At 26.7% G+C, this 121896-nt stretch overlaps 7 protein-coding genes across 9 annotated transcripts in view; 4 read left to right on the top strand and 3 right to left on the bottom strand.

Annotated features, from left to right (window-relative positions):
• Window positions 1-613: 613 nt before the first annotated feature.
• LOC107445957 (phosphatidylinositol transfer protein alpha isoform) lies at window positions 614-17030 on the bottom strand. Its single transcript, XM_071181253.2, has 11 exons — window positions 16882-17030; window positions 14969-14999; window positions 12920-13083; window positions 11129-11220; window positions 10052-10059; window positions 8437-8514; window positions 7188-7268; window positions 5653-5730; window positions 4341-4436; window positions 2891-3013; window positions 614-658 (listed from the first exon to the last, which is right to left on the bottom strand). Exons 1-11 carry the CDS (start codon window positions 16896-16898, stop codon window positions 614-616), a joined length of 813 nt encoding a protein of 270 aa, XP_071037354.1. The 5' UTR covers window positions 16899-17030.
• Window positions 17031-17136: 106 nt separating this feature from the next.
• LOC107445958 (mitochondrial disaggregase) lies at window positions 17137-42672 on the top strand. The gene is made up of 16 exons (XM_087169015.1): window positions 17137-17773; window positions 18978-19029; window positions 20746-20832; window positions 21128-21231; window positions 22109-22237; window positions 22928-23025; window positions 26253-26367; window positions 27768-27845; window positions 30443-30498; window positions 30585-30629; window positions 34192-34353; window positions 36252-36408; window positions 36499-36572; window positions 38563-38682; window positions 40532-40636; window positions 42386-42672. Exons 1-16 carry the CDS (start codon window positions 17533-17535, stop codon window positions 42590-42592), a joined length of 1830 nt encoding a protein of 609 aa, XP_087025141.1. The 5' UTR covers window positions 17137-17532; the 3' UTR covers window positions 42593-42672.
• Window positions 42673-43697: 1025 nt separating this feature from the next.
• LOC107445961 (sin3 histone deacetylase corepressor complex component SDS3) lies at window positions 43698-59017 on the bottom strand. Of its 2 annotated transcripts, none has more exons than XM_016060478.4 (11): window positions 58805-59017; window positions 58611-58707; window positions 57936-58002; window positions 55648-55795; window positions 52763-52919; window positions 52055-52150; window positions 50875-50936; window positions 50435-50465; window positions 47058-47139; window positions 46828-46915; window positions 43698-44384 (listed from the first exon to the last, which is right to left on the bottom strand). In XM_016060478.4, exons 2-11 carry the CDS (start codon window positions 58699-58701, stop codon window positions 44289-44291), a joined length of 918 nt encoding a protein of 305 aa, XP_015915964.2. In that variant the 5' UTR covers window positions 58702-58707; window positions 58805-59017; the 3' UTR covers window positions 43698-44288. The 2 variants fall into 2 exon arrangements, with proteins under 2 accessions (XP_015915964.2, XP_015915963.2); XM_016060477.5 differs by having other exon boundaries at window positions 50875-50939; window positions 58805-58985.
• Window positions 59018-59186: 169 nt separating this feature from the next.
• ND-49 (NADH dehydrogenase (ubiquinone) 49 kDa subunit) lies at window positions 59187-75016 on the top strand. Its single transcript, XM_043042759.3, has 12 exons — window positions 59187-59344; window positions 62732-62844; window positions 63947-64056; window positions 65507-65708; window positions 66438-66550; window positions 67241-67479; window positions 68692-68811; window positions 70694-70823; window positions 70909-71004; window positions 72561-72644; window positions 73289-73346; window positions 74863-75016. Exons 1-12 carry the CDS (start codon window positions 59247-59249, stop codon window positions 74898-74900), a joined length of 1401 nt encoding a protein of 466 aa, XP_042898693.1. The 5' UTR covers window positions 59187-59246; the 3' UTR covers window positions 74901-75016.
• A 5763-nt stretch (window positions 75017-80779) lies between these two features.
• On the bottom strand, window positions 80780-92898 carry Dnz1 (DNZDHHC/NEW1 zinc finger protein 11). The gene is made up of 8 exons (XM_016062520.5): window positions 92550-92898; window positions 90456-90618; window positions 87273-87379; window positions 85486-85547; window positions 85306-85402; window positions 83723-83795; window positions 82981-83089; window positions 80780-80997 (listed from the first exon to the last, which is right to left on the bottom strand). Exons 1-8 carry the CDS (start codon window positions 92666-92668, stop codon window positions 80921-80923), a joined length of 807 nt encoding a protein of 268 aa, XP_015918006.2. The 5' UTR covers window positions 92669-92898; the 3' UTR covers window positions 80780-80920.
• A 29-nt stretch (window positions 92899-92927) lies between these two features.
• LOC107453086 (uncharacterized) lies at window positions 92928-104081 on the top strand. 2 transcript variants are annotated; one of them, XM_043042760.3, is made up of 8 exons: window positions 92928-93210; window positions 93382-93487; window positions 93567-93608; window positions 95800-95910; window positions 97936-98068; window positions 98811-98911; window positions 99963-100154; window positions 101225-104081. In XM_043042760.3, exons 2-8 carry the CDS (start codon window positions 93383-93385, stop codon window positions 101255-101257), a joined length of 717 nt encoding a protein of 238 aa, XP_042898694.2. In that variant the 5' UTR covers window positions 92928-93210; window position 93382; the 3' UTR covers window positions 101258-104081. The 2 variants fall into 2 exon arrangements, with proteins under 2 accessions (XP_042898694.2, XP_042898695.2); XM_043042761.3 differs by lacking the exons at window positions 92928-93210; window positions 93382-93487 and having other exon boundaries at window positions 93603-93799.
• A 10606-nt stretch (window positions 104082-114687) lies between these two features.
• The window catches only part of LOC107447579 (uncharacterized), a 14174-nt gene continuing 6965 nt past the window's right edge, over window positions 114688-121896 (top strand). Inside the window, exons 1-2 of the mRNA XM_043042762.3 lie at window positions 114688-115031; window positions 119970-120099. Of these exons, the coding sequence (XP_042898696.1) occupies window positions 114947-115031; window positions 119970-120099 (215 nt within the window). The 5' untranslated portion in view covers window positions 114688-114946. The remainder of the gene's footprint in view (window positions 115032-119969; window positions 120100-121896) is intronic.

Below are 121896 nucleotides of genomic sequence, written 5' to 3'. Positions count from 1 at the left end.
GCTCAGGTCAAATTTCTGAAACAAAATATTAAGAAAACTAAATACAGAATCTCAACTAAAAGATTAGGTTTGGTTTTAAAGTAAGTGTGAGTGCATTAGGAGGTGTTCTACTCTTTGCAATGTGATTCTTAATTCCAAATATCATTACAAAATTGCATACTTTTATTTAATCATTTGAAAGATTAAAAATTAGTCTAAAAAGAATTCTGTTAACACTTCATATAGATTGCCAGACACATCTGAATGTTGCTTGCAAAGTATGGTTAGGTTTTATATAGTCAATTAAACATGCAACTAAGTCTGCTACACATAGTAATAACACAGAAATTAGTTGATCTGAAGAATATGAGAGCTTGTATGCTACCACATGGTTTATACACAACTTCCCTATGGATTAAACTCACTGTCTCAGTCTAGAGTTTTACAATTCTGGATGTGCCTTAGTCGTAGTACAATTACATCACTATGATATACTCTAAAACGATTTTTTGGGGGTATTTAAAGAATAAAAGAATTAGATTGTTTTATGTTCTCCGGACAGTGAAATGGCAGAAACAGAATTTACATAGGTGATTTGGAACAGATATGCTTGATTTAATGTTACCACTTGAAGTCATTCCTCACCTTGAGTGCCTCTAACAGTTCCTTTGTTGCGTTGCTACAAAAAAAGAAGGGGAGAAAATGTCAATTTAGAAGAAAATACAGGAGGAACACAGAATTAGGAAAACATTATTTTGCAAAGAGTATATAAATACAGATCTCTATAACGCTAACCTTGAAAAATGAAGCATTGTACTAAATGGAATTCTGTGCTATATAGAGAACAGAATTAGAAAACATTGATATGCTAAGAGTATTATACAGATCTTTAAAACACAAACCTTAAAAAATAAGGTTTTGCCTTACATGGTGTTATATAAAACACAGGATTAGGAAAATAATGCTATACTAAACGTATTATATAAATACAGCAGAAGATCTTTAACACAAACTTTGAAACATGAGGCTTTGCATTATACAGAAATTTCAGTTATACAGATTTATGAAGAGTTAATAATGCGATTGCAAATATTGAATAAAAATGCGGTTATGCATTATATTTTGTTACCAGCCCTTATATTATAAGAATGAACAATTGCTAGGTTAGGTATCATATTTTCATTATCATTCAGAATATTCTTTTAAATTGCATCACTATTTTCTTAAAATGCACACAAAGATTCATTTTGTTAATCTATATCCAGCTTTGTCTTATCATATAAAAACAAAAATAATTTGAAAAAATTTAATAATTAAAAAAAAAAAACTAATTATACATATAACAATTAAAAATCATTTTGATTTTACAGATTAAAAAAGTTTAATAAAGAAAGATTAGTCTGCATAATAAAAAAAACTAATTAAAATAATTAAATACTAAAGCACAATAAATATAACATTATTCAGGCCACATTATGAACCAAAGAAGATATTAGGACAACATTTTTAGGGGAAAAAAATTATAAAAATTTTTTTGAACCAGTAAACATATACTAGACTACTTTTAAAAAGGACAAACAACAAAATATAAAAGTACAACTTGACTCAACTTACATTAAAAAATTATATGAATTTGTAAAATAAAAGAAAGTAAATTTTATTTCAAAAGAACAATAGAATACATTATATTTTGAATTTTCAAATCACTTTTAGAACAGAGTTTTGACAGTTTCTAGTGTTTTATTAACAACTGAACAACTTATAATAGTTCAAAATCAATATTTAGAAAATATTTATGACACTGTTGCACTAAAAAAAATAGTATCATTTAGTTTATGTTTCTTCATACCAATATTTCATTCAAACTTGAATAAAAGAACAAGACTTCCATAATCAAATAATTTCAAACTAAGGTCTCAATTATCACAAAATAAAAACAGTGATTATGCCACTTAACATTTTTGTTGAAAAGAAAGTTAGTGGATGATCCCTCAATTCACCATTTAAAATTTCTATGATATAATTATTGAACTGTTGATTGGAATTGATCTTTCGTATTCAAATGAATCAACAACTGTGATAATACAAAGCTCATGTCGACAAAATTTGCGACTGTGTTAGATGAAAATGATAAATAAACACATGATCCCTGAATTCCTCACCAGGCATTAACATTTTATATTTTAATAATTTTAATTCTGTTTTTCTTTTTCTTCAAAAAATTACTGAATTTCCAAAAAGTTTGAAGCTTGTGAGTAAGGCTATACGTCTGTTCCATGCACAAAATTAGTGAACAGTCTCGAAATTTGAACTCCAGAGTTATGATTTTTTAGTAGCAGTATTAATAAAAATAAGCAAATGTTTGAACAAAATTTTAAATATTTCATTGCTTTAAATTGATTACTTTAAAATTTACATTTGAATTAATAGAAAATAGGATATTCTGAACATTCACAAAAATCAAATTTATAAGAACAAAAAGCTAACAAGACAACTATGAACTTTTCACTATTCCAAATGTTTGCAATTCAAAATATTGAATGCTTTAAAATTTCAATGCACATATTTACATGTTTCTATTGTCTTTTTTTAGGCATTCAACATTTAATTTCCTTTCGATTAATATTAATTTGTTACGCTATTGAAATATATTGATATAAAAATATTAAAATATAAATAAGTGAAATAAATATAGCTCATTATCTATAAAAAAAGTATTTAAAATAAAATCACTCATCAAACTCAGAAAAACTGTGCATCATATTTATATATAATATTAATAATTTTTGTTTTAAAAGTTGGTGTTCTTGAAATGAATATTTAATTAGAAGCAAGAGGATTAATTAGCTACTACTAATTAGCTTATGTATCAAGAAAGTTTTCTAATAACTACATAATCTCAATAACTTACTTCATCTAATTCTTTTTTAGTTCTATCTTCAATTTCTCTAATATCTTTCATAGTCATTCCATGCCATCTGTCTAACCAACAAAATACTTGCCGATGGAAGTTCAGAAAAATTCGTCGTTCTGTCTAAAATACACAAAATTAAGACATATTTAAATAATTCAACAAAAATAAGAAACCAATTGAATTGCATCTTACAAAACATAACTGGGAGATAATAACCCCTCTTTCTTCATATGAGCGGAAAACATTCTATTTAACTTTATTTTATAAAGTAGTATAAATTTTATAATTCCTTATTGAACAATTTTACAAGAATTTATAGTTAAAGATTTAATTTTGGATGAAACTTTTTCAGCAAGCTTTATTCATCAAGCCATTGAATCACAAACTACTACATATAAGGCACTATTTAATCTACTTTAAGGACAATTTATTGCATACAACAGAGATAACAAATTAAATAGTTTTAGCACTAAAAAGATATATTATATAATTTTTTTTTCACTTCCTCTTTTGTAATTTATGCAAATTTTATTTGACACATAAGATTATTAATGAGTAATGGTAGTTAAGTTTCCTTATCAAAGGGTCTAAAAATATGCCATTTATTCTCACGGCTAAAAAAAATATCTGATCTACTAAGTTAAATGTGTAAATGGTGAAAAGTAGTAAATAATAAGAAATTGATTTTTATTTTATTTTCAAAGAAAATCTTCTAATTGCCTTTAATTTATCTACTAACTTCTTAAGCCATTTTTTCCTCCATCATTATTTTAAATTTCATGAGCATTTTTTACTAGTAATGTTATGTTTAAATATTTTTGGGATTGAGATTGATTCATAAAATGAAATTCATTGAGATTATTAGCTAAAACTAATTTGAAATTTAAGACCATTTTAGGAGATTGGAAAGTGGACGGCATTTTTAAAATTTTACCTACTATAAAGAATTGGCAAAAATGTCTGTGCTTAAAAATAATGGAACATATAAGTATCATATTTATGATTGCAAATAAACTCAATGAGAATTGATCAAATAAACGAATGCACAAAAAAAGATAGCTTCATAGCATTGGTCTCTCTTCTTGACCACAGGCGAACCTTTACTGTTACCCACATTTATGTCAAGAAAATTCTCCCTTTTTTGGTATTTTCTGAAATTATTAACAGATAGACTCACAAATCATAAGTGGGAAAATAGAAAGCCATCAACATCTCAAAATCAATTAAAATGGCTGGAAGTACAATTCTCATTGCCTCATAAAGGGTTAAACGAGATCTTAAAATGTTTCCTAAATGGAAACAAATCAATAAAACATTTGACAAAGGACTCTCAAAAAGTTCTTTATTCTAACTAATATGAGATTAAACTATTATTAATGTGGATAATATTTTTCACAAAAGTTTTATATTTAGAAACACACAATTATCATAAAAATCTTGAGCTTACCTTTTGAATAAATGATTCCACTCGATTTTGTAAGCCAAACCACTTAAATTCTACAGTGACTAACTTATAGGCACACATTATAGGAGAAGAAGTTTTCTAGGTTGAATAGAAAAAAAATACATATATATATATATTAAGTGCATCAACTCTGATTCAACATCTTAAAATTTAAAATTTTATGAACACAAGAAAGGAAAAAAATTTAAGGGTTTTTAGCCGTTTAATTATTTGGTTTATTTATATTGAAGTATTTCAAATTAAATTTCAATTAAGAGATGCGATCCTATTGTGATTGTTCAATATAGCACAATTTTGAGTTAATAAAGAGGTATTTATTCATTTATTGTATTTTAATTATTCTTAGCTGTTTAATAACTTTTTTTTTATATAAAATTGGGATATTTTAAATTAGTATTGCATTAAATTTGCAAAAAATTTTATACAGTACAATTATGCACAATTTTAAAAGCACAATTATGCACAAAAATTATTAAAATGCATCATTTCTGATTTAGAGAAAGATCGCAGATATTCTTTCTTGTATATATAATAACTATTTTGATAATTCTCAATTGTTTAATCATATATTTTATTTCTAATTATTCATTTGTAACAGATTCGTTAGCTTTGTGATTGTTCATGCAATAAAATTTTTTATGGTGTATCCAACAGCGTTTTGCTATGAAAAATTTTTCTTCTTTGATTTAATTTTTTGAGTGTGGTGTATATCTCAATATACATTCCAATAAATATAATCCTCAATTTAACAAAATTGTTTCGACTTATTTTAGGAGCATTTAAAAAATAGCTAGTTGACACTTACTTGCCTCTCTAGAGCCTTATTTTGTTCTAGGATTGAAACTTGAATCAAATTTAAAAAATTGCAACACCAATCAAACCTAGTTTGATTTTAATAACTGATTTCTAAATTATGCAAATCTAATGATATAAGATACTAAAAAAACAATTGTGAAAATAAATTTTTTTTCTTCCCTGTTCAGCTCCTTTTCTCCTAATTAGACTTTTATAAATAAAAATATTGCCTACTTTATGCATTAAAATATAACTAAAAACATTTTAAAAATAATTATCTAATCTTAAGAAATAGACAGATTTAATGAATACATATTACTTAAGAGTCTAAAAATCTAGATATCTTAGCTATCTTAAAAGTGTATTTATTTCATATTTACCACTTCAATTCATATAATTTTGAAAAAAATCTAAATTAAACAAAAATTAAAAATTTTTAATCTGCATTGTTACATTGGCGAAAATACAAGTTTAAAAATTATAGTGAATAAAAACATACTTGCCAATTTCCTACTAATGGACCTCTTCCTGTTTTTTCAGATTTAAACTTTGTGGGATCTTCAGTTGGCTTATAGTCCTAAGAAACGACAATAGATTAATAACACTTCTTTGAATTTAAATAAAGAAAAAAAATTCAACACTTATTTCAATTATGGGAATTCAAATCATATCCAAAAATTTTAAGTTATGAACCACAATTTCTAATCTTTTATCATTGGACTTTTGAAATCCAGGCGAATCACTGCGTAACTACAAAAAGAGATGTAAATAATAAAAAAAAAACTAAATCATGAATTTCGATAGATAACATCAATCGACACTTTTGAACTCGCTGATTGACAGAATGTTACAACCTGGTTGAAAAATAACAACCTTTAAAAGTGTTCACTTAATTTTCATAGCAATACATAATGTTGGAAACTAATATTGGTAATTCAAAGTTTCATACAAAAACACATAACTTCATTGAGAAAATAAGATTATTTAACTTATACGCTGTGAAGCCTTGTACTTTTTCTATGGCACCAAATTCACCTAAATACAAATTGTATATTGAAAAGTGATTGTTTGATGCCACAATATAAGCACATTTTAAAAATGAATATATTACTTATATATTTATATAGGACAGAAAAATATCCTTATATATGAGAGAGTCCTGATTTTTCTGTTTCAATTGAAACTTAAAGTATTCTGAGCAGACAGTCATGCCTATTACTGCAGATTAGAAGTTGTATGCAAAATACTAGATATATATTGTATATAGATATTTAATGCAAAATATTAATTAAAATTAATAAAATTTATTAATTATTCTCACCAACAAAAAAAACTAAGAAGTTCTGTTATACTTCAAAATCACTTTTGTAATTAACTTCAATAGTTTTAACATAGTAAAGATAATAAAATGAGTTTAAGCATTTTATCATCTCCCATAACTGAAGTTTTTCATGCATGCATTATCCTAAATTATCGTTTTTATAAATAATAAAATAAAAAAACTGATTTGTATTTATAAATCTAAAACAATTTATTACAGGGTGGCACCAAAAAGATTTTTAATTGGAAAATTCAATTGAAAAATAATGAAAAGAGATGGAAGTGTAAAACTTGTCCCATTTTGCTTTAGAAACCATAAAATTTCTTTGCATCAAGTTTCAGAAATACAGATTTTATAAGTAGATGGCTCTACTAACTGAGAAAAATTATAAATCAATGATTTTAAAGCTATCCGTATTTGCAACAACAAAGTGACAGTCTAAGAACAAAACTAGCAGATGCCCTTGGAAACATTTCAGTTGGAATGGTCTGGCAAGTAGTAGAAAATATTTTTTTTTCATTCAGCAGCACCATATGTTTACAAACTTGATAATTTAGTGAAAACACAGTAGTGATTCTCTTAGCAGAGTCTGGCAAAATGCACATATCTATATCCCTAAATTGATTTTTCAAATTGTTGATCAATATCTAACATACGATACACAACGAGTAATTTTTAAAAAATTTTTTATAAAAAGCTAAGCACTTACTTACCCTACTTTCAACTGAGTCATTTGCAATGTCAATAAATACTACTTCTCGATGTTTAAGTTTCTCTGGGGGCAATTCATGGGCCTAAAATACAAGTGCAAAAATTAAATTTGTTTAAACATATGAACTATTTATTAGGCATAACTGAATCCAAATTTATTAAGATTAAATAAATTGCAATCCATTAAATGCATTGCAGGCGAATAAGATGCTTATCAAATGCTCTTTGAAAAACAGTTATTCTTTTAAAATTATGAGATATATTCACATAAGTCTGTAATAATATTCAAATGATAACTACACTGAATAAAAAGAATTTACCAAATTTTCCTTACATCAATGCAGATTTTTGATATTATTTATACAAATATAACAGAAGAAAAATATCAATTTTAACTTAGAGATGAATAGATTTGAAAAATCCATAAAGTTAAGTTATTCAATAAAAAAGATATTAAGAACTTTTTAAGATCATATAAAATGTTATAGTTATGAACTAATATATTTTTGAAAAAAATAAAAAAAAATTTAACAAATTTTGAAGAGAAAAAAAACTTATGGCACAGTCTAATAGATTATTAAACTTTTAAAGAAGTTTTTAGAAGAGAAGCAATGTAAAAAATAACTTCTTTCAATAATAAATCAAGTATTTTCAAAGTGCTTAAAAGCGTAAATTTGCCTGTCACTTTAGAAATGTTATCATAAAAAGAAACCGAATTTTAAAAAATATTAATTGTGTTGTTGAAATGTCGATTTAGAAATAATTTATGAATTTCGTAAAAGTCAAAAACAGTATTACATTTTTTCTGGAGATTTTGCTTTATAAACAATAACTTAAAAACTCAAGCAAACAAATGTTAGACCAAGCATTATTATGACTGGACATATCATTTTCTAAAAAAATCAAAGCTTAATTAAATTTTTGTAAGTTCAATAATTTTTTTTATTATTATTCTAAAAATTAAAACAAAAAACTGAGAAATAAGCTAATATTGTTAAGTACAACTTAAAACTTCTATAATGTATCATATGATTCTATCACGTTCAACAAACATAAGTATTCATATAATTTTATAGTTTGAAATGAAACCAAAACAAACCTGCAAACTTGTGCAAAGTGAATTCATTAAGATTATAAGAACAAAATAATTTTTTTAGTAACTACTATCAGACTAAAACAAATCATGATAGAGTGATGCAAGTGAAAAACATGCAATTTGATGCAGCAAGTTAAAAAAAGAAAAAAACTTACATTAACTTGATCACCAGCATCTGGACAATGCATTGTTTCAATGCTAATAAAAAAATTATTTTTCATGTAATCTGGATTCTGAAAAATAAATATTAGTAAACTTAAGAAAAAATAATTATTTTCAATATAACAACATGTATCAGAAAAGTAAAGCAAAATTCTAGATAAGGTTCCGAATTTTGAGAAACATACTTAAAATTAAAAGAAAAAAGATAAATTTCTTATTGAAAAGATGGCATGTACGAAATTAAAAATAGGATTTGTTTATATTGAATGAAGCATTTAATGGCAAAAGAAATAGATGCAAGCCATACTAAGACCAAATTCAAGGGTCTTTTTTTTCTCTCTAAAGAAAGCTTTTTCTAGATACTTTATTTCAATGCGTATAAACATTTAAAAATTGAGGTATTATTTTAATAACAATTTTTAAAGAAGCAGGATTTAAAAGTTGTCAATAACAATGTTGCATGGTAAACTCTTACAGAAACTAAGAGAAGATGATCATTTGCATCCAAACTAAGAGGTTTAAAATTTGGAGAACAAACTTTTACTCGATATGCTATGTTGCACACCTCATTAAATATTTAGTTAATTGCACTGAATACAGGGATTAATTTTTAAAATTATATCAAAATTAAATCATATATATATATATATATATATATATATATATATATATATATATATATATATATATATATATATATATATATATATATATATATATGAATCAGATAATATATATTGATATTACGTAAGCTTAAATATCAAGAGCGTTCTTCTTTGTCAAATTTGAAAGGAAAAAATTATCCTCTTGTTTACTTTAAGGACTGAGGAGTGGAGTATTTCAGAATAAATAAATAGTTCTCTTTTTAAGAAAATATTGATTATTGAATACGTTAATTAAAGAGATTTTTTTTTGATACTTACATATTATCCCAATGACCATTTTTGCCAACACTGCACCTGGACTCTTTTGGTATCACCCAAATTTATTTTTACAAAGTAATTGATCATAAAAAAATAGACAAAATACATATATAGCTTATTCCATGCAAAAAATAAGAATTTAAATTTGAACCAAATCGGAATTCATTTTCAATGTTTTCGAATGCAAAAACGGTCGACAGGATAATATATATATTTTTCACATTACTTTTATTAAAAATATATTTCTTTAAGATTTTTAAGTGCTTATCAACATTTTTACCAACTTTTCTATCTGAGATATAAAAAAATGTTTATTGGAAAAAAGTTCAAGATAATAGTTATAAGTATAGGTTTTTTATTGAAGAATTTTGTTTTCTATAGTCTGTAATATTAGAGAATTTTTGCGATAGAAAATTTTTTTTGATTGATAAAATTCTATGATTTCTGTGGCAACCCTGCACGATCAAGATAATTATAGCACATTTACAGCTGTTCTGATATTATTAACCTGATAAATATAGCTTTTTACTCACACTACAGCCTCTTATGTACTAAATAAAATAATAAAAATATAACAATTATAACAAAAAACTCAATATTTTGTAATGGTAAATTAAACAGACAACTATAACTTGAAATTAAATAATAATAAGTTAATATATTACAATAATTAAAAGCTACTTACAGTTATGACTGCAGGAAATGAGACAACAGGAAAATGAAAGAAAAATAAGTTTTTTTTTAGCATTAGGAAAACTTTTATTCAAAGCAATAAGACACTTACAAGCTCAAGTACAAAATTGTTATAAGAAAAAACACAAAATGCAATTTCTTAAAGCACAAAAATATGTAATATTGAATTAAAGATGCACCAAATATTCACTTTTCATTTAGTTTACTTGAAAAACATACAACATTTAGAGTCCATTATAAAGCAATTTGCTAATAAACAATTTTTTTTCTTTTTATAAGCTTTCCAATTTTCATTCAATAAGTGATTTAATAAAAAAAAATCAAGTTAAGAGCAAAAATTAAAAACTTCCCAAGAATATAACTTTTAAAATCATTGTACACTTCTGAACAGTTTCTATTAATGGAATTTAATAGATAATTGTTATAGTAATTGCTTAATTTGAAAAATAATTTATATATTACTTTGTTTTTAAAGAAATATTTTTATTTCTTTTTTTTTTTATTTCACTGAAAATATGTCTCTGAAATACATTAACTAGTTTTAATCTTTTTAGTAATAATATTAATAATAAATCAATTTACTCCTCAAAAATATCAGGCTTAGTCTTGAGTTAGTATGAAAATCAAAATAGACAGAAAAAAAAAAAGAGCTACAATTATATCAAATTTAACCCTCTAATTGTTAGATCCTGGCTTTTTCGAACTTTTAGCTGCAAGCTTCCCTGCATCAAAAACCAGTTTTCCTCATGTAACTCAATCGGAGAGTAGTATGTAGCGTAGCCTTATTATTTTACTCGGAAGCTCAAAGCTTGGAGGATTAAGCAAATTTTTAATTTATCTATAAAAAATTAAAACTTTGATAACATAAAAGATTTATTAAAATTCAACCACACATCATTGAATATATAATACTGCTAAATATATGTTTAGAAAAAATATGCCCAGGAATAAAATTATAATACTTAGTAAATATACTACAAATATAAATGAAAACTAAGCAGTCATGAAAAATATTTTTTTAAACACAGTATTCAAGATTATGGAGCCAGTTTTAATTTTATAAACATACCTGTTTTACAATAAGGGTATGCATTCCATGCTTCTTCATGAATTTCAAGGGATCCTTTTGGTGCCAGAAGTCTAATAAATGCAGGGACTTTACTGAAAAATAAACACTAGTTCAGACTCATATAGTTTATTTTTAATAGTGTTTAAAATATTAGATAATAGTACACCATCAACCTTTGAACACTTAGTTTTCCATCACCCTTGTTGAATGCATTCTTGATTCAATGCATACTAGATTTACCACTATTAATGTTCAACTCTATTGCCTTGTAATTTTAAACTTAACCCAAAACACAATAGAACTCTGGGGGTCAAACAATGGGAAAAACTTGCTTTAATGGAAAACTTTTGAAGGAAATTACATTAAGTGGGGAAAAAAAAACTATGGTTAAATTGATGCTAATGGAATAAATTCTAACTCAAGCTTTGTCTGTCATTGGAGATATGTCAGTATTGTAGCCAGTGCAAGATCAAAACAGTAGACAAATTGATCAGCCAGTATTTGAACCTGGATTGCTTCGTCGATAGGCAAACACTTTATCTTGTATCATCCTGGCTTTGGAACCAAAAAGTAAGCAAAAGCTCCAGAATATGACACACAAAAAATTATAATTCTAAATAGAATGAATTATACAAACACATTACATTAGGAAGTTCCAAAAATGTTTGCTCTGCTCTACAAAATGCAATTATATATATAAAAAAATAATTCTTGATTCAAAACAGTGATTTTTCAAAAGATTTAATCAAGTAAAAAAACACTTTACTGTTTGCTAATATTTAACACCCAAAGAACTGCTTTTTGATTCTACTGGAATATATACCTAATTCATAAAAGACATAAAAAAAAGGTAATTTAACAGTTAGACCAGGTTTCCAACTTACATGAGGCCAGGTGCCACAATTAGAAACACCAGTCAAATGACAGGTCGCAACTTTTATTTTATATATTACTCTTTTATGTTTGAAGGAACATTAAATATTACTGTAAAAATTTTTATCAAGTTGTGCAAAACAAAAGTATTGAATTACAAATTAAAATAAGAATTAGATTTTTAAAAATATTTAATTGCATATTAAAAAATTCTGGCTACAATAACTATAATGTGCACTTATTTATTAAACAATTAATGTGCAACAGATATCTAATTGTTAAGATATAAAACTTTAAAAAGGTTTGTATTAAAACTTACATAGTAGCACACAAAATGTTCAATGAGGTTTGTCTGCTGCAACCATCAAAGTATAGATATTTACATTTTAGATTTAAAATTTACAGATGTAAATAATTTTGTCCAAAATGAGTGGTTTCAAATTGTTGAGTCGGAGAATTTCTTCGAGAAAATTTCAGACATGCACATGCTAATTTATATTCACAAAATACAAAAAAAACGAAATAAAAAGAGCAACATACACGATTATTTTTGCATTTGAATAAATATTTTCTTTGATGCAAAACCTGAGAAATAAATTTTTTTTGCACCGTTGGTAAGTTCAATTTCACAGAAATGAAGAAATTGGGCTTTTTTTTAAACGAGAAAAGTATTTTAAACCCATATAGAATTTTTATGAAAATTGTCAGCAAAAAAATGTCAACTAATGTATTTTAGTTCGTGGGCCACAAAAAAAAAAAAAAAAAAAAGGCTTCGCGGGCCGCCAGTTGGTAACCACTGAGTTAGACATTAACCAAAATATATTGGTAATTAATAATCTGCAATTAATTATTTTTAATTTTAAATACAGAAAAAGAAAGAGTACAAATAACATAATTGAAAAATAATTCTAAATATACCTGGCTAAATGGTAAATCTTGTAAGTATATTGGCCTTTATTGAATTTGCCCCCCAACAAGGGTACATTTTCAAAAGGTTCATTCTTGAGCACCTCAATTCCTTCTCCACCACCAGTTTCATTTTTACTGGCTTCAGCTACAGAATATAACTGCCCAACTTGGTACTGTAAATATTTAATCAAAAATAAATTCGTAACTATACCAAAGACAGCTATAATTTTTATTTAGAACTTAATTTTAAAATAAAAAATTAATTTTAACAACTATTTTAAACTAATAAACAAAAAGAAAAATTTCAAGCAAAGAATGTATATTGAAGTAAATAATAGTAATTAAAAACTAAATTGTTAAGAAAATAGAAAAATATTTTTTAATAACAGGTAAAACCATAACCCTATTGCTATCAGGATTCGTGATTTTTTTGATTTTTTTTTTTAAAAATCAAAAAAATTGGATTATTTTGATTTAAATCGGATTTTTTTTATTTAAATCAGATTTTTTTATTTTTATTCAAATACACTATAAGAGCTTTAATTTATGATTAAAAAAACTTTATAAATGTTTAATCAAAATTAAATTAATATTAAAACTATATTATAACAATATTTTAGAAGCTCTAACTTTCTAAAATAATTTTTCATTATAATGCATAGCGACCATTTTGATACAAAGTCATGATTGAAATTAAAAGACAAGATAAAACAGATAATTTAAAGAATACTACTTTAACTAGTAACACAAAGTTTCAATTAGCACACCATAATTTTGATTTTAAAATTGTGATCTCTTTTTTCTTTCTCATGATTTATAAAATGACAAAATAAATGCAACAGATTGTGTTTATAAATGTTGTCATTCATCAAAAAATTAATATTCAATCCATATATTATAAGGATTTTTCTTAAATCTATGATTTAAATCGTGATTTCAACGAACCCTGATTGCTAAAGGGTATAGAATGTATAGGGTATGCTATAACAATACATCGTAAAAAAAAAAAGAACTAAAGATTATTTTTTTTAATAAATTTAAACACGTGTCAAAATATTTTAATAAAAATACAATTTTGTTATCTATCTAGTATTATTACATAAGATAATATTTTAACTCTAATTTAACTAACATATCAATAGAGATCTTTAAATTTTTTTTTTTAAAGCTTATCTTTTGCACAGCTTGCATAACCTAATCTTTAAAATATTTAGCTTGCTACCAAATTAGGACATTGCCATCAATACATTCCAACAGAAAGGAATCTGTTTCTTTTTATGGAATTTGGATCATGGCCTATTGCAAATACTCTTTATGATAATCAAGGAAAAGATAACCTAAAATGTCCCCACATCTAAAACTATGTTAGGAGTTAAATACTTATAAGTTAAAAAATTATTAATAAAAAAAAGTCCCTTAATACTTAGTAGAACAAAATAAAAATAAGGAAATATGCATTTTTTATTAAATTCTTATGCCGGCCAACAAAAATAAAATTAAGAAGAAATAATACTTTTCAACATTAAAATAAATTTTCCCTTCCTATGCAAGCCTTTATCTGGAGATAATAATATAAATGAGGTTATCTATGACAGATGTTGACAAAGGTTATTTCTGGCATGCCCTTGAAATCTTACTTTTTTTCAAACAAAAATAAATAGAATAGTTTATCATTATGGAATGCTTTACATTCAGAAATATTTACTTTGAACATTAAATTAATATTTCTAAAATAGCAATTAATAATTCACAACACCTTTAATTATTTGCAACTATATAATTCTTAATTTATTAAATTAAAAATTGGAAAATTGTAATAAACAAAATATGTCCCATTATTTCCAATGATATATTTGAGATCCTCCATATCCCTTAAAACAAATGAGCTATTAAAAATAATTACAATTTTTTGCAACAGATGATTTTCTAGCTTTTTAAAAAGAGCCATTATCATTGTTTTAACTTTCAAACACAAGTTAGCTATCCTATATGTAGAAACAAAAACAAAAAAATTATTAACATGAAATTCTTTAATAGAAAAATAATGAATTTACTTACCTCTTCCACTGTAATGGGAAGAACTACACGACTGAAAACATGAAAAACAAAATAAGTTATATTACTAATAACAATGCAAAACTTATTTGCTTCAAGAAATTGCACATTACTGTGAGCCGAAGCAAATGAGCTAAGGGATATCAAGTAAGAAATAGAGTGTCCATAAAAAAAAATATCCTTATGAATTTATATAACCAACACCTGTATTTTATAGAAAAACTATTTAATATATAAAGATATGAAAAACTTGCATTAAGGGAGCATGTATGAGCTCAATTTTACATTGAAACTTGCATATGTATTTTAAAAATATTAAAGTAATTAAAAATTAATAAAATAAAAATAATAATTTAAGCTACTAACACAATAAATGAATTTAAATACAGTATGAAAAAAAATTGTACTTTCAATAATACAAAGCGAGTAAGTTAAGACATCAAATGCAAAATAAACTGTACATAAAAGAATTATAAAAATATTCTTCAAAATCAACATTTGCATTTTGTAGACAAATTAGTTAATATACTATATTAATCTATTCAAAGAAGCATATGTGATTTTATAAATAAAATAAGTTTTGCATTCCCCAGTTATTATTGATAGTGTAGGGTCCAACCAATAGAGACATGGCTTATAGCTAATTGCTGTTTGCCACATTGCTATAACGAAACCTAACACATTTTCGGTTCAAAGATATGTGGTGGTATTAGCTGCAGATAAGTCACAACGCTTTTTATTAATTTTATCTTCCTGTATTATTGTTTATTATATATGTATATATATTTAATGAAAAAAAAATTTTGAGATAGAAAATAGATAACGAGTCAATAAAGCAAAACCATCAAGTGAATTAAGTAACCAACATATATATATATATATATATATATATATATATATATATTTATACATGTTTATATGTGTATAAATATATACATATATGTATGTATACAAATATTTATACATGCTTATATGTGTATAAATATATACATATATGTATGTATACATAAAGAACCTCAAGATTAAAAATTATAAATCTATAAAATAAAATCATCTAGTGAATAAAGTAGTTAGCATCTATTAAATCAAATTAAGTGAAAAGAATTAAGACTAAAACAATAAATGAGTTTATAATAAAATGTTTAAAATGAGGTCAAATTAAGAAATGATGAAACTTCAAAAAAATTAAATGAACTGAATTAATAATAATTATTCATAACTGTTAAAAACACAAACATAAAAAAAAAAAACATTATCATTGCAAATTCAAATTATTTCCAAATTTTTTTTCCAGAGACAAATTTGGGTGAAAGCAGACGCAAAAAATAATTATTACACTGAATGTTTTTAATTTGGTTTTAAAAAAATAAACAAATATAATAACTATTATGTTTAAAATAAGTCACTGGATAGCAAAACTAAAATTTAATAGTAAAGTTATACATATCTTTCCTTTAAAACAGTTTTTATTAATTTTTATGGTGATACATAAATACAATAATAAAAATAAAAATTAACTTTACAAATGTTGGCAAACTCTTTAATTAAATAAAAAATTTAATTAGAAAAAAGAATCAGAAAACACATTTCTTTGATATTATAGAACTGAAACAAACTTTACATTAATTTCAAACTAATACAATACTCGCAGCAGAAGTGCCTTTAGAGTGATATTAGCGAAAAAGTAATGTTTACAGCCTAAATCAAACAATTACAATTGAAAAAAAGCAACACTCAATTGATCTAATTAAGGAATGAGAGAAAGATAAACCATATCCTGCTTAATTTCATTACTTGGATTTCTAAAATAAAAGCTGTAACAAAAACTGTGGCGAATTTAAATTTACAGGAAATATTTATAAATATTATGGTACTTGTTTAAAAATTTAGAAGATTTGACAATAAATAATACTTACAATTCTTTGATTATCATGTTTCTATATCACAAACTAAAATCACATAACAGCCGTCCACTCTCCCTTCACATGGGGCGGAGAAGTGACGTCAATTTTGCTGCAGTGCCAGTTTTCAAGAGTTAAGATTTGTTTTTGAAATAGAATAATATTTAATTTCGAATTTATTGTTTTAATTTTGACTAATTCTGCTTTTGCAATGTAAAGACGCATAAAGGACGAAGCTGAAAATTAAATAAAGCAAAATTGCATGACACTGATGTCAGGTTTAATTTTTTATGCAAATACTTTGAAAATGAAACCAAAAGTAAAACCGAACATTTTAAAAATATAATTTTTTCTTAAGGACTTTTAATCTAAAGACAAAATTTCTTGCTGACTGTAATTATGATTAATGAAAGCTGGATCAGGACTTTAAGAACTTGAAAGCATTTTGTTCCTGTGTTTTTTAAAATGGCCTATCTTTTATGAGGCTTTTCTTATAGAACTTTTATGTATCAATTGAAACTCAAGCAAGTACACAAATGTAGTGTGAGCCATATTTTCGTACAAGTGATGCAATAAATAGGAAAAACTGACAATCTATGTTGATGATATTTTGGAACATTTATTTAAATACTAATCAATTTTAAGCTCTATTTAATGATTTAAAATATGAAAAAACTTAAATTATATTCGACAGTTGGGTGCCTACGATACTTCTTTGCTCCTAAGCAACATACAAAATATAATAAATGCCGCTACTTTTCTTACTATCTAACATATAAAAGTGAATGTAAACCGGCTTTAAAATATTTTACAAACAAAAATTATTTTTACTCAGAAAAGGAAATTTGGTTTAAGAAAACTGCTGCCCTTGCAATTCTGTATACTTATTGTGCGGAGAAAATCCGGGGTAATTGATTTTTGTTTTTTTGTAATGGTTTATCTAAATGAAATCTATTAATAAGTTTTCTGTGTTTAAACTTTATAACCCTTGATGCAAGAATGACGGGAAGATTTCCGTAGCTGAATAATCATGAAGTCTTGGCAACTTCAAGGCCGCGATAGCAGTGTTTTCATCATAGAAGAAAAATGGGTGAGAATTTCTCACCCTTTCTCAAAAACAGGGTGAGTTTTCAAAAAGTTAAGCGAGATTTCTAAAAACTAAAAAAACACAAAAACGCTTGAAAAAAAATCATTTCTTTAATTATAATACATTTTTAACGTCTTCCAATTTTTAAGGCATTGAATATTTTTGGTGCATCATCATAGAAGATTTTGCCTTTGCAAGTATTTATCCATCTTACATAAGTGCATAAAAAATTTGAACGTCTTACATGAAGAAACCTTATCTACGGTAGACACGTGGTTGCAGAGAAATGTGTTCTGAAAGGGGTTCCGTGGTTGTGTTCTGTTGTTCGAAATGGTTCTGAAGAAAAGTGAAACAGATTTAATTCTAAATGGCGTAATTCGAAGCTTTTTCCAAAACGCGAGAAATTCGCGAATTTTGAAATTGATTTATAGAATGCGCGAATTTCTTGCTGTAATAATTTTTTAATACGAGAAAAGAAAAAAATATGCGAGATTCTCGCGCTGTAGTGAAAACACTGCGACAGTCTATTAAAAAAATATAAAAAAACACCACAAAAAAGGACCAACTCAAAGGGTATAATTTGCGGAAAACCGGAAAAATAATCTTTATGTCTTTTGCCAAAAAAATTAAAATCTATTTGATGATTGTAGTTGGCATGACAGATCACAATACAGAAATATCCTCAGAATGGTCAATAAATTATTTATTTTAACAGAATTATGATGTCTGGTATATACTTATACAGTATACTTATCTGATTGGATTTCTTGAGTCTGTCATCAATATAGTCCTGTCAAAAATTGTGATTATTGTTTGTCAAAACTAAACTATTTTAAACACATAATATGTGACGTTTCTTTAGTTTCTCTTTGACCGCCGCTGTAGGGAAGTTGCCAAGCCTTAACAAATCATTCTGACCCAAATCACAATCTGAAAATCTTCCCTTAGTTTCTTTTATAAAATTTTAAAAAGTTTTTTCATTTGATTTTGAATTTAACAAAATCTAATTAATTAATTTTTATAGATGATAGAATTTTCTTAGCTGCTAAAACAGGAGATGTCAAAGAAATCAAAAGGTAACTTTAATTGCTGTTTACATTAATTTGATCTTATTCTTGTATTTGCTTGAAGTTATAATTTTAATTTATGTCTTGAAAGCAAACTAGTATTTTGCATTATACAATGCAAAAAAGACTTATTTTTGGTAAAATGTATTTTGCAGATGAAATTTTCAAAGTTGACATTTTGTGCTAAACACTCATGTTTTTATACTTACGCATATATTATATGATGGGTAAACAGCTACGTTGGAAAACACAAAATTTTGTATTTTGCCAGTGCAAGCGATAAAGACTCCAATTAAAAACAGTAAATTCAATTTTTTTTAACACTTCTTGATTAGATAAGTGCTTGGAAATTCAACCAATATTTTTTTATTTATTTTTTCTTATTTTTCTGTGCTTAAAAAAATAAAATAAAAAGTTAGCGGAGGACTGCACTTTTTGGTGACTTTTTGCTTGCACTGGGCTAACCAAATAGTGAAGTTTTTTTAATTCTTTTATTTAATAAAAAAAATTATAAATAAAATAACTTCTCACTTAATGTACTTACACCTGGTTAACCAAATAGTGCCTTTTTTTATTTCTTTTATTTAATAAAAATTTTATAAATAAAATAGCTGAATTTACTTGAAAAAATGGTAAGTATCTAGAATTTGCATTTTAAAAAAATTTCAGCTGACATGAAATTAATTTACTTACGGCACCTTTAAAAAAATCAATTAAGAAGTTTATTAGTAGTATTGTATTTAAGCTAAAATCAATTATACTATGTTTAATCTTATTTAAACTGTTGTAACTAAAAAATGTAATTCAAAACATCTATATATATTCTGGAAACATCTGGATATATTCCAAAATTGAGCTTAGCACACCTTATGCGTAATTTACTTACTAAAATTCTCGATGCGAAAAATAAATATCTATTTTGTAATTTTGGTTTTTGTCAAAGAAATTAAATGTTGCTTTGCTTTCTCTCAATGTTACATATCATTTTTTTCTTCATTTTTTTATTTTAAATTTCTGGCAGAATACTATTTCTTAAGTGATAAAACACCTATGGAAAACACTGTGTACTAGCTGTTTCCTTAATTGTGAAGTATGACACCTACTAATTATTTTGTACAGTTTCTCTATTTTAACCTTCTAACTCTTATATCCTACTAAACTCAGTGGCGCGACAGCCCATAGAGGGCCAAGGCCTACTGTGCCCATCTCAGTTTTCTTGACCTTGGGCTCTGGGGTGCAGGAGCAGATGTTCCGGTCAGGTGGTCTGCCGAACGCGGAACCCCCAGTGTTTAGTTCCCAAGCATGCTTGGTACTCATTTATCGACCCACTGAAGGGATGAAAGGCTGAGTCAACCCTTCCCGGCCCGAGGATCGAACCAGGGACCTGTGGCACGACAGCGCGAAGCGCTACCGCTCAGCCACCGGGCGTCAACTCTTATATCCAGTTTTTTTTTTTCAATAACCTTAAAAGACTACTACTTACTTCCTCATGTTTCATGCTATTCAATAAAAAACTAGCACTTAGGGAACATAGTACAAAATTTTATATTCTTGGCTTTTTGGTGATTATTTATTACCCTTGTAATGTTAAAAAATTTATAGCAATGTAATCGAGATTAATAATAAAAATATAGAATACAATTTCATTTTTTTTTCTTTCAGTATTTTAAATATATTGTAATACTGTTATAAATACTGTTATAAAATTCATTTATATTTTATTAGATTAGTGGCAAATGGCATCAATGTTGATCAAAGACACTCATATGGTTGGACAGCTTTACAAGTTGCTGCAATTAATGGAAAAACTAAGTAAATATCAAAGTTTTTAATGTTTAATCAATTTGTTGAAAGCCATACTATAATAATATTATGTAAATTAGAGCTCGACAAATTCATTACATAAGTTTTTGTAAATTGTTTCAAGTATAGAGCTAAACACTTTTAAAATTGTTTTTCGAATCACGAAATTTAATAATCAAGCGTTTAATTTTTTATTATCATTAATTAATTAATAATATTATAAACAGAATAATATTATATTTATTATATATATTGTTAAGGTTTAAATTTTATTTTAACTTATTTTCTGTTTTGCTATGTTCAGAGTTGTGGAGGAACTTCTTAAGTTAGGTGCTAACCCTGATCTGGGGGATGATTTCTCCAATGTCTATCAAGTAGCAAAAGAAAAACGTGTTCATTCTTTAGAAGGTAATAATTAAAAAATTCCTCTCATTCTATTATTAGTAAATTTTTATGCTTCTAGGTCTATATTTCAATTATTATAATTGTAGGCATAAGTGCAAATTTTTGTCTTTATGTTTGTAGTTATTATTGAGTTGTTTGGAAAGTAATTTCGTTTTTTTTTCTATGAAAAGGAAAGGCGATTTTCTTATAGTGCATGAATATTTTATTGAATCATATATTGTCTATTCTGGTTCAATACCTTTTGCCATTTTCCTAGCAATAGCATGATTCCTTGCTCATAAAATTTTTGTTCTTTGCCTGCAAAAACCGAAGAAAGTGATTTTCGACCTCTTTATTGGAAGTAAAGATTTTACTGTCTAAAGAAAAAAATTATAGAGTTCGGAACATTGTTGTAGATAATCTAATCCTCCTCAAACCCAGAGATGATGTGCTTCAAAAATGGATGATTCTCTTAACATTTGAGAAGTAATTTTCAATTTTCAAAGTGACGGCGAAAATTTCTTTCTGTAAAAACATGAGGAAAACACATGTAGAGTTATGAGATTAAATCGTAGACTTTTCAAATGATCATAAATAGCCGAATATGACAAATTTAATGTGTTAGAGATCTCCCGAGTTGTTAATCACCGGATTGGATTATTTAATATCTTTATTGCGCCTTAATTAGCTGAAACTGGTTTGGTGCATCACTGCTGTATCAGCTACCAAAATATACAGTAATTATGCCGCTTAAGCATACAGTAAAAAAATATAAGTCTTCTACTGCGAAAAACCAAATGACTTTCCGAACAACCCAATACTTTGTAACTGTCCAAAAATTTGTGTCATTTAAAATTTAGTAATAGTATGTCAATTTTTAAAACATACTTTTTCCTTTAAGTTTGGTCCACAAGAGAAGAAGAATTCAGTCCAAGATTGAGCTTAAGAGCTTCATTTCGTAACTGTACTGCTTTGCATTATGCTGTTTTAATGGATGACTACAATTTGGTTGAAGTTCTTTTGAAACATGGTAAAAATTATATTATTTTACTTTATTATTTATGTATTGCTATTAGAACATTTGATATTTGTAGTTGATTATTAATTTTATAGTTGTTGGAAACTTGATTTTAAAATTGGAAATCATAGTTTTTCTGGTGTAATTGTTAAAATTCTTTATTTTAAAAGATTTCCTCAACAGCAAAATTTGTATTGTTCAGTTGATTAATGCAATGACATACTCAGAAGTTTTTTGCAATGGAGGCATTTTTCGTTAAATTTTTTTTTCATCTGTAAAATAATAAGTATATTGCATACACATCTGTATATCAAAGACTGTATAAACATATATAATATGAACATAATATCAAAGACTGTGTAAATGCATACATTTGGTAACAAAATCTATTTGTAACTATCTTTAATTCAAATCTATTATTTTATAAATTTAGCCTTGTATGGATTCTTTTAATTAATAAAAATTGATGATTGTTATTTCCAATCATTACTGATTTTAACTGAGCATTTTATATGCAATTTGTATAACTTTAAAAAAAAAATATTCTTAGTTATTTTTTGAAATCTCCTCAGTTAAGACAATCTAAAATATTTTCTTACTTATATTTTCTTTAATAAAATATAGCTTTTAATTATGTATAATTAAGGCTCTGATTTTGCTGCTATAAAATATTTTACATTTTATTTCTTGTCTTTGTTATAGGAGCAAATCCATTTAAATCAAATGATCTTAACCATAAACCTATAGATTATACAAATAATGAAGAAATGAGAGAATTGTTACAATCTTATATGAAAAAGGTATATTTTACTTCCTCCAGTTACATTTGTATCTAATTTTCAGAAAAATATATCAGCCTTCAGAGATTTATTCATTTTAAAAATAAATTTAACAACTGTCAAGTTTATAAAAATCTTTTCATGAATTTATTATGAATCAATGAATTTTTTTTCTCCAAGTTGTACTCACATTTCATGTTTTATATGTAATTCACTCTCATTAATTTTATCCTATTTTGGCTGAATATGTTTCTTGTTAATTCTCAATTTCAAGAAATATTTCTGAAAATTTTCAAATGCTTACTTGAAATCTAACTTTTTTTTTATAGATTGTCTAACTTATTTTAATAACTACTTCTCTTTGTCGCTGTAAGAAAGAGAAAACTATGTTTCTAACCTTCAATATTAAACAAAAAAAGAAAAAGGAAAAATCATATTAAATCAACATTCTTTAATAGATGAAGCATCGACTATAATGGGTCATTTTCTTTAAATCTTCCTCTGTTGTACCACAAAAGGATGGTATTGAATCATTAATTTTAGTTAAAATAAAAATTGTCTTATTTCTATTTTTGCTCATTTATTTCTATTTTGTGATAACAATTAGAATAAGTAAATAAATGTTTATTTTTAACTAAAATTTATCATTTTTAATGCATTGTGCAACTCAACAAAGTTATCCATTTTGAACTGTAATCCTGCAATAGTAATAATTCAATATCTTACATACAATTTTTTTAAAAGTATGCTTTATACATAATAATATTATAAGATGATTACAATCTTATAATTTAAAATAACTGTAAGAAACTAATGAAATTTTACTTTTGTAAAATCATTCATTTCACCTATTGCTGAGGAAAATATGGTTGTTACTTAAATGTTTCCCATAAATAAATATTTGAATTCATGCTTATGAGATTAGTTATAAATATATATATATATATATACAGTGAAACCTCCGTTAAGCAGACATTCATGGGACCAAAAAATTTGTCCGTTTATGAGAGTTGTCCGTTTACGGGAAGGGTAACCTAATAACGAAATTTAACACCGTAAATTGTTTTTTGAATATTCTCAAAGATGTAGAAATTATTAAATAATATCTACAAGGATACTGTAAATATCTACAAGAATATTTATTTAAACAATAAGAAAGATAAAAAAGAATATATAAAGAAGTTTGACATAAATACATAATTCTGGATGTAGCTACAGATAAATAAATATAATTTTCCTATTAGCATAGATACTCAAGTTAGACATATGGTACCAAATAGGAGCGTACTGTCCTCAGTCCGTTTCAATTACAGTGAAACCTGCCAAGTTGACCACCCTTGTAAGTTGGGCACCTGCATAAGTTGACCTCAATTATCAAGAACGGAATTTTTCCTATATAATATAAAGAAGCAAAACCTTTGTAACTTGACCACCTGTCTATCTTGTATGTTGACCACTGAAATAAGTCAATTTTATCTAGGAGTATTATGAAATTCTATTCTAAAACCCTCATAAGTTGACCAGTTGCCATTTTGACAATGTATGTTAAAATTTCACTTGTTTGGTGAAATAGTGTAAAAAGCTAATCTAAACCCTTTTGTGAGTTGACCATCAGGGGAAACTGTAAGGGGCCAGCTTTTGACCATTTCTTTCATCCGTTCATTGAAAACAGGTGTGTTAGTTGAAAAGTTGCTCTTCCAGTTGCAATAGTGAGCATTTGAATAAATGAATGCTGAATCCTTTATTTATGGTCTTTGATCTTAAAGTGTAGTAAATAAATTTTAAAGTGTTCAAATAATTTTATTTTTTTAAAGTTTTCAAATTACATGTTTTCGTGTTCTGATATTTTAAGAAATTATATTTATTAAACACTTCACATGCATAACTAACAAAATAATTTTTAAAAAAAAAATTAGTTAAATATTAGAAATATATGTATCAAATTGATGTTCATTCAGGTTTAAACACATTTCTTAAGATATTCATTTGCATATTTTCTGAATAAAATCTTTAAGTCAAGTAAAAAAAAAAAATTTAATATATAGCAACATGATATAGGAAACGAAAAATTAAACAATGACCCACCCCCTCTATAAGTTGATCACTTGTCTAAGTTGACCACTAAAACAATGCACCACAAGTGGTCAACTTACACAAGTTTTACTGTATTAGGTTCACATCCCCTTACACCTACTTATCATTTGATAGGGAACATGGTTAATACCTTCTTGAAAAATAAACCTCCTATGATTCACAGAAAAAAAAGTAATGCATAACTGTAAGTCATGAGGACCTATGGAGATGATTATTCACAATTGATCAGCTATCAAGTGTCTGAATAAATGTTTCATTTATATAAACATCTCAAAGATTATACTTCTGTTTTCTTTTTTTTTACCCCAGTATACCCCAAATACAGTCTTCAAATTGATAAGAAAATTAAAGAAATTTTCAATGGGGAAGAAGCATTGAGAAAAGCAATTTCAACTTGAGGGGTCTCATAACCTGTGTGGTCCAGATGAAAAGATCAAAAGAAGATCAGAATTATTTCAGGAGTGCAGTACCATTTTCTCTCCTTTCTTTACAAAGATAAGGCAAGGTGACAGGAGAAAGATTGATTTTTCGCTGGTGAAATAGCTTAAAATTATTTTTAGTTATGGATAAGGCAAAAAGTTTTATTTACATGCTTTAAAAATGGTGAAAAGTTGAATTTTTTTAGCTTGCAATTTATTTAGAAAAAGTAGTGTCCGGTTTGTAGAGATAAAAAACAACGTTTCAGGACCAAAATGACTGTCCACGTCCGGTTACGGGAGTGTCCGCTTTGCGGATAATGTACGTAATGGTTTATTCATAGAAGATTCCCGGGGAATTAAAAATATGTCCGTATTGAGAGGCGTCCATTTTGCAGGAGTGTCCATAACAGGAGGTTTCACTGTATATACATATAATTTATTTGCCATATATATAATATATATTCAAATATTATATATATGGCAAATATTACACAATGGATGTAAATTTCTCTGTTTTAAAGTTTTTTTCAAAGATAACTTTACCATAGCTTAATTTATTTAAAATTTTGAGGAAATATGGAATGCATTTGTGGAGCTTAAATGTTATAACAAGGCAAGATGCAGTACAATAGATAAAGTTAAAAATATAATGTATCATTCAAATTTCATTATCTTCAAGCAGGAAATGTATCATGTTTTTATTTCAAACTGTTGTATGTATTAAATTTATTTTAGTATGAGCAAGTTAAGCGAGAAGTGGATGCTGCAGAAAGAAGAAGATTCCCTTTAGAACAGCGAATAAAACAACATATTGTTGGTCAAGAGGGAGCTATTACTAATGTTTCAGCAGGTATTGTATTTGTAATTGATAATTTTTATTAGCAAAAATGTTTTTTTTTTCAATATTCATTGTATGCAATCTTTTAATGCAATTTTATTAAAGTTGTTAAAGAGCTTGAAAAAAATTTGAATTTTTCGTGTAATTTAATGCAAATATTTAAACTTTAAATTATGTTTTATATCTGAATATGAATAACATTATCATAGGCCCATCACCTGCTAGGCTAGCTGTTCATTGCTTTTTCCTTTGAGAAGTTTTTATGTTATCAGAATTCTATGTAAAGTATTCTTAATATGCTAACTCTTTATGAACCAGTATTTTCTTTCAATAGTGCAACAATGGAAATTTTATTTAGTGCAAAACAACTCCCCCCCCCCCCCGCCAAATAAATTTTATTCACCTTTTTAGGAATAAAACATTATATATATATATATATATTGTTCCAATTGATGAAAATGGTTAGAAACATATTGGTTATGTGCATTTTTTTTCACCTTTTAATATTATTCTTTTGTTTTTAATTGTTGCTATCTAGCAAAAAATGTCATTTTTTGGCATCACACGAGTAAATGTCAATAATTTTCAATGTCAGACAAGTTATCATAAGAATTCAAAAAATAAGAAGAAAATTGTTAGCCTTTTTAGTATTTTAAAATCCTCTATTTATATTTGTCTTATTTAGCTTCTGTCACACATTCGCGATTATTTGCAACTCTTTTTTTTCTCCTATCCTCTGCTCAAAGCTCCTTTCAAAATTGAAGAAAGTGCTTCCCTTTTCTCCTTTCCTTTTGATAACTAAGACCCAGATTTTGATGGCATTTACTCTCTTTGCATTTCTTTTACTCTCTTAGAACATTTGCTTAGTCATTTCTTTAATGGAATTTTTCTTATGTTTTTATTTTGATTTTGTCTACAAAAATTATTTGTAGGTATCAATTCATTTTCTTACCTTCTTAATCCTTTTTTTAATCAGTTAACTCTAATTTTAAACTTACCTGAATATTGCATTAAAATTTCTCTAATTATAACTCTTCTTTAACGAATTAATAAAAATATTTTAAAGCAATTGTATGTTATATGCAAATTTTGGAAATAAATAATGTTTTAAATTCAAATTCTTGCTAATTTTTAAAGAATTACTTTTTATTTTAAGGGCATTTTTAGAGATTTTTTAGTTTGTTCAAAACAGGGCGATGTAAGTTTCATCACCTTATGGTGATGCCTGCATTTATTAAATGAAAAAAAGGGAAATATAAAAGATTTGGAATGTCAATAGCGAAATTCGCTGCTATTAAAATTGCAAGTCACATGATCATTTTATTGATCAAAAAATTTATTTGAGAGTTTATGATGACTTCTATAATTTGTGTGATTATGAACTTGAAATTCGAATAAATAAAATTTTACAGCTATTAGAAGAAAGGAAAATGGCTGGACTGATGAAGATCATCCTTTAGTATTTCTTTTTATGGGATCATCGGGAATAGGTAAGCCTTTCTAAAAACTATGCAAAATTATGGTCTTAAAATTTTGCAGAAATGGAATTTAAACTAAGAAATTGACCTGGTTATCAATTTTTTATGCTAACATTATTATAAAATTTTTATGCTATATAAACCAGTTTTCTTAAATGGCTTATCACTAAATTTGATAATACTTTTATAAATTTTTAAAGAACTTAAATTTTGAATTAGTCTGTGTTGTTGCTTCTAATGACACTTGGACAAGCAAGGCGTGACAGTCATTGGCCTTACAAATTAGGTCATTAAGGCATGCATTTCTTTTGAAAAGAGCTCACCTCTAGGGTTAAAGAGCGACTTAACTCAGATCCCACTGAACAGATGGCAGCGTCACTCATTTGTGAATTTACTTCCACAATTTAGACATAGATCTGAAAAGACAAGAAATTTTCTCAAGGTCCCTATATCCATGGTACAACTCAGCGACTGACCACAGGGCTTTCGATTCCATAGTACAGTATATTGCATGTACTTGGTAAGTCTTAATGCCTTAGAGAATCAAATCACGTCTCCTCCTGTCCAAAGTCTGATGCTCTAACCACTGGGATGCCACAATCTCATAAATATAATTAATATTTCTCAGTTTAATTAAGCTTTCCCACAAGAGGATTTTACATTAATAGTGGGATCATGGGAGTTAAGTCTGTACAATTTTATGACTAAGGACAAAATGGCGTCAATGTGATCGATATTGTACATGAATCGCCTTTACTACCCAGGCAAGTTGGTACCCAGCTTCTTGACGCCACAATTTATGGAGTATATTAAACTGTAATATTAGTTATCAGAAATATTAATAGATTTAGTGCTCGAAGAAACTTAATTTTATTCAATTAACTACAACTGATTTATTAAAAATGTAGTTAAATCAGAGTTCGTTCAAAATGTAGTTCAGAATAGTTAATATCAAATCAAATTTTATCCATATGGTTATTGAATTTTAAGAAGTTTAAGGTTTATAAATTTGATTTCTTGAGAATTATTAGAATACATTAAAAGATTTGATGAAATGATAAAAAAAATGTGTGGATGGAATTGTCGCAAATCAAGAGCATCAAAAAGTGATAGCTCAAATTTGCAATTCGTGAGTAATAATATCGTTTTAAAAACAACAAAATTTGAAAAAGCATAAACATTTTTGGAAGATGATGGGGTTTATGATACGATCTTCAGAAATCAAGCTCATCAAAAAGTAATTGCTGAAAAATCAGTATCATGTTAAAAAATTTTGAAATTTGAAAGAAAAAAAACCCCATATTGAAATGGTGGAAAAAAATTGTAAATAACCACCAATAAAACAATTTGAAATGATGAAATCAACGCAAATTAGGCACATTAAAAAGTTTTAACTAAAATTCAAAATTTGCAAGTCGTAATACAACCATAGTAAAAATATTGCATAAATTGGAGGAAATAAGACATTTTTATTTTTTAAAATATCAAGTGAGTTATCTGTGTTTAAAGGCATTAAAATTTGGTGAGGGGTTGGGATTTTTTCTTGGGACCTGGTAGACATTCTGTATATTGCATAGCAATAAATTATTAGCTTTTTATTTCATATTTAAATAATGTATTTTTAATAACTAGGGTTCACACCAGTATAGTGACAACTGTCGCCAAATGTTTCTAAAGTCAGTGACAAACTTGAAATATGTTGGGAATTTGCAAAATTGTTTCAAAAAAAAGTTTTTGGCACCTAATTCCATGCATTTAAAAAAAAATTATTCTACCGATTTTATTGTTCTACCCTTTGTATGGAATTCGAATGCGATTTATTCAATTGGAATAACTGAAAATGTCTGGTACAAAACAATTTTAAATGTTGAAACATTAAATTTATATGTTGTGCTGTACTTTATATTCACTTATTGACAGTATAATTGTTCAGCAATAATCATTTACTCTTAGAATTGTCTTTATTTCATATTTTATAATTTTTAGATTTTTAATTTTGTTAACTATTACTTTCTCTGTTTTCCTCATTTATTTATTTGGTCTTAGCCATTTAATCTCTATGTTGAATCTATTCGCTAATATTTTAGATTTTTGCAATTAATTTTAATAAATATTCAATCTTTATGGGCTAATAAACCTAATTAGTTTTAGGCTCTTATAAATGGCAATTAACAATTTTTGTTGTGTACCATAACATGAATTATGTAATTCTAAAATTCAATTTTTTTTAAAGTTAGTCTACCATATTAAGTTTTTGAACCACTAATTGAATACCTAGGTGATCCTATTGAACCACTAAATTTTCCTTGCTGGAGTGAACCTTATTAATAACGTTAATAAATATTTTTAGTTTTAAATAAATAGCTGCAAATAATAATGTAATGGTAATCTAAAAATAAATAACTGTTACTTCAAAAGTTATAATTCAGTTTAATAAATCAACTCTATGTGTCTTTAATGTGTCCTTTAAATCTAAGAAAATATATTTTTGCATTCCTTGAGACTTATTAAGAGCAATGGTTGACATATTTTTCAAAGAAAACATTATCTAATAAAACTGTATTTGTCTTATATTTGTGGAAAAATATATAAGATTTCTGAATTTGCAGGAAAAACAGAACTTGCAAAGCAGGTTGCTAAATACTTACATAAGGAAAAAAAAGATGTAAGTACTTAAATATGTTTTAATTTTCTTCTTTGAATGAAATATTTGCTACAATTAAAGAATTGCTACATTTATTTTTCTTTCAGGGTTTTATTAGGCTGGATATGTCTGAATATCAAGAGAAACACGAAGTATGTGATATAAAAATATTTTTACTTAATAAATTTAATAACACTGTCTTTTTTAATGCATAAAAATTAGAAGCTCTAATAGGTTGCAACTTAGAAAATTACCATTTTAGTAAAAAATTTAAATGTTCTGATGTTATTCAAAGCAATTCATATTTATTATGTTATAAATTTATTTCAACATTGAGTAAATGCAAAGCAAATTTATCATAAATTAACTATATTGGTCATGAAATTTATCTATATATATGCTAGAGTATTATTTTTGCAGTAAAGAACTAAATATTATTAAGAAGTTTCTATTTCATAAATTTAACTTCATACAGTAAGTTGTACATTCTATGATACAATAACTTTAAATTTCCAGAATGAAATTTACAATTTTTCAAATTTTTTTAAGGCTTTCTTTAAGCTTGTGACAATTATATTCAATTGCTATCAATTTACTACCTAACAAACTGCAGCAGCGAAAATAGTAATATTAATTTAAAAACAAATTTTAATAATAATATAGTAATATGTTATTTTTGTTTTGAAAAATGAACTAAATACAAAGAACAAATTGCAGCTTTATTTTACTAGCTGGTGTTACTTAGTTATTATTTCATGACAGTTATTTTTTGCAATAAAAAATCATTTTGAATTGCCATATTACTTTTCGTATATGTAATAAAAGACATATGTTGTTTTCTTCTTAAAATGCAATTTGATATACGTAAGTATCTCTTTAAAATCGAGCAAATTTAGAGACCACATTCCCAGTTTTGTTGTATAAATTGGTTGGGATGAAAGTACAGTCGAACCTCTATTTAATGAAGTCGCTAAATCTCGATGAAAAGTTTGTTATATGGAAAATTCGTTAAATAGAAAATCACCAATTGAAATCCTTCAATTGTGTTCAATTGTTAACTTCAATTGTGTTGTTTCAATACACCAATTGAAACAACACAAAACAGGTTTTAAATTCATGAACACTAGACATAATTAAAATAGCAATTGATACACCTTTATTGTGTAAATTATTATCTACTATCGAATTGTTTCAAATCATTTTATCATATGAAGGTTTGGTGTCTTCTTCATCATATCTTCTTTGTCTTCCTCACAATTTTTTGCTGTATTGCTTTTATTTTTTGCACTGTCCAAAATATCCAGTTCAGTTAATGTTTCTATGGTTGCAGCTTCAGAATCAATAAAAAGAAAATCATTAATCAGTACATCAAAATTAATTTCGTGGTTCTCTCTTATCTGAACCCACATTTCTTTAAGTTCTTCTAAAGGAATGTCATCTTTGTCCTCTGCACTTTCCAAATTCTCCTCACTGACTAAGAATCCAGCTTAGCAAAATTGTTACGAATAGTACAGTCTGTAATATCATAGTTCGATGTATTAGAAATTTCTGTTATGCTTTCTCATAAATTGATTTTTGGCATGGATACCTATATGAAATGCAAACAAAAAGGGAAAGGGATTTTACCACTTTTTCTAAAAGTTAAGTGGCTGCAAAAATCCATTCCAGATCATTTCTCCCATAAAATGCGTTAACAAGTTTAAAATGTTCCGAAATATTTTGGGAAATAAGAAAAGTGAATCTAAAAATTCACTTCACTATTTGGAAGTTATTTTACGAAAAAATTTCCAAAATGTTCGTGGTTCTTCTTAAAAAATCGCAAAATAGAGAAATTCGCAAAATGGAAGTTCGTTAAATAGAAGTTGGACTGTAATAGATGTATTTTATTAATAATTTTTGATGATGATCAATATTTTTCATTTTATATCTGTTGTAGTATTTTCTTGGAGTTGCACTAGTAAGTAATGACCAGAAGGCAGCCTTCCATTACTGTTCAAAATAAACTTCAGCTCTTTTGTTAACTTTTTTCAAGTTCTTAATCTTTGCTTACTTACTATTATTTCTCAAGAAGTGATAAGTTACAAAAATTTGCTGATTTCTTTTGAACGAAAACGAAAATAGTTGTAAACATTTGATTTCACTGAAAATTTTAATATTTACTCATTAAGAAATTCTGGGTTAATCAGTACTTGTTTAAATTAAATAATTTTCAAATTATCCATTTTTTAATTTTAAAAATATGCCACTGTACATCTAGATAATAAGACTAGAAGTGCTTGGGCTTATTTATACAAGACTCTCACTAGTCTGGGAGAACAGGAAAAACCTGGAATAGTCGGTGAATTTTGTTTCGACTCTCAAAAGCAGAAAAATTGCAATTTTTCACAAAAGCCTGAAAGATTCCTATGTCATACCTTAAAATAACCAGTCTCAGGATTGTCAGTAATACTAATCAGTTATTGAGTTAAATAATTCTAGAATCTGTTACAAAAATTTGATGCAAAAATATCATATTTTATTGAAACTTTTATGCTCTCATCTTTATTCTCATCCTTGACGTAACAAATAAAAAATCAAAAGTCTTCTAATGAAAAAATTGTGTGGTATGTGTAAAATATGGTCTGAATTTTCATTGAAACTTTCTTAATATTCCTGGAAAACTAAGGGAAATTTTTTTCTGAAATTGAGTGGGAACCCTGTTTTATATGCTAGAAAATACTGGCAGTTTATAAATTATGAGTTTTAAAATAACAAAAGTGTATAAATATGTTTTCATTATAATACATGAAGTCCTGTTTGTTCTATAGATGCATTGTTATTTCACTGCCCAATAGAACTTCCGCACTGAACTGTCTATTCAATCAAAATTAAGTACCTAATTCTAATCAGTAAAAGTTTCAAAGAAATTATTTAAACCAGTGTTTCTTTTGTGTACCACTGCACATTAAATGTAAAACATTTTCTTTGAATGAAGGAAAAGCGACATATTTACATATTTTTATCTTTAGCATTTGTGATTTGTAATCAGAAAGTTAAGGAAATTTAAATTACTTCACACTAATAATCAAAAATATATATTACAGAGTCAAAGTCTCATATTTGTTCATTAGGCTAAATGAATGCAGTCACAATCGGTGACAATTTCTATCATAGGTAAAATAAATTTTTCAATCTTACTTTTCTTAACTGAAAATTTAATTTTTTTTATTTTAGAAATTCTTAGTTCGCTTATAAATTTATTTTTAAATTAAATAATAGGATTTTTTTTATAGTTATCTTCACATATTTATTGGTATTTATGAGCTATCTCTCTCTCGATGGCTGATCTGAACCAGCTTAATAATTTTCCACCTATAAAGCATTATTTTGAAAGGTACTTAAATGTGCATGTTAACATAAAAAAGTTGCTTTATTATCAGTTATCCAGATAATTATCAAAATATTAAAGAAAAACCTTAATTTGTTAAAATTAATCTAGCATATTTTTTCTATGGGTTAACATCTGTGATATTTTTGTGCAATCTCAATATGAGGACTATTTTCGCTCTATGTTCTGGTTTTCATAATGTTGAAAACTGACTGTATTTTGATTTAATATGATATATTTTATTTACAATGTAAAAATAAACAAATTTCTATACCTTAATTTATTTTATAAGTAATTGTTAATAAATTTGTTTATGAAGAAAGTTTATTTGAGTTTTGGGATTGTAGGTTGCTAAGTTGATAGGTTCACCTCCTGGTTACGTTGGTCATGATGAAGGAGGTCAATTGACAAAGCAGTTGAAAAAGTGTCCAAATGCTGTTGTGCTGTTTGACGAAGTAGATAAAGCCCACCCTGATGTCTTGTCTGTTTTACTGCAACTATTTGACGAGGTGACACTTTAATTATTTAACTTGCTTCAGTGTCTACATTTTGAAATTACTATTTTATTCAATGCTAAAAAACTGTTTCAAATTTTTTAAAAACTTATTTTTTTAAAAATTATGTAAGTAAAAATTGCAACTATTTGACGAGGTGACACTTTAATTATTTAACTTGCTTCAGTGTCTACATTTTGAGATTACTATTTTATTCAATGCTAAAAAACTGTTTCAAATTTTTTAAAAACTTATTTTTTTAAAAATTATGTAAGTAAAAATTGCAACTATTTGACGAGGTGACACTTTAATTATTTAACTTGCTTCAGTGTCTACATTTTGAGATTACTATTTTATTCAATGCTAAAAAACTGTTTCAAATTTTTTAAAAATGTTTTTTTTTAAAAAATATGTAAGTAAAAAAATGATATATTTAGTTTTTAAATAAACCTGTCAAGTTAACATATTGTCACTATAAAAATGTGAGTTAATACTTTTGTTTACTGAGTATTTACAACAAAACTTGGTTATTAAGAGATTATAAATCATCTCACCATTAGAGGGATATAATAATTAATTAAAACAAGATATGATAATGAGGGACCAGCATTTGAGGTTGATTTTTCTTCGTAAAGCTTTAAAATATTTGGCTAATAATTTTGGCAGCTGAGGGCCTTTGATTTTCAAATCTTTAGTGTTGTTTTTAATTAATAGTTTTGCTGCTGTTATCACCACTCTGATTTATTTTCAAACTGGTAGTAGCCGTCACAAAGGTTTTATTTTGTCTAATGTCTTATTATTTAATTATTTTAATATCTAATTATCTCTTTAATTTTCATGCAATTGAATCTATGATGAAGGACAAAACTTGTTAATAATAGCCTTAAAGAGAGTGCATTAAAACACTGTTATTAATTCGATTTACAAATAACATATCACAGTACATTTAAATGCGATTTATGAATTGGACATTATGGTTCTTGTTCACGGAAAGACTTAAAAGAAATTTATCAATTATTCATCCATAAAAATTATAAACAGGATAATATCAATTATAAATTATGATTTCCTAACTGCAAATATATATTAACCTCAATATTTCGGTCCCTTTTCACACTTTTTTCCGACTTAAGTTTCAGGTATTTTTTCATGAAACCACAATAACCCCATGTATTCTTTGTAATTGATAAGTACAATTAAATTCATAAAGTATTATTTCAAACATTTTTTTTTAACTTTTTGATCAAGTTATTATTGATTTTATTTAAAATTATTAAGATAAAAAATTTAGTCATTTTAAATTTTCCGTGAAACACAAACCCAAAAAATTTTAGTAATTCATAATTATATATGGAACTTGCATTTTCTTGAGTTACACGTAGAATTTTATGATGGTGGTTCCTTATTTAAAGCTTGAAAATTGCTTTAATATTTTTAAATAACCAGTAAATTGCTTATTATAATTGGCACAAATATAAACACTCATATTAACAAAACAGCGCTCATATAAACGGAATCCTGACACTTCATTCTGAATAAAGTGTCTGAATTTTGTTTATATGTAGCAATGTACTTAAGAATATTATCTTTGACCAGCTTCATTTTAATTAGTTTAACAATCTTTGATGTTATAAATAGTTTTTATTACAAATTTTATTAAAAATAAAAACTATTAAAATAATGTTAAAAAATTTTACCATCTTTTTTTAACAAAGCACATTATTTTATTTAAACAATTAAGTTAATAAATAGATTTTTCTTTTATATTACCACATATTACATTGAATGAATTAGTAAGAGATCTGTTTCTGTGAATTTATATAAAGATTAAAACTTAAATATTATGGAAGTCCTATTATAATCATTCAAAATGCACAAGAATTTATTTTAAAAATATTGATGATGTTTTATAGGGACGCTTGACTGATGGTAAAGGAAAAACGATTGAATGCAAGGATGCTATCTTTATTATGACTTCAAATTTAGCAAGCAATGAAATTGCTAGGCATGGGATTCACTTGAGGGCCGAAGCAGCAGAAATTGCAAAACAAAGATACGGTGATCATGAAGGTTCGCATAATTGGAATATATATACAATATTTAAATGTATCGCATGAGTTCAAAATGAAATTTAAATGAATATTTGTTTCTATATTGAAGGTAATACTGACATGATTGAAAAAGTCACTATATCTAAAGAATTTAAAGAAAATATTGTCTATCCCATTTTAAAGGTATGTCGTATCTGTTTCAATCACTTATATGAAATTGTTAAACATTGCTGAACTTTCAAAAAGAGAACTTGCTAAGAAAGAAAAAAGTATAAAAATAATGTTTAAAAGAATATTTTCACTTTTTTTAAAACTTCATCTTAAATTAGAGCACATTAAAAATTATATTTTTTTATGTCTACACTATCTAGCCATTAATGACCGGACACCCCTTCAACGGCAGGTGGACTCGTCCTGGCGGAATAAATACGGAACCTGTGGTGGGGGAAAGATCATTCGCAAGCAGGCGACGGCCATACGAGCGTTAACAATGAAAATGAGTGAACGGCGAGAGCTGAATGAGGCGGAAAGTGGCATGATCATAGGCGCCCACCGATTTGGTCATTCCATACGTGCCATCTCCGACAAGTTTCAGGTACCACGGTCAACAGTTGGTGACGTCGTGCTGAAATGGGGACGAGAGGGAGTGATAAAACCGCAGTCCCGACCCGGTAAGCCCAAAATAATGTCCGACATGGATCGACGATCTCTTCGACGTGTAGTGAAGGCAAACCGACAAATGTCGTGTGACACTGTCGCTACCAACTTCTGGGTTGCATTTGGCAGTGCTGCCAGTACACGTACCATTCGTCGGGAGCTGATTTCACAAGGATTCCATGGACGAGCAGCAGCACATAAGCCAAACATCTCTCCCTCAAACGCCTGCCACCAATTTCAGTGGTTCAGAGCACGTCACCAGTGGACAGTAGAGCAATGGAAAAGCGTTATGTGGAGTGATGAGTCACGCTACATGTTGTGGCACTCTGATGGATGGGTGTGGACCTGGCGAATGCCCGGAGAACGGTACCTACCGGAGTGCATTGTCCCCACTGTGAAATTCGGTGGTGGAGGAATTATGGTGTGGTCCTGTTTCTCATGGTTTGGCCTTGGACCTTTGGTGTTAGTGCGTGAACCCTGAACGCAGAAGGGTATAGAGACATCCTGGATAATTCGGCGCTTCCCGCTCTGTGGCAACAGTTCGGTAATGGCCCGTTTGTGTTTCAACACGATAACGCTGCCATTCATAAAGCACATGCCATCACGGACTGGTTTGATGAAATGGGGGTGCAAGAGCTTGACTGGCCATCCCAAAAACCAGACATCAATCCAATTGAGCATCTCTGGGATGAGTTGGAGGGCCGGTTGAGGGCCAGACCACAACGCCCCAAAACCACCACTCAACTCTTCGCCATGTTACAGGAGGAATGGCGGGCAATACCTGCCGCCGAGTACCAACACCTAGTGGACAGCCTTCCTAGAAGGGTTAAAGCTGTGATTCGGGCGCGTGGCGGCCTCACGCCCTACTGACTTGATACTAGCACCTCATCTATCCGAAATGAGGGGTGTCCGGTCATTAATGGCCAGATAGTGTATATACTATTGAGAGCTCTTAAAATAAATTTAAGAATGCAATTAATTTTTCAACTTGGAATGATAGCTAAACACTTTCAAAAAATCAATGTTCTAAATAAGTAAAAAACTACATATTAGGCACACATTAAAATAATAATAAAAAATAAGCTTTGCTGTAAAGCTGCTGTCTACCCTTGACTTCTTGATTTGTACTTTACATTTTTCTTCCTATATAATATTCCAGATACCTTTTTATATTTGAATTTGATTTTTACCTTGACAATTCCAGTTAAATGAAATTTCTTTTCTTTTCTGAAGGTATTTCTATAGAATTGTTGTTTTTAGGAATAGAAAGAATCAAATTAGTTTATTCAAGTAACTTTATTTACTAACATTTTGTTTAAATAATCTGTTATTTTTAATAATTTATTGCATTTACTTCAATAAGGAAGATAATTATATATTAAGCATAACTTTTTGATTTAAACTTACTGTGTTCTTTATTTTTTTTTAGAGTATAATATTCCAGGTACCTTTATTTGTTTGAATTTAATTTATTATTGGACAATTCCTATTTTATGAAGTTGATTTTCTTTTTTAGAGGCATTTCAAAAGAGATGAGTTCTTAGGAAGAATCAATGAAATAGTTTATTTCCTACCTTTCTCTAAGTCAGAATTGTTAAAATTAGTTCAAAAGGAATTGGAACATTGGACAGAAAGTGTAGGTTAAGTATTGTTATTTACTTTATAACTGACTGAGCTTTAATGAAAGGCTAAAGACATTTAAACAACAAAAGCCTTATTTTGTATGTTTCTTCTTTTGCCAAAATATTGTTTCCTCTCTTTTTTGTTGTCCAATGAAAAAGTTGTGTATTTAGAAGAAATTTGTTTAAAAATTCCCCAATAACAAAATACTCGGTCAGTTTTAATAAATTTAAATTATAGTTTTTTTATAACATAACTAATTTGTGATATTTTTAGCATATTATTATTTTTTTTTTTAATTTAGTTCTTGCTATTCTAAAGACAGTGAACTTCCTTGTTGTTAATAGCCTGTATGCACAAAAGGCAGAGTATGGTTAAAATACAGTACAGAACCCGTTATCCGGAAATCAGAAAACCGGAAAACCAAAATACCGGAATGAAATTCGATAAGTTTTCCCGCCATTTTGAAAAAAAATATTTTTTTTCCTCATAAGATTTTAGGATTTTTCTTTCTTTTTTGAAAGATTTTTACCTTACCATCATTTTGGAAATAATCATTAGTGTAGTACTTCATTGTTTTTTCTTCTTTTTAAGATTATTTCCAAATAATTTTTTTTTAGTTGGGTTTAACAATAAAAAAAAACGCTTTTTGTAGCGATTCAGTAAACCGGAAAAATCAGTTATACCGAATAGCGATGGTCCCAATCGTTCCGGATAATCGGTTCCCTACTGTATATTTTTTTCTTTCTTTACTTGAGTTACAAAATTTTAATGACATTCTCCGAATCAGATCTCTTGTTAAGTAAGTTCGTTATTACATTTAAATTTTGTGTGTTCATTTTCATAACATTAAATGAAACTCACTACTGTTTCGTGATATATTTACATTCCTAACAGTTATTAAAATTTCTCGAAAGAATAAATTAATTATAAATTATTAAAAATATTTGCTATTGTAGTGTATTTCACTCTTAATTACTAACTAGGCTTGACAATACTAATAAAAAACCATTTATATAAAACATAACAATCATAAATAATTCTATTACAACTCTTTCAGATAGGACCTAATTTCCGCTTACTATCTTCAAAACGAACTACATCACTCGATGGACAGTTTCTGCTCATACACAAATTTCTCATTCACACACATCACAGTTTATGTTATTTAATGTTTACTTTTTTGATTTCTTTGTTAGCTTTTATTTGAAAAAAATAATGAAAACCAAAAAATTTTATCTTATCACTGCATTGCTTAGGAATCGGTTCAGTTATAAGTTCGGTAATTGAAAAAGGTTGCCCACCAAAAGTGGACCAGATTTCACACAGTCTCAATGAGATGAGAACTTACAGAAAATATAATTTGCTTACATTATAAAATATCAACAACCTGACAAATTAAAAAGTTATAAATTATTCCAAGTTGTAATGACGACTGTCCAAACTAATTGCTTTTTAACTTAATGTATTATGAAAATATGTTAATTTTAAAGCATTAGCACTATAAAAATAATAAAGCAATGAAGAAGAAAAAAAGAATTTTATCATCCCTTTAAAGCTGTCTGATTGTTTGAAAAATATTATAGCTCATTAAATTCAAAGATTTTTTATTAATCAGGCATTCTTATCAACTGTCCCAATAAGACTTTGAGATTATGAATACTTTAGAGTAACTCAGATGTATAAATATTACCTTCATAAATTTAAAAGATATTGTATCCCAAAGGAATAAAAGTTAATATATTGTATACAAGTATTACATGATCAATTTTTTAAATGTCCAAATCTTTGTTATAAACTTGCTAAAGATTCTTTTTTTTTTCATTTTGCTAGAATATACTTAAACTATTACTTAATGATTTTAGGCTAAGAAAAGACATGGAATAGATTTGTCATGGGATGAAATGTTACTTGAAACCTTATGTGAAGGCTATGATATTCACTATGGTGCTCGTTCCATAAAGCATGAGGTAATACACTTAATTTTATAATTTTGTTTTTCATTTAATGAATCATACGGCCCATGGCTGCAAACTTTTCTTCATTTCGTTAAATATTTCTCTTATCTTTAAAGTAGTTGCGAAATATTTTTGCTATGCTTTGTTTCTTAGTAAAATAAATTTGATTTAGAATTGTTTTGATTATTACTACATATAAATTTTAACTATAAAAGACAAAGAATTTAATATAGCACTTGAAATTGAGTGTGGATATTTTTTTGTTAATTCACTACAACATAGAGAAATTTTTACCAAAAAGTTTTACATTTGACAAATTTATTTCTCATTTTTCTAATGATATATTTTACTGCATTTTGCTTTTCACACAAGAAAGTTCAGTATATTATGGTAGATTCTATTCACTACTTAAAGACATTCTATGTTTTATCAGGTGTACAAAAAACTTGTAAATTTTTCATTCAGTATAGCGTATCATGAAGTAATTGTGTAATGGATACTAAAATATTTAACGGCATCTTTACTGTCTTAAATTTAAAAGAATTTTATTTTTATTTTATTTATTTACTTATCTAAGCTAATTAAAGTTGAGTCTTAGGTTTGTAAATTTAAAAAAAAAAAAATTCAAGATTCTACCTTTATTTACCGGTAAACCAAACAATATGACATAAGGTATAACTTCTACTTATTTTCAGATACACTTTTTTAATTTAGAAACATTGATTTTAAACATATCTTGTAATTTATTTTACGATTTTTAAACATTTCCTAGTGTTTCTCAGTCATTTTTACTATCCATTTTTTCTTGCTTTAACTAACTGAAGTCAAGTCAATATATAAGTCGAATAGACTTAAGTAAATAGGAATTATACTCACGTTACTATTGTAAATTTTATAGTTTTTTAAAAAGAAAAAAAATTTAATGATCAAGGAATTCACTTATTATGTAAATATTTTTATCATTTGTGCAGTTATTGCTTTGTGTACCCATGAATATTTTTTAATAATTAAATTTGTGACAATCCTTCAGATAGTTACAAGTTATTTGTTAACCCTTATACAATAAGAAAATTTATTTAATTATGTGTAGAAAACATAACTTATTAAATAACAATACAAGATTATTTTTGATCTCTTGACAACAAAAAACTATAGAGGAATAACTTCATGACTCTGGAAAACCATCGACCGATGTTTACTAACATATTATGTTTTTTTTAGTATAGCCTATGTTCTTCACTCTTTTTTAGTCAATTGTAGCTAATTTTACTCTTGTTTAGTAGATTTTAGTTAATATTTAGCTAGTTTTTTACAACTTAGTTAGTACCATGGGAAATTATGTTGAACACTGAGAGAATAAAAAAATTGTTTTCTTATTAAAAATTTATGTTTCAAAAACAATGTAATTATCAAAATGAGTAACTTTATTACTGTGTGATATTACTAAATACAAGTCTAGAGGCAAATTCTTTGGGTTCTTTAAGCAAATGCCGTCTCCCTGACCCAGAAAAACTCTTAGTAAGCCCATCTCTTTTTTACATTTCTCCTGAGTGTCAGATTTAGTTTTCTTTCGAACAAAAAGTAGAAAGTAGTAGAACAAGTAGAGTATATTTTTGAGGAAATAGCACTTTGTGCACAGTAATTATTGTCAAGGTTGCAAAATAGCTCTTCACTTTGAAATAAAACAATGCACTAGAATTTCAAAATTAATAAGTTTTAATGATGAGTTTTTTTTTTTGATACTTGTTTTTTTATCATTAGGTGGAGCGACGAGTAATAAATCCTTTAGCAGAAGCATATGAGAAGCAACTGATAAAGAAAGGTAGTTCTGTTCATATATCTGTTGAAGTAAATGATGCTTCCCTAGATAATAAAGAACCAAACAAAGTTGCTTATAAGATTAGTTTACAATTCAAGTCAAAAGACCAGTCACTTAATGAAGACTTGTTAAGTACTAATTACTCATGAAACTAGATTCCATATTGTATCATATAATTTATTTTGTACAGAAAGTATGTTTTAAATAATAAAAGAAAAATGTTAAATAATGTTTGTACAATCAATTTATTTGGGATTTGGTTAACAATTTGAAATTTATATGCTATTTTTTAAATTCAAAAATATTTATAAACTGGCTTATTCCTAGTATAGGATGAAAAAAAAGTTTATAACTAATAAATCAATATTAAACAACACTATACAATCTGAAAGCCATATAAGGACAGTTAAAATAATTCCAAGTTCTTCTTATTTATTGTCCTACCTGGTGACTTTTTGTTGTTTGAAAAAGCAAAATGAGTTTTTAGAAATTTAACTCATCAAAATAGAGATTAATTAAATTATTTAACACGGAAAGTGATGCTAATTGATTATTGATAGTGGCCAATTTATGATAGTCTAGATTTACACTAATTAAGCAATTTGCTCAGTAAATAATTTTTAGACTGCTATTATTTTTCGTAGAAATCTGTTTTTTTAAATCTAAAAGATGCAAGATACCCATTGATCCTTCATTATTTATAAAAATAAGTTACAATAGTGAAACTTAAAACAAATTAAGTACATGATTTCAGATGTCTTTCAAACTAAAAATTCAATTTTTATCCCACATTCATTTTGCCTTAGCTTACCTGACTTGATTGAACCAAAAATATATATATATTTTTTTAAAAAAAGCCAATGAATTTTTGATTAAAGCTAAAATACGGATGAAAATATAAGACATTTGAGACGTTAATATTTTAGCAAGAGAAAAATGAAAATCCTTTTGAAAACTAACTAATCACACCTGTGGAAAACATTAAAATCTATTTGATTGCAGGACTAAATTGAGAAGATTTAAGAGATGATTGTGATAAGAAAAATCTCCAAATTTTACAAGGCACGATCTCACTTTCCCCACTAGTTATTCATTATACCTTTATAAGATTTTTTTTTCTTCAGATATTAATGCATGGCCCCTAAATGTTTACATTGTTTTGAAAAAGTTTCTAAAAATATGTGTTAAAAGAGGTCAATATGTAACAACCTGTATATAAAAATTGTACAGTTTTAAGACAAAAAATTAAACAGAAAAATTTAAAAATATTTTTAATAAATGAATACTACATGAGAAAATGCTAATGATACAATGATTATGATAATTACAAGTGAAAATTCAATAAGACAGATATTGATTTGAAGAAAGGAGAAGAAGAAATACTTGATTCCAACTGAATTTTTCTCAAGATATCCATCATAGATTCATACACAAAACAACCTAGACCCATCTTCTGTAACCAATATGTAAACTTTGTTTATGTATCACACAATTGCATACACAAAAAAAGCAGCCCTTTTCTTTTACCTTAGCACCAACAGTTAAAAAAGAACAGACATAAATGAAACTGTTCTCAACAGGAAAAGCAAATTGCTTTTTTTTTTATCAGCCATTTTACAGATTTGTATAAAAATCATTATAAAAAAGTAGGCAGAAAAATCTAACTTTTAAGATAAAAAGACAAAGCTGAATGTTTTTTTTTGTGGAAAAATTAAGGTGTTAGAAATATTTTTGTCGAAAAATGTCATAATACTAAAACCTACATCAAGAACATTTGTATAGTAAACTCTCTCTCCTAAGAATGGAAATGGACAAATAAAAAGGTCTTAGATATTTTTTAATTAGTTAAGCAGATCTTCTTCTAATGGTAATTTTTCCTTTTTGAAGTTGAGAAATGTAGATTCTGACTTTATTGCTATCTGTTGTTCTTTTTATCCATATCTAAAATAAATATTAAACAAAAAGTTAATTTTAACATCTTTTTTATGAATTAATTGCTTAGTTACATTAAACTAACACATTAAAAAATAATTTCATGAGTTTAAAAAATTCAGCTGTAAGATGTGTCAAAACATCAGGAAGTTGTTAACAAAGAGTTGTCTTAGATTTCGAATGTAAACCTTTTGATTTTAAATTAGTGCTTTATACTTATAAATCATAGCATGTTTTTAAAACCAACAATTGACTTTCCACAATGGGACTGAACATGCTTTTCTACTAAGTTCTTTAGTTGTAACAGGCATTAAGACAACTGAATGATTTTCTTTTAGTGAGAAACAAATATAAAAATTTACAATCAATATTATAGTTTTACTAATAGTAGAAACATAATAAACAAAATAAATAAAGGCAAATGTAAACATCAATGAAACTTAAAAAAAGCTTCTACAATGCATCGAAAAAATATCAGTTCAGTGAATAGTGAAGACATGAAATTTATTATCAATATCTAAGAATAACAGCTATTGAATGGTATTTTAAATCAGGGTTTGTTGATTTAAATCACGATTTTAATCATGATTTAAATCAAATGATTTTTTTTAAAAAAATCATTGATTTAAAGCAACTAATTTTTATTGATTTCAAAAGTTAAAAAACAGTGTTTTAAATTATTGATACTTTTATTATTTTATTTTATTAGTTTTAATATTTATTTTAAATAAATTGCTGCATAAATTAATTTAAGTTAACGAAATTACTTTCTTCCTTGGTGTGTGTTAAATTCCAACACATTTGAAATTAAATTTTTAAAAATCTTTTAATTCTTGAGATTGAAAGTATAGATTAAAGTAAACATTTAATGATGTCTTAATATAGACTTGCATAGCTGTAAAAAATAATTAATAAACATGAATTTTTTTCAAAAAATAATGCAAATAATGTTAATTAAAATTCTACCTTTTGAATGAAAAAGCGTGGAATTAATATCTGCATTATATTCTATTTCATCTAGTCTTTAAATTTCAATCATGCATTTGTTTCAAAATGGTTGCTATGCATTCAAAGCTATGTACGTATTATAATGAAAAATTATTTTAGTAAGTTATAGCTTCTAAAATATTGTTATAATATAGTTTTAATATTAATTTAATTTTGATTAAACATTTATAAAGTTTTTTTAATCATGAATTAAAGTTCTTACAGTGTATTTGAATAAAAATCAAAAAAATCTGATTTAAATCAAAAAAATCTGATTTGTTTGATTTTTTTTTAAAAAATCACGAACCCTGTTTTAAATATTTATATCTATATTAAACCAAAACCTGCCGTTTTAAAATAAGTGGGGGGAAATATCATCAAAATGTGTCTTTTCACTAAAGTAGTTAAAAAAAAATATTTGTTTCACTTTTTTTTTAAAGAAAAAATTTAGGCTTTAAACTTTCAGAAATAGTACCCCTTATATTACGATAAATTGTCATAATGATATAACTGCATTATATAAAAACTATAAAAGTACTTCAACTCAAAGATTTCCTGCATATTCCCTTACGGTACACGGTGCTTCTTTTTTAATAATAACTTAGCAAAAAAAGAAGAAAAAAATTGCAGCAGAAAATAATGTTTTATACCCAGATGCACAACTATTACACCAATTTTTTTATTAATTAAAAAAATCAACTAAAACAACTATTTTTTTTAAAAAAATTCACTTTTTAAAATAAGCAAGCTTTTGAGAATTTTTAAAAATGTAAATGATGCCATTTCTAAAAGCTTTTATGACGAGAATTTTGAAATATGATTATTTAGGATTGCAGCAACAAGGAGAAATGTTAATTTGATACAGCTAAAATAGAAATTACTCTTATAAATATAGTTCTGTGCAAAATCATACATAATTATTAATATAATAATTTTTAATATTCCATAGCTTAAATTTTCACAAAATAATATATTTTAATAATCAGCAGCAATTCCAAATGATGAATTATTTCCAATGAGCTGCAGAATCGGTCTTGCCGATGAGCAGACCTAGTGCGTTCTCCAGAGGTGGTATCCACTCTTTCAGGACCACCACAATGGGGGAGATACTGTTGGTCATGTTAATTTAGACGTCTATTTTCTGCCACACTAGATGGCAGCACCGAGACTGTTTGGATGCTAAAGTGCACTAGGAATTTAATTTTGCCGGAAATGCCAAGAGCCAATAAGGCACTCCAGGGATCTTTTACATGCCGCATATTTTTAGTTATTACATAGAATAAAATTAAATAAGAGTAAAATTAACTTTGCTAAAGCTTGTATAAAATTTTGTTGCACATAAAAAGTATATTTTTTGTTAAATTTTATACTATAAAAATAACATTGACACAATAAGATAATACTGTAGAAAATCATTGTCAAAATAGGTACAATAATCCAAACAAGAAAAAAAAAAATTCCTTACTTCAGACGAACTAATGGTGCAGATTAAACCACTATTTTTGGTACCAACTTCCTTTCCTTCATAATACACTTGCTGACCACGATGATACCTAAAATAACATTTTAAACATAATCCTTATCACTCGAACGGCAAAGAAATTTATCATCAGTTAATACTTAGAAATAAACTTCATGTATATTTCTTTTTAATCACATACATAAATTTTAAAAGAGTAAGTAAAAACCATTTACCATTTTTTATCATAGTATAATTTTCCATCTTCAACTCTAACCTCTATTGAGCTTCCACGATCACTTGAACCACTTTCACAGCCTACAAGAGAAATAAGAAAAAAATTTATTGTATTGAGAATAGGACTGGGCTATAAATCGATATATCGCGACATATCGATTTAACGCCTATATCGGCAAACCGATACAGCGACTTTCATTCCAAGCGATGCATCAGAAATCTGATTTAAGCCGTCGAGTGAAGAAGACGATATAACGATATAGCGATACACGCAAGGACTTTCTCTTACGTTCCGATGCCAACTCGCGCTGTGGAAGACGATATTGTTTCGTTATGTTGAGACGGCCTTGACTGATGAGCGGTAGAATCAGAATCACTTTGGAGACCTTATATCGTTATATCACATGTTCGTTTTCGCACCATCGCGATTTGAAATCGTTTCTTGTAGATTATTTTCAATGGGATTAACTTCGTGATCGCCGTCGTAACCTTGTTCTGAACGCAATCTATTATTGAAAAGAATTTAAAGAAAAGTTTCTTCATTAATTAGGTAAGTTTTTTATTTATTTTCTGACAAAACTTTTTTTATATTTTTAAATGTAAAAATTATCGGAAATCTAATTTAAGGCACCCATAAGGAATTAAATTACAAAGTAAATAAATTTGTTAGGTTATTTTTTTTACTTTCTTTTAATTTATTAAAAACCTTTCGGATAAAACTTCTAATAATTTAATGGGCTTCTATTACTGATTTTAAATTTATAAATCTTGAGTTGTTTTTATTTTTAGAAATAAAGTTAAAACAAAACTTATTTTTTGGACATAAGTCAATAAACTTTATTTGTTCAAAAGAATTTGAAAAGTTTGGGAATTTTATTCATTTCTTTTTTTTTTTTATCAATTACTACTTCGTTTTTATTAGAGAGTAAAATCATTATTCTTTTTTAATTTTCGTTTTATATTATTAGTTAATTAGCTAAATATATTACCGAATATCACAATTCTTTTGTTTTTATTTTTAAGAATTTAATTAAGAAACTTTGCCTTACTTTGTTTTTCGTTCATAATTCGGTCATTATTTAATTCAATTTAATTATTTATATGAAATAATAATAAAAATAGTGTTTAAGAAGCATTTTTTTTCTAAAATTTTTTTAGCTCTTTGTTTTAAGCATACAAAAAATTTTTTAACGAACTTATTTTTTAAATTTTGTTCCTATGCTGTTAGGTAAATATATTGATAAATTTCACTTTTATTTATTTTTTTATTTTTAAACTAAGAAATCTTTTGTTATTTGCGTGATCATTTTTAGAAAATATAACAAAACTTGTGTTTACTTCTTCATTAAGAATTTGAACATTACGATCGAACTTAATAATTCTGTAATTATTTACGCATAATAGTACAAGCAAATATTGATTTGTTAAAAAAAGTTTCTTTTTTTAAAAAAAAAATTTTTTTTTAACACTTTGTTTTAAGTGTATAATGAATTTCTTAACAAACTTTTTTTTTAATTTTTTAAATTTTCTTTCAATAATTTCAGCTAGATATCTTTATAAAATTCCCTTTTTATTTTTAAACTGAGAAATCTTTCAGAGAACGAAAATCTTAAGAAATTATTACAAATCTTATGTTTACTTTTTAGTTTAAAATTCGAACATTTTTAATTTTAAACTTCGGCTTTTAGTCAATCTAACTTTTATTTTAATTAAAATATATTTTGAAATTTTAAAATCAGCTTTTGTTTAATAACAATATTTTTTTTCATTAAGGGTGTTTTAGGGGTTAACTTAAATTAAGACTGCTTATACCTTATAAACGATAAAGAAGTGCAAATATTTCATTCTGTATCTACACACATTTTTTCAATAAATATTTTAAGTAAGATTTGTACATCTTAGTCAATTTATTTAATATTTTTCTTTAGCAAAACATATATATTTTCAAATTTATAAATTGATTTAAATCAATATGCGTATTAAGTCTTGATAGAAATCTGACTTTCTGTGCCTTAAAGTAAATGAAATTCAAAAATACTATATCGCGATGCAAAACTGACGATATATCACGATATATAATTTCTAATATCGCCCAGTCCTAATTGAGAATAATGTTAGAGTGCAATAAAATATTTTTATTTATAAAAATTTCTACATATCAGCCATTGGATCAGTGTGAAATTTCTTGTTGTTACTAACTGTAAAATGGTATAGTTGGCTGAACTGCCCCATAAGTTAAAAAGCCCCATCACTGAAAAACTTACTTCTTCAACTGCCATTTACATCAAATAATAGTTAGGGCCCTCAGTAAAACTCATTAGTATACGTTCGTATATAACATTCTGACACTCTTTTACTAATTTAGTGATGAGTTTTGCGACATAATAGTTAACAATTTTGTAATAAGTGGAGATATTAGTATATTTTAAAAATCGATTAAAAAAACACTATAAAAACCATTTAGGAAAATTAAACATGCCTGATAAGGGCCTTTCAATTTATCACGGCACTATACGTAAACAAATTATTTAATTCCATTATAAAGTAATAAAAATGAGACAACTTGAATTTTTCTATAAAAAAGTAAGTATAGTGTAAATATATTTGCTTAATTTTCTGTTCATCCAAAAAGAGTAAGACTGTTTAGTGGTATATTCTTTATTGAGAATGTCATTGATTGTTTCTTTTCAAAATAAGTAATTGATATTTCAGGTTTTTAATTTATAAATAAAAGCTCACATTATTTAAGAAGGGAAGTTTCAATCTATTGAAATACCATCATTATAGAATATGTTTTTAAAAAAGATTTTTGGAGATAATTTCTCCTCATTCATTGGAAAATATCAATTTTTGAAATGTTACATTTTTGTTCAAAAACATTGAAAGAAACAGATCCTTGGTCTCTCTCTCTCTCTTTTTTTTTCTTCTTCAGAAAAAAAAGGATTTCAAAGTGAGTGAAACATATTCTTAACTAATCACAAAGAGAGATCTATTATTTGGCTATTTATCAAAAATTGAGTGAAAATCATAATGAATAAAGAAGGTTAGATTTAAATTATACGGCAAAAAAATATGTTTCAATGGATAATTATAAACCCCACGCTACGCTAAACTCATTAATTAATATTTATTGGTATACTATATTAAAAATACCAATTTCTGTTCCAAGTGTTTTTCTGTGAAAAAGATTTAATGTAACTAAACACAATGCTTAAGATTTTTTTCTAAAATAATTAGAGGCAAATTGATTTTACTTTGACACTGATTACATTGAATAAGATATTTAGTACAAAAATGAAAACAGATTAATGTCAACAGAATGTGTTGTAAATTATGTTGATAATATAGAAAATATGAAGAAACAATTTATACTCACTATCATGTCTTTTAGATGTTGATGCTTTGTACTAAAGAGAAGAAACAAAACAGCTATTAAAACAAATGCAGACACCTACAAACTAACATCACTTACAACTAATGCTTTGCAACACAACACTTACATTAATGAAAATCACATTACACACCATAGTCAAAGACTTTTAGTTACAAGTTATTCTCACATGAATCGAAAGTTAATTTAGTACAATATTGTGAGAATTCCTAAATTAATTTAAATAAAACTTAAATTCACATTAGAGCTAACTTAGATTAACTGATTTTGTCAAAAAAATTTGTTATACAATTGTTTGCAAGATCAATTTAAGAACTTACATATACCTAAATAATAGTATCAAAAATAAATTCATTTAAAAATTCATAAAAAAATAACTGATGAAAAAAATAAAAGAATTTTGTACTAAAATTCTAATTTCTTACTTTATTCATTGACCTGAGGTCATCCATTATTTCACTTTCATCCAAGAGAAAATTAATTGAAGGTAATAAACTACTAAGGAAGTTAACATTACATAATAATATTCACTATATAACATTGCAATTTCAAAAATGCTTAAAGCAAATAAATATCAGTTAAAAAGTAAAATTATATTTTCAAATTAAGCAATGAATTTTGGAACTGCAAAGTTTAGAACTATTCTACTGACATAATAGGCAAGTATAAGAGACATATGGCCTAAATCCAGGTTTTTTTGTAGGAAAATTGAAAGAAAAATATTTAAATTTGTGAAAATTTAAATCTTTTTAATCTTTCTAGTTTAAATGAAACAAAAAAATCTAAAACCTAGAATTTAAAAAAAAAAATGTGGCTAATAGAAAGAAGAAAAAATTTCTTTTCTTTAAAAAAAAAAAAGAATAAATTTTTTTATTCAAACATAAATAACATAAGATAAATAAATTCATTTGCAAATTCATTAGCTTTCAGTGAAAAAGTAGACTGGGAAAGTTAAAACACAGACTGAATTTCATAATAATTAAAAACAAAATTGTTAATGAAGTAAAATTTTTACTTTATTAACAATTATTAATCACATTAAGCTAATAATCACATTAAGCTAATAATCACATTAAGTTAATAATAACTTTAAGTTACTTGATTTGTAGATTGATATTGTTTACAATATCTGAAAATTATTTTGCATTTTTGTCTTGTAATCTTTTATATTGAAATGGGAACCAAACTTCTGATCTCTGATGGGATTATGGCTGCTCTTCGATACTATATGAAGCATATTTATATATAAGAAGCATATTTAAAATAATCTGCCTGGATTAAGATTGTATATTAGTACCTGATAATTTGATTAAAACTTATTTAAGCGTTCCTATTAATATTTTGCACACTGGACATAAACATTTGCACTTCAGTGAGTAGATTTCACTGAAAAGTTTTTTTTAATTTTTCAATATATTATTTATTAACAAAACTTTGAATTTTTTAATATTTTTTAAAATTACATTAAGCAAAAATATAATTTTTGAAATAAAACATAGAAAATAAAACTCACACTAAAAAGGTTTAGGTAAATAATACCAAAATAAATAAATAAATAGGAAATATTTGCAAAACAATAAAATATGATAAACGCTGAAAGGATATTTTGAAGGGTTTTTCTTTTCTTCTCAGGAACTGGTAAAGGATCATTCGGTCTACGTCGCAGTTTTCTAGTTGTGACAGGTTTAGTTTCCATTGAATCTGGAATTCAATTTAGTCCATTTTAGTTTATTCTCAAAAAAAAATTTAAATAATTGTTTAATAAAAGTTTTTAAAAAAAAACCTATTTAGAAAAAAAGAAGATAATGAATTGAAACAATTTATTTAAAATACAATTCACAATTATTGCTTGTCATTATAAAAATAACCAAGCACTGCATAATATAATCAAATAAAGTTGAATGGTAAAGAAAGCTTATTTATTATCATGAAATAAGCTAGAAATACAGTATTAGTGACAAGTCTGTAGTATTATCAGTACATAGTACATGTCAATTATACCAATATATACAAAACGTTTCATATATGATGCAGTTTTTTTTTAAATAAATAAAAATGGATGTTGGTGAATTAATAGAATTTCCTTAATTTGACTTTATAATTTCAAGCAACACAAGAAATAAAAAAATAATTAATTACAGAAAATAATTGAACATAAAAGTGTTAATCTCAAAACTAAAATTTTACACTAATAATTTACATACTTTTAAAAACAAGCAACTTTTCTGAGTAACTAAATTGAGTTTTTCTAGAGGTTATTTCTTATCAACACATCATCTTATATTAAATTTCAGTAAAATCTGATTTACTTACCACCTGTAAGCTCCATTGTATTACGCTCATGCTCAATTAATCGTTTTTTCTCCTCTAAATCTGATATTAAATTTTCTCGTAATTCAACTTTTTTATCTTCAAACTCTTTATGAGCTGCTTCTTTTTCAAGAATATAATCACGCTCAATTCTTTCCAGCTGGAAAAAAAAAACTCACTCTTCATTCACATATAGAAAATAAAAACTCAACCAGTTAAAAAGAATATAATTTTAAATATTTCATTGTTGAATTAAAATAGAAAATCATTTTTCAATGCAGAAGTTCTGTTAATTTGCATATTATTTTCATTGTTATTAAAAAGCATTTTGTTTTTCTTACTCAAGTTTTCTTCCTTAAGGATTAATTTCTTAGCTTTGAAAAGAAAAGACTATAACATGACTAAGAGAAAAAAAGTGCTTATTTAAAAATAAAAAAAAATATTAACATACATACTAATCTGATATAAATATGTCTTGTATAATTATCTTGCATAATAATCTTGTATAATAACGTCTCATTTAAAAAAAAAGCTTTCCAAGATAAATTTGACTTTACTTCTTTGTCAAATATTCTACATAAGCAATTCATAATAGTAAAGAAACACTTTACAGGGTTCCTACTCAATTTCAGAAAAAAATTCCCTGACTTTTCCAAGAATATCAGCTAAATATCAACGAAAATTCATACCATATTTTATCTATACCATCCAATTTTTCATCTGAAAGATTTTTTTTATTTGTAATGCGAAATATTAGATTTCGTGAGCAAAAATATATAATAGAATGAGTATGGAAGCATGGATAACTTCCCCTAGAAAGTGGAAATTTCATAAAAGAATTTTAGTAGATGTTAGAATTATTTAACTCAAATTTTAATAACTGATTACTGTTACTGACAATTCTAAGACAGGTTATTTTCCAGGCAGAATGTAGGAATTTTCCAGATTTTTTGTAAAACAATTGCAACTTTTCCTGATTATTCACTTGTTTTAGATTTAAAATAACAACTCAAGATGTTCCCTGACTTGTGAGAGCCCAGCTTTATGATAGGATTAGTAGCTATATAAGGAATAATTTATGAAGCAATAGTGTAAAAAACTAGTTTCATTTAATATTTTATTTTCATAATCTGCAAACATACACAAAGCAGTTACCATCAACCTGCAAATCTTAGAATAGCGATGAATCGTTGCTTAAAAAAAAGACTAATATGTTTGTTTCTACAATTAACGCAGCATGGTAAAAGAGTTTTACCAACAAATTATACACAAAAAAAAAAACGTCCAATATTTTGCAATGTCGTGTCTTTAACTAAGTTTTATTAAGTTAAATAACAGAAATTAAGTAAAATAATCACTAAAATATTTAAAACTCAAATATTATTTTCTTATAAAAGTATGTTCTTAGTAGTTCTTATTTACATGCTAGTTTTCTTTTTCTTTTCTTTTTTTCTTACTTAGAATTTTTTTCTTCATAGTTTTTCAACTGTTTCTAAAATTAAGTATAGAAATTGCTTCAAAATATTAACTTACAAGATTTTAATTTCCTCTAAATATTTTTTAACTAGATAAATGTAATTATCATAATGTTATAAAATAATAGTTTTTAAGTTGATTGTAATTTTGATAATAAAGTTGAAATTTCAATTATAATTTTAGCACATTTCTTATAGAAAACATGCAAGGTAAAATATAACTTTAGCCTTAGCTTTAACGAGAAATTTATGAAAGTTAAAAGAGTATTTGGGATCACATAAAAACTGATAAAAAAAAAAGAAGGAAAAAAAAAAAAGCAATCATTAATTTTTAAGTTACAAGAGACAATTTTTATTTTAAAAATAACTAAGATTAGAACTAGACATTTAACCCCACTAAACAAAAATATGAAATTATTTAACAGATTTGAAAAATATTTCTTGAAATGCTATTGTAACACAAAGTAAAAAAAGCTGAAAATTTTATGTGCAAAAACTCGATATCACAATACCAATTTATAAACTATACATGTTTAATACAATTTTCTGAATTAAGATTTGTTATTTAAATTACCTAATAATAAAAAATATCACACCTTTATTCACACTAATTTAAGGGAAAACTTAGTTCTTACAAGGATCACATTATTGAATTTTAAAATTAAATGAATATGATTAACATGAATATGATATTGGATTTTAATAATACGAAAATACAAATCGTGATATTGGATTTTAAGAATGCGAAAATAAAAATCGCTATATTGGACTTTTAAGTCGCATAAATACAAATAATGAAGCATGATTTATTTATTGCCTGCCTACATTCAATTTTAAACTCGCATGAATACAATCACAATACTAATTTTAAAAACACATAAACACAAATCACGAAATTGAATTTTTTTAATCACTTAAATACAAATAATCATGTATGATTTTTAAATTGCGTGAATACGATTCAAGTTGTGTAACTTTTAAATCAGGTTGATTCAAATATCGATGCATGATATTAAAAGCATGTGAATATGAATTGTGATATTAGCAGATTACAGAGTAGTTTGAGATATTAAAAATTTCTAAAATCCTACAATCCTAAAGAATCAAATTGGCGAAAGAATAACATTAATGAAACGTCTCTTTAACACGATTTAGCAAAAGTTTCGAAATTTAAATTTTAAATTGATGAACTCTGTGGAACTTTAGTCAGATCATAAGTTTTGATACGCTAAGTCCGTCAATCTAAGGTCTAAAAATAAGCGGATTTATGCCAAATTTGTGGAAAATCCCATGCCCTGCTCCGAGTTTTTAGACCCAGAAGGATAATACGAAAAACTTGGAATACAATCATTGCTATAATAAGTAAGTAATTAGAGCCATCAAATCATACAGGTTTTATTTAAAAAAAATTACCTCTATTGTTTCAAATATCTGCGTCATAAGAATTCGATGATCATAATTTTGTTCTAACTTTTTCAAGCGCTTTAAATAATCTGGATGAACTCCTTCATTTAACTGCTGCAATTGTTTCTTCAAATTGGCCAGTTTATCTTGATACATTCTAGAAAGAAAAGCATTATAAATAAAAAAGGTTTTAATAAGTGCCAACAAATTTAGAATAAGAACTTCATTCTACTAATTAAGAATAAAATTTAAAAATCTATCCTTCCCTTTCAATTAATAAATATTTTAAATACAAAATACTTACATTTTTAAATCTAATAATATTGATGTAAATCTCAATGCTCGAATTAAATTTAGGACAGTCAAATATTAGGGCAAATTGGATAGTCTGGAAGACTTTTTAAGTGTAAACTAAGTCAAATGTCGCCGATTTTCTAAATTATTTCCATTTATTTATTATTCTACGTAGTTTGCCAAAATTCAGGTTTTTAAGGAAAAAAACCAGCCCACAAGCAAATATTTCTTGAGATATGGCGAAATATGCAAAAGTAAAGTTAGCATTAAAGGGTCCAAACTTTGAACCGCTCTCCTGACCAAACTATAGGGACCATATTTCCCAGATTGCGGCTACTCCCTGTACTTTGAAGGTCAGAAATCCGAATCCATCAAAATAAGGTATGTTTATTAAAAGAAAATAAGTTTATATGCCTGATTTCTTAACTTAAAATATTGTCTGCATTAAATAGTTAGAACATTTAAATTCCAATCCTTAAACCAGGGATGGGCAAACTTTTTTGGTCGAGGGCAAAATATTGAGGATAAAAAGTTTGGTGGGCCGAGTAGATACTTCTAAAAAAATAATAAACGTATACAAGTTTTAATTTAAATATTTAATGAAATTGCGATTTCATTTTTAAAAGTTCCTTATATTGAGGTTCGAAGTGAGATGTGCTTATTTTAAGAAACGAGGCTAAATGCTTGCCTGTTAATCTACTTCTGAAAGGATTTTTTATAAGGTTTATAGTTGAAAACACTTGTTCACATATATAAGATGAAGCAAACATAATGCTGATTTTCTGGGTTTTACAATGACATGATATGTGTGCAATCTTTCCATACGCTATAAATAATGTTACAACTCGCGCCGACAGAAAAATCCGCTGCTTCGAGCTTATAATTTCGTGGTTTACCACATGTGAAGTACAATTCACCTATATTAGTTTCCATATGTGTGCTCCTCGAGAAAGACAAACGCTCGTTGGAGCCAATCTACGGCTATTCTATAAAGAACTTCTGCTTTCAACATTTTATATTGAAGCTGTCCGTATTCCATGTTGTGCTATTTCCATCAATTTATATTTTGTAGAACAAAAATAGGGTAAGTAAAAAGGTCATCAGTAGCTTTAAACATAGTAGACAGGAAAATAGATGTATAATGTATCTTGTTTATATTCACCACGGATCGGCAAGTTAAAATTCTATTCGCGGGCCGGATAAAACGTTCCGGCGGGCCACAATTGGCCCGCGGGCCGTAGTTTGCCCATCCCTGCCTTAAACCATAAGGATTGAGTCCTAGAACGTGAAGATCCAATCATTAAATCAAAAGTTATTTAGGGTGATTTGTCTTTTTTTTGGCACACTGTACACCAAAAAATAAGAAAAAATATTTTCTCTTCCATTGATATAATATATAAGTTTCGTGACTACACATTTGCAGTACATTGAAGGCGTGGCCAGAGTGATTAATGAGCTATTATTCGTAACAGCTAGTTCAAATATTAGTAATATGTAACTATTATTAACTCTCAGCTAGAGAGGCATTTACATTACTTTCATTGACAAACCAATGAAAATTTGTACCAATTAGATTCAAAAAATTAGTGGCAGTTGATCCTTGTTTCTTTATTAATTAATTAACGTCAAATGTGATAGTCAGGAATTGCTACAAACTACCGTTTTTCGTTTTGTGGAACACTATGCACTACACTAATCCTTTTATAAAGAAGCACACTACACCACAAACTACAAAAAAAAAAAAAAAAAAAAATGCAGCAATTACACAAGTTTTGCTACTAATGCACTACTTCCGTTCTGTTCCATTGGTTATGTTTTATTAAAATATCAAGAACATTGGGTGCCAGCAACTACTTTTTAGATGATACAATGATCTACGGCTAAACGGAATAACCCAGAATCAGAAAATTTATATATTACAATTAAATAAATAAAAGAACCAATGAGCTGGTAAAGGTTAAAAGTAAGAAATTTTTATAAAATTCAGAAGGTAAAGCACATACTGTTCCTTGATTTCAGTATATTCTTCCTCTTGCTTCACCATATCAGTCTCACTAGCATCTTCTGTATCTAAAAATGTAGAATAAAATATTAAAAAGCAAATAATAATATAAATTTATATTATTCAAATCGTACTTCCACAGATCAGAATAAGGAAATCTCTCCATTTCTAGATATGCCCAATTAAGGAAAATATGATATTTGAAGGGAGTACTAATCTCAAAATTTTGACACCGGCCAGCAGGAAGTGCAAAAATAAAAATCGCAGAAAGAAACCAACTCGTAGCTATCCCAGGTCAAATTGCTATGTGTTCTTTTTCCTAAATTTTGATGAGTTAAAAATTCTTTTGATGCCTTAGTAATTACAGTTGATGCGAATAGCTACAGATATGAAAATATCTCCTATTTTGAACAGCATAGGCATGATGATGATGTCTTCTTGTTAAATACAGTTTGTCTACAGAAAGAATTTCTCTCGCATAGAAGATACGATATCTGCTAATATGGAAACAAGAAATAATGCATTTAAAAGAAGGGTGCTTCTCTCTCCAGATTCCCTTTCTCTCTCAACCTCCATGAGCCAAAATCTGTCTCAAATAACCTGTCAAAAATCAATTTAAATAGCCTTCTTAAATATCTCTGTCATCTGTATTACTAAATATATTTTTAATCAATACCTTCATCAGATTCATTTTCATTCTTTTCGGCAGCTTCATAATCACTCTCCTCATCTAAGTCTAAATCATATTCACTCATTATGCTTTTCATATAAACCTATAGAGAGGCAAATTATGTAAGATTAATGAAAGAAAGAAATAAAATAAAAAAATTTACAAGAAAAATACTTATATAACAATCTTTAGAAACTTACTTTCACACACACATAAAAGAAAATATTTCAAAACAACGAAATGTATTCTCAATAAAATAATTCCTAGGATCAGTTGATTAGTAAATATATAATTAGTTTAAAATTTCTATTTGATTGGAAAACACAGATCAAATTTAAAAAATTTTTTCGTCTATAACTTTTTTTTACACTTCCTATAAACAAAGCTTTATTCACTTCAGTTTTTTAATGAAATAAGCTGCTGTCGTGTGAGTTTAGCTTAAGGCTTTGTGAATTATAATTATCAATGAAAGCAAATGTAGATTTAAAAAGGAGATATTGAAATGTAAAACTTTTTTACGCAGTTATAATAAATTTCTGAAGCAAATTTCAATATTTAATGAAGATTTTATATTTTCTCAGGAAGATATTTTATGAATCTGGCTGTTTTAAGGAAGGTCAACAAAAGTCCGAAAGTGTAAACATGGCCTCGGTTGTGAGGTCTTTTACTCTAAGTTTACCTGCTAGAAATTTATTTAAAAATGTATCGTACCAGTATGGAGCTTCTATAATACCAAATAGGTATGGTAAACCATCAATCAAACGTTGTCAAATTCTTATACAAAATGTTATACATTCAGTTTTTCACTTTATAAACTCTGCGTAGCAGAACAAAAATAATTATTTTATTTTATTACCGGCAAAGTTAAAATGTACTTTTATGTTTTAAGTTTTTGATGCTTATTTAATTTTTGGATATAATTTGATAAGTAAAAATCAACTATTTGTCTACTTAAAATAAAGAATAAGCTAAGGATGAAAGGTTATTAGTTGTCTTATTGCAATAACTAATTAACACATACAAATTTAACAATGTCATTGAATTAAATACAACCAACACGATATTTTTAATGAAAGAATTATTAATTTGTTAAAATATAAACTTCCAGTAGTTGAAACTTTATATTGTCATCTGTATCACTATATAGTTTTGCCCAAAGATCAGTTGCTGCTCCATATCTTCTTATGGTGGTGCAACTGAGGTTTCTTTATCGTATCTGCTCGACCCTACTACCTCCGCCAATGTGCTTAAGATATTTTTAACTTATCAAAATTAAAGTGTTGTGATTTTACATGGGATAACTTGGAATTATACCTTTCGAGGCAATATTTACGTATCATGATCTGCAGCAGAGCTATTGCCTAGTTTTGGGAACTTCTGGGCAGTGGCCCACGAGGAACTATTAAGAAAAGTCATAGAGGGAAATAACTTGAAGGGTATAACACATAGCCACTACATGTTTTTTTTAAATTGCGAGTTACAAATGCATCACTGGTCTTTGTGATTATAAGTGGTGAGACAGGTCACACTATGGAAATATCACCCCTTACAAGTTGATATGCTTCTGGAAGAAATTTCCTAAATGTGATCTAAGCCAAAATAATCACCATGTCTTGACAACTTCTGATAGTGAGTTGTTAAAAACTAAGAAATAACACCTCAAAAAGGAACCAACTTGTATGATCTAACTTGTAACCCTGAGGCAATCTCTACCTATTTTTCTTTTCTTTTTTAAATAGTTTAAAATCCATTTTGTAACTGGGTGATTGTGGTTGACGTGACAGATTACTATATGGAAATAAATGTGCCCTCTTTTGTAATGTTTTTTCAGTTTCTTCAGGCCACAGCTCAAAAGTTGCCAAAACTTGGCAATTTTTTTGGCGAAGATACATGTTCTGGTGCAACTTATATACAAAATGAATAAAATTTTTAGATATCCATAGTGGTATCAAAATAGCCATAACCAGGCACTGGAATGTGAGGGAAAAAATTCTGAATGGGGCAAATACAAACTGTAAAACTAATAGTAACACTCTAATCAAATCACTGTATATAAAATTTAATCTAAGTCCACAACCAAGAAGTTTCAATTGTCGCAAACTGGTACAGATAGGAAAATATCCTTGAAATGTACTCTACTTTTCAGTTTCTCTTTCTGAATGCACAGATTTAAAAATAAATCATTTATTTAAGTATTTATAAATGGAGATATTTACATTATTTTTGCAAGTTTAATGAAGATGAGTTATGAAAATTATATAACTGGATGGTTTCTTAATTATCAGCATATTATATGCAATAATCTGTTGTTTTTTATAATCATTTGAGCTAACTGTCTCAAGTCAATTTGTTTCATTTGCTTGTTGGTGTGCAATTTTGGTCTAATCTAATATTAATAGCATCTAATATTAAAAATGTTAAATCTAATGTTAAAATCTAATATTAATAGCAGGGTTGGGTTTTTGACATGACAAGGGTATAATACTGGTTTAAACCGTCAAAAATGTCATAAACTAAAGTTTGCCAAAAAAATATATAAACTTCAAAACTACCAACAGTTGCCATGCATTATATTGAAATTTAATTATACTATAGGTAATCAGCAGGTTTTAAAATATTTTTTAATTAAAATTATGGTAAAATAACAGATTTAAAATATCAGAAATTTATATTCAAATGCATGTGCAGAAAAATTTTGCACAAAATTTTTTTAAATATTTATATTTTGAAAAAAAAATTTTTTTTTTTTTTGATACTTAAGAAAAATAAAAGTTTATTACTATGCATTTTTGACATATAAGGAACATATAACTAATATTTATAAGGAACTTACAAGTTATGTTGTATAAATACAAACTTGATACAAGTGTATGAAAAATTTTTTTAATGTTATACCGAATATCTTTATTATCCAGATTGTTAATTTGAATTTAAAAGTAGTTATATTTGTGAACAATGATAAATATAATTCATATTGTTTATTATATTTATTTATAATTGTTACACTTATCATTTTAAAACAATTTTTACCTCTTAATTTTTTTCCGCCACTTGTATTAAGAATACAAATAATGCATATCTTGAAAGCAAGAAGTAATTATTCAACAGCTGAATATTTAGATATTCAACAAAACTATGTATATAGTATTCAGCAAAATGAAATTCACAAGTATTTGGAAAAACTAAATTTTCAGCATAGTAAATGAATAGGCTGAATATACTGTAAATCGACACTAACTATTCTGTGTATTTAACAGAAAGCACTTAAATTTGTATTGTCTTATGTTAAAAAGATTATTAAGAAGATTTAAAAGAATATTAAAAAGATTTTTCTTTAAAAGATGTCTAATGTGCAAAACTACTAATGTTTATCTTTAAAAATGTCTAATTTTTAGTATAATCTTTACTATACACTAAATTTGGTTATAAATAAATTTCTTAATAATATCACTGCAGATTTTCAATAACACATGAAAATGAATACATAATATTACAAAAGATGTGAGCTTTCAAAAGTACAAGATTTTGGTTACTATTCAAAATATAAGTGTTTCTTCAAAATTTTAAATTTATTTTTTCTAGAACCTATTTAGATTGTTGTTGTTCATTTACGGCGCACTAGAGCTACACAATGGGCTATTGGCGACGGTCTGGGAAAGATCCCTGAGGATGATCCGAAGACATGCCATCACAATTTTGATCCTCTGCAGAGGGGATGGTACCCCCGCTTCGGTAGCCTGACGACCTGCACGCGAAGTCGAGCACCGAACATATTTAGAAACACTATCCTTTATAAAAAATATATAAATTTTATGTATTAATTAAATTTCACATATGAATATAGGTTTTTGACATTTTCGACATTTTTGACAGTGAGGTTTTTGACGTGACGGTTTAAACCATGGTTTAAACTGTCACATGTCAAAAACCTGCCAACCCTGATTAATAGTTAATTTTTAAGTTGTATCTCTTTTTTTTTTCATGTAAATTTAAATTTTGAGGATTCTCACTAAAACATTATTTTAATTAATTAGGAAAAAATTATTCTTAATGCTATATTTGTAATCAGATGTTTTTTTTAATGTTTTGTACTTTATGCAGTTTCTCATGTTTTAATCCTGTTTCAGAACTAAAACTAAAAGATGGTATCCAGATTTGGAGTTTCTGGAACAATTTGAAGGACCTGTTATGTATCCAGAAAATTTCCCAGGAGTAAAATGGAAACCAAGACCTTTAAAAGGTTACTTATTATATATTTTTTGCCACTCATATATTGAATATTTGTACTTTTTAGAACAGATTGCACCCAACCATCATGCATTGTGGTGTCTTCCAAGATGGGTTTCTATGCTTGACTAAGTCATTAAAAAAGTCTCATTCTGGTTAACAGAACAATAAAATTCCCTAATAGTAGTTGGTAAATGTTGTTTAGTTGCAATAGTGTAAATGACATCAATTGGTTGTAGAAAGTTTTTTAATTGAGAGTTTGTGTTCACAGAAAGATTTTCATTTTATTTTTATTATTTTGCTCTATCCCTGTGGCAGAATTGTGGCGACAGAGCGGTATTGTCGCAGAACATTACAGAGTTCTTACAGAAATGTTTTTTATTTAGTATCTTTCTTATCTCTTATTGTTTTTTTATCTGCAGAATTTTTTTAAATATTTTTTTTCTGCCGAACTTTTTTCCCCCTTTCTGCGGAATTATATTTAAAAAAATGCCTTTCTGGCATATCTTAGATGGAGTAAATGCTCATGATTTTTTTTTTTTTTTTTTTTTTTTGCTACTTTCTTTTGAGAAAAAAAAATTCCACTATGACTGGCTTTAGCTAGAATTTCAGATTGATATTATAAAAAGTAATTTCCAAATAGAAAAATTTAAAAAGGTTAACTATACAAATATTCTTTAGAACAAGAATATCGCCAATAATATTAGAATATTCTTTTATACATTTAGATTTAAAATAAAAATTCTTATATTTATAATTTTAAAAAAAATTATATACTGCTCTGATCTATACATAAAGGCTTTTTTGCAAACAGTAAAAGCCTCTGTTACTTTAAATTAGTAACATATATATTTGCTACTATTAAAAATGTCTTTATTATTAAAGAAGACTATTAAAGAAAGGTATTAGTACTAGAGAGAATTGTCAAAGAAAGCTCGAAAAAATTCTGCCACAGGGTACTCTATAAAGTTAAAAGTATGTTTCGTTTTACTTGTACAATATTTTTTAAAAATTTTCTTTAGCAGTGTATTACGGAAATAAGTCCTTCTTTTAAAGAAATAACTAACTGATGTATCTTTGAAAAGATTATGTTAATTACCATTTTTTTTTATTAGATAAAATACCTCCAGTGGAGAAAAAAATTCAAAATATGATTCTGAATTTTGGCCCTCAACATCCAGCAGCTCATGGAGTGTTACGTTTGATTTTGGAATTAGATGGAGAGGTAATTTTCATTTACAACTTTTCTAAATTGTGTCTCTTATTTTAATATATTTAAATATCCAATGAAAAATTAATGATTTTAACTTTAGTTTTAGTTACAATTGAAATGAAGAAAATAAAATTTATGTTCATGCTACATTTTTAGTGGTATGTTTATTCATATTTTATGAGACTCATTCTAGAATTTTAAACTATCTTAAAATATTGTACCGAGAAATATAGAAAATATTTATTTTTTTTTATATATTTTTTTTCTTATTAAATATATTGACAGAGATATATTTCTATATTTTACAATTATATAAATTTTGATTTTAATGTTTCCAATCAATTAATATCTGTTTTATGAGCCACAATAGCTCAGTGGTTAAAGCATTGAACTGCCATAGTGTAGAACTTGGATTCAATCCCCAGTGACAGCTTGAAGCCAACCCATCTTCGATTTGAGGGGTACCAGCTTGCCTAGAATTAAAGGCGGCCTGTGCACTGTGCTGACTACATTGCCACAATCTTGTGTTGGTCAGAAAACTGCGGAGTCTACCTCAATGACTCCTTGGCCTTCCACAAGCTGTTGTAGGAATGCTTTACTTAATTCTTGTTGCATAGCTGCATTTTCTGTAACTCCAATGCTTACATTATTTTCATGATAACAGCAGTTATATTTTAAGTTTAATTTTACATTCCAAATTAGAGTATTTTGGGTTGGGTTGCATTGTTTCAGCGTAATTTTTTCGAATTTTGACATGATTTTTTATATCTGGATATTTCAGTACGAGATTATGATATATGAATTTTGAGTTGTGTATTGAGGAATCTTTTTTTTGTGCTCTTGTTTTGTGATGATTAAATTGTAAATTTACTTAAGCTTGTCATTTGGTGTTTTTGACAGTTATCACGATTAATTACGACATGATTTTTAAAGTCTCTATATTTTTTATAGAATGCAAATTTTGCATTTGTGCTTTAATTGTAACATACAAATTTTGCATTGGTGATGATTTCATCAGAAATTCACAGTCTTATCAATGGTTTATTGAGTAGTTTTTGCTACGGATTTCCTCACAATTTTTAAAATAACTTTTTTTAGTAGGATATTTTATGACCTATGAATTTTTGCATTTTGCTCCCTATTTAAAATTCGTGTAGCTAATTTTTTTTCATCATGAATTTCAGAAGTTTCCGTATTTTAAAAGTTCAAATTTTTGAGATTATGCTATACTTGTATCCACTAAAAGTTGATTGCTTGTTTTGATCAATTTATAATGTCACCTTTTAAAATCTATTTTAACAAATTATTTTCATTTAATAAAAAAAAGGAAAAACAAGTTTAATTTGCAGAATAACAGACAAAATTCAAGGTCCACAGTTAAAGTGTTAAAATCTTTTACTGATTCTGTGTAACGTGTGCAATTTGTCCTAAAATAATTACATTTTTCGTTCTTTACTTTTAGACTGTAATCAGATCTGATCCTCATATTGGACTCTTACATAGAGGCACTGAAAAGCTTATTGAATACAAGACTTACACTCAAGCGCTTCCTTACTTTGATAGACTGGATTACGTATCCATGATGTGTAATGAGCAATGTTACTCCCTTGCTGTTGAGAAGCTTCTAAACATCGAGGCTCCACCTCGAGCTAAATGCATCAGGGGTAATTATGATTTTTGTTGATTTATTGTTATGTAAAGGAAATATTATTAAAAATGTATTGAATTATTTCTTATTTTTACTTTAGGACACCTTAAGCAGTTATAAAATTTTTTAAATATTTATATTTCCGATACCATTACACATATTTTGTTTTCACGTAAAAGTAAATTCACAAAATTAAAGAAAATCATGCAATGTTTTTTTTTTTTTCAATTACAAATATTTGATGTGTAACTCTTTTGTTGCCTGAATAAACATTAATCTATAAGAAAGCTTGTTTTGAACTTTTTTCTATTTTAGACCAATGCTCATTAAAAATGCATTTTTTTTAAAAATTTCTCAGGTATCAGTCATTCATAAAGTGTCATTCATGAGTGTCTTAGATACGTGGGGTGACAGTGAATTTCTTTTAACCTATTGCTTACGGCGCTTGGCATGATGAAGCCATTCGGGTCCACTTAGTGTACAAAGCAAAGGGTTAAGCACATAGCCAATACGATCCCTGGATCTTAAGATCTTTTTTTAATAGGATTAAGCGGATGGCACCGTTTATGAGCCACATGAGTTGATAACACCTCAATAACTTTTTACAAGAGTGCATTTGTATAGTTTACATATTTATATATTTTTTAAAATCATTTCATTAAGCTTTTTTAAAATTTACCTTATTCTTGTAATTAATTCATGATTTGAGCAATGCAAAAAAAAATGTTCTCTTTTTTTAAAATAGTTTTGTTTGCTGAAATTACTCGAATTCTCAATCACATCATGGCAGTGGGTACTCATGCTTTAGATGTTGGTGCTTTGACTCCATTTTTCTGGTTATTTGAAGAAAGAGAAAAGGTAACATTCAATAATATTAATGGATTTTAACTAAATCTAAATTTAACTAATATTTGAAAAAAATTACGTGCATGGTCTTTTAAAAATTTTATATGTGATTTATATTAAAATGCATATTTATACTAAATTATAAATCCTGTAGACTTATAAAATAGATTTTTGAAATATAACAGACAGAATGTCTTGAGTTTATTTTTCCAATTTTAAAATACAGTAGTACAGGAATTATTAAAAGATAAAAGTTTTGTTACATATCTGAGAAGCAAATAAAATTTTAATTTAATTTATTTTTGTGTATAATTATCGAATTTTGTAATTTTACCCTGGAACGTTCCAATTCTAAAGAACTGAATGTAAGATCATTTACAATTTTTCTGTTCATTCATAGTAAAATGTAGGTTAATGCCCCGAAATTATTGAATAATCTTTGATAATAACAAATAATGGGGAAAAAATTTTTTTTACTGAATTTACTAAGGCATGTGCTAACTACAAAAATTAGCTATCTTATTTATGTTATTTATGTTCATTGGCATGGTAATTTTAAGTCTTATCCAGTATTTTAACCCATAAATTCAAAAAATATTCTCAGCCTTTGGCTCTCAATTGTAAGTTACTCGTGGAATTGCTGATTTATAAAAAGTATTTTATGTGAGAAAAAATTAAGTAAATAAAGTTTTTATAATTTAGTTAATGGAATTTTATGAAAGAGTTTCTGGAGCTCGTATGCATGCTGCCTATGTTCGACCTGGTGGGGTTAATCAGGATCTTCCTATTGGCTTATTAGATGATATATTTGAATGGTTAAGCAAATATGGTCAACGAATTGACGAAGTCGAAGATTTATTGACAAACAATCGAATATGGAGAGCTAGGACAATCGATATTGGCATAGTGAGCTCTGAAGATGCTTTGAACTATGGCTTTAGGTAAGTTCCAATAGTAGTTTTGTATTTTTTTTTTTTTTTTTTTTTTTTTTTTTGTAGTTGCATGAAGTTACACAAGAATCTTTTTATATGATTATGAATAATTTATTAAAACATCATATTGTAAAACTTTCATTACAAGCATCTATGACAAAAAAAAATTAATTGAAGCTATTTCAAACTTTAGATACTAACTCCTAGTATTACTTAGTAAATGATTATTCGAATTTTGAAGTTGATATAAGTTTGATTACAATTTCGAAAAAGAATTACAATTTTGAAAGCTTTCTTTTTCGAACAAATTTCGAATTACAATTTTGAAAGCTTTCTTTTTTTCTCTAGTTGATACTAGTATTCTATCTAATTCTATTACAGTAATTGACATTGTTTTTAACTAATGTTTATTATTATATTTATTAAGTATATTATTTGACTTATCAGTTATATTTCACATAGTCTATTTGACAATGCTGTCTTTTGGAAAATTAAAACAAAAGTTATTTTTATCTTTTTGTAGATTTTTAGTGCTAGCTTCTTAATAAGATTAACTAATACTAACTCTACTCATTCATTTATATATCTAAGTTTATAAATCATCAGACACACTAAAATAAATCCATCCCTAATGTCAATTTTATATCTTGTATTTATTGTTAATATAGCTTTTCAAACATAAAATTATGCTCTACATTTAGTGCTTCTAGTTTTTCTATTACAATTTTCTCTCTCTTATGATTGCGTTCAAATTCTTTAGTATTTTTATAAGAATTTTAATATTATTGTTTCTTTAATTATCTTTGATTTTATGATATTTTTCATTCGGATTATAACCACTTAAATAAAAAATTACATTTTCTATATTTTGGATTTAATCTTGCTTTTATATATAAATGAAAATGTATACATATGCAATTATTATAGTTATTAATAACAATATTGCTTTTATTATAACTAAATCATTTTATGTTTTAGCTTGTGTAGTGTGTCAAAAATATAATCTTTGCCTATGTACACAGATAGCTTTTTTGATGCAAAAAAATTTAATTTCAATGGTTTGAAATTGACTCTGACAAAAATTCATTTTACCAAAATTCTATAATTTAATTTAGTGCAAATCAGTCATTTATAAGTCTTATATCCAATATACTGATGTATTCAAATTCAAAATGCTGTATTAATCTTGTGATTATACTTATGAATAATATATACTTTTAGTGGTGTTATGCTAAGAGGATCTGGAATTAAATGGGACTTAAGAAAAACACAACCATATGATGGTTATGAAAACTATGACTTTGATATTCCTATTGGTATCAAAGGTGATTGCTACGATAGGTAAACATTTTGTTTGTTTATAAGTTAAATGTTTTATTTTATTTTCCTTTTTTAAAAATAAATTTTTGTATATTTTGTGTATTTGTTTTATTGTTTTCATAAAGGTATATCCAGTATACTCTCAATACCTGAAACTTCGATATTTCAAAAATCTTGTATTGTCAAAAAAATACTTTTCCCCTTAGTATTACATATCCACCTAATGTTAATTTGAATTCCTGAGAAGAGTTGAAAACCTTGTTCTGTCAAATAATTGTAAACCAATTATTTTCTATTTAGTGCATAATTATTTTAACATTGCTTTTGAGAATAAAATTATCATTGCTGTCTTTAGACTTATTGTCAATATATACATATATATATATATATATATATATATATATATATATATATATATATATATATATATATATATATATATATATATATATATATATATATATATATATACTTTTTATATACTTTTATAAAAACTATATACTATATAAAAAGTATATATATATACTTTTTAGAACATATTTAGTTCTGAACTTGTTATCTCGAAATTTTTCTAACGTCCCTTTAACTTTGAGATATCGAGAGTATACTATATATTGTTATATAAATATTATTTATCATAAGTGTACATTTAATTATTGTTTATCAAAATTGGAAACTAGATTGAAATAATTTCAGTTGTTGAAAGTTAATCAGGGTGGTGACAGGTCTGAAAAAAGTATCAAGTATTTTTGACATTCTGAAAGCATTGAGGAATTCAGAAAAAAATTAAGGCAAAGAAGCCAATTTCTATTTGATGTAACCTTAGACTGCTTCCAACATTTGATTCCAAGAAACAATAATTTCATATTCTATTTTATAGTGATTGCTTTTCACATTAAATTAATTTGAAAGTACAAATGAATGATAAAAATTAATGAAATATTTTGTTTACATGGATAGAAAATGCAACTCTTCAAGATTTAAGAGGAAAAAAACTTTTTCCTTAAGTTACTAATTCTAGTATTAGAATTTTGCTAGCAATGTTTAATTTCCTTAAAAATTACTGCTTTAATTATTTAGAGAAGTCCCTATTTTATGTCCAATATCAGGAGTACGTTAACGTTTTGATCATTTAGTAGCAGCTACTAAAATTTTTGTTTCATTATTTTTTTTTAAATTCTGGTTCTTGATTGATGAGTTTATAATATTAAAAAGAATAAGTCCCATTACATGCTCTTCAACTAAGCTTTTTAGCAAAATTTTATTAATATTATAAATTTATTAGGAAGTTCTTATACATATGTTTTATTTGTCTTAAGTAGCCGTAAACTGAACAAGTTAGCCAAAAGCTTTATTTTGAATTATTAGCTTTGATTTTTTTCATGACAATTATCTTTAATTGCAGTTCAGAAATTCATGCAAAATTTGAAACTTGCTCTAATTGTACAAAAATTAATGCTACTAACTTATTCAAGATTGTTAAAATATGAGCATTATGTCAAACGAAAAATGCATTTTCATTGTTGAATCATTCGGTGTTGAGACATTTTAGTGATCAGAATTTATTTTAATGCTGTAAAACTTTTAACTAATAGATAACCACTCATGCATTGAAAAAAGGAAATTGAACACTGTATCAACAAAATTTACCCATATTTATGTAAAATTGATATATTTAAAATTTATACTGCAGTTAGACTTCATTGGCTATTTACCTGATATGATATTCCATACCTAACCCTATACTGTATTCTTAATATAACAATTAAAAAATTCCCAATTTTGTATTAAAAACCTATATTTTCTGTTAAAACTGCATGTTACATAAATTTTGAGACATTATATAATTTTTTTTCTTTAAATAAGCAAATTCTTTTTCTTGTGTCTTATGTGTACATTATAGGTATTTGTGCCGAATTGAAGAAATGAGACAGAGCATGCGTATCATAGAGCAATGTATTAACAAAATGCCCGAGGGGGAAATTAAAGTGGATGATCATAAGGTTGTACCACCTACACGGGAGGAAATGAAGGTCAGTATTATGCATTTGTTCAAATTTGTTATGTTTCTGTTTAAAATAAGTGAACATTTTTGTTAACTGATATTTTTTGTCATAGACCTCTATGGAAGCATTGATACACCACTTCAAACTTTTCACACAAGGTTACCCTGTACCTCCTGGTGCCACATACACTGCTATAGAAGCTCCAAAAGTATGTCTTTATTAACTCAGTCTTATTTTTGCCCCCTTTGTATTTAAAGTTATTAGATCTTTCAAGTGGACAAATTTCTGCAAATGTACTTTTTTCTGTGCACTGTTTCCCCTTCCTGTTTTTAATAACGTTGAGAATGGATTTCACTTTACCAGAATGCATACCTGACACCGGTGGATGAATGGTAGTGTTTTGCGCTTTCGTGTCACAGATTTGGGGTTTTATCCTCTGATTAGGAAAGGTAACCCAGTCTGTCATCTCTTCAGTGGATTAAAAAAATGAGTGCCAAACATATTTGGGGTCGAAACACTGGGCGGTTCTGTGTTCTACTGACTACCCAACGGGAACATCTGCATCTTCACCTCAGAGCCCAAGGTCAAAAGAACTGGCACAAGCACAGTAGGTCTTGGCCCTTCATGGTCTGTAGTGCCATTAAGTTCAGTTTAAAATGCATACCTAGGTCTATCAGAAAAATGTTTTTGAATTTATTTATTCGGTCCTTTGTCTTTCTATGCACATACATTATGTTATGTTGTTTTCTAGATTTGAAAAGTTAAAAACATGACTTCACTTTCATAGCAGAATTCAAACTAGATGGCGTTACCACACTTGTTTTTTTTTTTCCCATTTGATTTAATAGATGGCTAAATTACTTATCTATCTGACTTATTAGATGGTAACTTATAATCTCCCTCCATTGAAGTAATGCATCTCATAAGATAATTCAATATTACTATAACCTGCTAAAGCAACCTAATCCAATTAAGACAACTTTCAAGCTTGGGGGATCACTTCTTTACTAAGAAATGTACTTTATAGCTGTGCAGTACAGCTCTTAAGCGATTCTGTGTTTTACCGTCACCACTTCACAAACCTCTTAATTTACTACTAATATTCTTGATACTGCCAAAGCAAGCTAGGGCCATCCCAACAAATTATTTCCATCAAAGATTAGGTGCATGCTATTTTCAATTAATCTCCTTCAAGGTTTTCAGTTCTTTCTCACTGTCATGAAGCCACCTCAGTTGAGGTTTTGCACACACATAAATTTACCAAGTTCTTTAGTTTACATTCTAAAATCACATCTATTCCACATTACTATATCAAAATGAGAAGCAATTCTAATGAAAATTTAAATTTCATTATAATAAATAAAACCACATTTTTTTGGTTCAAAATCATTCCAAATACAATAAATCTTGCTTTCGAACATTGTAAGCAAACCTAAAAGAGTTTATTGCTGAGTTACGAAAAATTCATTAGTTAATAACTGAAATTTCATGTCAAATTTTTGAAACATTTTAAAAAGATGAAATAAAATTTGATGTTTTTTTTTTTTTTAATATTTTAGATGAAATACGCTTCATTTTTATGAAACAATTATTTGTATTATAAATCTTATCTAAGTTAATAATTATAATGTATTGCTTGTTATTTAAACTTAAGGGTTTTTTTAAAAGTTATATGTGATTGGATATTAATAATAATAAATTCATTTAATTATTGAAGAGTTTAATTTGTAAGTATTTATGCTGTCTGTTTTTGTTCCTTTTTAGGGTGAGTTTGGTGTTTATTTGGTTTCTGATGGAAGCAGTAGACCATACAGATGCAAAATAAAAGCTCCTGGATTTGCTCACTTGGTACTTTCCTTATTTTATTTATTTATTTTTAATGTTTAGAAAAACTGTATCAATAAGTTATTTCAATTATGAAAATCTTAAATTATAAGCATAATTACGTGAAGTAAATCAGTGTTTTAATGGATACAAAAATTTCCTTTCAAGCTTATATTTTGTCTTTGATACAATATTGCATATTAGCAAACAGAACTTATGACACCCATGAAGTATTGTAAAATTTAAAATGCATAAATGTTATAAAATTACTTTGTGATTTTTATTAATTTCTTCTTTAAAAAAAATTCTTGATTCTGGCAAAAATTTGACGTCAAAAAAAAGCAAAAAATGTGTATTAAATAAAGATATATATTCTTGTTCATGTCTGAAGAAGCAAAAAACTTGATTTTCTTGATTCAAATTCTTACTTTCTTGTAAGCTTATTAAAATCTCCTCCTCCCTCAGACATGCATACATGTCAAGTAGTAACCAAAATTTCTTAACTTAAATGAGCACTTTACTCACAAGAACTAAATTTTCACATTTTATTTGATTACTTGCCCATTTGAATTTCTGAAAACTATTTTAATCTATTTTGCTGTTGCAAACTAGAATTAAATTTTATCTAATTATTTTAAATGATTTTTTAAAGTGGTTTTTTTTTATAGGCTGCCCTAGATCATATAGGGAAAAGACATTTGTTAGCAGATATTGTAGCTATTATTGGTAAGTAAGACTTTGTCAAAAACCATTAAATTAAATTTTAGCTGGGTTTTTTTTCTTAAACATTCAGTTTTAATCAATTTTCTTATTAATTAACAATTTAAATTTAATGCTTACATAATTAAAACATTTTCATTTACAAATTTATTGTTACCAAAAAAATATATATCCTTAATATTTGAATGCAAAAGAACTGAATTACCTGCATTATTTTATGCAAGAAAAAATAATTGTTAGTTTTGGTAGAGAACATTTTTTTAAAGCATTTTGGTTATTTAGTTTAATTTTAAATTTGTTTTGGAATCACTATATCAATCCACTCCAATATCTTGAATTTTCGCCATTTTATCTTAATGCATTGGTCAAAAGCCACAAAAAGATTATAAAACAACTGTGCAAACAGTTATGGATTATAGAAAGCAAAAATGTTCAAATTAAAGTAGTCTTAAGGTGAAACGAATGAAAAAATTATCTAAAATGAACTGTGTAAGCAGTTTTGAGGTTAGCAAGTAATTTGGAACAGGAAAAAAGCTCCTGGTATGAAATATAGAAAGAAAAAAAATTTATACCTTATTTTTCTGATAGAAAAACTTATTTGTTTAAACTTCAAAAATTTGCAATGATTTAAAAAGTTGTATTAACTATTTGTGCACTTTTTTTTCAAAGGCAACAATAAATCTAACTAAACACTTTTGCTTTAAAATTTTATTTATTCACTTTTCTGTGACATGTTAATCCCATCTTGAATTCATTTCCTTGCAAATGTGTTCGAACATTTCAGCCCTTTTAAGAACTAACAATATTTTTTCCTTATGAAACCTTTAAACTTATAATAAACATAATTTTTTTTTTACATATTAGTTTATTTAAACAAATAAAACAATCAAGCAGTAGATAAGAAGATTGATGCCATATGTTCTCTTTTGTCAAGATTTTAACAGCTCTTTAGTATAAATTTGACTGCATTTTGTTAATATGGAAACTAAATTTTTCCTCCAAATTTTGGGTTTGTTGCCAAAAACTTTAAACAAAGAATGTATCAGGCGTGAGTAAAAATTACCCAACAATGATCAAAGTATTGCCCCCAATAAAGAAATAGTGTTCTTTCATATTGCATTCCATTTTAGCAAAAATTTCATACTGCTTTTGACTGATAAAATGTTTGCTAACTTTAAAAAATGATCCAAAAGTAATCGATAAATTCATCATTTGCAAACTTAAACATCATTCATTAAAACTCATTGTTAAAATAAAGTGATAATATGAAATATTTTAAATGGGCTGAGTAGATTAATATTGCATCTAACTTTAAAATTTTACTGATTTCCATAAAAAAAAAAAAAAAAAAAAAAAAAAAAAAAAAAAAAAAAACTACAATAACATTGACTCAAATATTTTTTTAAAAAATACATTTTTTTTTCATACACATAAAAACTGAAGCTCATCGGAATTTCTGTAAAATTTTATGTATAGTAATGTCCATAAATCACTTGATTATTCATTATGGTTTTCTTTTTAGGTACTCTGGACGTTGTGTTTGGAGAAATCGATCGTTAAAAATCTTTCTAATTTAGTTCAATTCCTAGGTAGTTTGTTTCAAAATACATCCCTTATGTACATAAAAAAAATCAAAGAATGTATCGAAAACTAAATAAAGAATTACATCTTTTTAATTATATTTATTGAAATATATATATCACATGTTTAAACTTCACATAAATTTTTCTGTAATGTCAATAAATACGTAAAGTTGTAATACATTTTAACTACAAAGTAAAACAATTTCTTAATTTTAAGTATTATGTCTGTAAATAGTATAAAAATATACAAATAAAGCTAATTTTTTAACAGAAATTATGTTTAGTGTACTTCATCAGCACAGCTGGGTAAAATACACAGTGTAGCAAAATATAACATTTCACAAAATAAAACATATGAGCAATTCCATGTGTAGTTAATAGCTTCATGCATTTCTATTAATTTTTAGATATTTTTTCCTTAAATATATATCTTTATTACTAGGTATGTTTTTCAAAAAGTAATGTAAACAATGAAATAGTAATTTAATAAAATAGTTGATATAAATTTTTATTGTTGACCTAGTATATACTTTGTGTATGTTTTTTATTATAAAAAAAAGAAAGACAACTAGTCAACTTTCCATTTTGTGACATAGCTAGCCATATTATCTGTTAACCGAGCTTAAAGCCAAAATGTAAATATTAGCCTCATCTTTGCTCTGAATATTAACAAAAACAGGTTTTGAAACACGCAAAGAGTTTTTTTCCTTTTTGTCAATCGATAAATCAGAACTGGTTACATAATAGATGCTCTTTTCTGGCTTCAGACATCACCTCAAGATGTGGCAAATATTTGCATTGAAAAGAAAACAGTTATAAGATTCTGCTCATTATTGCTGTATATTACCCTAAAAATTTGCTAGTATTTCCCCATATATATTGACCTCTAACTCGATGGCACCTTTAGAAAATACAGAACATAAAACTAAAGACTAGTTCCATGAAATTGCCCATGTCACAAATACATATAATCATAAAGAAGGAATTCTTATAAATGCCAAAAAATTTTGTACAAGTTATGTCATTTTCCTATTTAACATGTTGATAGACAATGAATAATTAAGGAATTAAATTTTGGTACTGTAGGCATTTTGCAAAAGAATGATTTTCAATATATGATGGCTTCTTAAATATCTCAATATAGGATTTTATTAATTTTTCACTTTCGCAAAAAATAATTTTTGTATATAAGATAATAAGTATACCTTTTTATATATGTAATAAAGATTAAAATTTAAAAAGATCATAGTTGTGCATCATATAAATATAATAATTTTTTTAATCATTAATAGTTAAATACAAGAATATTCCCTCTTAAAATGTAAGTTTAAAAAAAAAATAATACCAAAGGGAGGTCTTAAATGTGTGACATGAAAATATTTTTTTTAAATTTCTGCTCAAATTTTAATTCAAACTACATTTAAGTAATTGTATAAAGTTAAAGTGGAGATAAAATGGAGCAAAGTTAATGTGTCTAATAGTTTGATCTAGCTTAAAACTTATAATTCTGATCAAAAATCTGGTGTGTGTAATATAAAGGTAAATATAAAAAATAATTAAAAAAAAGAATTATAACATTTTTATTCTGCATTTTAAAAAATAGGAAAATAAAAAATTATTAATAAATAAATCTGGAAAAAGTAACTAAAATTAAACTTGTCCCGACATTTACAGAATTATGGAAAAGCTATATAATAATGTATTTGAGTAAAAAAAGTTTAAAGTAAGTTTTTATTAAGTGAAATTGTCTCTAAATTTATAAAATGTAGTTATAAACACTGGAATGTTAAAAGTGACTGATTACATTCTTTTAGCTTACCAATATTAAATGTATAAAATAATATTTTTCTACAAGAGTTATTATTACAATTAAAATTTATACTTCTAATAAAGAATTATTATGGATAAAATATACTGTAAGATATCATTTAGAATAATAATCAACGGTCATTTGCTGACATATAATCGACAATGTACGTATAATCGAACATACAAACTTTTATTTAATTTTTTGTCTCTATTGAGATTTTTAAAAAAATTTGATTTGATCTAATTAAATAAAAAAGGGATGTTTTGAAGTTATGGTGGGTAATTAGTAATCGTTAGTAAAAGAAATATCCAGTAAAATGGTATAAAGCTCAAGCAATAACATTACAACCAACTTATTTCTTTCAACAAGCTTAAAATGAGAATGATTTTTCAGTAATTTGTAACTATGGTAAAAAAAACTTGTAAAAATTAAATTCATCAGTCTTTATTTTAATAGTGAATGATCACAAAAGAATCATCAAAATAAGTTGGGCATCAAATTAAGTTGATCCTTTGTTCCTATGAGAATCTCACATAAAAAATTATTTTATATTTAAATAAAGTACAGTATAACCGTACCTCTTCCATTTAAATACTTATGAAACCAAATCAATTTTCAACTTTTTTAATAATATGCTGTCACAATTCACCCTCACTAAAACTTAATTTTTATTTCGTACATATTTCTATACTATCTTTTTTATTTTCGATATTCCTTTTATCCTCTGAAGATAATTACATTGCCATTAAATGTTATAAGAATTGTGTCTTTTATATACTGATGCCAAATGAAGTCATGATTAAAAATTCAACTGTTATTGGAAGTTAGATCCTTTTGATGAAATAAGAATTGGTTTAGTAAACTAAAAAGGAGAGGGCTGTTTTATGAGGCTTTCAAAATAAAAATAAAAGCTTTGTGGCTATATGGAATTGGTAATTTTATGAGTAACAAGTAAACATTTTATAAGTTAGTTATTTTAGTTTTGCAAAAAGAAAAGGAAAAGTTGTAATTATGATTGTTTCATCAGTCTTTTCATTATTACTAGAATACTTTAATATGACCATCTTTTCTTCTACTTCTACTAAAAGGAAGCACGTTGTGTTATTATTTTTAAAAAAACATGGAGATTGTTAAGGAAAGGAGATTAAAAATCCATGTTACCTATATAGCAAATCTGAAGTAGTTCCTAATAATCAGCGTCCTACTTCATTTCATATTAGTTAAACAAAATTTAAGAAACCAAGTTTGATTTCATGGTTGTTTGACTATAAAGATTGAGATATCAGAATCTTTTAATTATTGTTACATTAACAACATGGCTCGATACTTTCTAGTTATTTAAGAAGTAAAATGTTTGGAGTGATAGGTCCTCTTAGTGTACTGATTTTAATGAATAAATAAACACATTTTCAAGACTGTCAGTAACAAATTAATTTTTAAAATTCTAAGTTATTTATCTTACCTTTTTCTGAATTAAACTTTAACCCACACAGCATAATGCCAAGATCATTTTTGATAAACAATTGCGGCAACTATAGAGTTGAAATACTAATTGTATTTATAATCACGTTGAATCTCTTCTTATAAAATAATATAATTTAAATTTTTCTTAAAATTGTTAAAGATTTCAATTTCTTAATTTAACAAAAATATTTGCAAAATTTTTAGAATATATTTAAGTGTTATTATTTTCTTTATAATTATTAATATACAAAGTATTGCTTTATAGCTTATAGTAACTTAATCATTGCTTTATACTTATAGTAGTATTTATGGTAACTTTGAACTAAAAATAAAAACACTTCAGAAAATATTTTTACATAATGTATACAAAATAAAGATTACAAAAAATATAATTTTTAAACGTTTGCAACAAATAAAAAAAATTACACATCCAGTAAAACTTAGCAATATAACAATGAACAATACTTTCTTTATACAAAAAGTAAATCCCATTTAAATGTTAAACACTATTTTGAAATATTTTTTCAAGAATATCAAAAAATCACAAATATATATCAAAGTATCATATGCTATCAGTTCATGGGTTTACTTACATACTTTATTCTTAAGAAGCCACTTTCAACGCAATCAAACTCAATTGTTAAAGGAGTGTAGACTAAGGGGAAGATTTTAAATATGCTTCAAATCATTTTTATTTAGTTTTAAAAAAACAAACTGAAATTAGAGATTTACTGCACTGGGCAGCATCTTTCAAAACCCATAAAATACAAGACTGCCACTTAATCAGAATTTGAGAATATAACATAAGGTATATTTGATTCTATTTATTTTTCTGACAAAATTATACCAATACAATTCTACAATCAATATTTTTAAAAAGATTACACATTTAGAATTACACATTTTTCTGCTTTAAATTTTTGATAAATATCTTTTTGTTATTCATATTAAGACAATTTTTTAGCATTATCTCAATTGATTGCCATCAATATAAGCAATAAAAAGTAAATTTAAAAAATCTTAACTCAGACGAATGTACAGTATTAAATTACCTATCCAAAATTATTAACTGCATTATTTTATCCTTTTACATTTCTCAAAAAAAAATATATATATACTGTTCTAAAGTGACCCCTTCGTTTTAGACCTTTTTTTAAAAATATTTAGTGCTGTCAAGTAAGTCTCTCATCAAAGTTTGCTTAGAACAAAAAAAAAAGGAAAATCAAAATTTTAACCTAAAACTCTAGACGGTAAGGGAAGAGGTTTCTTAAAACTTATTTCAATCTTTAAGTACAGACTGGACTTAAGACTAACATATAATTTTTGGCTTTTAATTAACTTATAATGAGAATTCATTTAACTTTTTTAATAATATTAACAAAGCATAAATGTTACATATTTATGAAGTCTATATCTTATAAAATTATATACTATTATTATTATTAACTTTAAAAAATATGTTACAGATTTTGGATACATTATCTTGTGAGGTAATAGAAAAATCAATACACGTCTTTTTCCCTAGTAATTTGCTTCCTGACCCCAATTACTTTCATGTCTACTATATGTTAATCTCTTCCTTAAAGATAGGCTAATATAGAACTATTGTTTCATTTTGAATGAAATAAATTTTTTCACGACTTTCATCAATCATTTTCTTATTTTGAATTAAAGTAAACCTAACTGTATTAAAATTTATTCAAATATACTTCAGTATGCAAGATTAATTTAGAAAATTTGTGATGTTTAAAACATCATGCATGATGCAGTGTATAAAATAGTAAATTATTAAATTTGATGCAATTTGCAAAATTAAATTAAGATTAAGCTCTAGTTCAAATATTCAAAAAGGTACAGTACTATTTTCATCTTAGCTGTACAGGGTGACAAGAAATGAGTTGGACACATATAATACAAAATTTTAATGCTTTTGAAAAATGAAAAAAAAATCACAACCAAATGAGAAAACAGTACAGCCAGTAACATGTTTATAAATTTTCAAAGGAACCACCTTTGGTTTTAATGCAAAACTATAAAAGTTTTACAAAATTTTCTGCTACGAGCAACTAATTTACTGATATTTTATTCTATTCCTTTGACAAGGATTTTTAAGCAAGCCAAAGTCTTGATGAGGCTTAGTGCCTGTAAGACTTTAGTGCCATACCCATGCCTTCAAGATAAACCAAAAAGAAATATCAATTGGTGTTCAGAGCTTAGGTGCTTATAGCTCAATGAAATTAATTACTGTTTGTATGTACATTTTCCAATTCCAGAGAAGTTTTGTGACCAAGGAAACATTATATTTTCTAAAACAAATTTGCCACACAAAAATTTGGTTTTAAATGTTTCCAAATTATTTCTTGATACTCTGTACACAGATGAATTCTTCTAACATTTTTAAACAAATAATTTAACAAATATCCCTTATTAAACAAAGAGGAGAAAGAAAAAACTATTATTTATAAAAAGTTTTGTTAAAACAATCTCATACACACAGAAATAAGAACATTGACCCCAATCGAATATATACTTTCAAAAACCTGCTTCTATAAATTACGAATATGTACAAGAAATATGACAATATTAAATAGATATGATTTGAAGCAGAAAAAGTGAAAAAATCCTAATCTATAACATGGAATTTATAAATTCGTTGGGTCCCATCTCTCATTTCACGTTTTATATTAGTTACAATAAAATTGAAAAAGTTAATAATCACACATTCAAACTTCATATGATGTAAAGCTTTCGATGTTTCTTGAAGCACTCTGACAAGGAAACACCCAAAGAAATGGAGAACCTAAAAACATCATGTAATAAACACTATTAAACAGAGAATAATTTTATCCTTATAAAAGTTACTGGATTACAGTTTGTTTATATATTTGGAGAGATGTTTTTCAATTTTGATGGAAAAAATTATTCAAAAGTAAAACAATTAAATGCTCCAATAGCACAATTGGTAAGGGCATCGCTTGTGCAGCTGGCTGGAGTCCACTAAGCAAATGACATGTACAGGAGGTGGACAAAATAATGGCAACAGTTCTATACTAATACACTTTTTCATATTTTTCCAGAAATACTAAGAGAATCACTTAATAACTTTAGAAGTGCATGCAGTTTTTCATACATATCAATGAAGTTTCATAAGTTTGAGGGACCGACAATAAATTACAAACGAAAAATAATGTTTTTGAACACCCTATGCCAGAAAACATAGCAATAGATTTGTAACTTGTGACAGTTATTTTGGTTATTATATGCAATAATAACACAAAACTTCGAAAGACCAACTTAAATATTTATAGCAATATAGACACTTTTATATACATAAAAAAACTTGCCATTTTTATATACATAAAAATTTTTTTTGCTGTACAACTTTAAAAATATTCCATAAAACTGAACAAAATTTTTAAAACATTTTAAAATAAATTAATGAAATTTGAGAAAATTAGTTTAAAACTGTGAAAGATATAAGTAATTAAAGTAGTTCCTTTATACTATGCATGCACAGGAAAAATTTTTAAAAAACTTTTATTAATTTTGTAGTGATCGTATTTAGCAAATAATGAAAAGTCTGATATAAATTTCTAGTCTAAAAAGTAGATAAAAAGTCTATGTAATATCTTAAAAATTTAAAAGTTTCAGGCAATTTTCAAAGCAGTTTTTGTACTTTTTAAAAGAAAACTCAAATGATAAGGAGTTTTCTACAAATATCATTTTGTATCATAAAACAAAATTTAATAACAAATGATAATACCATACAATAAAGGTTTAATACACCAAAATGTAGTTTCATTAAAAAAAAACAGGTGAAAAAAATATCTTTATGGGGATGATCCCCAACAATGCTGAGATAATTTTTAATAAATCTTGTTTAATAATACAAAACTAAATATGTGGAAAAACGCCTTATCATTTTGTGCATTCACGATTCACTACAAAATTAAGAAAAATTTCTTCAATTTTGTGTGCCCCTTTGCAATATAAAAGAACTACTTTGATTTCTTATATCTTGCACAGATTTAAACAAATGTTTCTCAAATTTAAAAGAAAAAATTTTGTAACTAATTTTAAACTATTCTCAAAATTTTGTTGTTTTATTGAATATTTTTCAAGTTTTAGCAAAAAAACGTAAGACAAAAAAAAATAGTTTTTTATAAAAATGTCTATATTTCCATAAATATTTAAGATATGATTGCAAAATTTTGTGTAATTATTGCATATAATAACCAAAATAGCTGTCACGACTTACAAATCTATTGCTACATTTTTTAGTGTAGGGTGTTTAAAAACATTTTTTTCCAATTGTAATTTATTGTCGGTCCCACAAACCTCTAAAAGCTCTTAACTTCATTGATATGTATGAGAAATCACATGTTCTAAACACTTCTAAAGTTAAAAAATGATTCTCTTAGAGTCTCTGGTGATCTTCTCTGGAGAAATATGAAAAAATGTATTAGCATAGAGGTGTTTCCTTTATTTTGTCCACCCCCTATAAATTACCACTTTGACAAAAATATTATCGAATATAATTCTTTTATCATTACACATAAATCGTAAATCTTTGTAGTAAGTAAAATTTAGTAACTAGATATTGAACATATAACATGTTGGTTTTATTAAAAGTATTTAACTTTAGAGAGAGAGAGACAAAATTTATTTTTAAGTTGTTGAACATTTAAAAGATTTTTTTATTAAAAGTATTTAATTTTCTTAATTTAACTGATATCATTCTATACATTAATAAAAAAGTGTATTTAATGATTATGTGAATTACCTCGTCCAAAAACTTCACTTAGCAAGGCCATTTTCGGCTTTCTAGGTCTATGTGGTCCCTTTTTCTGAAGTTGTTCAATAGCTGTCTCATCAGACAAGATGGCTTGAAACTTATAAAAAAGTATATTATGCAAATTAGAATTTTTAAAAAGTATCGGTTACCTACTTGTGTGAAATAATATTTATAGAATAAGTGTATTAAAGTTCAAAGAAAAGTTATAGAAAACTAAACTTAAATCTGCTAATTGGAAAATTAAATAAACACTGGTTACCTGTATTTTAACAAAATTAAAAAAAGTTAATCTCAATAATATGCTTAAAAATCTTTTTTTGGCATGAGCCATTTAATAAATAGTTTTTCACCATATTGTCTGTTTTCATTTAGAATAATTTTTTGATCATGATTCATAATTTGCATTACATCTAACTTCAATGTAGAACAAAATATTTATATTTTCATATTATAATTATTATTTGGAAATTTCAAAAAAAAAATAAAATCATATAATAGATTTAGTATACCAGGTTACTGTATTTTTGAATAAAGAACATTTTTAAAAAAATGAAAAAAAATATCTTGCAATGCATAGCTTTATAAGTTTACCATAAAAGTTTTTTTTAATTATAAATTCAACTTTTTATAATCCAATATAAAATTCAACAATTTTTAATTAAAGAAGGTTATTAATTAATTTCAACTGATTTAAATTTAATTTTATAATACTTTTAAAGTGAGCACATACCTGATCACACATTATTGCAATCACAAATACTCCAAATAAAATACTCTCTATTAGTAAAAGCACAGTATGAATTCTAAAATATAATAAAAACATTGATCATAAACAAACCGAACATATATCTCAACAATTTCATTTTAATAAAATTAGCAGTTTTTTAAAAAGTTTAAGAAACATACAATATTCACAGAATAGTTTTTTTTATGCATTTAGTTTTATTATGCATTACATAATTAATAGTTGCTTAGAAAAAATATGTAGATAACATAAAATTGAAAAGATATACTTTTTTCAGGGTTCCCACTCAATTTCAGAAAAGAATTTCCTGATTTTTCCAGGTAAATCTTCATGAAAATCTAGATCATATTACCATGCCCTTTTTCATCAGAAAACTTTGATTTTTTTTATTTGTAATGCCCAATATTAGATTTTGTGAGTAAAAAAAAAATACCATTGAATAAGGATGGGAACAAGTCAGTTTGACTAAAATGGGACATTTTTGTAACAAATAATTGTAATAAATGTTAGAATTATTTAACTCGAATCTCAGTAACTGATTACAGTTAATGACAATTCTAAGACTGGTTATTTTCCAAGTATGGTCCAGGGTTTTGCAAAAAAAAAAAAAAAACTGCAACTTTTTCTGGCTATTCTCTGATTTTTGGACTAAAAATAAAATTCCTTGACAATTCCATATTTTCCTTGTTCTTCTTGATTCATAGGAGCCTTGTTTTTTCCTTATCCAAACTAGTTTTAATAAACTTGCAAGAACAATGCTTTAAACTTATTTTAAATTTAAAAACTTATTTTAAATTTATTCAATTGAGCAAAAAGTTTATTTAAATTTATTTACTAAATAATAAGTAAAAGCTTTTATTTACTTACTTTTATTATTTATTAATTTACTTTTATTTTTTATTTATTTACGTTTCTTAGAAATTAAAGGCATGTATAATCAACAATAATTTTACCAAGAAAAGCTCACAGTATTTAAACATATTTCTAAATCATTGAGGCTATTTTCTCTAACAAAACTGGAAAAGTCTTACAACCAAAATTTTCTAAATAATTTAGCTATCCTAAATGTAGATATTTGCTTTCATGTCTATCCCATGTTTTGAACTACATTTGAATTGGATTATAAAATAAATTATGAAAAATTAAAGACTTCTATATCTAAAGTTATTTTCTCTAATGTAATTGGGAGAATTTTAGATTTATTAAAGCCACATCTTCTTAAAACAATTAGCCTCTACAAATACGGATATCAAATTTTATGCCTCAATTTAAAATCGATAACAAACAAAATTCTATGAACTAAAATGCATTAACTGGTCAGTGAGAATTTTATTAAAAAGAGAAAAAAAAAACATATCTACAATCACTGAAATTATTTTCTCTAAGCTGTTGCACTCAGCTTCTGAAAGAATTAAAGAGTAAATTTTTCCAACAAAAAAAAGTTACCACCCTGAAATGTATCATTCAAAAATTATTATGCAATAAACATTTCTCCTTCATTTTATGAATTTCAGAATGAACATGTTTATTGTTAAAGAAAGAAAACAAAAAGCATAAAGATAACTTACACACGGTGCTGTCTGAAAATTATTTCCTTTTTACATTCTATGCAATCTATTAGCCAGGAAATGACAACCATACCGAGAGAATACAAACTTGCTAAACCTAAGTCAGATAACAAACATTTACAACTGAATTTATCCACATACACATACTATATAAATTTAATTAATTATAAAACCTCATACCAACAAATATTAAGAACTGGATGAAGTATTTTTGATTCAGCTCCCCGACACAATTATTTATCCTGAAAGGCATAATAAAATAAGTGAAAAATTTTATAGTTAAAACTAATTTTTTTCAAATTATAAACACCAAATTTTTTTAAGCAATCTTTTTAAAATAAAATATCCAGCACAACTTTGATAGGAGTCTATAAATTTCAAATCTAAATTTATCATTAAAAAATAGTAATACATATTTCAGAATTTTTCGATTCACTTTAATGACAATATTGTCAGAGAAATTTTCTGTATAACTATTAGAAGTTTGAAGTCAAATTTCAACTAACTTCTCTTGTACAAAAAGAACTATTGAAATCATAAAACTATATTTAATAAGAAGATAAAATCACTGGGCAAGAACTATTTTAGGTTCTAATTTAGTTTTATAAGTCTTTAAGTTTTAAATCAATAAAATCACTACATTAGTTTAACTGGTAAAGAGTTAAATTTAAAAAATTGAATGTTCTAAATTAAATTTAATTATTTTTAAATCATTACTTAAAATATAAAAAAAAATTGCAAACGATAAAAACAAATTGGGATAGGACTTGGCATTTATCAGTTATTTGGTCAATATCTTAACCATTTCCCCATGCATCCACTCTCAATAGATACTATTTTTATTTTAAAATTATAGGAACTAAAATGTTGGGGTCATATCTTACCGCATATTTTTGATCAGACACTCTTTCAAGCCAGCTCATGTGTCATTAAAAATAAAAGTAATTAAGGGAAAGCTGAAAATTACTCAGAAGTTTAGGCTCAATCCTAGCACCAGAAACTCTCTTGCTCGGCTGCAGATTATTACAGCATCTGCATTTATTTTTATTTTTAAAATGCAAACAAATGAAGTGAAATTCTTAGAACTATTTTTTTATAATATCCTAAAACTAATTTGTAATTAAAAAGCTGAATTGAGAGAACACCACTAAGAACAAAAAGTAAAAAATTTCTGTTGCTTGTTTACAGACTGAACTCTACAGGGATTTATTCCATTTTTTTTTTTAGTATATATTCAACTTTAATTTTAACAACATAAAATTTTTATGCATTAAGTCCTCATATTTTCAAATTTTGCTGTATGTATGTTAGATTTAACTGAATTTTTACAATAATGTTTGAAGATTTGCGTTCTAAAGATCTCCAATTGTATAATGCAATGTTAACTTTTAGCAAGATATCTTAAAAAATGAATTATGAATTATTACAGTAATTTCTAAGAGATATGCCATGGCTGATGTGAAAAGCTAATTTATTATGCTGAGCAACTTTTTAAAAAAAATTCATGATAACCTCTTAAGATTCGAGAAAATTTTTCCTAATACCTAAAAAAAAATTCTTTTTGCCTAGGAGCATTAAAAATATATATTCATGAGAAAAATATGCACATTTGTTTTAGTTTAAATTCTATTTCCTACAATATATTAAAAATTTATGAAATTGCCTATAAAAAAAAAATCTTATTATTGTTTATTAGAATTAAGTAGGTAAATATTTTAATTTTTTAAGCATTAGTTAGATTTTAGGAATAAAAGTGCCCATGCAACAATTCTGATACAATTTGAAATTTTGTTGGTGCAATACTAACATACCAAGTATCTACTAGAAATTAATATAATTTTGTTGCAACTAATTTAGCTGAGTTTAAAAGGTAATACAATCTGTTAATAATTAAAAATATATATTAGAATTATATGCTCAAATTACAACATTAAAGAATATTTTTTTAGGGAATTTTAATAGCCTACCATGGGCAGTGGTGATCCATTCGGCGAATGCAGCGTCTACATATTCTACAATGGTGAGCACGAGGTGGCCTATATGTTTCACACCGAGAGCAAACAGTCCAATCTTCCTATAAGTATTTTTTTAAAGTGTAAGTTACTAGTCAATATAAATCAAAAAAGTCAGTAGTTTTGAAATTAAATTACTATTGTTTAGATAAAAAAAGGGTATCCACTTTTTTTTTTACAAGGGTCATTATGCCTATTGTCATCATGCATGTTTTTGGAACAGTAACTTAAAATATAGAAAAAATAACTGAAACAAATATTTCATTAATGGAAAATTACCTTTCATAGTTATCTAAAACTATAAAATAAAGGTCATTGTAATACTGTATTTTATAAAAATCTATTGGTTGCAAAAGTCAAAGCCTATTTCTTAAATAAATTATGTAATACAGTCAAACCCCGCTATAGTGAACATGGTTTATAGTGAACTCCCGGATATAGTGAACAAAATGTTCGGTCCCGTGCTTTGCTATACACGCATAATGTTATTTTTTGTGGATATAGTGAACCAAAAACGTGAGGAAGTTAGATATAATGAACTTTTTTCTGTCTCCGACAGATTTTCTTATAAATTTTTTTGTAATAATTTTGACATTTCTATATCAAAATAAATACATATACCGATTTTTAAAACCATTTATAGAGGGGAATGTAGCGATAAGCATTTTTTCTCGTTTGCTTCTTTTATCTCACTTTCCCATCCCTAAGCAAACCAAGCAGATGTTTCCAATCCTGGCAGATGATGCACCTGTAAGGTGTCAGTGGGATCAATATGCATTTTCTGTCAGAGGGAATGAGTAATTATTCATTATTGGTCAATGGATTGGAAACTAAAATGTGTTGATAAGGCCCTCATTTCAACTCTTTTTTGCTTTCAGTTCAGTTTAAAAAAATCCTGCAAACAAGTGTCTCAAATTTAACTATGGCGAGCAGTAAAAGTAAAACGTTTTTCATTGATGGTAAAATGGGCATAATCAGAAAAATTTAAAATGGATGCAATTAAGCTGGTATTTGCAGAGAATATAAACAATCCAAATCTGCAGTTTGTAACATATGAAAAAATAGGCAATTAATAATTTCTACTCATGAAAGAAATTTAGATGGCAGAAAAAAGTTTAGAAAAGCAGATCACAGGGCTGTTGAAGAAGCATTACTGAAGTGGTTCACCATTCAAAGAAGCCGCAATCTTCCAGTATCTGGACAAATATCGATGAATTTGCTAAGCGATTTTATGAGACTACTTTTATGTGCTCGAATGGCAGGTTAGGCAGGTTTAAAAAGCAGAATAACAGAAATTCAGGAAAAACTATCAGAGAGTCGGGAAGGGTTTCCATATCTGATGTTGAGGATTGCTCATCAGCTAAAGATTACTAATTTTTTTTTGTCCGCAAGGCGAAGAGTAAAGAAAAATAGCACATTTTTTGCTACTACATAATATTTTCCAGTCATTTATTTAAATACTGTATAATAAAAGAGAGGAGTTTGGGAACCATTAGTTAAATTGCCTTGTAACGGATATACTGAACTCCCGGTTATAGTGAACCGAAATTTTGGTTCCTTGAAGGTTCACTATAGGGGGTTTGACTGTAGTAATAATAATCTAAAGGCATTAAAATCAAAATAATGGCAGATTTTGTGGGTACTGAGCTTATGAGTCTATCCTTAAGTGGATTCATTAAAACGTTATATTTTATGCTATCAGAAAATAAAGTTTTTCTTAAAATAGTAGGAACTTCAGAAGAACTTAAGATGAAGATAAAAATTGCAAAATCCCTACTTATCTCCAGTCTATTAATCCCAGCTTCAGTTATAAGCTAAAGGCTTATTTACGAGCAACACATAGATATGAAGCTGCAGGTAATCAATGTAATGCTTGAAGCATGAAATTATAATACATAATCCCTCCCTTTATTCCTTTTTTATTATTTTTTTTAGATAAAATTGAATTTCATAATTTCCTTACTTATAATAGAAGAAAAAATAAGAAAATCATGAAATTCAAATCTGTCTGTAATTTTCAAAAGTTCATGTGTACTTCATTAATTGTGATCCATTTTAAATTATAATCTAAATTTCCACCATTTCACTAAAGCTGTTACCTACTGAACTGCATAAGCATCAGGTTTTCCCCCATAGAATTCAATGGGTAAGTATTGTATTCTAGACCAAATTCTGTTCAAATTTGCCTAAGGGTTCAAATAAGGGAAAATTAGAAACACATTAACTTTGATTATAGGAAAATTCAAATAACTTGAGAATAACTAATAACTCTCTTTCCTTTTGTATTACCTCCCCCCCCCAAAAAAAAAAAAATAAACACCTTTGGTAGGCTATAATGAATGGCAAACATTCTTATAGCCCACTGCATGATTTTCTAGAATGGTAATGCAATCTTTTTATCTAAGTACTGCTAAAATGTAGATCAGATAAGAGTAGATAAAGATCCAAAAAAAAAATTTTCAAAAATTCAACAAAAATCAGACCTTTTTATGTTAAAAATGGATTTATTAAATTTAAATAGAATTTTTTAATTATATTTAAGTATAATATTTGATACAACTACATATTATATGTTGACTTAAATTGCTAGAGTTAAAGATGCCAATCACCAATGAGTAAAATATTTTTTACATGTAATTGACATGTTATTTATTATCATCCATGGAAGAATATATTATTTGTTGCTGTGTGCAAAATTTAATATGACCTGTTATAATAACTAAAAACCAATAGTACATGAGGATCCTGCGAATTCTATGTATCAGATCTTAATTTCACATGTGGTCTGTCCAAACTTGTAATATATGTTTCTTTAACAAAAAGCAAAACTGTGGTTATTAAAAGTAAAGCTTAAAAAAATAAAGAAAAACAGAAAAGTACTACTGCAAAAATGTACAATATAAGTGCGTTGTGAAATTGAAAAATTAATACTGTAGATACAAGTAATAGCTAGGACAATTATGTCAATACCAATAACTCTTTTATTATTGCTTTCTTTAGTTGTAATCTTAAGAAAACACACAATAACAAAAATTTCTCCTAAGTATACATTAAAAACATCTTTATAACAACAATAACTTATATTGCCCTTTTAATAAATTATCACAAGCTATAATTGTAAGTTGAGAAAGTTTATACCTTACAGACAGGAGATCCAGCTCCACTATGCATGTCAGAAAAATCCAAATTATTATCAGGAAAAGGTACAATTCCAGGATCTGATAATACTGCTCTTAAATGAGCCATTATTAATAAAAACACTATAGTGTTGAAACAAACAACATGGAATGCTCCCCATAAACTAGAATAAAACAATTTTAATTAAGACTCAATGAATTATGCTTAGAAAAACTATAAAAATAACAGAAAGAAACTCTAACTAATAAAAAGATAGATTTAAAACTGTAAAAGAGTTTTGCAATTATCAACAATTTTATTACTAACTACTGTGGTCTGTCCAGGCCAAATTTACTACCGTTTAGCAGTATTTTCACAAATTCAACTTTAGGAAAAACAGTAGCTTCACAAAATACTTTTTCTTAGAATTTTACTTTTGTATCCCATAAGAAATAATAAAGCCACATTTTTATGTCCTTTTTTTTTAATATAATTTTTAATTTTCACAAATAATGTCTAAATTTTCACAAAATAGGTACCTCGAAGAAAAACCCAGACAGATCCCTAAACTACCAAGATAGATCACCTTAGTTACATCGAAATTGAAAGATGGATTAAACTTTATTGTTTACCAGTTCATCATGCAGTTTGCCTTTTCTTTTTTTCCCACTTTCATCCTATTTTTCATTTAAATTTATTTTAAAACATAAAATTTTTAAATGAAATTAAAAAGATATGGAAATGAACTTAATTTATAATTTTTATGTAATGAATATTCACTTCTCGGCTTCACTTTCTGGGTGTCTAGCTAAGAAAGGTTATCCTTAAATAATGCTGGAAATGTTTTTCAATATTTTTTTTTTTTTTTTTTTTTTTGCCATGCTATTTTACATAGACATATACTTACAGTTCAAAAACTCAATGTCAAATTCAATCTATGTAATAATTAATAATTCAAATTTGATTTCTAAACTTTAACTATGTATTTTAAAGACACTTCAGAGCATAACTATAATGATGATTAGATTAACTTAATTTGTATAAACTAAGGAAAAGGTTAATAATAAAAGACAGAATTAATATACAATAGTAGTAAAATATTAACATAAAAGAATTAAACTCTGGCATTTGATTCATTTTCTTCAAATCTCATCTTCACTACATGAACACAAAATTCTTTTAAAACAAACAGCAATTTTAATAAAAAATGGAAAACCACTGTAAAAAGAACTGCAAAAACGAGAAATCAGAAACTTAGATTAATAATTGAATAACGACAATGTGTAGTAAGGTAAGTAGGTAGGTACATTATTTACATCGCACTAAAGCTGCACAAGAGGATATTGATGACCGTCTGGGAAACATCCCTGAGGATGATTTGAAGACTTGCCATCGCAATTTTGATCCTCTGCAGAGGGGATTAAGAATAGAACACCGATACAAATTGAGCGTGAAAATGAGTGAATAATTTTAACTCAAGTAAATAATAGCAACCAAAAATTTGCGTGTTGTAAAAAATATCAGAATTCGAAAAACCTTATGAAAAGGACCTAAAAATAAAACCTTCAGAGATTACTAGAAATTTTTGTCACTGCATATTTCCGCAACAAGAAATTTAGTTTTATAATTAGCTTAGTTTTTTAATTAGCAATTTGTTTTATTGTTTATTAACTAGCAATCTACGAAATTGCGCCTTGGAATATAGATACAAATATGTTTTAAAAAGTACGGTGTGAACAAATATGAATATTTCATGTAATATTTTCTACAGAAAAAAATCTTTTGGAATCTATATAGGGTTTTTATAAGTAATTTCTATTTAAAGAAATATTCAAGTAAAAAGTTTTTTTTTTTTTTTTAGACTTTATAGGAGTGGCCCCTCACTTCATACAAGAAAATTATATTAAGAAAATAAAGCAAAACAAGCTACTTGCACTAAAGGTTATTAGGTTTCAAATGACTCAATTTAATGAAAGAAAAGAAATTTCGATTATAAATCAAAGAACTAGGCATTGTTTTCACACAACATAAGGATATCGACGAGTAAAAGATATTTTATGAAATGCGACTATGTAGCCTGGAAAATATTTATTTGCGTGAAACTGCATTAATCACCTGGAGGACATTGTCGGCATAACCATCCATTTCACGACAGCGTAATCTGCATACAACACTGACACATAGGTTAAAATGATACAAATTATACCACAGGGATCTAACCTGAATACAGCCATTATAAAAGCATTATAATTTAATAATTCAAATGGAATATATATTTCAATTCTGAAATGCCACTTAAGCTGTTCATTTAAGGGTCATTAAGAAGAATTATAAATGGAATAAAACTTAAAAGGATCAAACTTGTTACATGATTTAGAGTCGATAGATTTAATCATATAAAAGTAAATAAAAATTTAGTAAATAAATTTTTTAGAGCAGACAACCGTAACCCACAGTTAACAGTTATGAAATAATTGATAATAATTGCAAATATATTTTTATGATCAGTAAATTATTGTAGAAATGAATGTCAATGACACAAATTCCTAAAAAAGTAATTCTATCAAACTCTTTGATTGAAAAATGCTCATTTTGAAAAATAATAGCCCTTTTTTTCATAAAAATCACGTGGTATGACGTTGTGGCCATTGCGCAATAATTGTCTGACAATCGGGAAGGTTTTTGTTTTGAAATTATAAACAGTCCATCAACTTTTATTTTATTTTTGAACTTTAAACTGCCTTCCTGATAATATTATTTCCTGATAGTAATAAAGGTAATTATTAAATATAATCACCGTAAAATTTCTGTGAAAGAAACTGTTTCTAGTTTCAGCAATCATTCTTATTTTGTATTGTTTTTGAAGTTAAAACAAAAATTATTGTAAGCTATTTTGTCTCTTTTATTGTGATATATTTATACCAAAACTTTCTATCATTTTATATAGAATGGCTGGGTATCCAAATTTACCAAATGATCAATTTTTACCTTCTCCTACTTCATCTTATGCCCCCAGAACTCCTCCACCACAAAGAACAAATATTCCTCCAGCAGTGAGTTACAGATTTGTTTTTAAATTATTAATCTGTATTCAAAATTATTAGTGTTTAAATCATGCTTTATACCTTACAGGCTAATTATGTACCGCCATCAAGTTCTCCATATCCTGTTGGGGTAAGTGAACTTTTCCTTATTACTCACCGTTACGTTACGCATGAATCATTTTTATTTTGTTTCAAAACTTACCTTCAGTTGAAGACGATATTTTCTTTCCGCTCAGTTTAAAGTTTAGTGATAAATATTATATTGTAGTTAATATTTATTTGCATCTCTAAAATCTGGAAATGGATCCGTCAAATCCAAAGGTATACAGTGTATAATGATTCTTAAAGATTGTACGGTTTACTTTTTGTGGTATATTCCTAAAGTAGTTTGTCTATATTCTAGATGTCAGTGTATATTTATATACATAAAAGTCTTTATCCATTAGTTTGACAGTCTTTTGATCGTTATGACTGTGTTATTATTGTGATTGTTAGAATTGAAAATCTTCAGCTGTTTTCATAAATTATTTTTTAAGAGAATCAGAGCTGAAGTTTTCACAAAGAAAATTTCTTTATTAACTTTTTTGTTTTAATGTATAACACAAACAAAAGTTTATTTTTTTTTCTAAAATACAAATTATGGTTTCATAAGAAGTCTAAAAAATTAAAATATAATTAGTATTTTTAAATAGTTATACTGGCTAATTAGTGTTAAACCTTTTTACATGTTTAAATTGTTAATTTTTTTATAAATATCACAAATTCTTGCCATATAAATTAATTATAATTTATTTCCTAGCACTATAAATATTAACGAAGGTATGTTTCTTCAATTAAGATCTATAAATTTGTAAGACTCTTATTGCAAAATTATTAGATTGTAAGAATTAATCATATTTTTTTCCTTAAAGAAAGAGCACTCCTTCACAACTAAATTTTCCACAACAGTCTGAAAACAAATATCTGTTTAGTTTAAATAACATAACCAATAAGTGAGGTATTAGAAAAAAATACATTATGAAGGTTTTATGAGAAACAATTGCAAACATTAAAGACAATTTATTTAAAGTTAAAGTTTAGTTTTTAATTAAAATTTTATTCAAGAGATAGCCGTGCTTAAGTTACTCTATGTAGGTTATTGCCCAGCCATAATTTACCATAATTTATGACTGCTGACCGGAAAAAAAAAAAAAAGACTGACTAGTTTTGGAAAAGTGAAAGAATTTTTTTAAAGTTTATATTTGTAAAAAATTGGGGCGAGAATGTAGATTTGACAGTACAGAAAAAAAAATCATGGAAATTAACAAAGCACTTCATGTACTCAAAATAACTGACATATTTAAAATATTATTTATTATTTATTTTCCTTTAAATTTAAAACTTATCAAAAAGGTTTGTTAACACACTATAAAACAATCTTTTCAAAACAACAATTTGTAATAATATAAGGATGCAGTAAGAGAATGAACTTAACAAAGAGTTGTGCAAATATTTTTATTGCAATAATTTACGTGTGACAAAACTTTATATATAAATATATATATATATATATATATATATATATATATATATATATATATATAAAGTTTTTTCTAGTCAGTATCATCATCTGCACATGAACTTTTTCTGGTTTTTAGAATTTGAATGTAGCAAATTAGCTGATTTCATTGCCAGAATGCAGCAAACAGTACATTTTTATATTTTTTATATCCTTTTAATTTTCTTTGAATGATTTTTCAAATCATTGATAATTTTTAGAATACCAGGTGAAATCAATTCTGATTTCAATTATTATATCTGGGGAAAAAGGGGGATTGTTTAAAAATGCTTCTAATATGTTTGGAAACTTCTTTTAATATCTAAGTGGAAATATATTATTAGCAAAGTATTTGAAATAGCTAAATATTTTTTAAAAATTTATTGAAGCTCATTAAATTCTGGTTTAGTATTAAAATAAATGTAAAATTAAATGTAAGTTAATGTCTAAAAAAATATTTTCATGTTAAAATTACTCTTGTTTAAAACTTATGCTTCTAAATTAAATTTAATATTATGTATTGTGCTCCTAAATTAAATTCAATATTATATATTGTGGCAGCATGAGAAAATTTTCTAAATGCAATTTAAAGTATTATATTTTAAGAATCTTGATGAAACTGTTTAATAATGTGATCAAATTTTATAATTTGATCACATTTGTTATTGTATTATCATTGTACTATTGTCAAAACAATCATTATTGTCCGTGCACTTTTTTTAATATTATCAATATTGTTATAGATGCACTATTGTCAAAAATAAATAAACACCTCTTCTTATAGGGATTGCAAGGTACTTTGTCCTCAGTTGGTAAAGATCTTGGTGGAATGTTAAAAGGGTTGACAAAAGTTGGTGCTAAAGCATTAAATAAAGTCTTAGACCATCCAACTTTAGTAAGTATAAAATTTAAAATATGTAGTTCTTAAACTATATCATATATTGTTCTCATTTTATATATTGTTCTCATTTTTGACTTTTGATTTTTTTAATTACAAACCTTTTGTTAAATTTTGTTCTGTATATAAAAGAGTTTTAATTTATTATGTAAGAGTTGTATACTATTAAACTAGAATAATAAAATTTTTTAATTAAGGATAATTATAAGTATGTAGAAGAAGAGTTGAATATTTGTTATTTTAGTTTTTTAAATATTGTTAATTTATTTATGTCTACATTGTTTTTATCCTTATGACTACAACCTTATTAAATTAATTCTGAATTAGGCTAAACTTTATGTCAAGTCATTGGGGCATTGCTGCAAAGGCTACAGTGTTATACTGTCCTAAAGTATTAAATGGTATAATTTTAAAATTGTTAATATTTCCTAAAAAATATTAGTATGCAGCCATATATTTAGAGCAATAATTCAGTCTACATATCATTAAATTTAAAGTACATATTATTCATCACATCCAGTGATGAGTGTCAAAAGCTGTTTGCCTCTTTTACTGTTGACTTTTTTTAAAAATTTTACTGAATATAAAAGGATTTATTATACAAATTAAATATATTTTCTTTGTCTGGCAAATAATTATTATACATTATGCATTTTTTTTCTTCAAAAAGTGCCAGATATGGCAATCTAGCCTTTCTTTCTTGTTTCATCTCTATAACTGCATAATGTTCAACATGTAGCAATAATTTTGCTATTAATTTTATTGTTTTAAATCTTTTTTTCTATATGCATTTTATTTATAGTGACTTTAACATCAGCAGATGTGATCTGCAATTTTTTATTCTTTTAAATCATTTTCTAAATTTTTATTTTATTTCTGAAGATGTTCAAAAATAATATAACTCACAGCCAGCACTTTTCAAAATAAAAATATGTAAAGAAGCTCAAATAAAAATTTAAATCCATGAGCTGAGAATAATTTGTATGAGTTGCTGTTAATTTAGATTTTTCAACACAGCTTAGTATTTCCTAAGAGCTTAGCTTAGTATTCCATAGAGAGTATTTCCTAATTAATTTTTGTGGGGTTATAGGTTTTGTCAAATGAACTAAGGTTTCTATGAAATGAAAGGTTCCGTTATTTCAAAGTAGTTGGAACAATTTTCAAATGCTAAATTTTCTCACAAGTTGATCTGTTGTTGATATGATTTATCAATCCTTGAGTTCATATATTGCAATGAATTATTTTCCTTGGCAAGCTTAAACTTAACAAAAAGTATCTATGATATTTCATTTTTATTTGGTGAAAAGAAATATTGAGCTTTATTGGCATTTGCAAAGTTTTTTTTTTTTTTTTTTTTTTTTTTCGAAAATTGTTGCATTTGTCTATACAAAATTAAAAATACAATTAAGCTTTTTTTTACTCTATAATTTAGATAAACATTATCTTGGCTACTGTGATTGTAGATAATGCATTCTAAATAAATATACTTAGGTGCATGTCGCTTCTATTCTATTTACATTTCTATTCTATTTACTTAATTCTATTTACTTAAAAAAATGGGAAGATTTAGAGGCAAATAGTTTTACATTTCAATTGGTTGTAATATTTTTGATATCATTGACCCCATACTGTGTACATTAAAAAGGATTAAAACCCATGTGTTACATAATATTTCAGTTCTTTATTATTTATTTATAGAATAATAGCCATATGTTGATTTTTTTTTGATTTTTTTTGATTTTTAAAGGTTTCAAAAGCTTGCAGTATAGATGGGAAGAACTAAATATGATTCTTTTTTACCAGGTGGAATGACATTTAAACATAAATATCGTTTGTCAGTACATTTACTATGTGCAAAATGGTTTTCTATTTCTTAATTTAGTTTTTTTTTTTCAAATGTTTTCCTTTTTTAATTTTAAGCTCTTTTCTCCTTCTGTTTGCACTGTTATGCCTGCATCATCTGATTTTTGTAATTCATAATTTCATTATTGATCATTTTATTTAATTATATTATTTTTTCAGGAGAACGTAAAGAGTGGCAATGTTATTCAATTTGTGTCTCGTATAACTGGTCAATCTCTCCAAATTTTACAATCTCCTGATGGTAGATTAGTACTAGATTCTCTGGGTGGAGATGGTCACCAATTTGTCAATGGTAATCAGCAACGAAAATTTTATTATATTATATTATATATATTATTATATTATGCATTTATTTATATTATATTATATTATATTATGCATTTATTTATATTATGCATTTTATATGCCTGTATATGTATTATTAATATGGTGTTTTATCAATTAAAAATGAATAAAATAGTTGATAAGTAAAAAAAAATTTCTATGTAGTAAATATAGCTTCTTCATATTTATAAACTTCTCTTGCTTTGTTAGTAATTATTATATTAAGTAATACTCAATATTTTGCTCTTAAACTTCCTATTCAATTGAATTTCTCAAATAATCATCTTGGTCTCTCTTGTTTCTATGAACAATTTTTTCAGGTCATCAAAATAAGCTTCTTTAACCACTACAAACACGTTTACTGATCTCTTAGATAGAAAGTAGTTGTGTGAAAATTACAGAAACATTATAAAAGATTTTATTTTTGATTTAGAGAAACACACAGAAATGACCATTTGAGTTTTTTTATTTAGGTCTTAAATAAAAAAAACCCTATTAATGCCCTAACTAAACTAACCCGCATTATTTCTTAAGTTTTGAAGTTTAAATTTCTATAGTGACAGAAAATTTTTTTGCATTTTTGAATGATTTGGTAAGAAATATACAGTAATTTTCAAGAAAAGATGCACAACTAAATCTAGCTATTTTTAATTTGATTATTCAGTGTTATGAATTTTAATTCCCTCTTGTGTTTTAATATGTTTTTACAGCTCATTTCACTGTTGTGCAAGACAGGGAAGGATACATACTTCTTCAGAATAATTTCAATTATCTAGCCATTAAGGATGGAGTTGCCCAACTTTACTCTGCAGTAAATAACTTTTCTCTGAATTCCTTTCATGGATGTTAATTATAATATTATTTATGATATTCCTTAAAATTATTCTGTCCTAAAATTTTACATATTCAAACTTAAAGTTAAAAGATTAATTTTGTTTTCTATTCAATATTATGAAACTGTTTATAATTTTTTAAGGACTGGATAAGAGTTAGTATCCTTTATTAATAATACTGAAATTGTTTATGCTACATAAATTATTTAAGCTGGAGTCTAAAAATTTAATTTCCTATTACAGTTTAAGATAAAGCTACTGCTTCATTGCATACTAAATTTTTGCCTCAACTATCTAAAAGTTTAAGTTGATGTCTAAAACTAACAAAAATGCATGCTTCATAAATTGCTAACACCTACATCACTATTGATATAGTTAAAAAAATGTGAAAATTTTGGTGATTAGATAGATTTAGTGTTAAATTATAGTCTTGGTAACTTTAAATAGTTCTTATCAATTACTTATTTTGAAGTAATTTCTATTTCAAGGCTACATTCCTTAAAAATTTAAATTATTCATAATATAAATGTTTAAGTAAAATACCATTAAAATTTATAATTTGACAAAAAGAAATAAAGATTAAGCCTTGCCTATATTTCTTGTCAGCAAAATATAGGCTATAAATCCCTAACATTCATTTAAATCATTTGCGTCATAGTATTTACTACCATTGAATTTTAATTTGCTACAAAAAAAGGCTCTCTAAGCTGCTTGTCGACTCTTTGTTGCCAAATGCACTTGAAGCCTTTTTTCACTCCAAAAACACGTAAGCACATTCATCTAAGAAGGTCTGCAAAATTAAAAAACTTGTTAAAATAAATGAATAAAATAAGACTAAAATATTATCTATCCTCAAGAACCTTCAATTTTTTCAAAAATGTCTCTTTGAACCTTTTTCTATTAGGCTACTCATTTACGAAATGATTACTAACTTTTATCTAATTAGTTTAAATTTCCATAGTAATAATTTTTGTATAATTGTGTAAAAAAAGGTGTTATGTATTTATTTTTAATGATTGCTTATTTCAGGGTCCAGGAGGTCTTCCTACTCCCGAATGCCGATTTAAAGTTAGAGAAGTTCTAATGCAAAATCAGTTTGTCACTCTGGAATGTGTTTCTGAAAGAGGAAGATATATAGCAGTTATGCCCAATGGTCAAATGAAATCTTCAATTGCCACTAGTGGAGCTGACCAAGACACACATTTTGCTATTCGTTTGATTGTAAGTTGTTCGAATTCTATGTTATCTTTAGGTAAATGGTCCATATCCGGAAAAAGCTCCTCCAAAATGAGCAGTCGGGTATTTAAAAAAGAAAAACTATTGCAGAACTTTCGCTCTAATAAATTTTGTCAGTCTCTTGGTAACCATTCACGGATAAAATATTCCTAATTTTTTGTATTCTTAAAGAATATTTCTACATTTTGATAGTTCCTAAAAAATTATCTATCGAAAAAAGATTTTTTTACTTTGCTTATTGCTTGCTTGAGAATTTTTTGATAAATAATTCTTAAAAAAAAAATTTCATGAGTAATTCTTAATTTCATAAGTAATTCTATTCACATACTTAAGTTGAAAAGTACTTGAAAAAAGGTATGCTATTTCATTTTTAATAAATCAGTTAAAAAATTTTCAATTTTTAAAATTTAAAAAAACATTTTATCTTTTTTTTTTTTTTAAATAGGTTCAAATATTTTTATTTTTTATCATAAAAATTTGTGTACCCCTATATTATTTTAAAAATGTTGCTTATTATATATATTCTTTATGGATATAACAACTATTCATAATAAATTTAAGAACTTTTACTATCCAACATTAGAAATTTAAGAATACAATAAAAATGATCTTTTTTTTTTTTTAGTTTTACAGTAAAAAAAATTTTTGTAGTCAATGTAAAATTGTTGTCACCAGGGTAATATAGTTTTTTTTTCCCACACTTTAATGATTGTAGAAAAATCTCCCTTGTATAGAGTGTTTTATTTATTGCACAATACTTTGCATAAACTGGTGGATTTTTTTCTCATTTTGGCAGCTCTTTTTAATCAGTTAATGTGTTCTAGAAAATCATAATATAAAACTCTTTACTTTTGGTGTGTGCATTGTTAGTTACTTATTAATTGTTTTAGGGTTATAAGACTATCTTCACAAAATTTTCATACTGTTAACCTTTTTTAAATAATATTTTGACTATGTTACTTCCTTATCATTTCTGATTTAATCATTATAAAAAAATTAATGCTTATCTGCAACTTTTTTATTTGTTTATTAATAATTTTTTCTTGTGTTTTTAGTTTAGTCCTCATGGAAATGTGTCGAAAAAATAACTCCAATCTCAATCTCCTGTTATCCACTTTTAGCTATTTTGAAAGTTTATATATTCTACTGCAAAGTTTCTCTACACTTGTATTATTTTCACTTTTTTGTTTGGTTCAAGAGCTACATCAAATAGTGTGCTAGTGTAGTTTTTTTACTGTAAAATGTTTAATCTACAAAATCTCGATTTTATTTTCACAAAAAATAAAATAAAAAAGAATTCACTTTTTGAAAAACTAATGTTTTTAAATCTGTAGTATTTCATGTGTTTTTAGCTACAATTTTACAAAAATTTTGTTAACTTGAGCTAGTTTAAGTTTTATATCTATAAAAATGAGTGTATGTTAGAAAACAAATGGCTTTATTTTAATAAATAAATGTGCGAAAAATTAGATTGATTTATTTTTAAAAATTTTTTTTAACTTAATTGGTTATAATTATTTTTAGTTTCAATTTCTATGTTTTAATGTATTACTTTTTTTTTATTTGAAAAATTATTTTTTAAAGCACAAATTTTTATTAATGTGAAATAATATATAAAAAAAATGATGAAAAGATCTTATTTTGTTATATGAAGTAACATTTTTGGATTTGTGCATTTATGTGAAGGTTATCACAGAATTTGATGTAAAAATACTTCATCTGTTTATGTTTTACCAGAAAGAAACTTTATAATACTTTAGTATCTCTGAAATTAGCAATATAAAATTGCTACTGTTTCAGTTTCTTTTCTCTCAAGTGCATTAAAATTTCATTTTTAGTTACTAAAAATTATATCAAAACAAAGATATACAAGAGATTATTTAGTTGATCTTCATTTTTATGCATGTTTATTGAATCTGCATAAAAATTTTAAATATTCTTTTTAATAGGTATAGAGATTATTTTTTTATTGTAAAAAAAAATTTTTATGTATCTATAAAATATTTTTGCTTTTTATTACATGCACAGCTTTTAACTTGTTGCAGCATGTTTATCATTTACTTATACATTTTACAAAAGTTCACATTTGTCACTTATTATGCTAGCTGTGCTTCATTATTAATAAATATGTTATAGAACTAAACTAATTCACTCTCTACATAAGTTATTATCTGGGTGAATTTTCTTCCTTTTTATTATGTCTTCATCAAATTGAAAATTACTATATTTTTTAAATACACTTTTTGAAATATCATAGAGATTATAATTATCTTAAATTTCATACCTGTAAAAAGTTTTTTTAATGTTAAATAACACAACATTTGCATCTATTTATTATATTGTTACATATGATTTTTTCCTGTTGCAAAAAATAGTATTATTGTTTGTTAAAGTGGGAATTGAAAGCAATGATGTTTAAGATGTTTTAATTTAAAACTATGCAGTTTTCTTCTTGCAATGATAAAAAGAATACACAGTTTTTCAATGTGCAAAAAGTTAAAAAAGTTGGATTTCCTTCTTCAGTTTTGTATTGTCTTTTGTGTGCCCAGTTTTGTGTTTGAAAAAAAAATGTCAAACCTTATTTTTTATTTGTTTTATATCTAACCATATCATTTTTTTAAATTAAGTATATGCAAATAGTATGCTCTATGTTGAGATCTTTTTTTTTCTTGGGGGGGGGGGAAGTAAATATACAGTGCCTCGTTTTCTCTAATTTTTTTATTTGTATTTAAATATCAGCTTTATTTTTTCATCTACTTCAGTCAAACTCAGAATTTATAGTTTTGAGGCACCCTTGCATTCTTTCCTCTTTTAATTTTTTTTTAATTTCTCATTTTTCTTTTTATTTTTTTCCATCATACCTATTTTACAGTGCGGTCTGATTTTATAACTCTATGAGTAATATTTATTTTTAGTATATCCATTTCTGATTTTTATACTATTAGACTCTACTTTCATTTCCTTCTTTCTTTTCAGTTTACAATTGAAATCCTGTAAAACATTCTGAATGAGACTGATTTTACAAAAGTCGATTATATGAGTTTTAAATGATTAATTGGAATTATTTCATGTTCAGTTCAAATAAATCATAAAATAATTCTTTGCCCAAAATCTTATCTGTGATAGTTATAATTTGTTTGCCCATTTAGTAATGTTTTTTTATTAATAATTTTTTTATCACAATACATGCTATGATAATGAAAATCACTAAGTGCGATCTAAATTTTTATATTTATCTATTACTAGAAGTAAATATATGTTTGTGATTAAATTCTATAACTTCTAAAAGTAGTGTTTGTTAAAATTAAAAGTTTACCAATGTTTATCATAAAGAAGTTAAATTTTATGAACTAGATGTTTTTTATAGTATGGCATACTCATACGTGTTAAAAACTAATACCATGTAACTTAAAAAATTAGTTTCATGAAAACAATTGTAATAACTTTTATGGATTACATATATTAGTTATACTCTTAGGATTGAATCTTTCATGAATATTTTCTCTGCAAAATATAGGCTGTGCAATAAAATTTACTAAAGTGGAATCAAAATTTTTTATTCATTTAATGAGAAGGAAGAGAATTAGATTCAAATTTTAGATAAAGTTGTTCTTTGTAAAAAGTAAAACTTGAAGGTTGTATTTGCAGTTTACATTTTATGAACTAGATTTTTTGCTAAAGTTTGCTATGTATTATATGATGCATTTTTTATTGATAAATGATATTATGTAATTCTTGTAAGGCAATTCTTTCACTGTAATGAATATAGTCATATAAATTATCAAAAACAAAAATATTATGCATATGGATTATTGGTCACAGTTTTAGTATTGAAGTATTTTCAAATGCTTTTGTGTTTTGTGCTACAATTACTATTTATAATTCCTAAGTACTAAAAGATTTTTTTTTAAACTTTGTTCGTTCTATTTCTTACTCTAAATCAGAAAAATAACTTTTATAACAAGAACTTATTTACCATATCTTATTTTATTAATAATTTGAGATTTATTTGTAAAAACTGAGTTTCTCTTACCTTAAACCAATAATAGAAAAAGTTGTCTTCTATATCACACCATTCTGACTTTTTTATTTTTAAATTTTAGAAATAAAATGGCATAGATATGAATATGACTTTTAACTAATTTAACTTTTAGCTGTTGAATCAACATTTTTCCTTTCTGAAATTTATTTTAGACTGTAACCACAGGAGAATTAAAGTTCAAATTTAATTAGCGAGTAAAAATCATTTCCTTATAAAAGAAAATTTAATTTAGCAATATTTTATGTCTTACTTTCTATAAAATTCCATTACTAAATATATACTTTTATAAATTAAATAAAAATTATGAGACATATTTAATAATTACATTTTAAATCTGTTGATTTTTGAGGTAGGAAAATATTAATAGATTCTGAAACATAAATATATATAATTCCTTTTTATTTTTTGTGTTGTAATAAAAAAATTTATTAATTACAAAGATTTGTTCTGCAAACATGCTTTAAAATCAAAAAGTTTTCTGCAAAAATATGTATAACTATGAATTAAAATTTGAACCCTCTTAAAACCTAACGTCTGTCTAGAAGGTTGGCTGAACTTAAGTATGAGTTTGTACTTAGCAGGTCTCAAGTTTACTGTGCTTCTTAATATGCAGGGTATTTCATAATCACCTTCCTTAATATATATTTTTAGAATCCTTGTCAAAACAATTTTGCAATTACAAAATTTAAAGAAGGGAAATGCAAAAAAAGTCATCAAAATCTGACGAACCGCAATTGAGGTAGACCAGATTCAAAACATTGAAACCTATTTGATTGCCCAGAGAAATTGAGAAGAGGTAAAAGACAATTATTAGAATGACCTTCAAGTTTTTTTCCGCATTCAAACTTGTTTAGATCTCTTTCATCTTCTTCATCAAAATCTCTTTCATCATCTTCTTCTTCATTTTTTTTTCTTCATCTATTTTAAAAACCTGCAACCCCTTTTGTAATTACTTTTTTAATTCATTTTTGACGAAGATTCTAAATATATATACAGTCGACTCTCGATATAACGACCTGCGTGGTGGTCAGGGTGCAAATGGATGTTATAACGTATCTGCCGAATAATAATACCATAAATATTAACTCGTAGCATAAAAATACTTGACTAATTTTACAAAAGAAAATTCTCTACAACTATAAAAATTAGGTAAGAAACAAAAAATAATTGTATTAATGCAACTTTTATTTCTCTGTTAATATGTAAAAGTATCTTTTAAAATAATACTTCTTAAGTGAAAGATGATTAAAAATATTATGCTGGTTTGATAAATAACAATATTGAAAGATAACTTAGGAAATAATGGTTGAATTAATTTCTTTGAAACTTTTTCTCAGTAATATGATTTAATTCGGTCGCTATATTAAAATGAACGGTTCAATGCAGATGTTCTATTTAACATCAAAGTAACATTGCGTCTATGCAAAACAAGGGGGACTTTATAAAATGATCGCTGTGATGGGGATCGTACTAAAGATCGTAAATTGAGTATATAAATATATATTTAGTACAGTGATTTCAAAATACCCTGCATTACAGAGTTTTTTGACTAATTGCTTTCCTATTTGTTAATTTTAAATGCATTAACTTATGAGTTAGTTTTTTAAAAAATTGGTAACCTTGTTATCTATTCTAAGGTATAAGTATATACCAATACTTAAAGTAAGTTGTAATGTGATACTATGTGTTGACACTGAAAAAATTTTATGTAAGTTTAAGAAATAAATATCTATTTTTATGAGTGATATAGTGTTTCTTAATCTTTTGTCTTAATTTTGAAGAGCAGTGCAAAAAAGTAAAAATTTGAACACAGATATCTTTTGATCTAATGAACAGATTTTCACTTACTAAGGTGTGATCTTAATGTTCTAAATGTAAAGAAAACTTTAAAAATGTTTAATAGTTAATGCAAGCAATATTTTAATATCGAACGTAGTCTAGATTAAGCTTTTTTCTTTTTATGAATTTTTTTGTAATTTTTACTCTACTACTAAGTATGATAGCTGTACTACTAAGTATGATAGCTGTTAGTAAAATACGATCCCAATAGTTTAATCTAGGAAATTAGCCATTATTTTACTCCTAGGGCATTTTTTTAAATCTTGAGAACTATTAAAGCGAATATAAAAATATTTCTCTTTTTTTAAACGATTCCAGAGAGAAAAAATTTTAATTTTTACTATTTAATAATAATATAAGCATTTTTGTACTCAGATGTATAAAAACTTTTCTTAATCTAATGGGAACGAAATTCAAGTTCTCAAAAAATAAAGTTTTAAAATGTTGGAATATTAATATTTTGAAGATTTTTTTAGGAACTGATCTATTTTAATCAAACTTAGTTACTTAACAATACATAGTTTAAAATTATGCACAAATTAATATATCTTACAATGCTAATGTCCAACCTTATTTCTGACTAAATAATTTGAACTGCTTCATTTTTTGAGGAAAAAAGTCGAGAGTTATTTATTTCAACTCCCGGCTAATTTTTTCTTCTGTTTGCGCTTTGTAGTAGTAGTTGCATGCCTACTGCTATCTTTGTAAATCATTAAAAGATAATTGCCATCATAATGTGGACACTAAAGTCACATATTTTCAAAATAAAACAAAGATGATGCAAATATCTTTGACTATCAGCATAAAATTTATAAAACTTTTGACGGTATTTCACTATAAATTATTTATTTTTCCTTATTCAGCAGTATTTACCAGTAATATTTCTTGATCATCGTTTTTTAATATTATTCTCTGATACTTATGCGTTTTGTATGTTGATTATGACTTAAAGATTTAAACCAAGAAGTATTCTTTAATTATAAAGTAATCGCATGATATTACTTTAATCAATATTTCATGATAAAGATATTTAATTACAGTTTTTTTCTTATTGTTGAACAGTAATAAGTTTTATTTACTTTCATAAAAAAATTTCAGATAACACTCTGTTCGATGCCATTAAAATAATTACAAAATAACTACTTAAAAACCTAAAGCAAAGTTAAAAATTAACTAGTTTTTTTTATGGAAAATATGTAACAAGTTTTTACGGTAACCAAAAATTTTAAAAAATATGTTTTGGGATGGAAATTATAATGAGAACTGAGCAAAAGTGTTAGGTTAGAATTGAAAAACATATCTGTGTTAACACAATAAAAATATTGAGATCTTGATTTTTAATTTTGATGTAACCATCTGTTTCTCAACAAGAAACAAATTTCGAAACAATCGTGGTAGTTGGTGGTCTTACCGTTTTTTAAGTCAGTAATGATTATTTTTGTGCAAATATGTCGCAATTTAGTAAGAAGTTGTAGCTTCTTTTTATTTAATTGCCTAATCTGTGAACTGATCGTTAAGACACGGTTCCCAGTAGAACACCGAATTCAAGCATCACTGGCTGTGGTCAGTAAGCGGGTGGGTGATCACTTTGATCAGCCTGCGTAGGGATTGAGGGTGATAGGTATAGGTCCTCGTTAAACTGTTCTACCGTAAAGTGCGCGACTTCGCGCTCTTGTCTTCGGCCTACCAAAGCAGGGAAGCCATCCATTCTGCAGAGGATGTCTTCGGATCATTCTCAGGGATGGCGACAATAGCCATTGGCCCATTGTGCAGCTCTAGTGTGACGTAAATAAAGTACCTACCTGTGGACAGGGACAAGAAAGCAAATAAATTTCCGAGTGTCCAATCGACAGGATCTGATCAGATAGATTTCTTAGGGCGGTTCATTTTGTCGTTTAAAACATCGGTCGTTCACAAATAGTATTCCGTAGAAAAGTCAAAGGTTTTGAGGGTTACAACATTTGTTTTAACCCATAACATTTGGAACCTTTAATTACTGTTAGTCCTGGGTTCAACGGCGGTCATAAAATAAAATAAAATTACTGTTAGATCCAATCAACAGTTCATTTTTTATTTCATATTTTTATTGCCCTTAAGAAATTATTTAAGGTAAAATGCTATTGAAAAGGAAAATAATGATTTTTTTAATAAGTATGAATTTTCTAATTACAATGTATTTCATAAATTATTAAAATATTACACATTTATAAGACTTTCATTATTATTTCCCAGTAAGCTTTTTAAATGAAAATAAAATTGTCAAATTTGTTAATAAAGAAATATGCTTCATCATCATCATCAATGGCTCGACACTCCAGGGTGGGCATTGGCCTTCTCAAGAAGTTTTTTTTCAGGCTAACCTTTTTTTTTCTAATGTTTTCCAATTTTTAGTTTTTAAGACCAAAAGGTCTTTCTATGCTTCCCTAATAACAATTTTCAACGTTTTAAGCAGCTCGTTTTAGTTTTTTTATTTTAAAGAAAACCATGTTTCTGCTTGTTTTATTCAGTTTCAGCTACCAGCATACTTTACACCAAAAACAAATTTTAACTATATTTCAATAGTCAGACATAAAAACCGCCTTAAGATTATTCCTCTTATTAGGTGTTTTTAAAATAAAATCTTTTATTGGTAAATATGTTCGCAACTGACTTTATTTTCTTTATTTATAAAGTTGGGGTTCCGCCGAAGGAAGATTTGCCGCTGGTTTAAACTATACCCTTACTTATATCGGTTTCTTCCTTTGCAGTAAAAAAAAATCGAATTTTTTTTTCTCTGTATTCTACAGAGAATAATTAAAATTAGTTAAGTTATAATATTTTTTCCATTAAAGAATACTTAATAACTCACGTGCATCTTTGCTAAATCAAAGGTCGATATCCTAAAATGCAATTCGTAGAATACTCCTTCACCATTTTCAGTGTGCTCTAATTAAGACTCTCAACTCGACCTCTTTGCGAATCACCCTGGATTAGATCTCCTTTTCCTCTTGTTTTTTTCAGACTTTCTTTCCTCGTGGAAGAGTCAAACAAAAGAACTTTCCCTTGTCTGCCCAGTCATCAGCTCTGGTGCCTGCTTTTCGAGGTCAAACAACGCATTTTGGTTGATTAACGCTGCTCCGGTCAGTTGTTTTTCGAACAATCCTGAAAAAATAAATTGATGTAATTGTTTAAAAAAATCGTTTGCGGGGAAAAAATGTTTTATGATCTAGATTGGCCATCATGATGCGTAAGTGCAAGTGGATTGTAATGAAACATTCTATTCACAATTATTTGTTTTTAAGTGTGATATCTAGTAGCCGCATCGCATGCGTTATCGAATGATATAATGGCTTTAAAAAATTGTAACAAATCTAATGATAAGCATGTTTAACGCATCCCATGTTTTCAAATCTTGCATATTGAATTTTTGCTGAAAAAACTATTCAATAAGCCAGAGACTTCAAAAAAAAAGACTTATTTTTTTTTATGGGGAGAATGGATAGAGAGTAAAATTACGTCTTTCGTTGTCAAATAAATATGAACAGTATTCAAATTTTTTTTTTTTTAATTTTCTAAAAAAAATCTATTATGCAATTTTATAAATTTTTAACGAAGAATAATTTCACTTAAAGTAAATAGTACGCTGTTTTTCCTTAAAATAAAGGAATAAAATTTTTTTGTTAACCAAGAAAATTTAAAGGAAATGAAAATTACAAGAATTAGAAAAATGCAATTCTTAAGGAGGGAGTAAGTAATACAATGAAATGTTCGCATTTTTATATTAATCCTAAATGATTATTGACCATATGTATGTTCTTAAATCTTACTGATTCAATAACTAGAATATAATGGGGAGGGGAGACAAACGTTCTTTTTCGGTAATGATATTTGGATAACAAGGAAAAAGAACGGTTTACGTCCATTTTTCACAAAAATGACGAATGAATCTGTTACATTTTGAGGATTACTAAGTTTTGACAAATCATTAACGTGAAAAATCATTTCTCCCCGAGAGTTATTATGCAGAGAATAGATGGGTCGTTCAGTGGAAAAACCTTTCCTTTCCGAATGCAAAATGTTTTGTTTTTTTCTTTTCGGAATCGGCTTTTATGAACTTAAACCATTTCCCCCCGTGGTCTTAATTTTTTTCTAACCGATTCCGATATTGTTCCTCAAAAGATAGAAGGTTATTTTGAATCCCTGACTACCTGAACAGTATGAACAAAAGTTTGAATTTCACTCACAAATAAATTTTTTTTTCCTGTTTTTAAAATTTTTTGTTTAAATAAACTGATAGCTACTTTTTTTTTTTTTTTTTAAATTTAGCTCTCAGGAATATTTTAGTTTACTTTGCTATAAACAAATCAAAATATATATTAAAAAGTAAAAATATTAATTTTTTTTTGTACATTCAAATAATTTAAAAATTAAGTTACAATGTCGTGTATAAAAGTATAAATTTTTTTTTAAAAACAAAAAGTTTTGTTCTTGTTACATATCCAATTAATTTTATCTTACCTGTGTCAATAACCGTGCGAAATGTCAGATGGTTTTACGGTTTGACAAAATAAAGCAGGGATTGACTTGAGAGGATTAGGAGAGATAATAACTTAGACTGACATTGATTTGCAGCACTTCCTTTCTCAATGAAATTTCCGTACAAAAAATGCATTATTTCTTTTTAAAACTCTACTGATGTGAGAACACAGTTTTTAAAATCACTACTTTTCCTTGTTTTTTAAATTAGTATTTTTTCAAACATTCTTTCATTCTGTTTCTTATTTGTTCTTCTCTTCTGCTTGTTTTTTATGTCTAAGGAGACTAAAACATTTTACATTTTCAAGTGGTAAACCTTAATAAACCATGTTTTCTCGGCGGAAATTGATGTATCGCTGTATAATATAATTTAAACATTTTATTCATTTATTAACTCTGCTTAAACTTATTTGTACCCAATATACCACGTTTATAGACATTTTTTTTAACAAATTAAGAATTAAAATCTTGTTAAATGGGAAAATATAACATTCGAAATTTGATAGTTTCGTTAAAAGTACCTTCAAATATTCAAATTTTACCTGTTTACTGTCTTTTATTATTGATTTGTTTACTTTTAGTTATTTATTGTCTTCACAGACTTTTAATTGAAAGAGCTATAAAATGAGCAATTAATCAGCTATATATTCATAAATCCGAAACTCCTAGTGCCTTTTTTTCCTTCACCGTAAAATTATAATAAAAATTGAGGGAAATAATTTTTTTATTTGTTGGTTGCGGAAAGAAATTTTCGAAAGAGTATTCAATAAATATTTGGCAGCAATATCTTACGAAATAAAAAATCGAAGCATAACCACGACAACCCATTGTTGGCAAAGGGGAGGGGGGTGTTGATTCATGCATATTAAGGCTTCAAAATTAAGTGATGGTGGTAATGTGCGCACCGACAACCTTTACCAGCCCTTGCTCGTAAAGAATTAGTGTTTTATATTTTGCCCCTTCATTCTAGAATATAGCAAATGCATTTTTTTCTTTGTATTTAGAATTTATTGGAAAACACCTTTCGATCGTATGCAGAATATAGATACCTTTCGTGTCAGTCAGAAAAGTTTGATTACGAAATTTTTAGATTTCAACAACCATGTTTCAACAACGAGTTTAAGAATGAAAGGTGTATAAAGAGTAAGAGTTTCTCTTAATTTAATAATAATAAGTTATTTAATTTTAAATTTTATTCAAATGAGATATTTTTTTTTAAAAAAAAGCATTAATTGTTTTTTGTTTCATTATATCATTAGTTTTTTAGGTGTTAAATATAGAAGCATCTAGAGTCGTTGAGAGTGTGGGAGAGACGAGGCATTTAGCCTAGGCTAATACCTTTGGACTTAATGCTAAATGCGTATTAGGCTAAATGCCGAACATTAGTCTAGGCATTTCATAAACTCTAGAGGTCAAAAAAGGCAGCGCAAAAAACATCTTTTAAATAATTTAAAAAATATATATGTATGATTATTAAAGACAGGTGCTGAAGCGTAAAACTCCTCACTGAAGAGCTCGAGCCCAGTATATCATTAACAATTCAAAAATTTGTTAAAAATCTTAAAATATAATAGTAAAGTTGTTTGTTCTTAGAAGTTAAATTCTAAAGTTAAATAAATAAAACAATCAACGTAAAAACAATAACAATAATATTTTTGCAATTAAGAGCTAAAATCTAATGGCGTTCTGAGTCACCCATTTCCCTAAGGACAGCGCAGAAGAAGAATATTTAAGGCTGTTTTTCAAAGTCTAAATCGTCTAATGAAATGATGCTTTTTTGCGAATAATATGCTATTTTCATAAATGCTGTGAGTTTGCAACATTTACTCATGACTGTTAGATCCAGTTTAGCCTATCTAAAGCCCACGCTGTCTATGCTTAGTTTGAAAATGGCGCAAAACGTATATATGGAGAAAAGCCACAATTTCGTGAAAATGAAAGGCTATTACGGTCTAATTTTGAAATTTATTCCAATGCTGCTCATAAAAATTTGCAAAAACTGAGAATAAGGCAGTGATTTTCATAATTTTCATCTAGGTGGAAAAAAATCGCCAACTTAGTGATTTTTTTTTAAAAAAAATAGTAACTTTTAAAATATTTAAGTTATTTGTTCGTTCTAAAGACCAGATGGCATGATGATATATATATAGTTTAAAACCATCACTTTGCTTCGAGTATCTTAAACTGTGACTTTTTTTATTTTTATTTTCCTTGGCTACAGATCTTCGAAAAACCATGTTAAAAGGCCGCACAAACTGTAACTACAACTTTAAGAGCTTCCTTTAACCTATTGAAATCCAATTTATTTAAATGCCAGACTAAGAGGAAACAGCAAACATAAAAGTTGATAGAGAGTCGACTAAGTAAAGATGATTGATATTTTTTACCAAATCAAATCTGATACCTACCTATAAGTATACATTATCATTTATATAAAGTAATAGTTATTAGTGCATTATTTCTTTCTGAAATAGATTGATAGCAACATACTCTTGCCACCACTTATTTATTCGAAATAAATACGTGACATGCTTCGCTCGTCAAATTGTGCCATTGGGCTAAGTACATTAAAAACCTAAAATTACAAATTGGGTGATATAAGACAGTGGTTCCCGAAAGGTGTTCCGTTGACCCTAGGGTTCAGCGGAGAGATCCTAGGGGTTCCGAACGTTAGGACTGTATTTAATCACTTAGAATTTTTGAAACCTGTAATCATATTTATATGTCAATAATCCTATATTTACTTAATATTTTGGTTGTTTTCATGAAATTATTTAAGTAAAATATACAGCAAGGGAAAAAAAGCAATATATTGAAAGAATAAGGAAAATGTATAAAATCTGTAATACTACTTCTGATCAAACTTTTCAATCCACAATAAAATAAATAAAAATTTTAAAATGAGTTCAAGAATAAATAACTATATTTTCCTATATCAATTTTCAAATTTTGAAACAGTTCTTTTTTGTTTTCATTTCAACGCAAGCCCAAATTTAGCTTATTTTTTTCAGCTTATGCGTATACCAAAAATAAATTCTGAACTAGGCTAAACGCTGTTTCGTGATTGTAACTGTCTGACATAAAATTTAGCTTTAAGACTGGCAATGATGAACATTTGGTTTACAAGATACTCAAAATAATTAGCAGTCTTTATTTGGTTTATATATTCACGATTACAAATTAACATTAATTATAAAGTCGAGGTTCCGCCAAAGGATGGTCGATCATTGTGAGTTCCATAGAATACAAAATGTTCCATACAGGTAGAATACTGTTTAAAAACAAGGCAGGCAGTTTTTTTTTTTTTTTTTTTTTTTTTTGTGACAGAATTTTTTACCTAGAGTATCGGTATGAGTTTGTTTCAAGTACGAATGTTATGTCTAACAAAGCCCCATCAAAATGTAACAAAAATTGATCCAATTGATTTGTTAGAAATTGTATCAGCCATTTTTAAAAAAAGAATTCAATTTCGAGACATTTAATTTTCTACAAGCAAGAGTGTAATGATGGATAAAAAATGAGTTTTTCCCCTCGATAATTTGTAAAAACTTTATTTTATTTTAAAATTAGTTTGTAATGTTTTTAGGAAAAGAACTTTCTTTATTTGTTCCACATATGTGAGTTGAAAATTGTTCTTTAAAAAGTCGATATGATTTTTAAAATTTAGCTTTTATTAGCTTTATTATAGGATTTTTTGACTTTAAATTTACTTATTACCAAAGCTACCGACATGAGTTTGTGGTTCTTGCGAGAATAACAAGTCTAACTGCTATGCGATGAAATATAATTGATCTTATTGGTTCGTTAGATACCATGTCAGCCATTTCAACAACAAAAAATATGCAATTTCGCGACTCTTAATTTTTGCAAGAGGATGAATGCTACAAGTCAGTGATGACTGAACTTGCATGACGCGTAGAAAAAAGAGAATTTTACTTTGTAACTTTGCAATATAATCTTCAGTTGTCATATTTTCAAATTATGCAATGATAGAAAAATTGTTTTCTAGAAGTTATACATCGCAGCAGAGCTCCATTGCCTCTTTATTAGTTTTCTAGGGCCCCTCCTCAAAAAAACAATTCTTACACGAAGCTATATTTGTCTTACTTTATTTCGCAATGTGACTCAAACAGGGTCATTAATTGTAGGAACCTCGCAATTTATTAAGCAACAGCTTGTATAATAATCAAATCTTTCAATTTTCGTGGAGCAATCGAAAAAAAAAAGCCAAAATAAAGTAAAAATTATGACACGCTCGACAGCTCTTTCGATCCCACTGGACTGAAGTAAAAATTCATGAAAGAAAAAGTAAAACAAATCGTTCACCTCGCCTTCGTGAGAGTAGGTCACTATATAAAAGAGAAGAGTTTTTTAAACTTTTATGGACTTCAGTCTCATCTGCGGAATAACAATGAAGTCGATCTCATCTTCCAAATTCCTTTTTCTTCTTGTGGTGATTAACACGAGTGAGTTCCTAAACAATCACTTATTTATCATTTGACAATTTTCATTGATTCATTTATTATATTTGAGATAAATTAGCTGTATGAAATATTTTAAGACTTGTATTCAGATTTTTTTTTCTTATTTTCGAAAAATGAGTATATCAAATATTGTTCCCATAATTTGTATGTATTGTGGTATAAATATTTAATTCTTTTCTACAAAAATGCAATGTATTTAAGAAGTTTCATTGCATTAATTTTGAGTTATTTTTATTAAAGTTTTAGCTCATTTTTTTTAAATTAATTAAATAAAATTCCTTTTTTTGTATTGGGAATGTTGACAAGATTTTTTAGACATAGTTTTACCTTATTTATAACCCATTGTGTTATCTTACTTATTCCAAATATCTGAAAAAACCTAGAAACACCATAACTATTAGAATTGAGCTATAAGTAAACTCATAAAAAAAACATATTTTTACATGTGTATGAATATTGAAATAACCTTTTTTTCAGATTCAATATATAACTAAGCAATATTTTAATATAAGTGATAAATATTATACAAAAAATAATGTTTCTACTTTTATGAATGAAAATAAAAATATAATAAATAAATAAAAGCTTTTTAAAATTATCATATGAAATAGTTTAAATTAGCTTTTGAATCTTGAACAGGTTTCACACTTTTGCATTAAAATTGGTAAAATTGTCTTTATCCTTTAAAGATCAACACCGCGCGATAAACGTCAAAGCAAGTATCGCCAAAATAAAATACGATTTCTTTTCTTTTCTTTTTTTTTCGAAGACGAAGAATTACTATTTGTTAAGTAAAAATTAATCAAGTGCAAGTGTTTCCTAATTTAAAAGAAAAGCGTGGGTATTGAAGGGAATTTCTCTAAACAGTAGTATAGTATTTAGAAATGAGATTTTAAAAAATATTATTTCACTCATGCACACCCAACAGCCTTAAGTATTTGTTTCCATGAATTACTATGCGAATCCTACTATTTTTAAAGAGATGTTTAATAAAGCATTATCTGGTATGCAATTAATTAAAGAAAAGAAATCAAAATGGGTATAAAGTTAAGTGAAAGTCAAAGAAATTGTAGGTAATACACATTTAAATATTTTATTTCTTCTCTTTTTTTTTCCAATGAAAACGTGACGCATTTCATGTTTCAAATATCGCGCCATTTTTTTTTTCAATCGCCTTGATGAGTTTTATATTCCTAATTATGTAATCAGATGGTAAAAGAATGGAAGTTGAATGACTTAATTGAAACGAATGAAGACAGAAGGGATTTTTTTTTTAAACTTTTTTTAATTTTACTTTTTATGAGAAATAATCTAGCATAAAAAAAAGTAGTTTAATTATGTGAAATTTCTAAACAAACTCTACAAATAGCATTAAGGAGACCAACCAAAATAAATCTGTAGAAAAAATTATTATGAATTTTGTCAGCGTTTGTGTTAAACTTAACGTAATGCTTTTTTTTAAAATCTTATTGTACATATTTTAATCTTCATTTTATCCTGTTACAAATACAAACATTTTATAAATTAGCCCTTTTGTATTACAATGTAATAAAATTTATTTTTGAAAGTATCCATAATTTGCTGAACTTATAAGTTGAAAAAAATATCATCCAAATTTGATTTCGTCTTAAATTTTTAAGACTGTATAAATGTAGTTTTCGTTACAAGAAAGATTTTTAAAACATAGTTTTTCTCACAAAATGGCTGTGTTTTGAAGAAAAAAAATTACGTAAAATGGGTTACATTTTCATGGATTACTCAAAATCTGTCAATTCAATTAAAAAATCCTTAAGAGCAGAAAAAACTTTATTTATTGTGAGCATTGTGTCAAAATTTAAAGTAAATCTGCTGAAAATTGTACTAGTTAAAAGATAAAACAAATAAGAGAAAAACAGTTACGCTTAAATTGCGTTTAAAGTCTTGTGATCCATAATCCATATAAATATACAGGGTTATTCATTATTCCCTCCGGGGTTTCGAAGCGTTATAATAAAAAAACGAAGACGAATATGGCAAAAAAGAACATATGAAATTATTCCGAAAGTATTCAAGTTTTAATTTAAGCAGTTGCCGGTAGATGGCAGTAACATGTACCACTGAAGCCAGTTGTAGTAAAGAAAAATGGCGTTTACAGGCGGAGGGAATTATGAATAACCGTGTATAAAGTTTTGCAACTTACTATAATAATTTACCTGGTACGTAAGATACTTCTCCATCATTTCTAGCAGTCTTATTTTATCTTCGTTTAACCCCTTTTCTTGTCGATCTACCCTCATGTTAAACACCTCATATGCTTTTAGAGTAGGATGAAATTTTTCGATCATCTCATTTTAAGCGTAATCTTTGGCTGCTGGGCCTACATTAATTCCTAAATGTTCTTATTAATTACTAATTGCTAATTTCTAATTTAAAAAAAACTCAATACATTTTGCGAGCCGTCATGGCTCAGGGGATAGAGCGTTTGCTTTCCAACGTGGTGAACCGGGTTCGAATCCCAGCAGTTGTTGATCCGCTGATCGATACGAATTCCGCATCCGGATTGCACCGACCACAGTGCTGACGTAAAATATCTTCAGCGGTAGATGGATCATGGGTTAGTGTCCCCTTGCCGTCAGACTAACCGTGGGAGATTTCCCTCTCCATGCGACGCAAATGCTGCTTAGTTCCATCAAAAAGTCCTCCACGAATTCTAGATTGTTCCCATACTCGATCCAAGAGTTTCCTTATCTTCTGAGTTGGATTTAAAATTACATTGCTACGGAGTTGAACAATGCCGGTATTAAAATATTTATATAAAAAATAAATAAAATGAAATAAAATATCGCTGCACATAATAAATTTGTGTCTGTATAAGAGGCGAGTTTTGGACAAACCGGAGACATTTACCACTACAATGATAAAGGTCGACCTGAATTTGTGAATGTTTCCCAAGCCGATTTTCGATTCGAATTTTTATGAAGACCTTATTTGAATAATGGTTCAACCCCACTCATTGAAAACTGTTACGTTAGTATGAGTCTAATACTTGAATTCTTCTAATACTTGATCCAGGAGTTCCCTTGTCTTCTGGATTGGGTTCAAAATTACAAGGCTACGGAGTTGAACATAAGTAGTCGTAAACCAAAAAAATTGCGTCGACTGCTCAACAACGATTATAAAATTAAAAAATAACCTATTGCAACCTTCATCAAGAATTCAGCTAAATAAGTTGCAATTTCAACTATTTTAAAACCATTAATCAATTCATATATCATCATATATCAATAATTTAAGAACCATTAACTCCTTTTCTTATATAATTTTTAAAAAATTTCTCAATAAAATAGTTAAAATGATAGCATTTTACTAAAAATTTCTTGATAGGAGTGAGCAAATCCTTTAATTGACTAAGAACACAAGTTCATTTGTTCATACCTGTCACAGCATGTCCAGCGCAGCACTCGACATATTATGCTGCAACTTTTAAATTTTTTGGAAGAGGAATTTAATATTTTCGTGCTATAATCTTAAGACAAACTATAGAAATATGGAATAAAAATGTTTTTTATTTATTTAGTTTCTTTATTCATTTATTATTATTTTTTTATTTATTATGTTATTTTTTTCTTAAAAAGTTGTTATAAGGAAAACAACATTTACAAGCATCGTTATGTAAAATAATAATAATGAATCAACAAATTAAATTGAATGTTATCCATCATTCGGATCTTGCGTTACATGACAACGAACACAATTTTAATGCATAATATTTTCTTAACTTTTTTTGTGATGAAAAAAATGTGATTAGATCGGACTAACTTCTTTGTAACGAGGTTAACGAACCGAAACAACTTTTTTTTTTATCTGATTCTTGACATAATTTATATATTCATCGTTCAAAATCTAGGACAAAGACTCGGATGAACGCCCCCTCATATTCTAAATCTCCATTTTATTGAACCTATAAAAAAAAGTCGAATGAAAAAAAAAAGCATGTTGAAGGAAAATTCAGTTAATAAAACTATAAACCGATACTAAAGATGTGTATATATATAAATACGTACTTGTTTTCATGAGGACGGAGATTTGGGTTAACCTTCATTTTAAACACTTTTTGTCACTAATTTTTTAATTGAATTATATGTAGATGAATACGATTTTCTATATAATTCAGAACATATTGAAGAAAATAGCTTTTAAAGAATAAAAAGAATCTTTCATTTAGGTGACATTCTAATCAGTTCCATCTAAATGCTAAAAGAAATGTGTAACGGACAAATTTTTAGAAATATATATTTTATTTTATATTTATATTATAACCGTCGTTGAACAGTCGACCCAATTTTATGGGCTTACGACTACTAAAGTTCAAATCAGTAACCTTATAATTTTGAACCCAATCCAGAAGACAAGGAAGCTCCTGGATTAGAAGATTGGGAGAAATTTGCCTTCGTGGAGGACTTTTTGATGGAACTAACCCGCCTTTACGTTTCACGGAGAGGAAGATCACGAGGACCTCCCACGGTTAGCCTAACGGCAAGGGCACTCTAACCCATGATCCGTCTACCACTGAGGATATTTCACGTCAGCACTGTGGTCGGTGCAAGCCGGATGCGGATTTCGTATCTACTGAGATTCGAACCCGTTTCACCTCTTTGGAAGGCGAACGCTCTATCCCCTGAGCCATCGCTGCTCAGAAATTTAGATTATCGACTTCAAATATAAGATATTTTAATGTTTAACAGTTTCGATACTTTTTATTCTTAAACATTATTTATTTTTTAACTTTATAGCACATAAATACTTTGTTTTTTTTTTGTTTTGTTTTTTAAATTTAGTATAGGTGCCATATTAATTTCAAAATAATTTTTGTTTTTATATAAGCGCTTAGAAATATATTGCTGTTCTTTTTTAAAGTAGTAATTTTTTTTACCCTTCCAGTATTCCACTATAGCTCTAGTCAATCGTGCCACTTACGTGAACTTGATCTTTGTGCCGCAACCTTAGTGCTTTTCAACCAGAGTCCGACAGGAGTTGCTACCAATGAACCTGACCTCAACAGGCAGTGCACGTAAGTTTTTAACTGCTGAAACTAATGCAGTTCTCAATATAGACGGTGTTCCGTAATCACCACCCATACTGCACAGTTTTTGAATTCTTATAAAAAATTAGGGTGAAAAGTATAAGCAGAGTCAAAGATCGCAATTTAGTATTTAAGTGAATAAAATAATCCAAATCTAAAGAATCTGTAATAAGGAGATGAAATATAAAAAAACTCCGACTACGGGTCACAAATAAATATTTAAGCGAAGAAAGAACAAAATCGTTTTTAAAACTCAATGAATCACTAGTGAGGAAGGCAAGGCTAAAATCGTAAAAACCTACCTGTTTGCTCGAGGAAACAGGAAGAAATCACAAGGCAATAAATTTAGCTTTGATGTTTTCTTCACGAGCCTTTCGATAACGATTTTGTTTCTTCCTCCTTTAATTATTAATTAACGACCATCAATATGTTTACTTTAAGACAAGAGTGTTTCACGGAGTGATTACAGAACACCTTGTATATTGAAATAACTTAAGTGTTTTCATGATACGGAACTAAGTTGCATGATAACTTTATGTTTTAGATGATTGTGTTTCATGAAATTTGCTGGTTCATTTGTTTGGAATAATAAAAAAAATTGCTGTGATTGAATGTTCAATAACTAGTAACCAAAAAATTTTGTTTTCTTTAAAAATAAATTTTCAAAATTTAAAATTATTCTGTATATAGCATTGATTTAAGGAATGTTTGCTCAAAGAGTTGGAGTACTTTCTTTAAAGTGCTATTTTTTATTTTTTTTCACAAAATAAGTCATATAAAGACGAATTTTCGGCAATAGTTTAATAACTTGAGCAAAATTTGTCTTTAAAAATAATTATTATTTTTAATTTTATTTATTTTTCATTTTAAAGATGAACCGTAAATAAATAGGGTTTTTTCTCATTTTGTCTGATACTTAGTGTATTTTTATCTAGCAAACGATGGTAAGCAGGAAGTGTTCTAGTTTTAAAATAACAAGGAAGTGACTACTACGAACATAGCAGTGAAACTAACAGTTTCATTGTTATGTTCATACCAGTTACTAGTTTCACTTTGTATTCATACTAACTTAACAGTTTTCAATGAGAGGAGTTGAACCATTATTCAAATGAGGCCTGCATAAAAACTCGAATCAAAAATCGGCTTTGGAAACATTCACAAATCCAGGTCGACATTTGCCGTAGTAGTAGTAAATGTCTCCGGTTTGTCGAATACTCGCCTGGTATACAGGCACAGATTTATTACATGTAGAGATATTTAATTTTATTTTTTTTTATACATTTTTAAAACCGGCATTGAACAGCCGATCCAATTCTAAGTTTACGACTATCAATGTTCAACTCCACAGTAATGTAATTTTAAAGTCAGAAGGTAAAGAAACTCCTGGATCGAGTATCGGAACAAACTAGCCTTTGTGGAGGACTTTTTGACGGAACTAACACGCATTTGCGTTACATGGTGAGGAAAACCGCGGAAAGCTCCCATTGTTAGTCCGACATCAATGGGATTTTAACCCATAATCCACTAAGGATATTTCCCGTCAGTACTGTGATCGGTGCGAGCCAGCTGCGGAATTCATATCGACCAGCCACCTCATTGAGCCCTACCCCCTGAACCAAAGCGGCTCTAATGTATAAAGATAAGAATCTAGATATAGGTGTAGAGGCAAACATACTGCTATGCTATTCAGAGCCTGACGAAGGCAGGGGCATACGGGACAGTTAACCCGGACCCTCGCATTAGTGGAGGCTCCCAAAGCAAATGGAAAGTTTATTTTATGCTACA

Source organism: Parasteatoda tepidariorum, chromosome 8, assembly GCF_982258835.1.
Source record: "Parasteatoda tepidariorum strain Cologne lab strain chromosome 8, Ptep-v5.0, whole genome shotgun sequence".
Classification (NCBI taxonomy): Eukaryota; Metazoa; Arthropoda; class Arachnida; order Araneae; family Theridiidae; genus Parasteatoda; species Parasteatoda tepidariorum.
Note: the sequence above shows the minus strand (reverse complement) of the source record. Positions and strands in the feature narration are given on the sequence as shown.

What these genes read in the sequence shown, in the direction of transcription:
- LOC107445957 (XM_071181253.2), bottom strand. An exon ending in TTCCCATTACAGTGGAAGAG is followed by an intron (nt 13,084 to 14,968) that starts GTAAGTAAATTC and finishes AAATATTTACAG; the next exon opens with TACCAAGTTGGGCAGTTATA. An exon ending in ATGCTGGTGATCAAGTTAAT is followed by an intron (nt 7,269 to 8,436) that starts GTAAGTTTTTTT and finishes CTTGTATTTTAG; the next exon opens with GCCCATGAATTGCCCCCAGA.
- ND-49 (XM_043042759.3), top strand. Translation starts at nt 59,247, where the DNA reads ATGGCCTCGGTTGTGAGGTCTTTTACTCTAAGTTTACCTGCTAGAAAT. An exon ending in AAAGGTGATTGCTACGATAG is followed by an intron (nt 68,812 to 70,693) that starts GTAAACATTTTG and finishes TGTACATTATAG; the next exon opens with GTATTTGTGCCGAATTGAAG. An exon ending in CTACACGGGAGGAAATGAAG is followed by an intron (nt 70,824 to 70,908) that starts GTCAGTATTATG and finishes TTTTTGTCATAG; the next exon opens with ACCTCTATGGAAGCATTGAT.
- LOC107445961 (XM_016060477.5), bottom strand. Translation starts at nt 58,701, where the DNA reads ATGAAAAGCATAATGAGTGAATATGATTTAGACTTAGATGAGGAGAGT. An exon ending in TACAATGGAGCTTACAGGTG is followed by an intron (nt 52,151 to 52,762) that starts GTAAGTAAATCA and finishes ATTGAATTCCAG; the next exon opens with ATTCAATGGAAACTAAACCT. An exon ending in GAAAAGAAAAACCCTTCAAA is followed by an intron (nt 50,940 to 52,054) that starts ATATCCTTTCAG and finishes TTAGTAGTTTAT; the next exon opens with TACCTTCAATTAATTTTCTC.
- LOC107453086 (XM_043042760.3), top strand. Translation starts at nt 93,383, where the DNA reads ATGGCTGGGTATCCAAATTTACCAAATGATCAATTTTTACCTTCTCCT. An exon ending in GAACAAATATTCCTCCAGCA is followed by an intron (nt 93,488 to 93,566) that starts GTGAGTTACAGA and finishes TATACCTTACAG; the next exon opens with GCTAATTATGTACCGCCATC. An exon ending in TTGCCCAACTTTACTCTGCA is followed by an intron (nt 98,912 to 99,962) that starts GTAAATAACTTT and finishes TGCTTATTTCAG; the next exon opens with GGTCCAGGAGGTCTTCCTAC.
- LOC107445958 (XM_087169015.1), top strand. Translation starts at nt 17,533, where the DNA reads ATGAAAAAACTTAAATTATATTCGACAGTTGGGTGCCTACGATACTTC. An exon ending in TACATAAGGAAAAAAAAGAT is followed by an intron (nt 30,499 to 30,584) that starts GTAAGTACTTAA and finishes TTTTTCTTTCAG; the next exon opens with GGTTTTATTAGGCTGGATAT. An exon ending in AATATCAAGAGAAACACGAA is followed by an intron (nt 30,630 to 34,191) that starts GTATGTGATATA and finishes TTGGGATTGTAG; the next exon opens with GTTGCTAAGTTGATAGGTTC.
- Dnz1 (XM_016062520.5), bottom strand. Translation starts at nt 92,668, where the DNA reads ATGGCTGTATTCAGGTTAGATCCCTGTGGTATAATTTGTATCATTTTA. An exon ending in CTGGATCTCCTGTCTGTAAG is followed by an intron (nt 87,380 to 90,455) that starts GTATAAACTTTC and finishes AAATACTTATAG; the next exon opens with GAAGATTGGACTGTTTGCTC. An exon ending in ATGGATCACCACTGCCCATG is followed by an intron (nt 85,548 to 87,272) that starts GTAGGCTATTAA and finishes TATGCCTTTCAG; the next exon opens with GATAAATAATTGTGTCGGGG.